The sequence below is a fragment of the Lepidochelys kempii genome, chromosome 21 (genome assembly GCF_965140285.1).
Source record: "Lepidochelys kempii isolate rLepKem1 chromosome 21, rLepKem1.hap1, whole genome shotgun sequence".
Taxonomy (NCBI): Eukaryota; Metazoa; Chordata; order Testudines; family Cheloniidae; genus Lepidochelys; species Lepidochelys kempii.
The window spans coordinates 3,718,498-3,862,676 of record NC_136400.1 but is presented as its reverse complement, the minus strand read 5'-3'; the positions used below and the strand labels follow the sequence as shown (position 1 = coordinate 3,862,676).

At 44.3% G+C, this 144,179-nt stretch overlaps 3 protein-coding genes across 6 annotated transcripts; 2 read left to right on the top strand and 1 right to left on the bottom strand.

Annotated features, from left to right (window-relative positions):
• Positions 1-42,519: 42,519 nt before the first annotated feature.
• On the top strand, positions 42,520-43,473 carry LOC140901204 (olfactory receptor class A-like protein 1). Its single transcript, XM_073319618.2, has one exon. The coding sequence runs from the start codon at positions 42,520-42,522 to the stop codon at positions 43,471-43,473; it is 954 nt and encodes a 317-aa protein (XP_073175719.2).
• A 15,615-nt stretch (positions 43,474-59,088) lies between these two features.
• Positions 59,089-92,291, top strand: CAMK1G (calcium/calmodulin dependent protein kinase IG). Of its 3 annotated transcripts, none has more exons than XM_073319947.2 (14): positions 59,103-59,172; positions 64,849-64,964; positions 68,947-69,064; positions 81,115-81,243; positions 82,471-82,545; positions 84,200-84,338; positions 85,699-85,822; positions 86,975-87,050; positions 87,548-87,660; positions 88,192-88,270; positions 88,660-88,747; positions 89,469-89,884; positions 90,417-90,545; positions 91,703-92,291. In XM_073319947.2, exons 2-13 carry the CDS (start codon positions 64,889-64,891, stop codon positions 90,505-90,507), a joined length of 1,524 nt encoding a protein of 507 aa, XP_073176048.1. In that variant the 5' UTR covers positions 59,103-59,172; positions 64,849-64,888; the 3' UTR covers positions 90,508-90,545; positions 91,703-92,291. The 3 variants fall into 3 exon arrangements, with proteins under 3 accessions (XP_078705916.1, XP_073176048.1, XP_073176046.1); XM_073319945.2 differs by having other exon boundaries at positions 91,670-92,291; XM_078849790.1 differs by lacking the exon at positions 64,849-64,964 and having other exon boundaries at positions 59,089-59,172; positions 91,670-92,291.
• Positions 92,260-141,391, bottom strand: LAMB3 (laminin subunit beta 3). Of its 2 annotated transcripts, none has more exons than XM_073319941.2 (23): positions 141,309-141,391; positions 140,324-140,388; positions 139,333-139,487; positions 120,653-120,767; positions 119,650-119,723; positions 118,758-118,949; positions 117,545-117,608; positions 116,839-117,020; positions 115,456-115,576; positions 111,878-112,066; positions 111,605-111,760; positions 110,162-110,358; positions 107,140-107,251; positions 106,376-106,748; positions 105,506-105,666; positions 103,570-103,778; positions 101,582-101,785; positions 100,589-100,733; positions 97,757-97,964; positions 96,301-96,442; positions 95,682-95,858; positions 94,550-94,703; positions 92,260-93,074 (listed from the first exon to the last, which is right to left on the bottom strand). In XM_073319941.2, the coding sequence occupies exons 2-23, from the start codon at positions 140,370-140,372 to the stop codon at positions 92,941-92,943; spliced, it is 3,513 nt and encodes a 1,170-aa protein (XP_073176042.2). In that variant the 5' UTR covers positions 140,373-140,388; positions 141,309-141,391; the 3' UTR covers positions 92,260-92,940. The 2 variants fall into 2 exon arrangements, with proteins under 2 accessions (XP_073176042.2, XP_073176044.2); XM_073319943.2 differs by lacking the exon at positions 141,309-141,391 and adding an exon at positions 141,243-141,308.
• Positions 141,392-144,179: the final 2,788 nt, after the last annotated feature.

Here is a 144,179-nt window from a genome sequence, read left to right as displayed (position 1 = left end):
GAGCTTCTTCACAGTGCTGAGACCAACCTTGGGACCTTTTTGTTTTCTTCATGGTACTTCTTTCTTCTCCTCTTTTAACTCTAGCAGTGACCATCCTTAAAGAAGGAGGCACAGCAGTTGGACCGCCCTGTGATATCACAGGCCCCAACACTGTGTGTGACAAGTTCAAACCCCTGCAGCAGTTTATTCACACTTCCTGATTCCTAACAGGATCTGCTTCTTCCTTGAACACATCATCTGCTTTAATTAGAAATTCTGGAACTTCTGGAGATTGAAGGGCAGGGAGGTGAATAAGCACTTCTGATCTGTGTCCCCTAGTTTGAAACATTGTATTTTAAACCACTGTAATGTCTAATTACTCCAAAAAGTTTACCTTCTCTGCCCCTTATGTTTGTGCTCAGAATGGAGGAAATCAGAGTACTTGTTCCCCTGAATAGGGATTTCCACTTTCCGTTTCTTTAGGAGTTTCACATGTTTTGGCTCAGTCATTCTGCACCTGTTTGCCATCTTGTCTCTTGCATTCTGCCAACTGCTTCAATTCCCTCAAGGAAGAAGCTGGAAGCATTGAAACACAAAATACTATGATAATTACATTGTCAACATCTTTCCTCGAACCAGCGTGAAGGAATGGTTAGGGATTAATCTGAATTAAACTGCCCCTGTATCTTCATGGCTTCTTGGAATCAAACACAATTATATACAAGTATGAAATATGGCAGGCGTTTTACTTCCACCCCCAAGAGTGGTGTCCTGCAATGGATGCGAAAAAATGTGCATAAGACAACTCAATAACTGCTTCAAAGGGCCAAAATAGCAGCATCTTGGGTTGCTGGGAAGATTTCTTCATTATTCTGGCAAAGATTTTCAAAAGTGACTCGTGGTTTCTGGAATGCAACTGGAGATGCTTTAAAGGAGCCTGGTCGTCAAAAAGGTGTGTGTGGGGGGGGCAACACTTTCTGAAAAATCAGGACCCCTCAGGTTTCTCAAATGTGGTACCCCAAATCACTAGCCACTTCTGAAAACTTTGCCATAAATATACATGATTTGAATAGTTCTGTACACAAACAGAAGAGGGGAAATGTCTGTGCAGGGATTCAGGAGTTCTGGGTTCTGCTTAGGGTGACCAGACAGCAAGTGTGAAAAATCGGGACAGGAGTAGGGGGTACTAGGTGCCTATATAAGACAAAGCCCTGAATATCAGGACTGTCCCTATAAAATCGGGACATCTGGTCACCCTAGTTCTGCTCCTGCCTGCCACCTGATTCAGTAGCTGACTTTGGACAAATCACTTGATCAAGTCTCTGTGCCACGATTCCCCTTTCTATTAATACGGGGTGAATCCACATTAGTCAATGGAGATACAGTGGTTCAACACCAGGATAACTGAGACCAAAACCAGGGCCTATGGCTGAACAGTGGGGAATTGCCCTGATTTCAGGCAGCAGTGACCAGCCATGGGTGTCACTACACCAGTGCAAAACCCCTCGCGTTCCTGGACAAAGCCATTATTTGCACTGGTGGAACCAACCCCTGCTTGAAACCGGAGCAACCTGCAGTGGTGCAAATAGCAGCAGTCTTGCCTGCTTTCAGTGGCGGTCTGCGTGGTGCATCTGCACCAGCAAAGGATCCTCACTGTAGGCAAAACCTATGTCTATGGTTTATCCTTGAGTTCCTTCCATATAGATACCGGTAAAAATGGTTATTATTGGTGCTGTGGAAGTACCTAGGGACCCCAATCAGGGATCAGAGCCCCATGCTGCTAAACACCATGTACACATGACAAAATGACAGGGAACTTGAGGACAGGGACTAAGTATAAGAGAGAAGAGGTGAAGACAGACAGAAGTGGGGTCCACAAGGTCAGAGCGAGATGACGATGGTTGTCTCAGCACACCATTGTTGAGATTTTAGTAGTGAGAGAGTTATTTGTGCCAACCTTGTAATGCCAACCAGTATATTTAGAGCACTGAAACTAGAACTCCTCTACCTGAAATTTACCATCAAAGCCAGCACCAGAGTTTCAGATTTACTGCTTACTGAAAGACAACCCTATTAATCATCCTCCCTTTACTCGGCTGTAAACGCCAATCATATTTAACTTAAGGCCTTCAAGGTTTCTCCTCTTGCTGCCACCAACAGACCCATAATATAAAGTTTTTCGGATGCATGGGGAAATCAAGGCAGTGTTTAGTATTCAAAAGAGAACAGATTCAAGTTCTAAGTTATCTTTCTCTCTTTATTCCTCATCTCATTATTTTTACCTCTGTGGGTGACACAGACCACTGCACCTGATGGAAATGGGGTGATGGATTTCAGTGCCACTTTGAAAATCCCACAGGAAGGATCATTTTGAACACTGATTGTTTCTGTTGAACTTTGGGACTCAGGGAAGAGCTAAAATACAGAACATTCCAGCCATATCCCCTTTCTGCCTTCAGGAGACTATGAGCTGGCTCTGTAGTACACTTGTAACTGGTTTACACAGAGCATCTATTTGTCTAGTTATGGTACTCATGTGGCCCCCATTACCATACTATAGCTAATATATTTATCCTCACAACACTCCTGGTTAAGTAGGGAAGTGCTATTATCCCCATTTTGCTGACAGGAAACTGAACCACAGAGAGACAGAGTGCCTTGCCCAAGGTCATACAGGAAGCCTGTGACAGAGCAAGAACTTGAGCCCAGGTCTACAGAGACCCAGACTAGCTCTCTTACTATTGAATCGTGTTCCCTCAGGGCTATTTCTGCTTTTTTGAAGCTCCTTTATGCCACCAGAGCCATATACGGGAGTTTTATCAGAACATAGAACCGTCCCCTATTCCCCTGCTGTAACCACTGAACAAACAGAAAAATTAGGAGATACTGAGATAGAAGCCAATGTCTCTAACCCAGCAGCTTTTCTGGGAGCTGAAGAGGAGTCTTTAAAATTTTCAACAATGAATACATTGAAAATCTAATTTTAAGAATCACTTCTTCCAGTGGAGAGAAATCAACCTGGGAGTGACTCATGTACTTGGCTGGATTGATTATCAAGGGATCAAGACAGGTAAAAGGAGACAAGGAGGAGTAAAATGAACATAGAGAAGACTTGGGAGGAAGCTTGCAACAGTTTCATAGCCATTCGTGCACTTATTTGTCACCATCCCCTAGTAATAGGCAGTGAAATTCACCTCTAATGACATTCACAGTGGTAGATGTTTCCCCAAATTTAGTCAAGTGATAATAAAATGTCTTTACCATGCAAAGGCGGCCTTTGTGTAGCTCACCATAACTTCAGTGTTTGTCAAGCTTTACGGCTATTTCAGAGGAAACAAATTGTAATAATTACAGGAGGGAGCAACAGGAAAGGAATGCATCCCGGCAATAATACAATCTTCTGTTGATTTGTGTGTGTGTGTGTGTGTGTGTGTGTGTGTGTGTGTGTGTGTGTGTGTGTGTGTGTAGTAAGAGAGACCTTTTTCATATGTAAAAGAGTGTGGATCATGAACCTTTTATATGTTAGAATTAACGCAACTCTACACACACACACACAACCATAGCTATGTCTATATATACACACACCACATACTGTAGTAACAATACAAAATTTAAGTCACCTACTCAACTAACTCCTTGTTTTCTAGCTATCTGCCTCCCATGCAATTACTCTACTTCAAGCCACACCATTCTCTGTCCCCGTTCTGCCATAACTTCCCCTCAGCCATCTAGTCTGTAACAACATCTCAGCCCGGACACCTTTTGTTGTAAATATTCTGCACCACTCGGATGTTTGGGTTTTTCTCTACAGGCTGCAAGTACATATTTGCATGAGCTTATCAAAAGAACAGGTGCAGTAGTCAACAGCACTTATTGCCAAGCCCAACTGTTCAAAAAATCACGAGTTAGGCAACCCTGAAATCATGAAACTGGCTTTAAAATCATGAAACTTTTTTTAAAAAAAATAATATTTGTTGAGCTTTTAGGGGGCATATTTTCAAATTATTCTCCACAACCATGTGGACTAAAAATTTATTTTATTTTTAAATAGTCTGGAATTCTCACATACTCTCAGGTCTACGGAAGCCACGGCTTAAGAAACACCAAATATTGTAAGAGCTGGCAACACAGCGAAGTCTGTAACACTCTGCTTAAGTTTGCCACATCCCCCTCTAGTGATAGGTTCCTGGGTTCAGTCCCAGATGATGCTTTGTAGGCCTCAGGCCCAGCACAGGCCTTTGTAGGCCCAGCACAGGCCTCTAACTTGCACTCGTTTGGTATTCAGTGTTTGCACAAAAGACTGCAACTTACACACCAAAGAGGTGAACAGGGAGGAATATGTCCCGGGACAAAACCAACAAACAGGTAAGTGTAAATAAAGCAGACCCCACTGGTTTTTAATATGTTTCATCACACCCAGAGATCCCTCAGACATCACATTGAGCGATTTTCTCCTTTCCAGTACATGGCATAAATCAGGAATAACTCCATGGAATTACAGTCTTGTGAAAACAGGGTCAGCAAGAAGAGAATCAGGCCCACACCAAGGACTTGTCTATACTGAAGATTTGTGCCGTTTTTAGCCTTTAATGGCTAACCATTGGTGCAGTTTTAGCATTTCAAACCCCATTGCCATAAACTATGGTTTTCACCAGTGAAACACATCTTGGTTTCAGGAAAGGGTAACTTTCACCAGTGCAAATAATGTCTTTGCTTGCGTACACTTGGTGCTTTGACTGGTGAAGCTACCCGGCTGGCTGGCTACCAAGGGCTATAATTGGTGCAAATCTACAGTGTAGATAAGTCCTCATTGTCCAATCAAAACATATTACTTTATTTTGCCACTTGCACTCAATCACACCCATTTTCTGACCACCCAGTGTAGTGTAACTTTCACCTCCACCATATACCTTCTCACTGATTTTGCTTTTAATCTATCCAGTAAGATATAGAAACACAAGAAAGCATGATGCATCTTCTCAAACAAAGCGTAATCTTGTTAACATTACTAATTGTTACATTACAAAATCTCTCTGGCTAAACATATCAGGAGAAAATGACACATTTTAAAATTTGCTAACTTTTAATTGATCTGATTTACATCATAGGCAGAGCTGATCAGCTAGAAAAGGTCTGCATGAAATCCAATGTCCTATTTGATTGTGATTTCCCCAGAGCATATTTTAAATAGTAAGAATTTACAAACAACTTGGTTTCTTATTAACCCAGTTTCTTAATTGCTTTCTTGGGAAAACAGTCACATTATTTGCATTTTCTTTCCTAGAACTCCAGGGCATCAAGGCAAACATTTAAGGATCATTTTTAAAGGGGGGGGGGGGGGGAGAAGAGAAGAAGGAAGAGTGAATTTTACATAATTTCAATCCAAATTTAAGTTTTGTGCTTGCACACTCTCTCACTCACACACACACGCAAATATATTTTAGGGTTACCAGATGTCCCGATTTTATAGGGACAGTCCTGGTATTTGGGGCTTTTTCTGATGTAGAGGCCTATTACTCACCCACCCCCTGCCCCGATTTTTCATACTTGCTCTCTGGTCACTCTAATATATTTCTAAGTGGATGCAGTAAGATACTTGCATGAAGAAAAGCTAGTCATCTCTTTTATCATCACTCAAAGAGTACATTTCAAGATCTCCATAATTTGACGCATATTTCAAGACTATGGATGGGGTATCTGTGGTAGGTAGCTGGTGGTTTCAGCAAAAGACTCTCCTCCATGTTGGAAGCTCACTCCAAAATATATATATTTTCAAGCAAAATAATATATGTAATGTTGCAAGTTTTCCAGTTTTACTGCACCTATCTTGCACAGCCTTAGTTCTAAATCAAGAAACTTCAGAGTTGCAGGCACAATTTACGTTTACCAGCACTTGTATGATTTTTAAAGGGCCAGATTGGGGTACCCTTATTCCTGTTGAATACTACATTACACCTCACATGTGAGTGAAGGTATCACAGTTCTATCCCCTTCTGTTCTCTTCAGGTTCTTATACTGTTCTCATCACCATCATTACAAATAAAAGTTCATACCTGATCGAAAGAATTCTCTTTACTGAAGCCCATGCAGAGTCTTCAGCTTAAACATGTTTCAGAGAAAGAACATGATTTTAATGACATCTATGCCTTCTATATATTTAACAAAAAAAAAAAAAAAAGAGTCATGTATGAGAACAAGCTGACCTTGCTAACAGTTTGACTTTTAATTGGCAAAATGTGACTTGTTTGATAATGGTGCAGATTAGGAAGGAGCTGATGTTAGAATTTACTTTGTATTTCCTTCAAATAAATGCACTATAGATGGGGAGATCCTTTTAAATGGAAGAAAAGAAATCAAACTGTATAAAGAAATTTCCTTTGATAGATGTTACTCTATTTTTAAAAGTCAGAGAAAAATGTGAATAAATGAGATAATCCTGATAATGTTCTGCTACATGGAAATGATCAATTAACTGTAATAGCGTGTGTTCTTATTGAAGGTTAGTGGTGGATAGGAGGTATATTTTATTGAACATTCTTAAGCTACAGCAAAAATTCTCTATACCATTCTCTGTATAGTTGTGTGTGTTCAAGGGGTATTTAATATGGATTCTCAGAGTGACTGCTAAATAGAGAACAGTTAGATAAGTAATAGTACTTGGCTCTTCAGGGATCTCCTGGAGCTTTGCAACAATTAATTAAGAGACACAATGACTGAGATTTTCAGAAGTGACCACTGATTTGGGGCACTCAACCTGAGACACCCTAAAGGAGCCTGGTTTTTCAGAGAGTGTTCTTTTCAGATGCCTCAATATGGGCACCCAAACTGAGGTCTTCAAAATCACTAGGTCAAAACCTTGTCTGACACACTTGTGGGGAAGGTATCAAAACACCCATCTTACAGACAGGAAAACTGAGGCACTAAGAAATGAAGTACATGGGTCCAGTCACTGTCAAGAGGACAGAGAAATCAGTTTCAGATCTGTCTCTGACTGTCAATCCCCTTTCTGTAATGGTTAGACTGGACTCCCTCACTACCTACATGATCTTCCCTACTTGCAAATTAAAGGTTATGTGCTTTAGCCACAGTAGAGGAAATAGGGTAGGAAGGATGTCTAGAAAGTAGGGCACTGTGTTGGCACTCAAGTGTTCGGGGTTCAGTTCCTGCCTCTGTCACAGACTTTCTACATAACCTTTGGCGAGTCCATTAATCTATCCTGTGCCTCAGCTCCCCATGTGTAAAGGGGAGTAGTATTTCTTTACCTTTCCATTAATGATTGTAAAGCACTAAAATACTACGGCAATAGGGGCTAGATAGGTAGTATTTCATGGTGTTTTTTTTTAGGATTCAACCCCATTAAGACAGTGTGTGTAATACACAGTAGTGCACCAGGTAAAATGTTACATTATTTCATTCTCCTCAACTGACTTTACTCAAATAGCTGCTTGAAGCTATTGGGACATCTACCTTTCCCCTCCTCTTCCCAGCCCTTTGATCTTTGAACATAGGAACTATATTTGACCAGGAAAGTTTAACCCTAAATACACATGAGAATCATGGTTAGCAATACTTAAACAAAGCATATTGGAACAAAGGTGCATCAGAATATTTCACATCCTTGAAGCAGGCTTTCCATTAAAAGACCAATAATTTTGGTTGTTCCTGCTTGGGAGATAATTGTTTTCGTCCAGAGAAGGAGTCTTCATTCCCCCGGTTGCTAAAATGTGCAACAAAGAACAGAAGATCTTCCCTATTGTAGTTTAAATCTTTATGGTAAGATGTCTGGAACAGATATCACCCACCTCCATGATTCAGCATGTAATCTAAAGGTCACTAAAGGAGCATTGTGCTCGCAGAACTGCCATCTGACTGTTCCTTGAGCATAGAATATCACAGAGAACTCAAAGGCAAATACATTCTTATTCCGATCGTGTGGCTCATTATTTTAATGCATTGATCTAATCTTCATGGTTCAGGATTAGACTAAGGTTCCTGCATTTCATCATCAATTTGAGATGAACGTATTATTCAGGTTCAGAAAATTATCCACCGAGCATAATCCAGAGTTCTTTTTCCTAAAGTTCTTTGCCACACTAACATTTTCATTAAGAGGAACCGGGCAGTAGGTGTTCTATTCACTTCTGTGGGATCTGGCCCCCTCCATCTGATCACCACACGAGCGTGGATGCTGCACAGCGTGGGTGTGGGTGTGGAGGGAGTACTGTGTGTATAAAGAAACGACATAAAGCAAAGCTGATCCCATTTCTGCATTAATGAGAGTGCTTACCCTGGAGATGAGCATTAAGAATAATGCATTAATAAGATCCACTAAGGCATTTTCTAGAGTGGAAAAGTTGCATTGGTTTAAGTAAATCAATTTTAAATCACAAGTGTTTAAACCAATCCAGGCCCCTAAAGTAGACACACTTAAACCAGCTTAATTGTTACTTAAATTGGATTTAGTTTTCATTGGTAAATTAGCAACTCAATATTAAAGTGTTGCGCTGATAAAACTAGATCGTTTTTAAATCTATTCGGTTAAACTAGAGCAACTTTTCCGCTACGGACAAAACCTAAGGCATGTGACTAAGCAACTCATTAGCAGCAGAAGGATCATACTAAGATCAAGGGTAAAATCCTGGCCCCATTATTGAAGTCAATGGGAAATTCCTCAGACATTCCCTTTCTCCATCCACACTCTACCTCCTCTTTACCCTGTGAGAGCAAGGGAGTGAGTATGTAGGGACGTGAAGACTACTACTAGACAGTGCAGAAGCGTATGCCTACCATTTAACCTTACGTGCACCATGCATGAGCTCCACAGACTAATGCTGGCATGCTACAGATTAATGCAACTTTCTGTGCACTGCGCCAGGATTTGCAGGTTCAAGGCCACAAATTATCAGTAATTTGTGACAGTAACAGAGATGGAATAAACGGAGAGAACATTGCTGGTATTCTTGCTCCTAGCGGATCTGGATCTTACATCTTCTCTAACCATACTTTATTGCTGGTTATTGGACACATCATATGGCAAAAAACAATCTGACATTCAGTGGGAAGCCACAAATTCAGCTAAAACCTGCACCCTTTGTAAGAGAAAATTGCACACCCCAGCTCTGAGTGCTCTGGTACTCATGCAGCAAATCACTTCAACACATATTAAATGTGAAACATACAAATAGTCCCACTGAAGTTAAGGAGCCAAACTGCTCAGCACCTACCAGGATTGAGCCATGCATGAGTGAGTGAGCACAGAACCTCTTAACATAATTATTATGTACTAAGTCATTCATACAGTGCCATAGACAAAGATGATCCTCATACCAGTGCACTGGACTGTATGATCCCTACTCCTGCTCCCAAAGAACTCAATGGTAAAAGTTCAGGACAGAGCCCTGTGCCTATCTTTCAGGGCATGTGAGAATAGTGCATTTCCTGATGCTCTTTTTCTAAATTGTCTCTGTTTAGCTTTTCATAGCAAACGGTCCAATGGGGCAGCTCTAACTCAGGTAAAAAGCCCCACTACAAGTGGGTGCCCACTGCAGTCAGTGTGATTACTCATATGACCACGGAGGAAGACCAGAACTTAATCAAATTACTGAAAGCAGCATCTCAAACCAAAGAGCTAATAAATGGAGCACTAGAATTACCAGTGATGCTGGGAATAATTCAGCTGAAATAATAGAGAGTTCTTCATTAGATAATAACAATAATAATGACAAACTCACAACACGTCCTGTCCTTTGGAATCCATCAAGTGTTTAATCATCTGCAAGAGGTCTGTTCCCTACACACTCTAAATATGCTGGGCCACATTCTGCTCTCAGTTTACACTAGTGTAAATCTGGAGTAAGACCACTGACTCTAATGGAGTCGCTCCACATTTACTTGATGTAACTGGCAGCAGAATCTGTTCTATGCATAATTTTCTTATTAGTGAGGTTTTAAGCAGGAGGGGACTGTTGATAAATGGCATAGTTAATTGCTTGACCCCACTTTGGTTCACAATGAAATAAATTTAAGAGACCAAATAACCAATGCTAGTTAGGTTTGTTAATATGGTACAGGAAAAAGGTTTGGAAAATGCTAGTTTTTGAAGAGCAGTTTCGTGAAGCAATGTTACGTTTACCTTACTCAGAAGATGTGCTTTCTAAGTTACACATTTTAACTGGTATTATTGATAGGACTTTAGAGGTTACACATTTTTACATGTTCCTAAAATGTAACCTATTAGTTTTAGTTTTTGAACTTGCTGTTTCGGGGAGGGTTTTTTATTTTTGTTTTGGATACTCGCATTTCAGGTACTGGTCTGTGAAGGTACTTTTCTAGTTTGTGCTAAGACACAGAACAAATGTATTGTGATTTTGATTTATTTGCTTATGCCAAACACTTACTTTATCATATACAAGGAGTTATGGGATCCTTAGAATAAGTGAACAGGATTATAGTATAGACCAGTTTAGGCTATATCATTGTTACAATATTTGTAGTTAATGCATACATACATGTATATATACAAACTTTCCAAACTTGCCTTCCTGTTGATAATTAGGCCATGTTATCTCAATATTTGCCGTGCTTCCTACACTAAATATCGGGAATTCCTAGCATGTGCTAGGAGATATACAGCTGGGATCAGCACAGGTGTTTGAGCTGGAGCTCCATTAAGTTTAAACTGGGAATGGGAGGCATTGCTGACAGGGCCTTGTCTTGCTGCAATTCACTCCCCCCGCAGGCCCCGCTCTGAAACAGCCCAGTTCTGGCGACCTTCAAGGCACATTACAGAGTTGCAGAGAGATTTGAGCTTATTGGTTCCTTACTGATGATGGCGGTATCTTAAAGTGCGTTGCTGCACTTAGCATGCATTTGTTAAACTATGGCAAGGGCACCTAGTGGATATTTCTTAGCCCATCAGTCTCTAAATACATAATTAAATAAATACTGAGGTAATGTCACTTACAACAGAAATGTTTTTAAGGATGACCTTTATACCTAGGGATTTGGAATAATTTGGAGATTTATTTTTATATGTAAAACTGATAAAATCTTTGAAAATATAAACACTCATCGTCCTTAAAATGTCACCATTTTGCAATTCCTTTGTTCTAAAAGACAAAAGTAAACAATGTAGCACTGACCTCCAGTGGAGACATGGGGGGAATACATCCATCCCATTCTTTAAGGTAATGAAGAGCTTTTCGTTCCCAGTAACATGGAGCAACGACATTTCAGCAGATGTGAGCACTGCAAATGAAGTTACACCTGTGATTAGCTTAGATGATGCTGTTATAATATATTAAAACTAATGGTGTAAATGATCTCAGGCCATTACCTTCTACAGCAATGACAGCAAGAACACAAACAGAATCCAGGAGGCTGTTTGCACAAGACATTTCTATGATGGACAGGAGCAATGAGGCTGCTGCTGTAAGGTAGACAAGGTCTTTGATGCAATGACATCTCGTCTTGCCTTTGTGCCCATGTTAAAAAAAAATCAGCAACTTTGTGCATTTGTGGGCATGGGAGGACACCTGGCAGTTCAGAAACATCTAGTCCAGCTAGGGAGAGTTCTAGGCTATGGATATCTGGCCCATTTACTGGAAACAAACTTAGAGGAAGGTATCCTGAAGTCCTCATATAGTTTTCATTTAGTCCTTACTCAGGCAAATTCCCAGGGAAGTTTCGAGGATTTTGACTGCGTATAGGGTGAATGAAAATTGCGTAATTGTCTCTAAGAAATCTTTTTTCAGTCAGATGTTTTCATTTTTTTTTTTCAATTTCCCTTCAGTTGTTGTAACTGATGATGCATTAATAGGGTACAAGAGCTAAGACATCGTATGTATAGTACTTGCTATCTCAGGTGACCTCGAAGTGCTAGGGATTACTCCAGCCACCACTGAAATACAAACTATTCTGGGCAGGGCCAGCCCTAGATCAAATGGCACCTCAGACAAGGAGCATCTTCATTACCCCTACCTCCATTTGTTAAACTTTTGAATACCTTATTTTTAATTATATTTGTAGCCCATTTCACTACTTTGATGCAAAATCTGCACACATGATTTATCCCTGTCATATAAAACTGACTGGCAATGCCCTGCCCCTTATATACAACTGAGGGCATAGCTAACAACATTCTACGAGGTTTGAGGAGAAAGTAGTTCTCAGAAAGTCTGGAAGGTTCCAGGAGGTTCTACAAAGGTCCAGAACATTCTAGGAGGTTAGTGAAAAATGAATCCACATATGGAATACCTGAAGCAAAGGTAAACCTATTTTACCTCAAACGTTCAATTTTCCATTTTGTCATGAGCAACAAAAACAGTACCCCAAGCCTGGCACCCGAGGCAGTCACCTGAGTTGCCTACCCATAAATCCAGCCCTGATTCTTGGCAAAACGTTGCACCTGTTTCAGACTCTGAGATGGTTTCAAAAAAAAAAAAAAAAAAAAAATGGGCCACCCCCTTGATCTTTCAGTTATATTTGATTACTTGTAGCAACGTTACATTTACATGTGTGGTCTACTACACTGAAGGCTTCTCAGTCAGTATTTGCAATTCAAAGGCTGTGCTATACCCTGCACCAGGCAGCCTAAAAAAAACATGGCATGGTGGTTCTCTGCCTTCTGTTAACACACATCAAGGTCTTTTGCACTCGCCTTGTTATTTGGTTGTCATCTTATTAATGACTTTTGGAGACAGGTGTTGACTTCGAGGCATTGTTGGCCTAAGATTAGTCTTCTCACTTTCTTTTCTTTATGGAAGGTAGATCATTTTAAAATCAGAAGTGCCTTCACTATCACCATCTGCTGCTGCTGAATAGGAGGAGAACTTTGTTGACACATTAATAACGTTGGTGCTGGAAAGGATGTTAGATAGCAGGAAAGATGTATCAGTCATTAACACAAAAGCTTCAGCTAAATGCACAGGAATGACCTTCAAATTAAACAGACGAACAGCAGCAGAAGGGAAGAAGTTTGGTCACATAATGCACGCTCTGGCCCTGATTGAGGGAAAAATTCCCCTTTGGAAAGTCAGTGAGACTTCAGCATGTGCTTAAAGTTAAACACGTGTTTAAATGCTTTCCTGAACCAGGGCCTCTCCCTTGATTCAACACTTAGGCCCCACTTCTGCAACGATATCCAGGCACCCGGAAGCTTGCACCATCTCAAAGCCCCACTGAAGTCAGTGTCTGGAGGCTTGGGGGAAAGCCTGTGCAGGAGTTTTTGAAAACTGGGGTCTTAGAGAGATGTATTTGCCCCTGAGAGCGTGCACCATGCTCCCATTAATTCTAATGGGAGCATGTCAAGGGCAAAAGAGACCTCTCTAGAGCATGCAGCAGGTAACGACATGTTGTGTGATAGATCAGAGTTAGGCAACTCTGCGTACTTTCTTCAGCTCTCATTTCGCTTGATTGCGCTGCTGATGCCTTGGTCTATATTTTGTTAAGAATCTGAAATGTTATGGCCTCCAGCTCTGGGTGGGCATAATTGGGGAAAGAGCTTGAAATACAGTTAGACAGATGGATTGATCGTTAGCAGTTATGGTGATGGAAGCCTTAGAAGTGAGAGGATAGTAATATAAAAACAATTTAGGGGTAGATGAACTATTTTGGAGTAAATAAATGGCTTTCTGGAACCACTGAATGGTCTCCAGAATGAAATCAGAACCTTTTATGATTTCTGGAAAATGTAGATTTATTTTTTTGACTGTCTCATTTTTATAAAACGCAGCCACTCCAATAGCTCTAGGTGCAGTTGCCGCCACCCCATCATCATTTTCCCATCATTGTATTCTCTGCGCTTCTGGGGTCCTCCCAGGACCGGAAGCTGAGAGTCCAAAATATCAGAAGAGATCCTATTCCTGTGAGATTTGTGGCTCCCACAAGTTCAGATAGCGCCTGATCCAATCTCCACTGAAGTCTTTTATCCAGTGTCCATTGCAGACTTCGGTTTGGTTAGGCATTGCGATTTAGTTCAGAGAAGGGGGAACCTCTGAATTAGATGAACGTACCCATCACCTCTGTGAATGAGCCCTTCCACTATTAGGAATGCCAGTGCTTCTCCTTTGTATTTAAAGAAGCTATGCTGTTGCTTATACTATCAGGACCTGCTGATATTACTTGTGCAAACAGTTCCTTTACTCAGTGGGATCCATTTATAATGCAGAATTAACACAAGATGACATACTACATCTCCTCCAGCATCTTGTTCTTGTGATACCTTAAAATACCGTGTGTTGATATTGTTCCTGAAAACTCAGATGGAATCCTGATATTCCCATACATGATGTTGCTTACAGCGTGTCCCCTTCTGATAAGATCTGCCCATGAGGGACTACTATATCTTTAAACAAACAAACAAACCACCCTTTATCCTGTATTGTAGCGTTTCTCCTTATAGGAGGAGCAATCTCATTCCATTTCTCTCTTGGAAAAGTTAGGAATGTAATTGTGCATTTTGCCTGTTTCTTATTACAACGAGAGGGAGAGCATACTAACATGTTCAGAAGAAACCAGTTAATGTCCCAGTGCATCACTCCTCATTGAAATGATGCTGCACAGAAAGGCAATTCTTCATCGTGTAAAAAACACTAACAATACTGCAGCGTCTCTACGTGCTACTGCCGGCGCAATATTAATGGAGGAGAGAATATATCGGCTTGAATCAATATTTCCCTGACTTAGTAAAGTTCGCCATCCATCAGCTCCCCTTTCACTTGATAAAATCCTTCCGTGTCACTTTTACTTAGACTGATGAGATCATAATGCCCCTTTCCAGTGTAACTGATGGTGCCTGGATGAATAATTTACCAATAAATTACCACTTCTGGATCAAAGAGATGAGATCCCCGGCTGCCAAGAAGGCTCACCAAACACCACAATAAAAAAACAAGATAATTAATTAAGGCTCAGTTTTGCCACCCTTACACACACTGAGCAGTACCTGACTTGATGAGTAGCACAAACTCCCTGGAAGAAATCCACACAGCCACTAATTCATTCTCATTCAAATCCCTCCTTAAGACTTCCTTCTGTCAGCATGCCTACAGAATGCTGCCGATTGACAGAAGTTAGGCAGGTGGCGAGTTACTTTGTTCAGCTAACTAATCTATGTGAAAATATGCTCATATTACTACTATCTCCACCTCTCCCCACCTGCACCTATTTATTTCATGCACCCATTGTATCTGATTACTAGCTTAAACCCCAACTTATTCCATGAAGGCAGAACTCACCCCTATACCTGCCCAGACCCTGCTGTATTCACTAGGGCTCTGTGTGGGAGCAGGAGCCTGCCCACGCAGAGCTTATTGCGGGATCAGGGACCACAATTGTAAACTTTTCAGTGCAGGGACCATCTCGGTATTGAGACTGTGTGACCCAGGCACTGTACTGGGAGTTGGGAGAGCTGGAGTTTATTCCTGGCTCTGGCACAGGCCTGCTGGGTGATCTTGGGCAAGTCATTTTACTTCTTAGAGACTGTTTCCCTATCTGCAAAATAGGGATAACAACAGTTATCTGTTTAAAAGTGCTTTGAGATCTATGAATGAAAAGAATCTAGGTATTATTATTATTTGATGTCTGTATAGCACCTAACACTATGGGGTTCTGATTAAGGCCTCTAGGTGCTACCATAATACAAATCAGAATTAATTAACAATAATTATGGGTGCTACTACTTATGGATATTACAAAGCTCCTGCTGATTCCTTCTCTTTAAAGCACAGAAAGCAGCATCAGAAGCCCTGGCAGAGGAAAGCCATACAACCACAGAGAATAGCGGATGGAGGTTACATGTTGATGGGCAGTGTAGCCAATGTGCCCCTCTTGCCTCATTTGCTGCTCATTGACATTGAAAAAGCTGGAAGCAAACAGGGTGCATGGAGTGACAAATGATACAGCACTGCTTAAAGGTGCTGCTATTTGTTTTTAGCTTGGCAATTTGGCAGGGCTTGTTCTAAATGAGTTTGCTACAGTCAGTGAAACGTGTTAGACAGGGGTCAACGTGAAGAGAAGGTGGCGGGTCTCCATCACCAGGCCCCTGCTTTGAGGGCACCTCTGCTTCAACACCCTCTCTTCACCCAACCCCCATGCCCTTCTCCCCCAATGGCTACTTCTCTCTGACTCATTTTGGATGATGGGATATAACTGGGAGTCACAGAGTAAAAGAAAGAAACTGAAGTTTAGGCTGGAACAATCAGGGAAGACAGAGTCAATAAGAACTATGGAACTCTGTAGTAGTCTCCCAAAGGATTTGTTGGGAGCTATGTACCATGAGCCATTTAAAAGTGGACTGGACAAAACACTGCAGAATATCATGTTGGGAGCATTCCAGAACTGGCCAGGGAATAGATTAGATTTGACCTAATGTGTCGTTTCTCTGACATCTATGATACCCCATGCACGGGAACATAGGACATACCACACTGGATCAGACCCATGGACTCTGACAATCACCAGCATCAGATAATTCAGAGGAAGGAAAAAGAAACCTCCTTATTCCTAGCAGTCAGAGACTGACTTATGGCCTGAAGAAAGAGTCTGAATCTCTCTTCCAAAAATTGTTAACATTAACTATTATAACTCTGGCTATTCTTGTTAACCATATAAATTTCGCTATATTTTTGACCTGAGCTCAAGGGATAAGCATAGTAGCAGTATGTTGTATTAAAATTAGTAGAAGTTGTTAACAAAACTGACTCAAACTGTTGTCAGTAGGCTTCAGGGTCAACAGACATCACAGTTGAGATGAATGAAGGCAGAGTGTTCTGAGGGCTGTTACTTCAGGTTCACCGTGTGCAGTTTTGAGCACTGGAACAAATGTTTGTGGAATGCCCAGACCTGCATGAACAAATGTCTTGTCACTTGACTCAAGGCTAATCTGTTAAAAAACTTGAGTGCAGACAAACATTCTATTACTGAAGGGCCTGATCCCACAACCTTTCCTCATGGGAGACAGCACTGTAAGGATTAAGTCCTAACATCTCTATATCTACTCTAATTCAGACAGTAGATCTATGTTTATTTTCCTCTGCATTGGTCTCAAGCCGAACACTGACAGTTTGCTAAACTGTGCGTGTGCATATGAAAAGATCCGCCTTTGCAAAGGAAAAAGAATAATGAACATATGGTGGAAAATTTTCAAAGAGATGTAGGAAGTTATTATATGGCTAAAACTGAGCAAAACGATGGACATTGAAGGGAGGGAATATGAGCTATTGTGGAAAGTGAACTTCACCATTTCTAAACATTGTGCTATGTTTAATTAACTGAGAGGTAGAACTATTTAATGGATTCTGTTTAGTGTACACTGTCTGGGTCATGTGTTCTGTGAATAATACATATAGAATGTAATGGAATATTTAAAAGCATGCAATGCTACTTAGAGGTTTTTAGATTTGCTTCTTTTTATGGGAGTAATGAGCATAAATCAGACTAAGGAAGCAAAATTTCAACAATAAGTAATAACATTGAGCAGTTACAATTCATAAGTCTCAGACAGCTGGATCCAAAACCCACTGAAGTCAGTTGGAGTCTTTCCTTTGACTTCAGTGTGTTTTGAATCATGCCCAAATGCTTACAAAGATGATTAGGGAGAATTACCCCCCACACCCCCCGCCCCTTTTTTGCAGATGTGGAAACTGAGGCTCTCAGAAGTCCCTCAACCATAACAAGGAGGGCTGGGGTAGTCCCACGAATGCAGTCCAAGACTTGCTGTGCTGTCCATTTCACCACGTTGCCTCCCAGGATTGGCTTTTTCAGTGCTCTCACCAGTTGCTGAGCATGGATCTGATTTCTGCATTAGTAGCTTGCCACCCACCTGTAGGCTGCTCTGCATCTGGGCGTGGAGGTGGGAAAGTGTTCCAAGATCATTTTGTCTTTGCTTGGCCTGCCCTCCCTTGGGAAACCACATTTACAATTGTCCAAGATCTATTGCTGCTCTGGAGGACCAAGACATACATCAGATTATAAATGTTCCCTAAAACCATAGTGGCTTCCACTAGACTCTCAAAAGCAAAGCCAAAGCTGTTTGTTTTAAAATTAATGTGGGAGCTGTGAGCCTGTCCCCTTTCTGAGCTCAAATAATTAAAGATTTTTAATGTGCTTTGTGGCATTCTGAAGGTCCAGCCATGACAAATCCCTCTCTTCCATAGTGTGTTCAGCCAAGACTTTTTGTAATCACGTAAAATTTGTCTATCTCAGCAGCATGCTTTGCTCTGCTGCTTTTGTGGCTCCATTTGCTTTTATGAATAGAAAAGGAACTAATCTACAAGGGGTTCTAATCTGAATCTACATTTCCCAACATGATCCAGTGTTTTGGTTCAGACTGTTCTCTAACCGGGTCACAGAGCTTTGATCCAGATATAGATTAGGTTTGGGCTCAAGGCTTAATCCAGGCTAGGACATGGGGGTTGAGTGACATCCAAATCTTGTAAGCTGCTTCAGCTTTATTATTGCTATTTACTACTTGTTTGCAGTAGGGCCATAACATGCTAAGCACTTTCCAGGCATACGAGAAAGTATGGTCACTAGTCTGAGGACCTCACAGTTTAAGAACTCAGACAAGTAGACAGAGGTCAGGGAAAGAGAACAGTAAAAACTGTTTCTTATACAAATCCACTACAATCGCTATAAACAGCAAAGCAGGGATGAAAAAGTGGACTGGGTGTGTTGAGAGAAGTCTAATTAGTCAGAGAGCCACACAGAAGAAGGTAGAGAGGCAATTCTGTGAGAAACCAACAAACAGGAGAAAGTGGGAACGTTGGTTGACTAGAGGTGGGGACAACAAGGGAGATTTGGACCATAAGTCCAGAATCTCCTTGAAAAGTGGAAGCCAGGTCATTGTGAGATTACTGCCATCCTGAGCCACACAGGAAACAGATCTGGTGAGGGGAAGATCCCTTTAAGCTTTGCAACTGAATTGGACCCAAAATCACCACCGTGGGTTTGGGGCTGGGAGAATCCTCTCACCAAAACTGAGTGCGAGGCTCTACTTTTCTGGGGCTGGTCAAAATTTTTTTATCAAAAAGACTTTTCAGTGGCAAGTGGCTTTTCTGTCAAAATAGAAATTTCCACAGGACGTATCTATTTTCATCAACGTTTTTCAGGTTTTCATTAAAAAATGAAAACCAAAAACATAAAACCAAAACTTTTTTTGATAAATACCTGACGAATGTAAAAGAAAAATTTTGACCAAAACAAAACAAAACTTGTTTTCATAAACATTTTTTTTTAAACAGGGGAAAAACCTGCAAATATTTCCCAACTAGCACTAAATCTCTACAAAGGCAAAAAGTCCAGAAGCTTTCAAATTAGCACTGGACATTTATGCTCCGTTTATTCTCAACAGTCCATACCCTTACTTTCTTGTTATCCTTTTTCAACAAAAAAAACTATCTGAAGCATTAATTCACTTTAATTTATACCATGGAACATTAATGAATGAATGAACAGAATTGCTCAACCACACTGAGCAAAACAATGCTAACCTCATGGGTTTTCTTAAGGTAGCAAAGATTAGATCAGTAAAAGACACTTCCTCTGGTGTAATAAACAGTTTCAGAGCAAAGGAATAGCTGTATTGGCTCGAAGGAGCTGTGGTAGAAAACCGTGGGAACTCCTAAACTTCCCCAGACTGCCTCATATGGCATTTCCTTAATCTGCCCTATGAAATGGTTTGTGGTATGAAATGTGAGCATAAAGCCCCATGAGGTACTCAAGTTCTCTATCACTAGTGTCAAGTATCAGGGGATAGCCGTGTTAGTCTGTATCCATAAAACCAACAAGGAGTCCAGTGGCACCTTAAAGACTAACAGATTTATTTGAGCATAAGCTTTCGTGGGTAAAAACCCACTTCTTCAGATGCACAGAGTGAAAGTTCACTATCACTAGTGGATATTCACTGAAGCTGTCCCAAGAGGTGGCGCTGTGTGTGTGTGTGTCTGCACACACGCACGCGCACACTAAGGGCACCTGAAACTTGAGCCCTACTCTTTTCTAGACAAAAGCTCTACTAAATTATCCCTGTCTGAGTGGGTAGGAAATACAATGAGCTGGGAGTTGCCTGCCACTCTTTGCAGGTCTTACAAACAAAAGTGTCACTGAATCAGATGCTTGAATCTTAAAAAGGTATTTAACACAGATTGGTGCCTAACTCCCATTTGAAAATACCACTTGGCCCCTAGATGCTTTTAAAAATCTGGCCTTTAATTCCCAAAACACCCCTGAACACTAGGAAAATTGAGATCTGGATTGCAATCTAGTTTTAAACTCCAAGAGTGTCCTTTCTCTGTTACAATGGGTCAAACCTGAGGGCCCTGAAACCCTGAGGAAGTTTGGAGCTTTGTTTGCTTGATCCCCTGTCTTTTGCTAGAGGACAAGGACCGTGGTTCCTGACAAAATAAGAGCCAGCCCAAGAATTATCAAAAAGAAAAGGAGTACTTGTGGCACCTTAGAGACTAACCAATTTATTAGAGCATAAGCTTTCATGAGCTACAGCTCACGAGCTGTAGCTCACGAAAGCTTATGCTCTAATAAATTGGTTAGTCTCTAAGGTGCCACAAGTACTCCTTTTCTTTTTGTGAATACAGACTAACACGGCTGTTACTCTGAAACCCAAGAATTATGTGAAGGTCAAAAAGAATGTTCAGCCCACTTTATTTTCCATTTTTACTGGCTCCCTGACTCTAGCAAGAACTGGCAGAAAAAAAAAATACTGAAATGCTGCAAGCAACATTGTTCTCTTAGAATTTCAAACCCTGTTTGATCAGACTCAAGGGTTTCCAGCAGTTAAGGTAAATTCCTGAACCACACAGAACTTCTGAGCCTGGCCCATTGCTACTTATAAACCACAGATACTTCTGTTAATGCTCTACCCCTTTGCTGCCCTCCACAAAAGGATGTTAGGGAAACTAGGAATCAGCTATCAAAACATAAATCACAAGCTCTTACTTTAACATCTCAAAGCCCTGACTGGTTTCATGCTTTTTCTTTTCTCCATACGCATGCAGGCTTCCTTGTTAAACAATGTTAGCCAAATATGTCACAGGTGCAGCCCCAATGACTTGAATGGAGTTGAATTTAGTCCTGCTGAGTTTAAATCTTGTGCACCTGCTTAACAGTAGCCAAGCACAACCCTATTGTAGCAACACTGATTTCAACAGGATGAATTTGGCTCAGTGGGTTTATGTCTTTGTACTTGCTGTCTCTGCTTCTCCCCTTGTTAAGTATGCAGAATACAAGGAAGCTTTTGGAACAAAGAGCCATTCATTCACTGGGTGACTTCATTACTCTGCTAGATGTCTTTACTGGATTTCACTTGATTCTCGCCACTCCTAATTTTATAGAATACTTCACCAACTTAACCTTTTAAAAGGGGGGTTTATCAATAGTGTGGTACACAGACTTTCACGTTTCTTGGGGGGGAGGGGAAGAGATGGGAGGGAAAGAAAATTAAATTACTTTGCTTAGTGCTCTTAATTGTCTGGAATAATTACCTCCAGTCAATTCTCAAACAAGAGCTTTCCAGAGAACTGAGTATTATAGTTGGGGTAAAGAAAAAGGAATTGAGTCCAAAAAACCCAATTTTGTAACTTATTTAGAATTACCTAATTAACCCTCTGAGTGAAGAATCCAATCAAAGCTTCTCCATTAGATTAATTATTAAAAGCCATTAAAGAGGGAAAAGTTTGTGTGTGCTGACTAATGTGCCACAAAGAGCTGTACATGTTTATATCTCCAAAGCACCATTCTGACATAGAACTGAACAGACTAAATAGGTAAAAGAACTGGAGGGGAAAATATTATTAATTAATTAATTATTATTATAACAGACTGAAAAAGGTGACTCAGGGCTAAATTCACAAGCGGTACTTATATACTTAACTGCCATTTTATTCCCCAAGCCTAATATTTAGGCTTTCCTAGCATTCACAAAGATGACTTAAACATTACAATACTGAGTGTCACAACACCTACCTTCTAGGTGCCTAGAAAATCACAGGAACAACACTACTATCCAGAGAGCCTTGTTCCATGCTCAGGCTCTCTGTATGATGAATGGGGAGAGATAGACGCCTAACAACGCTAACCACCTAAGCTAGCCAATAGGAGACACTAGCTATAGGAGAGGTTGCTAGGCCCTGTTCCTCTCTTAGTGATAGGCTGACTGCAGGGAGGCCCCTAGTTCTGTTTTAGCTATCCACAAATAGAAGCTCATCTGCTGGAGTCAGGTGTCCTAGGTGCATAAGCCACTTCTTAAGGGAATGAGTTAGGTCCCGCCCCACTCCGTAAAAAACAGCTGGAGGAGGAGCCTATCTTATAACTTTAAGCCCAATGGTTGAACCACTTACCTGCAGTGCTGGGAGATTCAGGTTCAATTCCTTCCTTTCATTGGTGAGGAGAAAGAATTTCAACAAGGGTGAGTACATTAACTATGGAGCTCTGGCTTAGTCTCATGTGGGACTCCCACAGTCTCTCCTGTTGAAAGTGTTCCTCGGTGGCTGTATAACGAAAGAGCTGTGGGACTGGACCCTGGGTCTCCCAGCCCCAAGATGGGGGCTCAAACTTCTAGACTGCGAAGTCATTCTCAGATGCTCTCTTTCCTCCCTGACCCAACAGAGGTGGGACTAGGCCTCCCATTTCCTATGCAAGTGCCTTAACCACTGGGCTATAAGGTATTCTGGAGGGGTATTTCTTAGTCTCTCCTATTGAAGCTGCCCCACTATGGACAATTAATTAACTATTACTTGGGAAGGTGGACAGGAACCGAAACCTTCCACTTTTCATGTGAGTGCCCTTGTCATAGGATGACCAGACATCTCAATATTATGGGGAAGGTCCTAATACTAGGGGCTTTGTCTTATATATGCAACCAGACTCTCCCCTGTCCCCACAAACAAAAAGTGTCCCAGTTTTTCACACTTGCTATCTGGTCACCCTACCTAACCACCCAACTATAAGGTCAATCTCACACACTCTCTGGACCAGGGACTATTTAAGTATTTATGTAAAGTAGAAAAGTTGCACTAAAATTCCCTTACAAATCTAGCCTCAGTTACTAGCCAATCCCCCTAACCCAGAGGTTTTGTTCCCTTTATTGTTAAGATGGAATACAGTCATGCTCAGAACTGAATAAAAAGTAGAAGGTGGGTAGAACTTCACTGGATACTTTAGGTGGAATGGCTAAAAGACACCCTGTTCAGAATAGGTGAAAGTAGCAGTGCAGGCTTATAGCTGATGGCTCAGGTGATCCATGAGTCAATTTAGGGAGGAATAAAAGGACTCCTGCTAATTAAGAAGGAATTCACCTGCATACATTTTCTTTCTGGGGAAGGCCTTCCTGTTTAGTGCTCATGATAGTGTATAGTAAAAAGTTTGACCTGTTTCTGCTGCTTTAGTCTTAGTTATTGTAAGTCAGATATATTAGAAATATAATGCCAAATACTGGGAAAGGTGGGTTTTTTTTTTTTGTTTCATCTGAAGTGTTTGTAAAATGTAGACTTTTAGTAGCAAAACCTCTTCCCTTAGCACAGCTCTGCCTTGCCCTAGGCCTTCCATGGATGGCATAAAGCTGAGGAGAACATTTCTTCTATTTTCAAGTCATAATATATTTAACAAGAACAACACTTTCCAAACATTTAATAGGGCCATGCACAATGGGGTGTACTAAATGTGATGCAAATTAATGTTTCTTATTTGGTACCTATGAGTTAAAGCCAAAACCTGAATGAATCTGGATAGCTCAGTCATAATAAGTGAGAGCTCAGACAGATTCACAGCTGGGTTTGAAAAGGGAGCTAATCATGAAAGCAACATTTTAAATCAGGAAGGAGCAAGGAGAAAATACAGGTTTGTTAGGGTAGGCCTAGCCAAGTGTCTGAACAGCTATAAGCATGTGTATCGTCCCCATACAAATATATCGGAATCTGAAAGGGCAAAGCGGGAAATGAAGAGATGAGTGAGAATTTAAAATAAAAGTTAATTGAACTTTATTTTCCATTTGCACAAGCGCGTGTGTTTGACAGCTGACATGTGGAAGCTCCACAGGGGCTCAGCGTTTCAGAGTAAAAAACTGTCACCATGTGCAAACTGCTTTTCCAACTAAAAACTGAGTCCCAGGAAAGTACCATGAGAGGCAGACTGACTTGTTACTCAAAATCATTTCTGGATGTCTTGCTCAAATTAACAAGAGCAACTCAAGGTTCTTGTTTAGTTCAGGAAGAATTTTATTTTACCTTGACATTAATCTGAACAAAAAGCCTGGGTCTGAACACCCACAAGCTGCAGGGAACTTGTAATGTGAGGAAAACTTACCACAACGTTCCATTCATGCACAGAGTATGCATCCTTTCCTAGTTCCCATGAGTTGTCATTTTCCACTGGTTAGTGGGAAGGAGTGTTGCCTAGCAGTTAGACTCTGGACCAGAAGTCAGGCATTCAGGCTTCCTCTGTGAGTTGCTTTGTGGTAGCAGTCAAGTCCCGTCCCCTCTTTGTTGTTGTTTTCCCTCCTGTAAAACAGGATAATAACTAATTCACAGAGATGTCAGTTAACATTTCAGATTCCTGGAGGAAGGTGCTATAGAAGTGCAGAATAGCAGCAGTATAATATAACTATTGCTAAGTACCAGGAGTAGTCTGCCTCAATTGCACTTTGCCAAGGATATTTATTGTTACTCTCTCACTACCCAACACACGCTTACTTCCTTACTTAATCACTCATGAAGATGCTTGTGCAGAGCTCTGAGCCTAACTTCTTAGGCTCCAAGGTAGTCATAGAGCTTAAATGCAGGACACTTGCTTTAAGGCTCAGTCAAAACAAACAAAATGCTAAAAATAAATTGGCATCTCATCTTTTGCTGGGAAAGGATCATTCAGAAGGAATGAAAGGTTGGTAATAAACACCTAGAAATTCTGTGGCTTGAGAAAAGGAGTCTGTTTTTTTTTCTGTCAGATGGTGGAAAAGGCTCTTTCCTAAGAGAGCGTTCTTGATGGTGTGGGAAGGCAAAGAATGAATCTTGAAACAAAAATAATTTACAAATGAGCTATAGCAGATAAACCTGGTGGTGTTTGAAGGTTTAAATACTTGTGGGAGTCCGATCTGAATGCCTTGCAAGCCAGACTAGCCGGTTATATAGGCAGAGGGACTGTATCAGGGGAGAACAGCTGGTGCCATGGATCAACCATATTCCCATGGCAAAATGAGAACCTCCACCCTTTCTTCTTCTCTTGTCTGACGGTAGTAACAGTTCTAAGGCGAAGTGTTGGCCCGGGAGGGGGGGGGGGGGGGAACATATTTTGTAACCAGAGGCGGATCTACAGTGAAACACAGGGCCCTAGCACGGGCCTCCCCAGCTACAGAGGACCCCGGGCCGGGCAGCCCAGCACCCGCCGCGGGGGAGAGCAGGGAGGGAGCCGCGGGCTGGAGGCGCCGCGTGCGCTGCGCTGTCCCGGGCGGTGAGCCGGGCTCCGGCTGCTGGCTGGCGCTGGCGGCCAGGTGGGGGGCCGGCTGGGGGCGCCGGGCAGCGCAGGTAAAAGGCCACGGACGCATCCGCCAGCCAGGTAAGGTAGCCCAGCGGCCGGGACGGCCCCAGCTCCCCCGCTCCCATGCACTGCCCCCTACACAGACACGCACCCCAGTCCCCTGCCCTGAGCCGCCCCCTGCCCTCACTCCTGCACCCCCAAACAACCCCAGCCCTGACTCTGCATCCCCCCCACGCACCCTAGCCCCCTGACCTCCCTGACTTCTGCAACCCCCCACCCCTGCCCTGAGCACCAAACAGGAGCTCCTGCACCCCCCCCCCCATTCCCACCTGCACCCCTCGCACCAAACAGAAGCTGCCCCAGGTAAGCGCTCCACACCCCAAACCTCTGCCCCAGCCCTGAGTCTGCTCCTGCACCATAACTCCTGGCCAGACCCCACACCCCAACCCCCTGCCCACTCCTGCACCCTAACTCCCTCCTAGACCCCACACCCCAACTCTGAGCCCCCTCCCGCACCCTAACTCCTGGACAGACCCTGCACCCCAACCCCCTGCCCACTCCTACACCCTAACTCCCTCCTAGACCCCAACTCCCTCCCACACCCCAACCCTGAGCCCCCTCCCACACCCTAACTCCTTGCCAGACCCCACACCCCAATGGGTTTTTAAAAGTTTTTTTATTAAGCGTTCTTATCCAAAGCACTTAGAATCCTCCGCTAATGGTACAAACAATATTTGGAAAGATCATTGAGGTCTGCCTTGACCCTTAGCAATTTTCAAGTGGTCTCTGGGGGGGAAAAAAAAAAGTGTGTTAGCAAAGCACAACAACATTACACACTGGTTTGGGACAGGAAGTGAAGAATACCAGGGTATGCCTACACAGCAACTAGACACCCGTAGCTGGCCTGGGTCAGCTAACTCAGGCTTGTGGGGCTTGGGCTTGGGCTGCGAGGCTATTTAATTGTGGTGTAGACTTCCAACTCAGGCTGGAGCCTGGGCTGTAGGACCCTCTGAAGTGGGAGGGTCCCAAAGCTCCAGCTGCAGCCTGAGCTTGGAAATCTAGACCGCATTGAAACAGCCACAGGTTTCTCTTGTCTGTGTAGACACATCCATAACCCGAGAAGACCGTTTTGGTAGGCAGAAGATAATTACTTGAGTCAATGCCCTGGCCAAACTCAACTAATGGTGCCACAAGTATGCCTGTTCTTTTAACTAATATACAGTATCAATACATCTTTCAAGGATGATATGTCACCTGAAAGATGGGGTTGCCTTCAGAAACGTAGTGCTCCTTAACACCTTGCAAGGTTCCAGATCTAATACTGAATCAGAGGAAAGAATACCATCTAGTGTACACAGAGCACTTCCTTTTGCATTTAAACATTCCTTTAAAGGTCTTTGATTCAAGTATTGACCTAGTCTGATCCTGCTTAATTTATTTAAGAGCTTAGGGTCTGAGCCAAACCTCACTGAAATTAAAGAGAATCTTTCCATCCACTGCAAATGGGGTTTTGTATCCGGCCCGAACACTGATCACAGCAGAAGCTATCATTTGATATAACATTATAATACAGCAATAACCACAAAGCATACCACAATTCTAGTCACTTTGACATCCTAGACAGCCTGAACTCCATCCCATTAGAGCACTTTGATTAGTGACATGCCATTTCATGTGTCATTCCTTTAACAAGAACATATTAAAAACCATCTTTCATATCAATGAATTTTATAATCTGATGTACACTACTTCTAGCAAGGTTAACTAATCATAGTGCTAAGAGAAAATATTCTTCTGCATAAATGATGCATCTGCCCAAGTTTGTATGTTAAGTATGACTAATGCCATATCCAATCTCAGCTTTATGAAGAATGGGCAAATTATATGTAATAAATAATGAGCTCTTTATTTATTAGAATCTAAATTTCTACAACTCACTGCAGATGATGAGGAAGAATATTTGGCAATAATTTAAGCAGAGGTGATGAAAGAGGTTCTGTTGGATGAAAAGACAACTCAATAAAACATAAATTTATTTTATTAGAAAAAAATAAATAGGAAGCACTAGAGCCAGAGGATAAACTAGTAATGTGATAGGGAAAGAGATTTCAGTCTCATGAGAGACGTGGAAATTTCATTTGCGGAAGTCTCTAAAGGTTCATCTGTAGGAGCTGATCCTCATTTGTTCACCCAGTAGGTAGCCTGCGATCTTCCTTGTCAATGTGAAATATGCCTGAATGTTGTTTGTTTGGATTATTATACTGGCAGTGGGTTTTTTGCTTTGTGGGTTGTGGATTTTTTTAAAAATATAGAACAAGGATAGACAAGTAATATGAAATGAGAAACTCCCAAGTAAAGGTAGAGTCTGACATTTCAGTGTGTTGTGTTTGTCATTCTGTTCTTGACTATTCATGATTGTATATTGAAATAAAATGTGAATGTTACACTAAGTATCCTCTCTAAAATTCATTAGTTCATATCAAGTTAACCCTTCAGAGGCCTTCCTTTTCCATTCTATACTATCTTTGCCCAACAAACCCAACCAGAGTCTTCTGCGTTATCAAGCCCTGAATCCCATACCTATCTCCAGTTACAATAATCTTTGAGTCTCTATCAAGGTTTATTTTTACAATATACTCCAAAAGGAGAGGACTGAGTCATAAAAATAAATAAATGGGTTGGAGTGGTGCAAAATGTTCACATTAAAACCACATGCGACTCACTTGCATAAACACTCCGACCCAGGTTGTCAAGGTTCGTGAACCTTACCATTAAAATTGGCTAAAGGTTGTTTGAACCTAAGTCAGGTTAAGGTTTGGATCAGACTCGGGCAAAATTTTTACTTCTGCATGATTTTAGAACAAATCTGAGTAAGAGATTGTGGTTTCGGCCTTGTTTTGCTTTTAGTTGTGTGAGTAGGAGGAACCTGTTGCAACTTGTGGAACTCAAAACACAGAAATTGACTTTAATATTACAGAAAAAAATATACTAAATTTTTCACTATGTTCTGAGAACACTTTTTATATTGAGAGTATTTGCAGTGAATAGGGTATATCTCTGGCTTTTTTTATTCCGTCCACAAGGATCAGAATCCTAAGCAACTTCTTGGCTATAAATAATACACCCGCTTCTGATTTTTCTCCCTCGAAGGTGGCATCACAGACGGTCCCCCTCTTTTTGTATCTTGCACCTTGATAAGGAGGCTCGGCATATATTGCCTCTCTTCCCCAATGCCAACCTTCTGAGAATGGACACTTGAAAGTGATTCCTATACTTTTGCAATATAAATAATAAACTGATTTTATTCTGGGTAGAATTCAGTGGCAAGAAATGACTCCAATAATAAATCAGAATAAGGCAGAATTTGGCATCTCAGCACTGATGTGCAGCTTTTATGAGGAAGGAGGTGACCCTCTTAGGAAACCTATCCGTATAAATCTCAGCTACTCAGAAGTTATAGCACTTGGCAATGCTGTTAGCAGGCCTTGTTGAAATTCAGGCCTTGAGCATGAAAAGTTGCAGGAAAGAGGATGGATTTATCAACTTCCGTGAACCACCCTAACTCTTGTTTTTTTATTTTCATACTTGTAAATTAAATTAAAGGCGGTGTAATTTGCTTACTGCTAGCCTTGCCAAAAGAAAGTTCTGGTAAACCTCAGGATACTGGGGAGTGGAAAACTGGTTCTGAAATATCTCCATGCCCACTTCATCAGTGGGAGCATCTGCTTAGTTTTAGAACTAAGCCTCAAGCCGCCTTTGTACACTTGATTGGTAAACTGAGTGAGTTCCAGATTCTAAAAGCATTGCTCTTGCACCTATTGCATGTAGTATGTGAGCTGTGTGTCCTCTGCTACTGCCCTCTAGATTCAGAATTGTTCAGCTGTGTGTCACAGGGATTCTCCTTCATCACAGGACAAAGGGGTCTGTGCTTTTAGCAGCAGGAGGAGAGGATTCGCTGCCAATCTGCAGCCCCATTTGCCCACGGTTTGTGCAGTAAAGTGACAATGGAAAAGTTCTAGATAGTCCATGGATTTGTTACACTGATGTGAAAATGGAACTGAAATCTTGTGTGTGCCGCATGATCCTAACAGTTAAACTGCATCTAAATAGATGTCATGTATTGGCTAGTGGGGGTGGTGGAGTACTATTATCCTCTAACTGATCAGCTGTGTGTCAGAAGCTTTATACTACTGAAAGCTAATGGAGATTCTCCCTTGAGATCAAGTGGGAGGATCCTCTGCTGTTAGAAAAGCAGGACAATCTGTACTCAGCGTTGCTGAGTTCACGGGCAACACCAGATACGACAACTATGTTCTTAAGTGGATCTTGTCTGTTACAGCGTCTTTAGCCACAATGAAAAGCAACTTACCACCAGTGTCCTCCTTTAACTATTCTAAATAACAGCTGAAATCCATCATTTAAATGAACTATTTTTCCATTGTACTGCAATGCTCTTGTGCATTGTGGTTTATATTCTCTAGCCAACAACATTAAGTTCTGATGTTTCACTTCCCTGTGTATAGAAATCCCAGTGACATTCAGCACCTGCTTTTATCATTTCTCCTGTCCACATTCAGTTGTTCTATCCATATTTTTCTAAGCTGCTTACAAAGCCTGCGTTTTCAAAGGGAAAAATATTTAAGATGTCAGTCTCCATTATCCTCTTAGACAATGTAATTTAAGGGGCTGTCAGGTCACCTTAACGTGTACAGTTATCTGTCTTGTATGTTATCAAATTTTATAGGAAAGAAGCTTATTGCAGGAAGGTAAGAGGTGTTGATTTAAGGATGCTATAAGTAACTGTATAGTTTGTCTAAAGCTGACTCACTGCTCTTAAGGATAACATTCTATTTAAACAGTATGGTGAAAAGATAATTTAAACAGACTGGGATGTACTCCTTAAGCTCTAGTGGATGTATTAACTGTCAGCAAGTATAATATAACAATCCCCAAATAGTTAGAGAAGAGAGATTCTGAATTATTACTTACTTCTATCAATAACTATTGATGCATGCAGTATTGATGTAGCCATGTTGGTCCCAGGATACAGTACTAGATATTAGAGATACTACAGAGACAAGGTTGGTGACCAACAGAAGTTGGTCCAATAAAAGATATTACCTCACCCACCTTGTCTCTCTAATAACTATGGAGACAGGATTATCTGAGCCCCAAAACTGCCCAATGAATTATTGTGTAAGATGCTACCTTGGAAAATATTCCTGTATGTCTATGTTCTTGGCTCACCTGGGAGCCAAATAAAGTGAGGGACTCACAAGAGCTGATGGTCAACTAGATGCAGTGGTAAAGTTCCCAGAGCTTTAAGTCCAGGGTACTAAAGTCCAGTTTGTAATTACAGGCAGAAATGGGTTTCATCAGCAATCTCACATGCAGACTGATGGATTCTGTAGTTGCTTATGAAATATTTTGTTATGTATCTTCTAGTTTTCAGCAAGCCACTGAAAAACAAACAAACTCATCAGGTGAGTTGTCTCACCACCTGTTGGGATTTTTTGGCTACTTATACTGAATGATAGAAGTCTCCCAGAGCTGATATAAAACCGAGAATTTGTTTACTTGTGATCACTAAACAAAAAAGCTAAAAAAAACCAAAGCCCTTTCCCTGATCTCACAAGTGTTAATGGTTTTAATCCCTGGGTCCTGCCAAAATTCCAAGTTGGCTAAATATTTTCTACCTCCTTTTAAATTCCTTGTACAGTTTAGGAAAGGATGTGAAGAATAACTTAAAAGTTAAACTATTTTGTAATGTTGCAGTGCATTCTTAAGTAGCTTCTGTGACCTGCCCCAGAGGTGGCTGCATTTCAGAAGCAAGCAAGGTGTTTCTGTCATGGTAGCATATGTGATGCATCAAGGGACTTTAGGCTCCCTTGGAATGTAGGAGGCCATATACATTGGCTTGGGAGAATTAAATTTTTATTTAATTTTTATAATTTAGTTGGATAATCTTGGTTATTTTTAAACTTTTTTCCAATTTTTATCTATTTAAATTTTCAGTTGCTGGAAATTATGGGGTGGGATCAGACAATAGAGGGGGTAGGGTAATTATTTAATGACAGTAGATGTTGAGATTCAAAAAATTAAAGCTTTATAATTGTCAAAATACAAATTGTCACCATTGCATGTCAAAATATACCAAGTAAATATTCTTAAACCAAGTATAATTTCACAAGCAGCATTTTTCTTACATTTACCGATCTGTAAATTTCAGTAATTATCAATGGAAATATGTTTGTCATGAAATTATGTTTACTAGCATCTACTGATTAAAAATCTCATCCTTCCAAGACTACATATAAAGGTAAAAATAGTTATAATTGCAACGTAAGGTGTAGTTTTTTAATGGTGATGGCAATTAACCACTGGAACAGGGTCGTGGTGGGTTCTCCATCACTGGCAATTTTTAAATCAATATTTGATGGTTTTTTAAATAAAAGATATGTTCTAGTTCAAAAGGAATTATGTTGGAGACATTCTGTGGTCTATATTATACTGGAGGTCAGATTGCTGATCTGTAACTTTCCTGCTGAATTGTAGAACAAGCTGACAGAACTAGTCTCTGGACTGAAATATTCTTCTGTGTAAACGCCATATTCAAAGGCATGTGTGGATTAGGCTCTAATATTTAATTTTTCTCAGAATAAACTCCTTTCAGAATGACAACTGGGTTGAAATTTCTCATGCATCCATGTGGGGGAGCAACAGACCAAGCAATCTCACCGGTAGGAAGGTCATGGGTATACCAAACTGCTAAGAAATCATTACACTACTGACTGGATTTGATAGATGAATGTAGCTTGCAATTGGATTCAGAGCCACTTCACAAGCTTTGAGGACATCTGTTTTAAGAATTAATTAATCCTACACCCATTGAAAGAATCTGAGAAAAATCATAGGGAAAGATGTGCAACACTGTGTGTGTTTAGACTTGAACCAAGACTAAAGTTATTTACTTTTCAACAGCCTGTAGCTTTGTCCAGGTAATAGAATGCATTGTTAGCCAAATACAGATTTGTGTCTGTATTTTTATCTTTGGCTTTCTGACTCAGTTTGTATTCTGTTGTCGGGGGTTCATCCAACTGTAGCTGAGTCAGTTTTCCTTTTGCTACTCTTCACTTTTATCTACAGCTTTACCTACACTTGACCTTATAATGGTGTGTGGGTTTTGTTTTTTAATAATTTCCCACTATTGCAGCTCACAAATATGTAAATATCCCATAAACAAGATCATCCTCCCAACACTCCTGTGTACGACAGAAGTGTTATCAGCATCCCAATTTGTGAAATCTCAGAGTAAATGTCTTGCAGAGCTGGGAACAGAATCTGTCTCACCTGAATCGGAGTCCAATACCATAACCATCAGACCAGTCTTGTTCTCTCTCGCTAATGGTTCACATTTTTAATCTTGTATCTGAACGTCTCTTATTAATATCTCCCTCTTGGGTAAGGGATAACAAGAATAATTTCATTCGGTCATGTTACTCTTGCAAACCAGAGCCTGTCCATTTGTTAGCAGCCAGAACATTATAACAGCCTCTTGCAATGAGCATAGCAGTAGCAAGTATAATAATCATCGTTAGACTAGCCATGACAACAATGAAAATTCCACATGTTGACAGAGGCCAGTACAGTTTGCAGCCCAAACCATGTGTCCTTCAGAGTAAATGCTGTGGGTACAGCCATATGATCAGCTGCACTTTGTTAACCCCTAATTCCCATCATCCTGATTGAGATTGCAAAACCCAAATACAGCAGCACACGTTCTTGAGTGAATTTGCTGCCACAACCTATCTGGAGCCGTCATGGAAAAGTTCTAACGGTCTCAATGTAATTCCTGCTTGTTTCTTAATCAACACCCTGCTGCTCCCAGTGGGAGACTCTGTGGCCACAGTTCAACATAAATACTAGAAAACAGCTGTACCTTCCCCCCACCCGTTCTTTTCTTGAATGTACTTTGGCAGAAAGGTAAAAAAGGATTTGCATAGGATCAGGCGTAGCCTATTTTGTTTCTGTTGTGCTAGCAATTGTATCAGTTGCTTATTCTTATTGGTCCCCTTTTATGTTGTCTTATTTGGAGCTGTTTTCAGAGTAGCAGCCGTGTTAGTCTGTATTCACCAAAAGAAAAGGAGGACTTGTGGCACCTTAGAAGCTAACAAATTTATTTGAGCATAAGCTTTCGTGAGCTACAGCTCACTTCATCAGATGCATTCAGTGGAAAATACAGTGGGGAGATTTATATACACAGAGAACATGAAACAATGGGTGTTACCATACACACTGTAACAAGAGCGTTCTCCAACTGGTTTTTGAATGCCAATTGTGCCCACATATCTATTCAGGGGACACCATCACAGGACCTAATAACATCAGCCACATTATCAGAGGCTTGTTCACCTGCACATCTACCAATGTGATATATGCCATCATGTGCCAGCAGTGCCCATCTGCCATGTACATTGGCCAAATTGGACAGTTTCTATGTACAAGAATAATAAATGGACACAAATCAGACGTCAAGAATTATAATGTTCAAGAACCCGTCAGAGAACACTTCAATCTCTTTGGTCACTCAATTACAGACCTAAAAAGTGGCAATTCTTCAGTAAAAAATCTTCAGAAACAGACTCCAACAAGAGACTGCTGAATTGGAATTAATTTGCAAACTGGATATAATTAACTTAGGCTTGAATAAAGACTGGGAGTGGATGGGTCATTACGCAAAGTAAAACTATATTTCCCCATGTTTATTGCCCCCCCCCCCCCCCCGTTCCTCAGACGTTCTTGTCAACTGCTGGAAATGGCCCACTTTGATTGTCACTACAAAAGGTTTCTCCCCCCTCCCCTGCTCTCCTGCTGGTAATAGCTCACCATACATACTGTAACGAGAGTGATCAGGTAAGGTGAGCTAACCCACATTGTTTCATGTTCTCTGTGTGTGTATATATATCTCCCCACTGTATTTTTCCACTGTATGCATCCAATGAAGTGAGCTGTAGCTCACAAAAGCTTATGCTCAGATAAATTTGTTAGTCTCTAAGGTGCCACAAGTACTCCTTTCCTTTTTATTTGGAGCTGATAATGTTACAGGGATATTTGTTTTCAGGGAAGCCCTTGAAATTTAAGATGCCCTGTGTAATAAGTATCTGACGTACAGTGCTAACAAGAAATTGAGAGGGCCTGATTCGCGACTGCCTTGCACCTTGTGTTATCATTTACACCAGTTCAACGTGCTACCAAATCTGAATGCTACCTTTAAAATCCACTCTCCCTCCACTTTCCATTGGTATAAAGATGCAGGGAAATAGTGAGTTGGGGTCTGAAAACTCATTTCCTGGCTCCAGCCACGTGATCTGGGCCAGGGCTCTAAAGACTAAGTCATCTGTTGCATACAGCTACCACTAACGTTACATACAAGTTTTTGTGTTTTCTGAAGTTTTAAAGTGAGATATTGTAGAAAGAAACTATGGATTCACTGCTCTATCTAAAACTTCATGAAGTGAGAAGAACCGGTCACCCTAAGGAAACAATGAAATGTTGCAGGTGAGGATGGGGTTGTTTTGGTTTTTAAGGGTTTTTATTATTTAAAATTTTTGTCAATGGAGCATGCAGCATCTAGCAGGATAAATTTGTTCTGAATCAGCAAAGGAAAAAAAGAGAATATCCTGAGAGGCAGATACCGAGTCCTCCTGCTTACAGAGCATCCAGTCATGTATAAGGCCACAACATAATTCACAACAGTCTCTTGACCAGACAATAGTAGTTTGCACTTCAGTGCAACCTTTCCTACAGGGATTCCAAAATGTCTGATCGTTAGGTTTTGCATCATCTATGTGTTATCCCTTTTTAAAAAAAAATCAGATAGGAGAAGTGACTCTCCCAATATTACATTCAATAGCAGAGTCAGGAATATAACTCAAATCCTAACTATGTTTCTGACACTTCAATAAATTGCAAAAACCAGTACTGTGTCTGAATGCTAGTATTGTAATCATAATGTTGAGAGGTATCATCTTGCTGATATCAATGTGATAAGGGCAGAGGTCACTTTCAAATAGTGGGTTGGAGGGTTGCTCTCCCGTGGGGAAGGAGAAGAAATAAATAGGCTTGGTGACATTGAAATATGGCTGTCAGGTAATTTCTGTCTTCAAAGGCATATGCTGTCTCTTCACAGGTGCTGATCTACATGCTGCATTTAGCAAAATGTCTGCAGATTCCCCTTAAACCACTTTGACACATCTTCCTTTTGTTAAACTAGGCACTAATCCATATAATTGTTAGTGGTGGTTTGAATGAATGCAAGTTGACGGGTGACTCTTTCATATAAATGTATTATAATTGTAGGCTCTTGTGTATTGCTGGGTGTGCTCTGTATTACAGTGTTAAATTTGGAATGTGTTCTCATCCCTAGAGGGGGAAGAACATATAAATTATCCCAATCTCAGCCGATCACATATTCCAGACTCCTGAGCTATTTAAAATTCCTAACTTTCAAAAAGTGAGGGATTAAAACCTTTCAATTGACATGGAGTTTATACACTGTCCTTTTGTAGATGGATATTAGCCTCAAATTAGCCCCTTCAGACCTATTATGTAGCCTATAAGTAAAAGTTTACTAAATTATGCATCTTTGTTTGACCCTTGCCCATAACATGGAGGTGGCTACATGGACCCTTTTAGGTCTTTTCCATCTCTAATTTTTAGGATTCCAGTGCCACTACTTACTGATGGTGCTCCAATCCATCAATGTACATTATAAACAGATTGCACTTGATACAGTGTTGTATTTTATATAGTCTGGATAACTCTCCAGAAGACACATTCTAGCAAACCAAGAGGTTTTGGTAGGTGAGGTTGACAAGTAAAATATTATTTAATATGTGCCTGTTTTGACTTGCCATTGCCTTTGCCTTCGTGATAAAATGTAAAGTGATTCTCAGTGAGAAAGAAGGGAGACATGTAATGATAAAAAGGTTTGCTATGTTGTGTGTACGGTATGCAGGTATGTTCAAAGTGAGCATAATGGCAGTTCACCTCTATCATGGATTGGAAACTGAAATAGACACTGGTCTAAATTTTTACATAAGTTTTCAGACTTAAACTTTAATCCTGCATCAAAAAGATCCCCCCCCCCCCCCCGAGCAGGAAGAGAGGTGGAGGGAATCGTACCTCAGAGCAGCATTGGTGGTACAATGCCTTCTCTGGCTACTGCTGGGGTGGTGCAACTCCTAGACCACCAGTTGCTCAGGGTTGTGCCTAAAGGTACAATCTACCCCCAAATGTTTTGGATTCTGCCTCCACTGGCTTTCTGGAGCTCATGCAACAGTTCCTCTCTCTGGCCCTCCTGCTTGGACTTTCATATACAGCTAGTGAGAGTGCTGCTAAGAGCCATGTTTCAAGTAGCTCACATGAGCCTCTGTTAGGAATACAGCATTGACTGACCTGAATTGTCCTTGCCTGTGGGTTGACGTCATTTACGTCTTCCTGTTCACTGAGATGCTTCCCCCAGCTCTGCTGCTCTCCAAGGCAGTGGGGGAGCTTTCATGAAGAAAGTTAAAGAAGTAATTTTTTAAGCTCCTCATTCTTCACTTCTTACCCTAGTGCAGACAACATTCAGACTTCATGAGCTTCTCCCTCCCCAGATGCACAGCATCAAGTTCTGATTTATTATGGAGCCATAATTAGCCCCTGGAGAAGGCATCTACTTAAACCTCCATAATTAGTACTTAATTTCTCTAAAGCTAGTGAAAGGCCCTTTTAGGTTCCTAATTGGCTGCTACTTCCTGTTAGCATTCACTTTGAGCACGAATTACCAACTTGGGAAATAAGTTACTTTCACAGGAGTAATGCAGTGGCTGGGGATGTGAGCAGCTTATCAACCCAGAAGTGGGATGGTATGGTATCTTGGACTGCTGGTCAAATATGTTTCACCCATGTAGCAGCTGTGGAATGTAAACTAAATCTGTTGCCAGGTCTCACTTGAGTTGGAACAGTCTAGGCACAAACCCACACCAGCTGTGTTCAGGGTGCAGGGCACCCTCTGAGTACTGTAAGCTCCATGTGGCAGGCATTTGTATCATGCCAGTGTCATTTTTAATGATGTCCCTGGCTAGGTCCATAGGTGAGGCCTCCAGATGTAATATCATGAGTCTTTCCCATTTGAGGTGAAGGACCAGGCCCAGAGGTAGGAGCAGACCCATGAACCTCTAAATACTAATGGAGTGAGGCACTGAGGGCCCATACTGATCCTCAGGCCTCCGTCTTGTCTTGCCAAGTTGTCCCCCCATAACATGGTTCTCAGCACAAAGTTATGGTCCTGTCTCCCATCTATTAGCCTCAGAGAAGACACATACAAGAGATGGTTGACAACTACCAGTTACTATCCATAGGAAATCTTGAGTATTTGGGTTTTTAAAAAAAGTCCTGCAAAAAATATATTTTGTAAGAAACTGAGATATATCAACATTTTTACTGCAAAAAGATTGACCAAACTGGGGGAGGGGAAAAAGTTTTGATCAGCTCTAACGGTTATCATTGGACATGCAGCCATCCGAGGAGACACAGCCTTTGGCTTTCCATTTATACCAACAAATAAGATGCAGTGATAACTGACAAGCTTAAAAATATTTTTTTTAATTCAAAATTGACACGAACATGTATAATGCTCACCCATTTCTGTCTCTGTTGGGTCACTGAGCAGGTGAAAGTTAATGGTTCCTTATGGCACTTCTTTTTAAAATACTCGAAAATCCTGAGACCTAACTGACATTCCCTGTGACTGTAGAGAACACTACCTGATCAGCTACATAATCTCTATGCCCCACACCTTTAACACCCTACTTTATAAAGCACTTTGAGATGCCTGGAGCTTTAAAGGTACTAGAGAAAAACAAACTTTCCCATATTCAGTATCCCTAGTGTTTCAGGGCAGAGTGTGGTATGGATTTCTGATGGATGCAAATGCACACACTGAAAACTATTTTGGCATATTGCACAAGAGTTTGAACATGTGAATGAATGTTAAAATTTCTCCAGCAAGGATCATTCTGAATCATTCTAAATTAAATATTCTCATTGAACAGCTTGGAGATTTTCATCAAGCTTCAATGAATCTTAAATGCACTGATTCATATTACAAAGGTATTTTGCAAAAAACAGACCAACAACCTGTGCAAGCTTTGACTGTTCTTTAGAGACAAAATGTCTCTTGCATGTAAGGGCATGCTCCAGGAAGATGGGCCTCTCTGTGAAAACAGACTTGCACCAGAAGAGACTCTGTCTAGAGTTATTTAGAGACCTAATTAAGCTCTAGAGTAAATGTACCACTGAACAGCTTAATTAGCAATATGTTTATTAGGAGCTAATTACATAATTCCTTAGCATTTTTGAAAATTAATGATTGCCACTTAGCCCACAGAATCTAATTGACCAAGGTTGAGGAGAACAGGCAAAATCTGTTGCAGAGTCCTTTTGCTAATAGAGTTAATCATTTACTGTTACTTTCCTTGTACAAACAGGGACCTAGACAGTGCTGCTTATACCAACAGAAATTCACAGTTGCATCCCACATATACACAGAGATGTCCCTGGGAAGGAAAAATGTCCTCCAATTCATACCATATGGAAGCAATAGATAAACCCATTCAGATCAAGTAACTTTCTCCTCGCTTTCATCATTTTGCGTCTGCACACTGAAGAATAAAGTCTTTGTGCCATTGCACCTTCTCACCTAGGAATCCAAAGGCCACATCCATGTTTAAATCTTCTGATCTCCCATAAGATAACACAATGCATTAATGCTGAGACACTATGGGTATGGACAGGTGTGATGTAAGAATGAAAGTAATGCCTAATTTTCCTATTAATTCTTCCAAAACATAATCTGTTTTTAATCCCTAAAATGGAACCCAAGCGTCTGGACTAAGTCTCAGGGTGGTTTGAATTATTTTTGTGTGTAACATCAAAAGCCACAGGAAGATTCCTTTTTTAGGTGCTGTCCCTTCTAATTCTAACACCACTTCTCCTGCTAGCCCTTTGACTAACATCTATTAGCAGTTTAAACAAGATTTCCATGCCCGTGATAGCTTGCAGAATCTCCTTTTATGTTCCTGCTGAAGAACGTGGTGTCATTCAGTCTCCTCCCTGTTCTGTACTATGTTCTATGATTTCACGCCGTACATGAGGGGGAATCTTGAAATGTCCATACCTCTGATTCTCATCACGCCAGTCTATGCTGGTGCACAGAATTGTGATATATGAATAAGCAAGAGCACAAAGGCATGGAATCAAAAGTAGCTATGTAAAGACTAAGAGACCTTTGGATCTATTGCTATAACTCCCAAACACTACATCTCTCCACTATGCCTGGGCTTTTGCCAATATGCTGAAGACTTACATGTGGTGTTTGATGCTTTCATATTATAACTTAGACTGTCTGACTGTATTATGATGTTTCAAGAAGAGCAGACTTCTGCAATCCCGTGCTGGGCATCCCACAGCCCATGCATGTCTAGTAGAACGTATGGGATTAATCTCGGGCACGTCGACTCCCAGCTGAATTATATGCCAGTAGCGGGTTGGAAAATATAAAGAGAAATCTGTCTGGTTCCAGCTTCAGTCTCACTGCTTAAACTCATGAGAAGGAAGGAACAAGGCTGCAACAAGAAGTCTCGAATCATTTCCTAGACACCCAGGTATTGTAGAACAATTTTAAATATTGCCTTTTTCATTTGAACATCGTGCTTGACTGGTAACTATTGCCCCGGCTTTGTTTTCAGTGTCTATTTCCCCTTAGTGGTCTATTTTAATTTAAAGGGCATTGGCCATTTTGAATGATATTTTTACATAGGGAATATTTTATTGGCTTATTTTTATAAAAAAAAAAAAATTGGTGCCTGATCATGCTTGGGTGGTAAGTACCCTCAGTTCTCACTGACTTTAACACAAGGTGAGGAAATTCAAGCACTTTTTGATTGGGCCTTTAAAAGCAGACCTAAGATAAGAAAATATATATATCCATATCCACTTTCTTGTGGGAGGGCAATAATTCCTTTCACCAAAATAAGCAAACCAGGTCTGCACTTCTTGGAAGTTCAAAAACAGATCCAGCAATTAAGAGATGTGTATTCATCTTTCCAATAATGGTAAAATAACTGCTCTGTCTCATTATTTCTTTACCAATAATCTGTAAAGTGCACTTTGATGGAAAGGAACCTGGGCTCTGAAGGTAAAGCAATGCCAAAGATTAAATATCAATAATCGGACCCAGTCATCTGGTGACAGCTCCCCCTACCCCCTTGTAATTATAAAATATTACTTTGTTAATATAGTGGGAGTCTCCAGATAAGGTCCTAAATATATCTTCTTTATGGAGAAACAGGAAGCATTAGAAGTATTCATGGACATAAAGAACACCACCCCTGGCATATGGTTTTTCCGTACATTCATCTGTGTGCTGCAAGGTACCTGCTTCTAAATAGCCAATGACCCAAACACACAAGGGCTGTGTGTATGCAAACTTTTGAAGTATTTTTCAAATGCCATTTTTTTACAAATTCTATTTTTTACTTTTTTGCAATCTGTTGAATTAACTGAAAATCACTGTTACAAAATCGATTGCCCCTAGGGATCTGAACACCCTTAGCAGATGGTATGCTATCTCTGCTGTAGTTGCTCCATCTCCGGAATTAACCTTTTCTAAATTGACGTTGCTGGAGATGTATTAAAATAGCGCATTTCATGCTGAAACTGGACTGGGAGCATTGGAACAATCTGGGGATTTTTGTTTTTCTGATTTACAGTTTTTTATGTCTCAGTGAAACTGAACAGAAAGCAGGCTTTCATTGCAATGATTTTAACCGAGAGTGCATTCTTCTCCATATCTGCTCTGGAACTTTTTACCTTACTCGTCAGGCACTATATCTTAATCCATAAATACTATCAATTTCAGACATTGTCTTACACTTTTTTAGATCTTGCAGAATCTAATTGATCCCCCACTTCTGAAAATGTTTTGTTATGGAGAGAAGGCTTACATGGATGCAAAATCTTCGGCAGCTGTACAAACCAACTTGCTATTGGCTTGAATGAAAACTCTCCTTTATGCAGAAATTCTTGTCAGCATGATTCAGCATGGTCTGGAGGAATGAGCGAAAGTGTCAGAGTGGGAAGGTTTCCCTGCCTCTATCCCAGACTCGCTTTATAGTTATGGACAAGTCATTTCAGCCCTCTGCTTCAGTTCCCCATATGTAAGATAAGGACAATAATATTTACCTGCCTCTTTTAGGGGTGTTATGTGAATTTAGCTTGTAAAGTGCTATAGAAATGCTACTTATTGATAATTACATCAGCTAATTCAGTGCATAAACACTGTACTGATTAGCACTCTGTAAAGACCTACATATAGATAGTGTTAATTTTTGCTGGTCACAATACCAACACCTATTCATTAACAAAAAGCCTCAGACACCAACAATTTTCACATGGCTCTTGAACAGCCTATCAAAGGAGCACAAGTTTGTGACTAAGCTTTATATGTTTGCTTTTGCAGGATAGTCCTTAGTGCTCTTTCCCTCACAACTTCGACATGGCTAGTGATACCTGAGCCCATTATTGGATGAGGATCTTTAAGAAGGTCAAAATCTGTCCTAACTCTCTGTATGTAATGACACTTCTGAAGATCAGAATTAGGGTTTGAATCCAGAACCTTCAGTACCGCAATGCAAGCTTTTAACACCCAAGCTAAAGGACAGGTTTCAGTGGTAGCCGTGTTAGTCTCTAAGGTGCAACAAGGACTCCTCGTTTTTTGTTGTTGTTTTTTTTTTTGCTGAGCTAAAGGAGTAACTTCACTAACTGGTAGCATTAGTAGGTTGTTTTCTTATATTGGACCAAATGTTAGAGGGTATTAAAGGCACACACTTTGCAAGTACATTATATGACTTGAAACTCCCCAGTTTCTAATGTACATACCATTTCTTATGCACGATGTCCTTGCTTTGCAGAATATACAGATCCAGTTACCCTCCTCCATTTCCAGGATCAGTTATGGGAGCCTGGTTCATCTTTGACATGGTTGGCTTCATTTTATTGGACATGGTGGGGATCCCAGGGAACCTAGTCATCCTCTATGCCTTCACCCACATGTTAATGTGCCATAGAAAAGTCACATCCTCTGAAATTATCCTGAGCAAGCTCGCGCTTTCCAACCTCCTGGTTATCCTGACTCAGGGGATCCCCATCACCCTCAAAACCTTTAGGCTTCAGAACATGTACAATGACCTGCTCTGCAAAATTACCCTCCATATTTACTGTGTGGGCAGAGCCATGACCATTTGCATCACCTCCCTGCTGGGCTGTTTCCAGTGTCTCCTCATTGTCCCATCTCCTTGCAAATGGTTGCGCTTGAGAGAGAATCTGCTGAAAAATCTCTCCTCAGTTATGATTTCCTTATGGTGCTTCAACCTCTTTGTGTGCAGCACTCACCTGACTTATTCCTCCTCCCAGGCTGTTGCAAACTCCTCCATCATCAAAAGCCACACAGTGGTGTACAACTTCTGCTGCGTGGTGTTCCCCAGCCGCCTTTTGTACTTAGGAAACGGGGCAGTGTCCATCATTCGGGACTTGTTCTTCCTGGGAATCATGACTCTTTCCAGCTGCTACCTTCTCTCCATGTTTTATCAGCACAGGAAGCAGGCAAAACATCTGCTGGGGCTGCACACAAAGCATGCAGAGATCCAGGCAGCCAAAGCCGTGGTGGCTCTGTTAATTATGTACCTTCTCTGTTTTGGGCTGGACACCCTCTTCTGGATCTATACCCTCTCTGCGGACCCAGTCTCACTGTGGCTCATTGATGCACGGAAGTTCCTTGATTCCTGCTACTCAGCCATCAGCCCACTGGTGATTATCCTGACCAACAAGAAGGTACAGACAGGTTTGAAATGTGCAACCAGGAGGAGACCGTTATCAGGTGCAGAAAGTATCTCAAAGTACATCCAATGAGAAACAAATGGGCCAGGTAGCAACTTTCAGGCTTAAGGCTTATTCAGCTTTGTTTTTAATATTGTGTGTGTGTGTGTGTGCACACAGAGCAATTTATACATCAAGTATCTCAGAACAACAAAACAAAAGTAAATTCTCCATGAGACAGAGTGAAAACACAGGGTAAAAAAAAAAATCTTGTATTTGACTGTACACCCAGGCAATAACAAGAGAGGAAGGATGGTCTTGTGATTAAAGCACAAGTTGGGGAAACCTGGTTTGATTCCTACTTGAGCCATAGACTTCCAGTGTGAGTAGAGAAATAAACTAGTTTCCTTCCATCTAAATAAGTACCGAAGTTTCACTAAATATACTGAATATATTCAGTAAAAACTGGGGTACATTTTCTGAAATAGTCAAATTGGAAAGGTTTCAGGGTAGCAGCCATATTAGTCTGTATCTGCAAAAAGAACAGGAGTACTGGTGGCCCCTTAGAGACTAACAAATTCATTTGAGCATAAGCTTTCGTGAGCTACAGCATCCAATGAAGTGAGCTGTAGCTCACAAAAACTTACGCTCAAATAAATTTGTTAGCCTCTAAGGTGCCACAAATACTCCTTTTCAAATTGGAAAGTGATGCATGCCAATAACTTTGTTGTAAAGTAACTTCCAGAATTATATTGTTCCTTGATGCTTTGTAAATGTGCATTTAATCTTCATATTACATGTTTAAACCCCAAAGAAGGTGTCACAAGCTTAATAGGCATATTTAAATGTAATGTATGTCACTTATGCATTTTTGATGTCTACCAAGCAAAAGATGAAAGCACCTCAGAGCCAAAACCAGTGGTAGACATATACAGCACTGTAATATTTAATGTCCACGACACAAATCTCACTTTCAGATAGTAAAAACTAGGTTTTATCCCATGGTTCTGTGGCCTTGGTTTCAGAAGTGCTCAGTATCTGCAGGTCTCCTTGAGTCCAGGTGGATATGTGGATTCTCAGCACAATGCAAAATCAGTCTTTGGCAGGCTGCACGTCAAAACTATGACCTATGCCTATTTAAAATGTGTGAGAATTCCCCAGCAACTTTTACAGCATGTTAACCAATAGGGTTGCAGAACACAAGTAAACTAGTTAGCTTAAAGATGGTTGGTTGAGACACTACTACTAATGATGCAACTCTGTCACCTGACACTGAGCTGTAAGAGATTGGTCCAGTAGCTTGTTAACATAGTATCATGTTTCAAAGTTATTTCAAATTTGTGCAGGAAGTTTGTGCTCTTCTAAATGTTATAAAAACCATTCTGAAAAATGCCACTGTTTTCCATGTGCCTGAACCACCACGACAGGGATCTTTTTCAAGCTGCTGTGGTTGTTAATAATGCTGTCTATCCTGGACACTGAAAATCATTGCACTTGTGGATCAAGCGAGACATCATATAACATTTTTATTTGAATTTCTATCAGTGGGAAAGATTCTGTTTATTAAAATTTAATAAACAACCCCCTTGTCTGTTCTTCTGTTGCCAACTTCCACTTACATTCAGTGCAAAAGATTTTGAGCTCATTTCGCCTTCCTGATGATACTGACACACATATCTACACAATTCTTCTCTGAGTAGTTGTAACTAATTGCCTTGCATCTCAGTGCCACTAGGATCATTACTAACCTCCCTTATTAAATTCATAGTGCAATATTTGAAGGCTGCTACTAGTGTCTCTCTATACTTGTCCTGATCATGCTTATTGCTCAAGTGAAGGTGGTAATTTAAACTTTGAAAAATGGAGTTTCTTGCCACCTTGTGGTGCAGTATCTCCTTGGCCACAACCCTGAAGGGATGGTGTAGAATAAACACCATTGCCCCTAACCTAAGGCATATCCTCTAAGATCATCTGCTTACATACTATTGTTCTACATCAAGAACAGAGCCCTAATTGCATGGCCGATATTTTAAAGGTGAAATTTAAAGTCCCCTAGGGAAAATCCATCATAAAATAGCTTGTGTATAAGTGCCACTTATATGAAAAAAAGTTTTTCACAGATTTTGGAATGCAAGATTTGTATACAGAAGATTATTCCGGGTAGGTTTTATTTATATGGCTAGAAAATAATTTGTAGGAGTTGGATCAAACTTTAGAAAATAAACAGTGACATTTGAGAAGTTTTCTGCCTATGGCATATTCATAAATCTGTAGAAATGTCTGAAGCATGATGGCTAGATCCAGAATTTAAACTGTTCCTAAGCAGCCTCCCATTCTGGCTGCATTTCACTAGGTCTGGTATCTCACTTACTAATAAGTCAGGCTTTTTAAGCATAGACAGCCAAGCAAGACCAACTGTTAAATCAAAGTATCAGAGGGGTAGCCGTGTTAGTCTGGATCTGTAAAAGCAGCAGAGTCCTGTGGCACCTTATAGACTAACAGACATATTGGAGCATGAGCTTTCGTGGGTGAATACCCACTTCGTCTGACTGTTAAATCAGAGAGACACAATACATCTTCTGCTCCTTGTTGTCTGCCAAGTGTATAGATATTCAAAGACCTGGAATTGATAAAGTTCATTAGAAAAGATTAATGGTTCACTTGGGAACAAGTCCAGAAGGGAACTGAGCTGAACGTGTAGGTCAGGGAGCTATGAAAGATTAAAAAAGATAATTTAATGACTTTTCTTAATATATCATCAAAAATCAGACCCTAATAGATTGCATACCTGTTATGGGCCTCACTGAAGTTGCTTTGGGTTTTAGTAATCGGAGGAATAGTCTGTTGTGGTGAAAATTGGCTTCCTTTCCTCTGCATGCACCTCCTTGGAACAATTCTCAATTGAACTCATCAGAATCTGAGGCATGTAAGATGAACAGCACATTTTGCAGTGTAGAAGGATCTTCACTGAAGGTTCATCCAACCCACTTTTTTTTGTAGGGTTCTAGATGAATCCAATCACGACCCCACCAAAGAACTGGAGAATAGCAGACTGAGGTGAGAGAGAGTGAGAAGTGTTATGGGCAAAGTAGCATTAACCACAGTGACTGCCTAGAGTATTGAACACAATGTCCTTGTGTTTCTCGTATTCGATGGGGTCCACATCCTGAAAGAAATCTCTCCTGAACCCCCTTTTCAAACTACACCCCAGCCTCACCAAGCTCAATTCCAGAAGCAAGCTCCCTGAAGACCAGGACCCACCTACTCAAAGAGGTGCCAGATCCTGCCAGAACAGATACAGCAGTGGAGATATGTTTTCAGGTTTTGTGATGATCAATACCCTCCACAACACACCTTTCAAGATCCAACATCTGGTGTACCTCATCCAGTGCACTAAATAGCCCAATAATAACAATACAGGTGAAACCAGACAATCCCTGTGCTCTCTAATGAACTCACACAGGAAATCAATAAAAGACAAAAGCACCATCTCACCCATGGGCAAAAACTTTTCACATAACAATCACTCTGTGGCTGACTTATCAGTCTTCATTCTCAAAGGAAACCTGCACAAGTTTCAAAAGATGAGTCTGGGAGCTTTAAGTTCATAACTTTGTTAAACACTAAAAATAATGGTCTTAACAACAACATTGAATTTATGGCTTATTACAATAATCTGTAACCCATTAACCCTCCCTTTGCTGTCCTACGATTGCAGAGATGTTAACAGGCCACTTCACCTTGAATGGTCTCTTACGACATGACTTACATAACTACTTATGCTAAACAATCTGTTCCATCTTGTATTTATCTGTGACACTCAGGACTTTTCCCAAACCTGAAGAAGAGCTCAGTGTAAGATCAAAAGCTTGTCTCTCTGACCAACAGAAGTTGGTCCAATACAAGATATTACCTCACCCACCTTGTCTCTTTAAGACTAAATTGTGCTTTTAGGCACAGCCCTGAGCACTGAATGGAACATGAGCCATGCTGTTCCAGTGGCAGCCTGGAAGGCAGTGTGACTCCAAGTATCGGGGTAGCTGTGTTAGTCTGTATCCACAAAAACAACAAGGAGTCTGGTAGCACCTTAAAGACTAACAGATTTATTTGGGCATAAGCTTTCATGGGTAAAAAACCCACTTCTTCAGATGCATGGAGTGAGAATTACAGCTGCGGGCATAAATATACTGACACATGAAGAGGAGGGAGTTACCTTACAAGTGGAGAACCAGTGTTGACAGGGCCAATTCGATCAGGGTGGATGTGAGCCACTCCCAATAATTGATGAGGTGGTATCAATACCAAAAGAGGGAAAATTGCTTGTGTAGTGAGCCAGCCGCTCCCAGTCCCTATTCAAGCCCAAATTAATGGTATTAAATTTGCAAAATGAATTGTAGCTCTGCAGTTTCTCTTTGAATTCTGTTTCTGAAGTTTTTTTGTTGAAGTATGGCTACTTTTAAATCTGTTATAGAATGCCTAGGGAGATTGAAGTATTCTCCTAGTGGCTTTTGTATGTTACCATTCCTGATGTCTGATTTGTGTCCATTTATTCTTTTACATCGAGACTGTCCAGTTTGGCCAATGTACATGACAGAGGGGCATTGTTGGCACATGATGGCATCTATCACATTGGTAGATGTGCAGGTGAATGAGCCCCTGATGGTGTGACTCATGTGGTTGGGTCCTCTGATGGTGTCACTAGAATAGATATGGGGACAAAGTAGGCAACGGGCTTTGTTGCAAGGATAAGTTCCTGGGTTAGTGGTTCTGTTGTGTGGTGTGTGGTTGCTGGTGAGTATTTGCTTCAGGTTGGGGAGCTGTCTGTAAGCAAGGACTGGCCTGCCTCCCAAAGTCTGTGAGAGTGAGGGATCATTTTCCAGGATAGGTTGTAGATCATTGATGATGCGCTGGAGAGGTTTTAGCTGGGGGCTGTATGTGATGGCCAGTGGTGTTCTGTTATTTTCCTTGTTGGGCCTGTCCTGTAGTAGGAGTACCCGTCTCGCTCTGTCAATCTGTTTCCTCACTTCCCCAGGTGAGTATTGTAGTTTTAAGAATTCTTGATAAAGATCTTGTAGGTGTTTGTCTCTGTCTGAGGGATTGGAGCAAATTTGGTTATATCTTAGGGCTTGGCTGTAGACAATGGATCGGGTGATGTGTCCTGGATGGAAGCTGGAGGCATGTAGGTAAGTATAGCAGTCAGTAAGTTTCCAATATAGGGTGGTGTTTGTGTGACTATCGCTTATTTGCACTGTAGTGTCCAAGAAGTGGATCTCTTGTGTGGACTGGTCCAGGCTGAGATTGATGGTGGGATGGAAATGGCACCAGGTGTGCCGTGGCCTCATCAGCGATACTGTTCCTGACAGCTTGTAGTCCATCCTTGTGTGGCATATTGGTGTAGAGGGTTTCTACATCCATGGTGGCCAGGATGGTGTTATCAGGAAGATCACCGATGCATTGTAGTTTCCTCGGTAAGTTGATGGTGTCTTGAAGATAGCTGGGAGTGCTGGTAGCATAGGGCCTGAGGAGAGAGTCCAAATAGCCAGATAATCCTGCTGTCAGGATGCCAATGCCTGAGATGATGGGGCGCCCAGGTTTATGGATCTTGGGTAGCAGATAGAAGACCCCTGCTCGGGGCTCTAGGGGTGTGTCTGTGCGGATTTGTTCCTGTGCTATAGCAGATATAGATATAGCAGACTCCAGAGATACCTCTGGGAGCAACAGGTCCCCCGTTGCTTCCCCTTGATCCTGGAGCACTAGCAGTTTTCTAGCAATAGTAATTAATTCATAAACCTCATAAGTATCTATTTGACTCTTACGTTATCACTCACAATTAGCTTTGGGCTCCTGCGGGGACTCTGCTGTATTTCACACTCTGCAAAGGATTTGCAAATGTGATTGAACCTTGCAGGGATCAGATTTCCCAGAAGATCCCATATGTGTATCCACTGGGCACTGAAGTAGACATCCTGCTGCTTATAATACATCCAAATACAATTCTCAGAGGCACACGGTGTCTTTATCAATATCACCCTCTGATGCATGTCTGACTTTAAAGCGGAAACTCTGCTGCAACAGGAGATGGGTGTAGATGACTCCATCAGCAGGATGGACCCCTGTGAAGTATCAGTGTCCCCACTGCTTAGGGTGCCCTTCTCTGCAATGGGAAGTGCAGTCTTTCAGAAGCGGTGTCACATCTAAGGGCTTTTATCACCCGTAACAAATACATGATCTCAAAGCACTTTTCACAACTGTCATGACAATATCCAATGTGCCTTAGCTGGTGTCTACTTCTGGAGGTTACATTCTGCCTCTAAATTCCTCCTGCAGTTTTCCATATATGGATTCTTCTCTTCTTTTAAGCTCTTGTGCATTGTTGTTATTGCTGGTAGAGGGATTTTTGGGGCCTTGAATTTGAACAGGAACTCATCCTGACCCTGGCATTTTGCATTGGCAACTCTTTACTTCAGTTTCCCCAAGTGTAAAATGGGTACAGTAATGCCTACCACCCTGCCTCTTAGTTCTGTGGGAAGGATTAACTGCTTAACAGCACCTTGAAAATTACAGGGACAGATATTGAGCTTGAGAAAATCAGTGTGGATACAGACCAGCTGAGGATCTGATCACATAATGCAGTCTACAGATGCTTCTATGTATATAATAAAAAAATATTTTTAAATGAAGCTTTTTAGTCCCTCTAAAGGATGGCTAGTAACTAGACACATTCCTAGTTTTACAAACTATTTCACTGATCTCTGAGAATAATAAGATGTGTGTATTTGCAATGTAAGTTTCACTATTAGAAAAAGCCAACCATTAAGGAAAATAAAAAACACTTACAAAATTTTATTCTGCCAGAAGCACATAATTAAATTAAATTTAGCTCAGAGGAATTAATCCAGACATTTAAATCCCTCTGCCAACTCCTTAGAAATCCCATATGTACTGCTTTTAAAGATCCATTTTTTAAAAAATGTTTTGCCTCAATCAAAATGATCCTTTCATTGTTGTGCTACACTGCTCTCTGCTGGCACCATGCTGGGAGTTTCTGTAATATTACAGCTAAATAATGATAATGACCCGCAGCCTTGATCCCACCGATTCTCACTAGCCCAGCAGGGTGTGCTGGTTGGTAGTCAGATGTGTAGATACAATAGAGCACTGCAGGAAGGGTTATTACTTGTTTCAGAGTCAGGCTCCCAAAAGGGCTGAGCTTTTTAAAAAGAATAAATTTGTGGGTGCTTTTTATTTGCCTTTTGTTTTTTGAGCATTTAGGTGGCCACATATTCAAGCTCTTCGCTGCAAGCAGAAGGGCTAGAAACGTCCTCTGTTTCCATGAAAGTGGAGATTCTCACTCGGCACGACTCCAGATATTGTACCACTCATAAAAATATCAGGGTTAGCAACCATGTTGGTGATTCGTCAGTCTGGGTTAGCACTAAAGCAACCCCCCAGCCTGATGGTAAGGGCACTGTCTGTCCACTCTCTTTAGCTGATTCAAGGTGCCTTCATCTTAGCAGGTAGAGGCCATTCTCTTGTTGTTCAGGGTGCTGTTTAGCTGTAGCAGCAGCAGCTGCATCTTTAAGGCAAATCCCAAAGCGACGTAGCCTCCTTGCAGATCGAGCGTGTCCCCGGAGATTGATTTCTAGCTAGGTCCTTAAGACAGTATGGCTGGATGTTCACTCTATATCTGTCCTTGGCAATCTTATCACAGCACCATCTGATCACTGACTGTATAGCGGAATTATTTGGTAAACATGCTTTACTATAATTTTGTTGGTCTTCCATCCGAGCAGTAAATGTTTCTCAGCTGAAATGTAAAACTCTGATCCTGGTTTCTGGTGGTTTCTAAATATCCCATAGCACATTGAACATTCCAAATTCCCTACCTACAATTTTCCTGTTTTAAAATATCTTCCTTTAGCTCCAGGTCAACAATCCCCCAGAAACTCCTGTGGACTTGCTCTCTTGTACGCTGGCTGCTATTTCTATTGGTCTCCAAATACTGAAATGATTTAGGATTTTTCTACATTAGAGATTTTTGCAACCACATCACTACACAGATGTGCAATGTGTAATATCCAGTGTAATGTGCAGCACTGAAGTAACTTACCCACTTTGAAGTCAGGGTAAGTCACATGAGTGTGGGAGCTTGCATCCATGTAACTCCTTAACGTAGATAAACCCTGAGAGACTGTGCTCTGCACATACCTCTCCAGCTCAAGTTTGCAGGCACTGGCAAGGGTCAGCGTGTGCAGGGATTGGACCTGGTGCTGTGAATAGACAAAGGACTGTAGTCTTCAAGGCTATCAAACCAGCAACTTTCACCAGCCATTTTAATTAAGGAAAGCACCCCCCTACCATACACACACAGACACAACCAAACACAGAGATTGTTTAGAGTAAGCTGCCATCATGTTGGGAGTACAGGAATAAAAACTGCTCAGGGGAGGGGGATCTATAGGGCCAGGAGAGTAATTTATACCAGTGCCCAATTTCAGAATGATGATTGAGATGACAATATTTTTCCCTAATATGCAAGATTCCCTGAGTCCTGTTATTAGCGTCTCGGGGACCTATGATTGGAACAGGAATGCTCAGCTGCCTGCCACTGTCCATTGTCGTCTTTCCAAATCACGTCTTCATCCTGCATGTCAAGCTGGACTTCGTTGCTCCAAAACATGGAGACCCTTGGACTGTGCTTGTAATGCCTCCATATTTCCTGCTGCTTGCTTGAGATCACGTGCAAGTAGTGTCTGCCTGAGCCTAAAGCATTGCCCTTAAAGATGGGACCCAGGTACAGCATTCAGACCCAGACCTGAATTTCTCCACATTTCAGAGTGTTGTATAGATCCTGGGGTGTGGAAAGAAATGTTTTTTCCTATTACACATAAAGCCACACAAGTTGTGTACAATGGGGCAGAGGGTTGTGTGTTTCCTTCAGTATTTCTACTTCCATCCACAACCCACAAGTGTAAAAAGTATAGGGGGTCTGAAGTTAGAGAAAATTAGACGTTTAACCAGACTCTTGTGAACCTCAAAGTTTTGGGGGTCGATTCTGTTCTCTACAGGTTCTTCTCCTCAGTGTGGTATCGAGTATCTTCCAGTTGTGTAGTGAACAATGTGACTAACACCTGTCCTGTGCGGTGCGTTCTTTCAGCCTCTCCCTGGGGGGAGGACTGTGTGAGCAGTGTAGCGTTTGATTTTTTTTTTTAATGTCCACACATCTCTGTGTTTATGTAAGAGAACACAAGTCAAAGATGTGCACCTGACACTTGGAGCATGGGGTGGGGAGGTTTGGGATGGTCCTTAGTTCCTGTGGGAATTTGTTCTTCATTCAAGTTCTGGCACAGATTCACCAGTGTGGGTTAGTGGGAGAGGGGTTCTAGTTATTTTCCAGATGGCTTTGACTGTTCCTAGTAGAAATCCTCTTGATAAACAGAGCAGTTGTTTTATCAGTGGTGATATTTCTTGCTAACTGATGCTGCCATCCAATTACACATTTTGCTAATTCAAATTCAGATTGGCTTCCAGGAGAAACTGACATCAACAACAAAATAAGAATTCCACTGAGGTTCCTTACTAGCAAATTACTGCATTCATCATACATATTGATAATAGCCAAAGCTGTAAGGGGCTTTGGCCTAATTATCAGACTAATTAAAAACAATTCTGTATTCTGATGATTAGAAAATCAGTCAGCTGTAAGAAAACACAATTTTGGAGTGGCGTCTCTTTTGTTGCAAAATTGCAAAGCTTTAAATATGGTTGATGGATGATTCTCACAGCAATCTATAAAACCCTGTTTCCTGCAGTCTCATCACTGGAGGGCCCTGTTGCTGGGGATTCAGTGTTCCAACTTGGGAATTTAATATGACACACACATTCTGCATTTGGGCACTTAACACTTAATCACTTTAAATGAGTAATAGTATAGCTTTTCTATTAGGGTCTGGACCTGATATGCAGAAGTTTAGGCATGAAAATGCATCCATAAAACTGTGCTCACAATTGTGTGTCTCATTTGCAGCACAAATATCATAATTTGGGCTTGCAGCTGTGGTCACAGTGCATGTAAAATTACTACCTGTGTCTAACTCTTCATTTGAGCATGCAGTAGTTGTGATTCCACATATGCACACAACTTCTGAGCCCACTATAAATTAGCCTGTATAAAACTGGGTTTGTGGTGAATTTCTTGTGTTCTCCCGATAGGTTTGCCCTTTGTGGTTCCCATGATGCCGCAGAAATAATAGTGCAATAGAAATAAATGATAAGTAAAGCACTCGGAGATCCACTAACACGGGGACTGTGGAAGTGCAAAGCGTTAAGATTACTGGGTCAATTCCTAAGAGATGCCAACCTCCTGACCGTCTCACTGGCTTCAGTGGTAGATGCAGGTGCTTAGCAACTGCTGAGGCGTTGACCTGAATCACTTATTTTCCTGGAAAGTGAGTTTAGCTTGTTTTAAAGCAACTAACGGGTAATGGTGCTGGGATTGTGCTCTGGAGACGTCTAGCTTCATTTCAATTCTTTTCTTTTGCACCCAAAGACAAAAAATCTTGCTGCCCTGTTGCTCGTCTCCCTGGCAACATGTAGAAGGTGTTTCTCTGTTTTCTTTCCTCCTCTCAAGATCCACGGAAATGTTTCCTGGCAGATCCTCAGCTGGTGTAAATCAGCATAGCTCTGTTGTCTTTGCAGGAGCTGCACACTAGAAAACATGATCCCAACTATCTATACAAGTGATGGGGTTTAAATGATCTGTTACCCCTCAAGAAAGAGACCTTGGAGTCTTTGCGAAATGTTCTCTGAAAACATCTGCTCAATGTCCGCGGCAGTCAAAAATGCAAATAGAATGTCAGATACTATTAGGAAGAGATAATTAGTCAGAAAATATCATAATGTCTCTATTATTAGAGGTGGCCAACCTGAGCTTGAGAAGGAGCCAGAATTTACCAGTGTACATTGCTGAAGAGCCACAGGAATACGTCAGCAGTCCCTCATCAACTCCGCCCCACTCCCAGCGCCTCCCACCCACCAGCAGCCCCACTGGTCAGCACCTCCCGCTCCCCTGTTTCGTGGTGTGCAGGAGGCTCGGGGGGGGGGGGGGGGGGTGGAGTGGGGGCAGGGCCTGTGGCAGAGCCAGGGGTTGAGCACTGAGCACCCCACGGCACATTGGAAATTTGGCGCCTGTAGATCCAGCCCCAGAGTCGGTGCCTTTACAAGGAGCCGCATATTAACTTCTGAAGAGCCGCATGTGACTCCGGAGCCACAGGTTGGCCACCCTTGTTCTATATAAATCCATGGTACACTCACACTTTGAATACTGCGGGCAGTTCTGGTTACCTCATTTCAAAATAGGTATATTAGAATTGGGAAAAGTACAGAGAAGAGCAACAAAAATGACAAGGGGTCTGGAACAGCTTCCCTGCGGTGAGAGGTTAAAAAGATTGTGACTGTTCATCTTAGAAAAGAGATGAGCAAGAGGGGGTATGAGAGAGGTCTACAAAATCATGACGGGCGTGCAGAAAGTGAACAGGGAACTGTTATTTACTCCTTCACATAACACAAGGACTAGGGGGGTCACGCAATGAAATGAATAAGCAGCAGATTTAAAATAAATGTAAGGAAGCACTTCTTCACACAACGCAATCAACCTGTGGAATTCATTGCCAGGGGATGTTGGGAAGCCTGAAAGTATAACAGGGTTAAAAAAAAAATTAGACAAGTTCATGTAAGATAGGTCCATCAATGGCTATTAGCCAAGATGGTCAGGGATGCAATTTCATGCTCTGGGTGTTCCTAAACTTCAGACTGCCAGAAACTGGGACTAGATGACAGGGGATGGATCACTTGATTAAATTGCCCTGTTTTGTTCATCCCCTCTGAAGCATCTGGCACTGGCCACTGTCAGAAGACAGGATACTGGTTTAGATGGACCACTGTTTTGACCCACTATGGCCTCTGTTATGTTCTAAATCATGCCTCTTCAGAACCACTGGTTTTCTTTTAACAACTGCTAGTTTTATTCAAATCCATTTACCATGCAGTGAGTGGCCCTGAATTGAATAGCCTATTTTCCCAGTATTCTAAGGTGCAGGGTTAAGAGGCACCTTCTTGATAAATTCATTTCACAGGAAAGCACATGTGGAAACTTCTATTCCTCTTTCCCCCACCCCACCCCACCCCGGATTATTGATGTTGTTCTCAATACTTCTCTGAAGGCCAAACTCTGAATGCAGATGGTGCAGGGGAAACTCGATGGCTCTTGTCTACCGTGTTTAAATAGAGCCATTCTGCTTGTTTCTTTGCTTGATCATCTTTCTTTGATGGCTATTTCTAACACTCCCTCAGTATATTCGTACTCCTTCTAACGCTGCTATCATGATCTTTGCATTGTTTCCGATTCTGAACACAGTAAATACCACACAAAAGCTAAAGATCGCAGTGCAGGAAGTGCTGATTATTTTTCTCAAGTTGCTTACTTTTAAACCATGTTCACAAGGCAACCAAGTCATTCTGAGCAGTAAACTTTTAAAAACATTTTATTCACATTTAATTGTCATGAAATTAACCAAATGCTGGCTGCCTTAATGTCCAGGCATGGAGGCACTCCAGCCATCAGTCTGACAGGGTAGAATCAATGCCAATTCCCCAGCAAGCAAGGGGAGTGGTTATCGATTCAGTCAAGAGGAGGAACTCTTATCACCCCAGTGAAAAAAGAGGGGAAGCTGCTCCTCCAAGCCAGGGAGAGGAGGGGAGCTGAAACCCAAGCTGGGGAGGTATGTTCCCTGTGTGTATGGTAGCTTGCTTTGAATTACGGTTATGAAGAGTTGCTCCTGATAAAAGACCTTGCTGCTCTGTCCAATTTCTTCTGCATTGCCCCACCAGCTTCCTTAAGGCATTTTGTATGGTGCTCATCACTGTGATATCTGAGTGTCCTATTCCCTTTCACCCAGGTTGTCCCCTGCTTAATCAGGGTCTTGGCTTACAAGACTGTTTCCTGAATGGGGCATTTTGTTGGCCGATGTGGGACTGGGGCTAAAGCATTGATCAGTGTCATGCAGATTGTATTTTTTATCCATCTGTGCAGGAAAAATGCAGTACAATTAAAGGGAGGTGCCCAGATTAACTGACTGCAATGTTTCCAGGGCAGAGACATAAACTGAATCCTGAACACTTGCCCCTCTGCTAGACTATGTCCCCCTTTCATACAAATCTTATGTATACTGCAAGCTTATTATTAATTGTTTATATGCTAGTAGCTCGTTGAGGCCCCAGCCAAGACTGGTATCCCATTGTATGAGGCACTGTACACACACCTAATAAGAGACAGTCCCTGCCTCAAAGAACTTGTGATCTAAACAAACAAGAAAAAGGAAGTATTTTACAGGTGGGAAACTGAGGACCAGACACAAGTGACTTGCCCAAGGGCACAAAGGAAACCTGTAGAAAAGATGGGAAATTAGTCCACATTTCTTTAATCCCAATCCAGTGTCTTAACTAGAAAACTATCATTCCTTTGCTGTTATAGAATTTCTGGGTAAGCTCTGCTTTGTTGTTTTTCTTTACGGAAATGAATTTTAAACTACTAAATGCATGAACAGATTTAAAAATAATAAGACCAGAATGGGAATTATGGTGAAGAGCTGAGGAGTGAATGCAACAGAGCTAAATGACCATTAATAATGATGAAAAAGTACAGATGATTTTTTTCCTTAAAACTAAGGTGAAGGATAGGAACAGAATATGAAAACTGGCAGTTCTTTTGTTTCAGTGGGAGTTTTGCATGATCAAGGAGTGTACATTTGAGCCAGATGTTCATGGAATAAATGAATCTAGGCTAATTTAAAACAATTGAGAGTTCTGGTGCTTGGCTTTTAACTGAAGATGTACCTGATCAGAACTTGGCCAACATCTGCCATTAGAGGGCAGCATATACTCACACATTTAGGGGACTAATATAGACGGCCTCTTTATGCCCTGGCAGGCTGGAAATTTCTGTTATTAAAATCCATCTTTCTTATCACTGTGAAGCGAAGTAATGGGCTGAAGTGCCATTTATTTTAGATTGGAATGCCAATTTCTGAGATGGTGTCCTGCCCAATGAGAATCCTCTGGCATTTCTATAGTCCAGAGCTATGAGCTAGGAAGGTTGTTTTCTTATAAATACAGCATATTTTTTTAACATGAAAATTTCTGCTGATGAAATATTTGCTCTGTCTAGTGTGGGGAAAAAAGTTGAAATGTGCTTCCAGAGCAATAGAATTCATGGTCTCATTGAAGAATTGGCCCTCAGTGTTCCGTGTATGGCACAATGAACGGAACTGACCTCTTCCTCCCAGACTGAGTGGCAGAGCAAATGGTGGTTAGGGTGACCAGATGTCCTGATTTTATAGGGACAGTCCCGATTTGTGTGTCTTTTTCTTATATAGGCTCCTATTACCCCACCCCCCACCCCATGTCCCGATTTTTTTACACTTGCTGTCTGGTCACCCTAATGTAAATGGAGGAAGGATAGTATAACTTGCACTAGCATTCTCTGTGTGTGTGTGTTTGATTTTGTGCATGGGCAAAACAAGTGTGACACTCATGTTGAGGGGGCAGGAAAAGCAACAGACAGGAGATTGCATGATCAAGTAAGGGGAAGACCGTTAAACTTTTTAGGGCAGGGTCTGTAACTTAATATGTCTTTGTGCAGCAGGCAGCACAATGGAGCTTTGATTCTGTGTCGGGCACACAGATGCTACTGGAATACAAATAGTCATTGCAGGTGAAATGCAGAATGTTAAACTGAGGTCTCCCTGTTCATCTTTGAACTAAACAATTAATAGTAAAGCAAGGAAAATAATGTGATTATCCTGTATTGACTAAGTGTTGCTTTATTCCTGATACTGAATCAAATTCTGCACTGATTCATACCCAGTTTGTTCATGCAAGCCTAGTATCTTATATGAGGGTATAACTCAGCTGGCAGTTCAGCCAATACTATTTTTACAGCCATCCCAAAATATTCTAAACTATCTTAAAACACTCAAACAGCAGCTATAGACAAAAACATTGGCTGGTTTAAAGGAGCCCAGAGTCCCTGACAATAATAATACCTAGCTCCTTTGATAGCACTAATAGCCAGAGACCTCAGTGCGCTATAAAGGAAGTAAGCATCACTATCCCAGTTTTAGAGATGGGGAAACTGAGGTGCAGAGACGCTTGTCCAAATTCACCCCGCAGATCAGTGGCAGAGCCAGCAACAGAACAGAGGTCACCTAAATCCCAATGCAGTGCTCTGTCCACTAGGTCTCTGAACATTTCCAACGTAATGCAAAAGAAAGTCTGGCAATTTTGTATACTGAGAAGCCGAGTATTTAAGAAAATCAAATTACTTTGCATTCTGTGCAAAAATGGTTTGATATGAATTGCTTTCCTTGAGAAAGGGCATTGTTGCTGTTATCAAAACCAACGAAATCCAATCCCTAGCTCACAGATGGGGGTGAGACTTGGTAAATCCTTGTCTGTAAGGTGCTTTGGGATCTTCAGATGAAAGGAGCCAGGTATTACTGTTCTTGCCAAAGGCGGGGGGGGGAGAGAGAGGCAGAGGCGCGCACCCACAGACAAGCATAGTCAATTTACTCCCCTTTAAGTGCTGCCTGGTTACCATCTCATGAAAGAAATCTCCTGCATTCCTCCCCTTTAATCTTAGTTTATTGCTAGCACCAGACCAGTCTCTAATCCCCGCAGACCTGTAGGAGTGGAACAGGAGCCAGATCAGGAGCTGCTTCATCTGTGATCATTTGGGTAAGCAAAGCATATTTTCTTAATAACCATTTGCCTTCCTTGCCTGTTCTGTGCAAAAGGCTTTAGGCCCTGTACAGTATTTTCTGTTTTAAGATCACTTTTATGATGTTATGACAAAGTAGTGGAGTACAGCTTTGCAGAGGTGGTCAAACTAATATTTCTCAGCTTTCACATGTTACACATGTGCCCTCATGTAATAGGGGTGGTACAGTTTTACTTTTAAACTATTTAAACTAATCTGTTTAACTGGAAAATGTGATTCAACAGGAGTTCATCCCTGACTCCAAAAGAGCCCTTTGCTTTGGTATCAGTAGCACAGTTGGATGAATAAAAGATGTTTAATGTAGGTTTGGTTTTAATGCATAACAACTGGGTCTCTCTGCCATTCACTTCCTCATTATGCTGTCCCCTAAACATGTCTAACACTGTCTGTGTCTGTTCATTCAGTGACATGCAGAACACTTATTTTGTTGCATTTCCCACCCCATCCCCTTTTGTATGTACTTCTTGTTCTAAAGATAAAACCAGCTCTTCGTTTTCCCCCTCTCATGTATTGTTGTTGCAAGATTATGAATCGAGTGTTACCGCAGTTTTGCTAAGGAAATTCAGAAGAAGAATGTCTGCAGATGGATCTGCTGCTGTATGATACGAAAGCTGAACCAATTTCTCAGAGAAATATTTAAGCAAGATCATAACAACACATTAAATTCTAAGCAGTGATGCGTCATTCCCTGGATCAGACTGAACAAAGCAATAGTCCCGTTTATTGCTCTAGTCTCTGAAAGCGCAAAAAGGGTAGGCATGACAATTGAAATTACTTGTCATTTACAGCACAGACACTTGTCAGCCTGGAGTAGTAGAAGGGATCAATATTATACGGTCCTGCATGGTTAATTAATTCATTGTTGTGTGGTGGCTAAATAAATTAAAATAATACTTAGCACTTCAAAAGGCTTTACAAGCAGTAACTACTTAACGAGTATTTACATTTTGTTATGCAAACTCAATATACTGAAAATAAAGAGAAAGCCTATTGTTCTTGCATTGCCAAAGGGGTATGGAAAAGATGAACACAGAAGTCTTTTCTCACTCTGACGTCTAGGATTCTATAAGAATGCATTTTCCAAGCACGTATTGAGTCTATTCTGTTTCTGTTCTTTCTTTCCCTGTGTGTTTTCCATTGATGTGAATGGAAGATACACAGGAAACAAAAGGATAATACACATACCAATAGAGTGTCAAGACGAGACTGACAGAAGTAATATAAGTGTACGTTAAGTATACAGATATAACACATATATGAAAAATTGTTAGAAAAATATGACAGGACAAGCACAAAATCTGCTTGCCCAACTTTTACCGTGATATTTTACTTCTCCATGGAAAAATAAAATTAACACAAACAATCGAGTAGAATTAGTAAGTATTTATTTGTATTGTGGTAGTGGTCTCAGGAAAGGTCAGGGTTTGCGCTAAGCACTGAATGAACTAAGTAAAACAAAGACAGTCTCTGTCCCACCCTACACCACTTTCTAGGATTAGCTCGAATTGCAAGAGGTGCATAAACAGACCAATGAGGGAAGGGAGGAGGACAAGGTCACTGTAAAGATGGGTGCATTGCATAAATCGCCAGCTGCAGGTCAGAGTAGTCCAGGGATTTTTACAAAGCTTCTGTGTTGTGTGCAATATCCTTGTGAGACTAGTTCTTTAGTAAATGTCTGCCAGGGGGAGGAAGGATTTTGAAAGTTTCTGTGTTCTGCCATAAGACGAGGCAGATGGGCACTTTGTCAAGTACTTACACAGCTCCCATGTCTTGGCACCTCATAAACATTCAGTGTATTTACCTCACAGTAATGCCTCCTATGTCACTGCTCTCCCACTCTGGGGCAGGTAGGAGAACTGGGATGGGAAGTGACTTGCTCAGACACACAAGGTGGCCTGTGGCAAAGCATGAAATGGAACCCGGATCTCCTGAGTCCCTGTCCCAACCCATCCCTAAAGCACAAGATCATCCTTCCACAGGCACAGACAGGCAAAAAGTAACTGCCCCATAAAAATAGAGAGGGTAGAAGGGGAAGCTAATCATATGATCAGATGAATGATAAAGGAATATACAAACACATGATTCCTTATTTAAAAACAGTATACGTTTAAAAAAAAAAACCTGTTGCAAATAGAATTAAGTATAAACTGCTTCCCCTTCACCCCCAAAGATCTAGTCTGAATGAGCAAACATCAGGCAACACAAAACTAGTATTCTAAAGGGTGTAAGCAATAGAGAGAGTACATTGTGCACACAGATATTGACTTGATCTGTTAGCAGGGAGACTAGGTAATGCTGGAGAGGGGCAGGGTATGAGCTCAGAGGTGGTTTCACGTGTCAGAATTCTGCAGTTGCCTGGTAGGTTTCAGATGAGTACTCAGCCAGGGATTGCACTGAGCCCAAGTGCTCTTTTGAATGTCACATGTTGGATCTCCTTTTTGTTTATGGCTTGGAGACTGTCTCATTCGTCTTCAGTGTTGCACACAGCTGGGTCCCAAACGTCCCTGGGGAGGAGGCTCCCTTTCTGTTGTGCAACTCACGGACGTTTGGATACCGGTTTCAAGTTTTTTCACAAGCTGAATACAAGCAAGCTTGAACTGCCGGCCAGCGGCTTCCCTGCTGCTTCTCAGATGTTCCATTTCATGGCCTAGTCCAGCCATCTCTCAGGAGTTTAGCTTCCTGCTGGGGCCCATGTGAGTTGGCTGGTTGCTCCATATCATGGGAATGCCCGGCTGGGAGCTTTCCACACACTGGCTGGTCAGTATGTCATTCCTCACATGAATGGGGGCAGGCATAGTTCTGTTCCAGTGGTACCTACAACAGCTTTGCTGCTCTGATGACAGCTGTGCAGTGGCCTGTGAGAAAAGGAATTAATGGCTGTTAGTCCATTTCCTCATGGACAGGTGGCGACATCACATAAATCACCATTAGAGCTGGAACCAAATGGCACCTGTGCAGCACAGTGAGATGGGGTGCATCCCTTTAGGGAAGAGAGGAGGCATATCGGAAGGGTAAGGTCCCAAGGAAGCCTGTGCTGCTGGTGCTAATCTAAGTGCTAGAACTGGGCCAATAATTCATAACCAATCATTATTTTGACCAATTTCCTCCCCCCCGGATACAAAGCAATGATCTCCATCATTCAGATTTATTCAAGCTTTGCAACTTTTTCATTTGGATACATCATATGAAACTCACTTTCAGTCAATCTTTAAGCATTCATGCTTAAAATCCATTTCTGTGAGTGATTTTTCAGAGAGCAAAGGTGAAAGTGTTGAAAGAACGGTCTTGAATGAAAACTTGCTTATGAATTCAAACAAGTATATGCAGACAATGTTTTGCACTAATTGCCCCACGCCGCTAAGAACTCTTCATCAGCACTAATTAAATAAACAAAATAGGGCTGCTGTCCACAGGACTTGCATTGAACTGTCATGTGCACATCAGAATCTATAAAGTGGATAAAAACTAAGTCTGATTTGGCCTTTAAAGAGTTTATAGACTGAAGGTGTTATTCTTTTGCAGCTGAGTCAATTTCTCTTTCAACAAAGTTGAATTAACCTTTGAAATCTCATGTTAAGGATCTGGAAATCATTGTAGCTCTGTTAATTAAAGTAACAAAATCAGCTTGGCGGGAATCAAAAATCTAAGTTAAATGTCATGAGACATTAGCTTCCAGCTTCTTTTTTGCTTTAGTGCTCTCTGCCTCGTCTGAACACTTATTTTTTCTTTAACAAAAGACTCCATTTTGTCTCCCAAAGATTAAGCCATGTCTTACAGTCTTTTATGGAACGATGTGATTGATCCTGAGTAGTGAGAAATGGAGTGTCTTAAAGGCAGTGCTTTCAGCATGCAATCTGATTCTGCTAAACGGAGAATTTTCAATGCATTTCCTTAGTACGCTTGGCATGGGGGAGTCTCCTCCAGTATCCAAGGTCAATGTTGGTTCCAAAGGTCTCTTCTCAACTCAGCTGAAAGCCTCATTGATCATTCTCTAATGTATTTCCCTCTCTGGACTCTTAGATTTGATCTTATTAAGAATACTCACCGAACCATAGAATATTAGGGTTGGAAGAGACCTCAGGAGGTCATCTAGTCCAACCCCCTGCACAAAGCAGGACCAACCCCAACTAAATCATCCCAGCCAGGGCTTTGTCAAGCCAGGCCTTAAAAACCTCTAAGGATGGAGATTCCACCACCTCCCTAGGTAACCCATTCCGGTGCTTCACCATCCTCCTAGTGAAATAGTGTTTCCTAATATCCAACCTAGACCTCCTCCACTGCAACTTGAGACCATTGCTCCTTGTTCTGTCATCTGCCACCACTGAGAACAGCTGAGCTCCATCCTTTTTGGAACCCCCCTTCAGGTAGTTGAAGGCTGCTATCAAATCCCCCCTCACTCTTCTCTTCTGCAGACTAAAGAATAAGTCATGTGCTGTAGCCCGCTCATCATTTTCGTTGCCCTCCGCTGGACTCTTTCCAATCTGTCCACATCCTTTCTGGGGTGGGGGGCAAAACTGGATGGAATACTCCAGATGTGGTCTCACCAGTGCCGAACAGAGGGGAATAATCACTTCCCTCGATCTGCTGGCAATGCTCCTACTAATACAGCCTAATATGCCATTAGCCTTCTTGGCAACAGGGGCACACTGCTGACTCATATCCAGCTTCTTGTCCACTGTAATCTCCAGGTCTCTTTCTGCAAACTCTACTCCTGGTAGAGTTTATACTGCACGTCACACCTTCCAGACCTTTCACAAATGTTAACTAATTCTCATAGCATATCAGTATGCTCCAGTGAATAGTGGTATTATTTATTTGTATTATGGCAGCGCTATACAAAGTCTCTGCCCTGAAGATCTTATGGTCTAAATAGACAAGGGCAGACAGAGGGTGGGAGGCAAAACAGAGGCACAAGGAGAAGTGACTTGCCCAGCAAGTGGCTGATAAGAACTAGGTTTCCTGAGTCCCAGTCCTGTGAGCTGGGGAAATTGAGACAGAGAAGAGAGAGATGGGCTCAGGCCAAATTTTCAGGGTGTCACCTAAATAAGTGGCCTGATTTTCCCATGTGCTGAGTGGCCACGCCTCCCACTGAAGTCTTTGCTAACTAGCCTAAATCCAGGTACCTAAGTGTAAAAATGATGGTATAAGTGACTGTGTGACAGCCGTCCTGCAAGTCAGTGGTAGAACTGGGATTAGAACTCAAGAGCTGCTGACTCCTAAGTCTGTGCTCTGACTATTAGAGAACACTACCTTCCTGACACACTGCAGAGTAACAACAGAAGAGGAGAGGGTATTGTCATAGAGACCTAACTAACTTGCTCTGTGACGAGTTGGATCCCTTTTGCAGCTCATTAAATAAGATGAGTAGAACCAAGATGAGATGCTGCAGCTCTGTCGTCCCTCTAAACCTGTGGTTCTCAACTCGCAGCCCATGGGCTGCTTGCGGCCCAATCAGCACACAGCTGCGGTCCATGTGACATCCTCAGGGCCATACATGTAGTATACATATTCTGCGGATGCAGCCCCCATAACACAGAGAGCTGCATAAGTAGTCCACAGTGGTAAATTGGTTGAGAATCACTGCTCTAAATTTACAGTAATTGTCATCTAAACTCATGTGCTCACATCCCCAGGCCTTGCACTTTGCATGCAAATGTGCAGGCAGCCACCATAATGAAGAGACCCCCATGTGACTGTTGTCATGAGCTGGGATGGAGCTGGAAACAATGGAATGGAAGTCCTCTATGTGGTGAGTCCTAAGGCAGCTGCTGATTCACCAAGGAGCATGGAAAGAAAACAAAGGGAGCAGCGAGGGGTAGACGTTACATTTTAAGGCAAGCTTGTTTGCTGTGCTGGTTGTGTGGAATGGGAATAGACTGACCTCTATGACAGCTGCTGCCCATGCTGGGCCTGGGTTGTGCTACCAGCCTCCTGCACAGTCAACCTGACATCTTCCATCAGAAGCAAAATTAAGATCAAAACCAAAACCCCACCTCTGTTTGTGACATCACAATTCTCTCTATGGCCACCATTGTGATGTCACAAGCTTGAGACTCCACATAAGGTATAAGCACTAAGGAAAGGTGGAGATTCTTAAGTAACAATCCAGTTTCCATGCAAATATCTGTAGTAATAAAAAAAAAAAAAAAGAGAAGAGATACAGCGCATACTAGCTAGATCAGCAAAATCTTTAGTAAATTTTCTTTGAGTTAGCACCAGCTCTTTAACCAATTTTAATATTCAAGCAATTAAGCAGCTCTAATATAACCTGCCTGCATCTTCAGTTGCAACTAACTTTAATCAATTATATCAAGGGTGCTTTAGTATGTTAGCAGCCACCCAGCAGCATAATCACAGATTTAGCCATTATATATTCAGCAAAATATAAACATTTGTAATGGCCAATCTCTCACATTTGTCATTAAATGAATATCCCCAAATGACAAGTCCCACCATATGAGTGCTAGATTGCCAAGTGCCAAGACAGCTAATATTAGCTAAAAGAAAAGGAGGACTTGTGGCACCTTAGAGACTAACAAATTTATTTGAGCATAAGCTTTCGTGAGCTACAGCTCACTTCATCGGATGCATTCAGTGGAAAATAAAGTGGGGAGATTTATGAAACAATGGGTGTTACCATACACACTGTAACGAGAGTGATCACTTAAGGTGAGCTATTACCAGCAGGAGAGAAAAAAACCTTTTGTAGTGATAATCAAGGTGGACCATTTCCAGCAGTTGACAAGAACATCTGAGGAACAGTTGGGGGGGGGAAATAAACATGGGGAAATCGTTTTACTTTGTGTAATGACCCATCCACACCCAGTCTTTATTCAAGCCTAAGTTAATTGTATCCAGTTTGCAAATTAATTCCAATTCAGCAGTCTCTCCTTGGAGTCTGTTTTTGAAGATTTTTTTGTTGAAGAATTGCAACTTTTAGGTCTGTAATCGAGTGACCAAAGAGATTGAAGTGTTCTCTGACTGGTTTTTGAATGTTATAGTTCTTGACGTCTGATTTGTGTCCATTTATTCTTTTACATCGAGATTGTCCAGTTTGGCCAATGTACATGGCAGAGGGGCATTGCTGGCACATGATGGCATATATCACATTGGTAGATGTGCAGGTGAACGAGCCTCTGATAGTGTGGCTGATGTGATTAGGCCCTATGATGGTGTCCCCCGAATAGATTTGTGGACACAGTTGGCAACGGGCTTTGTTGCAAGGATAGGTTCCTGGGTTAGTGGTTCTGTTGTGTGGTGTGTGGTTGCTGGTGAGTATTTGCTTCAGGTTGGGGGGCTGTCTGTAAGCAAGGACTGGCCTGTCTCCCAAGATCTGTGAAAGTGATGGGTCATCCTTCAGGATAGGTTGTAGATCCTTGATGATGCGTTGGAGAGGTCTTAGTTTTGGGGGCTGAAGGTGATGGCTAGTGGCGTTCTGTTTATTTTCTTTGTTGGGCCTGTCCTGTAGTAGGTAACTTCTGGGTACTCTTCTGGCTCTGTCGGTCTGTTTCTTCACTTCAGCAGGTGGGTATTGTAGTTGTAAGAATGCTTGATAGAGATCTTGTAGGTGTTTGTCTCTGTCTGAGGGGTTGGAGCAAATGCGGTTGTATCGTAGAGCTTGGCTGTAGACGATGGATCGTGCGGTGTGGTCTGGATGAAAGCTGGAGGCATGTAGGTAGGCATAGTGGTCAGTAGGTTTCCGGTATAGGGTGGTGTTTATGTGACCATCGCTTATTAGCACCGTAGTGTCCAGGAAGTGGATCTCTTGTGTGGACTGGTCCAGGCTGAGGTTGATGGTGGGATGGAAATTGTTGAAATCATGGTGGAATTCCTCAAGGGCTTCTTTTCCATGGGTCCAGATGATGAAGATGTCATCAATGTAGCACAAGTAGAATAGGGGCATTATGGGACAAGAGCTGAGGAAGCGTTGTTCTAAGTCCGCCATAAAAATGTTGGCATACTGTGGGGCCATGCGGGTACCCATAGCAGTGCCGCTGATTTGAAGGTATACATTGTCCCCAAATGTAAAATAGTTATGGGTGAGGACAAAGTCACAAAGTTCAGCCACCAGGTTTGCCATGACACTATCGGGTATACTGTTCCTGACGGCTTGTAGTCCATCTTTGTGTGGACTGTTAGTGTAGAGGGCTTCTACATCCATAGTGGCCAGGATGGTGTTTTCAGGAAGATCACTGATGGATTGTAGTTTCCTCAAGAAGTCAGTAGTGTCTCGAAGATAGCTGGGAGTGCTGGTAGCGTAGGGCCTGAGGAGGGAGTCTACATAGCCAGACAATCCTGCTGTCAGGGTGCCAATGCCTGAGATGATGGGGTGTCCAGGATTTCCAGGTTTATGGATCCTGGGTAGCAGATAGAAGACCCCTGGTCAGGGTTCCAGGGGTGTGTCTGTGCGGATTTGTTCTTGTGCTTTTTCAGGGAGTTTCTTGAGAAAATGGTGTAGTTTCTTTTGGTAACCCTCAGTGGGATCAGAGGGTAATGGCTTGTAGAAAGTGGTGTTGGAGAGCTGCCTAGGAGCCTCTTGTTCATATTCCGACCTATTCATGATGATGACAGCACCTCCTTTGTCAGCCTTTTTGATTATGATGTCAGAGTTGTTTCTGAGGCTGTGGATGGCATTGTGTTCTGCACGGCTGAGGTTATGGGGCAAGTGATGCTGCTTTTCCACAATTTCAGCCCGTGCACGTCGGCGGAAGCACTCTATGTAGAAGTCCAGTCTGTTGTTTCGACTTTCAGGAGGAGTCCACCCAGAATCCTTCTTTTTGTAGTGTTGGTAGGAAGGTCTCTGTGGGTTAGTATGTTGTTCAGAGGTGTGTTGGAAATATTCCTTGACTCGGAGAAGTCGAAAATAGGATTCTAGGTCACCACAGAACTGTATCGTGTTCTTGGGGGTGGAGGGGCAGAAGGAGAGGCCCCGAGATAGGACAGATTCTTCTGCTGGGCTAAGAGTATAGTTGGATAGATTAACAATATTTCTGGGTGGGTTAAGGGAACCACTGTCATGGCCCCTTGTGGCATGTAGTAGTTTAGATAGTTTAGTGTCCGTTTTCTTTTGTAGAGAAGCAAAGTGTGTGTTGTAAATGGCTTGTCTTTGTCTAGTTTTTGTAAAGTCCAGCCACGAGGAAGTTTGTGTGGAAGGTTGCTTTTTATGAGAGTATCCAGTTTTGAGAGCTCATTCTTAATCTTTCCCTGTTTGCTGTAGAGGATGTTGATCAGGTGGTTCCGCAGTTTCTTTGAGAGTGTGTGGTATGTAGGTAATGCATATTGGGAATCTGATGCAATTTGATATGTAAGATCCAATAGAATTTGAAGTCTCATTTTGTTAGTGGCTGTGAGTGGAGTGCACTGGCAGTTTTCGAGGAGAGTGATTATTTGTGTGTCAAATTCTCAGAAAAACAATTTTTCTTTTAAAAGTATACAATTTACACTTGCATTTTTGTACTGGCAATCGTGGGTAAAATTCTTTCATCATTCTACCTGGTAGTCACATGATTTGCACCAACAGTTTATTTTGTGGGTGCAAAATGTCTTCCTTGCATCTTGGCTTTGACAGAACCAAAAGGAAATGTTCAAAAACCTCCAAAGGAGAATCCATGCAAATGGGTACGTTGCAGGATACTATGCAGAGGTTTAAAGTTTTACACACCACTAGCTCCTGCTCTTGATACTGTGTGTACCTGACCACTCACCCAGTGGTCTTCCCCTCTCTCTGGCAGAATTCCCCGCTTCAGCTCTGGAGAAAATGGGCCACAAGGAAGTGGATGACACCCGTTCCTGGAAGAAACCGACCAACAACATCCGAAAAACATTTATCTTCATGGAGGCACTAGGATCGTAAGTACCTGAGTATGATGGCTAATCTCTGGCCTCCCCCATATTGGAAGCAAGGCTTTTACTAGCTAGAACATGTGGTAGAAGGAATAAAGCACATGTTACTTAAGGAAGAAAGAAATGCACTTCAAACGAAGTGAAGAATAAAACTGTTTATTTAGTAATGGAAGGTTCGGACAATCTTTGGGAAATAGGATGGGTGTGGCAATTTCCTCCAAACGTTTTAAATTTATTTATCCCTGCCTCTCAACTGCCTCTCAGAGAGATTCCTTCTCCCTTTCCAAGGCTTCACTGTCTCTCCATCTCCCATTAATTTCTATATGTGCCAGTTTATAGTCTTATGACCATAGTGTAGTCATGTGACCACGTGAGAGCCATCCAAAGCTGAGGACAGGTCTGAGAGTCAGGAAGTCCTGAATTCTAATCCCAGCCTTGACAGGAATGACCTCTCTGGTGTAGAATGAGTCCCTTAATCTCTCTGCCTGTTTTCCTGAGAGATGGAGGGAGGTTGTGCCCTCTTGATTCTGGGTGAGAACATTTGGTAATAGGGCAAAAAAATCACTGGCAGTTGTACAACCCCGAAGCATTTCATGATGTTTTCATTAATTGATGTTTGTAAAATGTTTTGAACTACTTTGATGAAAGGTGCTGGAGATGTGCAGTGCAAGAATCTTTATTTATAGTTATTTGATTATATTGCTAGGGGACTATTGTCTTTGTTGTGTGTGTGAGATCTCCTGCCTCCACACCGGGTCACACACAGAGCTCTTTTGCTGCCAGCACCTTCTCGCCCATAAGGATCAAATTCTGAAAGACAGCCTTTACGTTTCCAGCTACCCCCACATTTTCACATTTTCACAGAGGAGTAAGATGTCAATCCAGTATGCTCATGTAAACATGGAGCCTTGCTTGGAACCATGTTGAAACCTTGGTCCTAATCTGCAGTAAGAAAACGGATGCCTTTCTTAGCTAAACATACTTAGATCTGTTGTGCTTCTGCATGGCACATGGATTTCAGTGCAGACTGTACTTGAGATGCACAGATCAGAGTACTCATAGTTCAGTATCTCTGCAGTCAGTACCTGCATTGCAAAGAGCAATCCCATTTCCAATTGCATGTAAGGAAAAAAGCAGGTGCCCAAGCCAGTTACTGAATGGCTGTATCTGCACGAAGCTTTCCTCTTGAAAAAAACCCCCACTGCTCTAGCACTGGTGCAAACCCCAGTGTATCCAGGGCTCCGGGGTTCAGGCAGCGTGTGGTTTATGTCTCCTTGGAGCAGCTTCCTCAGGAATGTGCCTCCAAAAGTGCCTCAAATGCACAAGTGTCACTTCCCAGCTCTCCGCTCCATCTGAGTGAAAGGTAACATGGAAGCTGCCTGCAGGCATGGCAACTCAGCCTCAGCTAGCGCTAGGAAATTATCTGTACAAAATCCTGCCTGCACATTTCCACGTGGTGCTGGGTGACACCTTCTTTCTGCACACTTCTGTTTTGTATGCCTGTGCTCCTTTAAGGCCAACATGCTATAATAACCTGTGAACTGCAGCATCTTGGCATTGTATCAGCCATTGAAGAGTTTGAAGCCTGCTGAGTTAGCTGTGTTGATCATTCTGGACCTTTCCTCTAGATGCACACAAGAGTGCACGCTTCATTCACGACTCTGTCTGCTAGCGAGAGGTAGTGTTTCTAAGGCTTAGAACAGGAGACTGGAAGTCAGGACACTTGGGTTCTGTTCCTGGCCTTGAGAGGGGATTGTTATCCAATAGTTAGAGCAAGGGAATGGGAGACAAGACACCTGGGGTGTACTCCTGGCATCGCCTTGCTGTGCAAATGTAAGGAGGCAGTTTATATGTGCCTGTTGTCTCCATAGGGTTTTACCAATTTCCTTGGACTATGAATAGAGTGGTGGTGGTGATGTCCTAGAGCAGTGGTGCTCAACCAGGGGTACATGTACCCTTGGGGGTACTCAGAGGTCTTCCAGGAAGCACATCAACTCATCTAGATCAGTGTTTCTCAACCTGGGGGTTGCAGCTCCCATGGGAGTCACAGGACAGGTTTAGGGGGGTTGCAAGTGCAGGGCTGGCATTCAGGGGTGGTGAGGAGGGCAATTGTCCCAGGTCTCAGGCCCCCTACCATTAGGAGGCCACGCAAACCTAAGTTACATGTCCGAAGCCCCCTGTGACCCAGGGCTGAAACAAGGCTCACAAATGAAAAACAGGCTCAAGTATCACACTGAAATATAAGTACAACATTTATACGCCAATCAATGTATTTTATAATTCTATGGTAAAAATGAGAAAGTCAGCAATTTTTCAGTAGTAGTGTGCTGTGACCCTTGTATTTTTATGTCTGATTTTGTCAGCAAATAGTTTTTAAGTGAGGTGAGACTTGGAGTATGCAAGACAGATCAGACTCCTGAACAGGGTACAGTAGTCTGGAAAGGTTGAGACCCCCTGCTCTATAGTCCAGTGGCAAAAGTACTCTTTCAGGTGATTAGAAACCTTGATTCAATTCTTTCCTGGGCCTCATGAGAAGGGATCTCAACAGTGACAACTCTGAGGACTTGCATGATGAAGATGTTCCACTTTAATTATCTGTTAATTGGGCCAAAGCAAGAGTTGAATGTAGAAAGCCCTCTATAGGGTGGTGGCTAGGGTACTCACCCAGGATGTTAGATACCCTGATTCAAGTCTCCTGGCTGCTAGGACAAAAGGCTTTGAACAGGGAATGCAATCTGCCTTTCATGTTGAAGCGCTTCCACTTTAATTAACTATTAATTGAGGGCAAAGCAAGAGTTAAGTCCTAGAAGCCCTCTGTAGCATAGTGGGTAGGGTAAACACCCTGCAAGGATTAGCAACCCTAGTTCAATTCTTCCCTGGGCTGTATGAGAAGCAATCTGAACAGTGACAACCATGAAGCTTTCTTGTTGATGCTGTTCCACTTTAATTATCTGTTAATTGGGCCAAAGCAAGGTTCCAGTCTAAGAAGCTGTCTGTGGTGTGTTGGTTACAGCATTTACCTGGGATGTTGGCCTGCTTGGTTCAAGTCCCTGCTGTAGCAGCAAAGGTCCCTCATTTAAAGAGGGAGCTCTATCATTCTTGCCTGTTGGCGCTGTTCCCCTTTACTTAACTATGAATTGGGGCAGGTGAAGGGCTAGGATCACTCTCTAGTCCAGCAGTTGGGTGCCTGCTTAGGCAGTGGGAGATCCTTGGATTTCCTGGTTCAAATCCTTTCTCTGCCCCTTTAGAAGGGGTTTGAATGGGGAAATCCCATCTCCCAGGTGACCGGGGAGGTGGCAGACTCCTGTTTAGGTCCCCTCTTCTTCGCGGGAGCCCTTGTCTTCCTGGGAAAAGAAGGGGTCTCAGACACAGGTCTCTCACCTCTAGAGGGGACGAGCGGGCAGGTGGGGGTGGGGAGGCGGTCCCTGGGAGGTGGGAGAGCCCTGTTCCAACCCTCTCACAGAGGGGGGATTGGAATTGGGATCTCCCACTGCCTGGGCGGGTAGCCGGCTGCGGGGGGCAAAAGAGCCCCCAGGGCGGGTCATGGGACAGGTTTAGGGGGGTTGCAAGTGCAGGGCTGGTATTAGGGGTGGCAAGAGAGCAATTGTCTGGGGCCCCATGCCACAAGTGGCCACGCAAAGCTGTTACATGCTTCAGTCCTGGGCAGCGGGGCTTGGGCTTCAGACAAGGCTCACAAGTGAACAACAGGCATAGGTATCACACTGAAATATAACTACAAGAATGTGACCAGGATCCGGGGGCGGGGGGTGTCAGTTTCATCGTAGAGATGGTGAGCTGCTGAGTTGCAAAACGTTCTTTCAGAATCAGTGCCATAGTTACAGTCCAAGTAGGCAGCCAGTATCCAATATCAGGGTGATCCAAACGGGAGCTGGAGACCTCAGTCTTGTGACTCAGGCTTCCTCTGACAAAGCCTAAGCAGGTCTGAGGTACAGGATTGGAGCTCTAGAGTTCTTTTACAGATTCGCTAGCCTCTTGATAGCAAAAAGAAAAGGAGGACTTGTGGCACCTTAGAGACTAACAAATTTATTTGAGCATAAGCTTTCGTGAGCTACAGCTCACTTCATCGGATGCATTCCGATAGCAGATATTCTTGATAGCAGATATTCCTTCGGTGAAGCAGTGTGGCTTTGAAGTAAAACCTCCTATTTCCTATGTATACACAGGTAATTAGTTGCATTCAATAACATAAAGTTATTATCCATTACACAGTTCACAGATAGTTTACTACAAACTTCAGAGAGAAATATAGACAATGATATTATCACACCCAAGTTTCATCTAAATGTTAATATTAGCTTTTGAGCTCTGAATCAATAGAATATAGTAACAGACAGGAACTGTTTGGTTACATGGTTAACATCTAAGATATAAGTAAACACGGACCAATGCAATCACTGTCTTCTTCCAATTCTCTAACAATACATATTTGCATTGCAACGCTCTAGTCTATCTAACATGGCTTTGTTAGGTATTTATAAGGAATGTCCCTAATTACCATTCAGATACTATTTTATGATGTCCTTTAAGGTTGGATTTGGGTCGTTTAGCCTGCTAGTTGCTTAAACCTCTCTGGCCCAGTGTTACAAATATTTATATTCCAATTGATTTATATGATAATTCTATGGTAAAAATGAGACTGTAAACCATTTGTCAGTAACAGTGTGCTGTGACACTTCTGTATTTTTATGTCTGATTTTGTAAGCAAGTTGTTTTTAAGTGAGGTGAAACTTGGGGTACACAAGACAAATCAGAGTCCTGAAAGGGGTACAGTAATCAGGAGAGGTTGAGAACCCCTGTCCTAGAGCCCCAGCCATGAATATGGTTAGAGTCTACACTGCCTTTAAGCATGGGCTTTACATTTGGAGAAGCAGAATGGCCCATTGTTCGGGAGCAGGAATCAGAAAATCTGGGTTCCTTTCTTGATTCTGCTTCTGACTCTTTGCATGATTCTGGGCAAGTTGCTTCACCTCTCTGTGCCTTGGTTCCTGCATCTTTAAAATGGGGGTGACACCACTTGCCCATCTCCATAAGGAATTGGTTAAATACCCAGTGAGGTGCATGGAAACTTAAATTGCTTTGATGAAAATTGTTTCATCTTGCTCACACTTCAGAAAAGCCACCACAAGCTGCTGAATTACACTGAGAAAATAGGATCTCTTTTCCTAAGCACCCCCCTTGTCATTCTTTCATTCTATTTGACAAACAAAAGCACTTTGTTTTCCAAAGGCCCCTGAACCTGCCTGGCTTCAGCATCAGTTGCTTGATTATGATTACAAGGTTGAGTGAGCAAAAGATTTCTCCTTCCCATGCTGCATCCTATTTAATTCTCTCTCAATGTCTCAGACTCCAACATTGCACAGTGAGTGGCCCTTCCCTTACCTCCAGTCCAGTTAGGAGGTTGCCTCACTCCCCAATTATCCCTCCAAAGCTGGACTGGCTCTGTGAGTAATGGGTTGTTTGGGACACAAGCAGCTATAATGACATAACTGTTTAGTCACTTTCTCTTAAATTTACAAATCTGCTACTTAAGTTTGCTCACGCTGACATCCACATTCTCAGTCAGCCACAGGTGAGATGCCTTGCACTCTCAGAGGCTCATCCATGGCTTCGGAAATGATACTAAAAGCAATTTGGTCCTGTCTGCACTATCTTCTGTACACAGTGCCGTCAGTCCCTTTTGGGTATCTGAAAGTCAGGAAAACAGACTCTCTGGAGATTTCTAGAATATCCTAAATTAGTCTTGGGTGCTCCCCTATTTTCCTGTCTCCTTTCTGGGCTCAGAGCTGTGTAGCTGCATTACTCGATTCCTGTTTTTCACCTGTCCTCTGCTTTCCAGCTCATTCCTACAATGTATCACTGCAGGGAGCATGCACCCCAGTCCCCCAACTCAGCCCTGCATTGCAATATTACAGGATTCCCCACATATCCTCCTTCTCCCTCTGATCCCTCTGTCCTTTCAATGCCCTGGGTGAAGAGGAGGGAGGGCCCTGGCAGAATGTAAACAGCAAATATGTAGCTCAGGTCCCCAGACTCTGGCTTCATTCCACTGTGCAGTGTAAACAGAACCAGCAAATAATTCCATCTCTGCATTTGGATGAAGAGCAGCAACTCTGCCTTAACCATCCATCTGCTGCTACCCTGAACAAACAAATCTTCTGGAATCATACACTGGGGGGAGATAAGGTGGGGTGAGATGGGGGGAGGGGGAGATAAGGCGGGGGGGTGGGGTGGGGAGATCAGGAGAGGTGGCGAAATGACATGTCTGTAGCCATAGACAGCCTGCAAACAGCCCAGGCGGGATGCAGAGAGAATAAGGAAGCCCACTGCTCAGTTTTACCACATGCTTAACGAGGAGAATGACCCAGACACAGAGAATATTTGCTTGGTTTATGCTCCAGTCTGCAGACACTACCATGTTACTACAGGGCAATGTTAGGAGGGATGAGAAGGGCTGCAATGAATGCAAAGCAGCTCTGGTGAGAAGGGCACGTTCCCTTACTTCATTAAGGTCCCTCAGGCTGCTCTCTGGGAATACTACAATAAATAAGTGCAGTTTATCATTCGCACTGTAACGGTTTAAAATCTGAGGGCCTGGTTCCCCTGAAAATCCCCTGGAACTAACCGCGGAACCTGGCCCCAGCAACAGGCCCCGATCCAAGTGTTGTGGCTGCCCCTGATTCTAAACAACAACCTGGATTTGAGCCCCCTTGCTGATTAATGGGAAAAGCTCAGATCCAAACTCTAGTTCTACTAAGAATTGATGTGGCCAGTGCTCATGATTAATCCTCAGTGAGCAGAAAAGAAGCGGTTTTACCCCTTCCCTTGTCCTTCCTGTCACATTAGGTTGTCTTGTCCGCCCGCCGTAGCCTGGTTTGTACATTCTCTGAGGCACAGGCACCGTACAAGCACGTCTTTAAAAGACAGCCCAGTGCAGTACAGCCCTGATTCCTTGACTGGAAGCCTTTGATGCTATAATACAATAACAGAAGGGTTTTCTTGAATTAGGATTTTGAATGGAAATTTCCCAGAGCTCAGAAGCACTTAGATGCATTTTCCATTCACGATACAAGCTTCTAAGCAGACCTCAAATATGTATGATTCTAATTTTTATTTTAGTTGCTTGGAAACTTCCTTTTTTCTCTCCTCTCCCCATCATATTCCATCTACTTTACCACTGACCTGTTCCATGCTGGATGTTACATCTTTGGAAGTTAACAGCTTGACTAGTTCTCTTGTGTGTACAAAGTTGGTAAAACTTTAAGGCGGTGGAGTGCGAATTGAACTGCTTTTCAGAGCAGGGAATTCTATAAGATGAAGTTTTCCTGTGACCTAGGAACCTGCAGTTGAGCTTCCATGAAATTCGGCATTGTCTCCAGAGTTAAGCTGATGCTGTGAACTGCACACATGGCCATGGTCAGCCCCAGAAATGAGTTAAATCAGTGGTTCTCAACCAAGAGTACGTGTGGGTATGCAAAGGTCTTCCAGGTGTGTACTGGCTCAGCACTGGAGTGGAAGGGATTAAGGCAGCACTCTTAGCAGCAGAAGCTACACCCCCTGAACCTTGCTGGGCATGATCCAACTGCTGCTGCAGTATAAAAGGGAACAGCCTAGGTCAGTCTGGGCTGCCTGCTGGGGAGGATGGATGCATCTTGCTGGCTCCAGCTGAGGAGCAGCCAGGAACCTGGACTGAGGGAGCAGGAGCTGCTCAGGCACCTGCGGATGCCCTATGGAGATTGCAGTTGCCTCCCGAGGTGCCCTGAGACCCTGATGACACCCTGACTCAAACTACAGGAGTCATGGTAGGAAGCAGCCCAGGGAGGGATGAGCCAGTGTCCCTGTAGCAGTTGGGGTATTGTGGGTGGCTTCTCTGCTGATTTTGTGGTGAACCCCATTGCCGCTACCAGGGCTCTGGGCTTGAATCCAGTGGAGCAAGGAGGGCCTGGGTCCCCCTACCTGGCTTCCCCCCTTTGTGGGACAGCTCACCGAACTCCTCTCACAGGGGCACTGGGTTGCGCTTCCCTGCTGCTGAGGGGAGCCCTGTGGCCTCTGGGCCATGCGTCCCTGGGGCTGAATGCAGCCATATTGACCTAACTGTGGGTTACCATGCCCTTGCCCTGCCTCACCCCACCCCTCTGGGTGATGGGGTGTACTGGCCCTGTGACAAGGGGGGTGCATCAAATCACCTAGATTTGCCTAGTTTTACAACAGGCTGCATAAAAAGCACTAGTGAAATCGTACAAACTAAAATGTCCTATAAATAGTGACTTGCTTATACACTGAACTGTAAGTATGGTATTTATATTCCAATTGATTTATTTTATAATTATATGGCAAAAATCGAGGAAATCATCAAATTTTTCAGTAATCTGCTGTATTTTGTCTGGATTTTTTTTTGGTAAGCAGGTAGTTGAAGTGAAAGTTAGGGGTATGCAAGACAAATTGGACTCCTGAACTGGGTAAAGTAGTCTGGAAAGGTTGAGAGCCACTGAGTTAAATTATCCAGCAGCACTGTCCTATAGGGGAGTGAGGCTCAAGGGAAGCTTTGTTCCCTTCTAGCCAATTTGTTGATCCATGAATTTTTAATATGGGGGCATAAATATTTGTTTAGGAATGAAATGTGGAACAGATGCTCTAGCATCTGATCTGTAGGTGGTTCGTTTCCTACCAAGGTGGTGTTCAAAATGAGGGGTGGTGCCACCTGCCAGTGGGTGTTTCAGCAGGGCAGCATTAATTAACACTGTGGAGGGTTGAGTAAAATGGCGATCTCGGTAAAAAACCTGAAATAAATGGAGGCACCAGTATCCTAGGAGGAAGTTCCAAGGATTCCAAGTGCAATGGAAAACCAAAGTGGCTTAAGCCATTTAAGTGGCCTTATGCCTATGAGGGTGTTCAGTGAATTAAAGATTGGGAATCAGGAACACAGGGAGATGAGGGCAAGACAAGGTGGAGGAAATAGTGATTTGTTCTATAGAGCCACAGAAAGAGATGGTGGGGTAGGGGGAGAGAGAGAACAGGACACCAAACTGACCCTGGGCACAGCACCAATTGAAGTCAATGGGCTCTGACCTGCTGGCATCAATGCTGAATTTGGTCTCGAGAGTGAACTGTCTTTCCCTTGGAAACCTTCTTTTTGATGCCAGTCTGGATTGGGCATGTGGCTTTGGGGAGTTTTCTGCACCCAGACTGCTGCCTTCTGGAAGGGATGTCCAGGGAGCACAAACTGAACAACATTGTGATGGTTACGATATCAAGAGAAGGTCCCCTTCCTCCCACCCACCCCTCCCACCCCCACAGCTCACTAAGATCTGAGAGGACTATCTTCAGTGTAAGATGCTCACACCTTAGTGCCAGTTAATCCTCTGATTCAGTGTGAAACTCTACAAAGGTTGTATCCTTAACTTTTAACTCCCTAGACTTGCTGGGGACTGGCCGCTTCATAAACGTTCCCTGATTTCTGCTTCCAGACTAACTAGAAATTCTCTTGGACCATCCCTGTTCCAGGGTCTGATGAAAGGCCCCTTGCACAGCCCCAAAATACAGGGAGCACCAAGGTTGCTTAAATCAGGGATGGTCTGATTTGAGAATTGGGCCCTCACACTATCTATGCTTTCTGCCTCCATACCCTGCTGGACCCATAGCAGGAGAGACCATGATGTTTGAACCTCAAAGCATCTCAAGTTTCACTCTGTTTCTCAAATAAAGTCACAGGCTGGTTCTACTCCAACTCAGTTGGCTCTCCCCCTGATGCTGACTATTCTATGATCTGCACCTCTCCAGGCTAAGCCAGTGCAGTCACCCATCGGTGGGGAAGGGCAAAAAGGACATGGGCATGACTGTGAGTAGCATGGCTCAGGGAATCTGCTTTCTCCCTACTGCAGGCAAGTCATGCCAGGAGCTGCTTTCGTCTTGTGTTTTTTTGTGTGTGCCATGAGTTGCTGCCGCTGGCTAGCAACTGAATACAAAATCAACCAGCTGTATGCCAGATGGGTACCACTCTGTGCTTAGCCAGGCTATCTGCACAACATGCTGGGTGCTTTATTGAGTGGGGATATGAGAGTGGCATGCTTTCTGTTCTTGCTAGTTATATTCATTATAGTAGCGTCTATAGGTCCCAACTGAGAACCTGACCCCGTTGTGCTGGGTGCTATATGAACACATGGTAACAGGCACTCCCTGCCTTGTGTATTTAGACTGTAAATTCTTCCAGACAGAGGAAGAGACTTGCTCATGGTCAAAGAGCTGGGAACAGATCCCAGGTCTCAAGTGCTACTGGATCACGCTGCCTCTCACACCGTTTTGCTCTTACCTTTTTTCTCTAGCTCCCTTAAATGCTCCCCGCTCTACTGGCAATGGTGTCAACACCGTCAGTTAATCAGCTGTGCAGGTGATGAGGATTACTTGAGACGAGCTTGGTGCAATGGCACCATCACCTGACATGTTTAGCTGCCTAAGCAAAAACCTTTAACAAGATTGTAGGCTTTGGCAATGTTATAAATATTCACCCTTCGTTGTAATGGGTTGAACTCTACTATGAGGGATGTGTAGGACACTCATCCATTGCATTTTAATTCAGAGCATACAGTTCTAAGCTGGTTGTGTGAGAAGCCAGGACCGAAGCCATCAGATGCCAAAAGGAAATGTTATGTAGTGAACTTGGTTTATCCAGATATTTCACATTTGGTTGGCAGAACTTGGATTAATGCACAAAGCACCCAAACTGTTTTTCAAGCAAGAGGCAAAGTAAAGCTCTCACCTAACAGACATACAGCCACCTCTGGGGCAGGACACAGTCATTCAGTTCAGCTCTGAAATGTCACTGACACAGAGCTGAGAAAATGAGTATCTGCCTTCTCTGAAACAGCAGAGGGATGCTGAGGAGGCAGAATATAACAACTCACATTAGAATTTGGCTGGGATTCCATGAATACCCCCTGCCCTGGCCAAAAAAGTGCCATGGGATCTTTAATGGTAACGAGGAGATCGATCTTTGGTTCTGTGCCTCATTAGACAGTTGCCAATATGTTCTTCTAGCAGGGATTGCACTAGCATTTAGCATGGGGAAATCCTGACTGTGTCCCAACAGATTATGGTGCAAAGCTATGAGAGATCCAAGGGCATGGCATTTTCCTGCCTATCTCCTTCTTCCTGTTAAGATACTGATCACTGAACGCCTGTGCTGTCGAATGGTATATGGCAGCTGCCTTTCCTGAGATGGATCCTAAATCTGACACTACAGGAGTGGTCTCATGGGCTGGCATCTACATAAGTAGCTACTTGATTGTCTTTACTGGTGTGGGGTTCTCCTAAGTGTTGCTATTGCGATTGTGTATTTAATCTATCTTCCTTTTATCCATCTGTCAGGAAGGTTCCATGCTAGATGTTCTGTGTATTTAGCCCTTTCCCTAGTCACTACCTTCTTTTCCGAGAATGACCCTACACTGTGGACCTTCACACTCTGGAACTGAAGTGGGTTCTCTAGACATTAGGTCAAACCATGATCCTGAATCAGAACCCACCCTAGATTTGCGCTGCTAGACATTCACATCCAGATCTATATTTTTCAGCTTTAACTTTAACTATTAGACACACCTTTGTCTGCCCCTTTCAGAAAAGATTCTTTATTAGGTGTCTACAGGTACTGATCATTTTATATCCATCGTATTAAATAAATTGAGTACTAAAAGTTGAAGTGAAACTCTACAGGCTTGGTTAACAAGCTTCATTCAAATATTTTCTTTGGTTTTAATCCATCTGAGGTTCTTGTCTCCCAAATATTGCTGACACCTTGCAGTCTTAAATTGTAAATTTCCAAAGGGCAACATGAAATTAATAGAATTTTGAAGCCATATATACAGCACAATAATATCCTATGTGGACGCTAATTACAAATGCCATCCTCTTATAGTGGAAGCTTTAATCATTAGATTACTTGCCGGCTATTTACTTCAGCTCCTTGTCCACATGTATTTGCTTCCAGCTCACAACTATGCCCTCTATTGAAACACCTTCGTCCTTCATCTGTGTTTTCTCCACAGAGGTGCTTTTTCGGAAGTTTTCCTCGTGAAGCAAAGAACCACCGGGAAGCTCTTTGCTCTAAAGTGCATCAAGAAGTCCCCTGTCATCCAGGACAGCAGCCTGGAGAACGAAATAGCCGTGCTGAAGAGGTGAGTATAATTTTAAATGTGAAACAGAGCCAACTACTTTTTCATGACCTGCAACTTTAGAACCAAAACCCTCAATCTCTCCAGGTGTAAGGGCCAGTTGCTGCTGGTGCACAAATTTGCATCTCATTAAAGGGGGAAGAATAAGATGAAAGGAAGATCAATGTTTGGTATTTATTTAAAATCTCTGAAAAGGGGAATATTTGTAAAGTTTTTATTTACACACGCCCCTTGCCAAGCCCAACAGCTTTGCAGTAGAACTGGAAAAAGAAACCAACTAAAACCAAACAATATAAAGAGTGACAGGAAAATTTAACAGTCTAAAAATAACAAAATATAGAGACTTATCCTTTGCTCACCAAAGGAGTGTAAAATGCTACCATTTTGCTTTGACAGTGTTTGACACCCACTTTGAACTGGTGTAATTGGCGACACACTGCAGGGCAGGAAAGCATCAGCCACAAAGGAGCCTGAGGCCTCTTTGAAATGGGCCTGGCTGACATGCATTAACCATTTGTTAATGCACTTTGATCCAGTCCTATGTGGACAGTCTTCAGCAGGCTAGTGCAGGGTCAATTCACACCCCAGCTTGCCAGGCTGACATGCATTAACCATTTGTTAATGCACTTTGATCCAGTCCTATGTGGACAGTCTTCAGCAGGCTAGTGCAGGGTCAATTCACACCCCAGCTTGCCACAAATTAATGTTCATGCAGACAAGCCCTGATTCTCCTCTCACTCCTGCATATATCAGGAGTCCCTGTTTTGGAAGTTAGTAGAATTTTGCCCAGAGAGAAACTGGTGTGAAACAAGAGGAAGATTAGGTGCATGACTTTCAGCTTGACAATGCATCCTAAATTTTCAAGTACATCAAGAGTTGTTACAAGGAGGAGGGTGAAAAATTGTTCTCGTTAACCTCTAAAGATAGGGCAAGAACCAATGGGCTTAAATTGCACCAAAGGAGGTTTTGGTTGGGCATTAGGAAAAACTTCCTAACTGTCAGGGTGTAGTTAAGCACTGGAACAATTTGCCTAGGGAGGTTGCAGGATCTTTGTTGGAGGTTTTTTAAGGACAGGTTAGACAAATGTAATAAGACCATTCTTGACATAGTCCTGCCTTGAGTGCAGGGAACTGAACTACATGACCTATCTAGGTCCCTTCCAGTCCTACACTTCTATGATTATCCTCATCAAATAGGTTTGTAACCCCAATTTGTCTTTGCTGGTTGCAGAATAAAGCATGAAAACATTGTGACTCTGGAAGACATTTACGAAAGTGCAACCCACTTTTACCTAGTCATGCAGCTGTAAGTACCTTCCTATGCAGCATAGGAACAACCATAACATTTTCCTGGTGCTGAGTGTCCATTTCAGCATCCCCATGCAGGATTCAGGCACTCAAATCTGAAAGTCAAATGCACAAAAAATATCCACTCTGACATGTTCATCAATGAACTGTGAACAGGGTTTGAGATGCAACTACCCTTGACATTTCTTCATTGTGCATGGGCCACCTTTTATATTATGTTTCTAAACTCAGATCAGGATCTAACTCATCACAGTTTAGCAGGACAGGAAAGGGCAAGTTTCTAATTAAAGCTATGCTATGTACTGGGCCTGTGAAAGGGAAAATGGGCAAATGTGTCACCAGTAAAGAAAGCAGCTAGCTGTAAGGAACAGCTGAAGGTGTCCCTGCTGTGACTGGATTAAGTGTGGATTCCTCTAACAAGGATTGTTTTACTCAGATTAACTCCATAAATCAGGTCATGTGGTGGACAGCTCAGCACACAAGGCTGAAAGTTAGAAGGGAAACCCCTCCGAGCCCTGGGGTTCAGATAACCAGTAGCAGCCTAAGGCAATTTGGATTTAAGAAATTTTCCAGTTGTACTTAACGGCTCCATGGGAATTATACTAGTGAATTATTTATGGAGCATTTCAAACGCTTGTGTCCGATTGAAGAGCCCAATTGGTTGCATCAAGGCAATAGGTTTCAGGACAACCCCAAACCCTCCTATGTGCATGTGTCATGGGGCTGGTACACCCTATCCTCCTTTGGGGGAAGGGTGAAGGGGCATTATGGCCCCACAGCTGAGTTTGAATGACCACTCCTAGTCCTGAAGCAGTATGACTTAATGTTTGGGGATCATCAAGGTGGTCCTCCTACATCAGGCTGTGTGGCCTAATGGCCAAAGTCCATATAGCTGCCCTCTTAGTCCAAGCAGCATGATCTTAGGGCCAGAGTCAATAGGGCTGCCCTCTGTCAGGGCTGTGTAGCCTAGCAGCCAGGCTGGTTGGAGGGGTGGGCAGCAGCCAAGGTAGGAAGACCTGGGCCCTCCCTACTCCACCAGGTCCCAACCCAGGGCCCTGGCAGGGGCGGTGTTGCCCACCACCAGTTCGGCAGGGCTTCTGCCAAACCACTCCAAGCTAAGCTCCGGTTTTATGACCAATTCCCCTCTGTTTCTCTGAGTCACTTGCTACTTGTTCCTCCATGGCTTGTCTTGGGATTCCAACAGCCTCTCCTCCCCCTGTGGTGTCAGAGGTCTGGGGGTCATGGGTCATCACAATCTGGCTGGCCTCCATGCCCTAAGGTGCTGGCAGTCCCTCTGCAAGAACCTGCATCACATGTCCCTTCCCTTTGGTGGTCAGTCCCACCTGAGCTGAGTTGCTCCCTTTTATATCCATGTTCCAGCTGGAGCATGCCCAGCAGAGCTGAGGGGGTGTTGCCTCCTTGGCCCACAGAGTAGGATTAACCCCACTGAACCAGTTTGGGCCTCGTACACCCTGTCCGTGTTTAGGCATCCATTGGCACTTGAGCAAGGAAAGCCCAGATACCATAGTGATGAGTGTGATCTAGATAAAGATCTAGTTTCCATATCTAGATCAAGGAAAATTTCCTGCTCTTGTCTTTTAGTTTTTAATATCCATGCTCTTCAGCTGGTGGTGTGCGCTATCTTCCCTCAGGGTGTCTGGCGGGGAGTTGTTTGACCGAATTTTGGAACGAGGAGTTTATACTGAGAAAGATGCGAGTATAGTGATCCAACAGGTCCTGGCAGCAGTGAAATATCTCCATGAGAATGGAATAGTTCATCGAGATTTAAAGGTGTGTAGACACTGGCTCTTTGGAAACAGCATTGCCCTGTGAAATTAACAACGCCTGCAATGCAGCACTGCAGAGTTCACTAGCATGCAGTGAAATTCTGCTAATGTTCACCAGCTTTAAGATCAGGCTAATGTCACTATCACCACCCAGTAGATCATCTCCCTCCCCCCCAAGACTGACCCTCATGCTTTCATTGCCAAAAGCACACAAGGCTCCTATGTAAGGTGCAGGGGCAACTCCATTTGGTGGTAACGGTAGCAGGTTGCACCAAACACACTTATCCATAAAGTTGTGCTCAGTGAGTGTTAACCTGGCTCCTGAATTCCACAGAGCCACTGCCTGGAATCGGAACCTCACTCTGTATTCTGTGCAGTGACTTTCTAGAGGTTTTAGTGAGTCATCATACTGTTTGTTCTGCTGGCCTAGAAGTCAAAGAGCTTCGTGAAGTGGCAAGTGAACTGTTTACAAACCAATTAACTCCAATGGCTCTCTTGCCATAGGGGCCTCTAAAGAGAGGCCAGTGGCATAATCCATTGTTTATACAAGTGTCCCCTGGCACCAGCAATAGGAACAAAGTCTACAAGCATATGGGTACATAACAGGGTGTCCATACCTGGAGTCATTGCTGGTGAGAATAGATATGGGCCTGTTCTGGCCTAGATTCCTTAGACAATGTCACTTCAGCTCACAATAACAGTCAAGGTTGTCTGGTTTTCCCCATATAAGGCTGCAGCATCAGCAGCAAAATACAGAACTCCTTTGGATTGAGTGTCAAACCTGGTCCAATATTGAAGTAAAACTATTTGTACTATGGTAGGGTCCAGGGGCCCTACATGCAGTAAGACCACCCCTGTCCCAGGGAATTGACAGTTTAGGTTCTAGAAGGGTGCTTATCTGATGCTCATTTCTGCAGTATCTGAATGCCTTGCTCTCACTGATGGGTTTATCTTCAACAGCCCTGTGCAATAGGGAAGTATTACTCACCCTTACAGAAAGGGAATTGAAGCACAGGGTAGATGAAATGGCTTGCCCAGGGTCGCACAGGCTGTGTCTAGGAAATTAACTTGGGTCTCAAGTCCTAGCCCAGTGCCCTACCCCCTAGAGCATCCTTCCTACCTAAAACAAACCCTATAAGAGGAAACCAGTTGGTAGAGCAGACAACAGGCATTGTGGGGAGAACCTAGGAATGTATTCACCATGTTACTGATGTGGTTTTTAGAGCAAAGTTGCCATTATCTCTGGCCACCATTTTTATTTGTGCATGAACAGAAGCACAAATGACCCTATCATTTGTCAATTGTAGTTGTCCCTCTTTGATTGTTGGTGCAGCATTTAAATTCTAACCATTTCCTACCACCAGCCTGAAAACCTGCTTTACCTGACTCCTGAAGAAAACTCCAAAATCATGATCACAGACTTTGGCTTGTCTAAAATGGAGCAGAATGGCATCATGTCCACCGCTTGTGGGACTCCAGGATATGTTGGTGAGCAAGGGGCAAGGATGGACTTTCTCACTGACCTACATGACACAGGCCTACGTAAGCCTCCCAGGCACTTTCCAGAAGAAAGCAAAGAAATAACATGCTGATGCATATTAGTAACATGCTAATACACTGTGTAGGTGGCACAAAAATCCAACTGGGGACATGGTTTTTAAGGACAGCAAATCTCAGACTTAAAAGACAAGGTGTGCAATATACACTTTTTAAATTACAGCCAAATCTTGAAGTTTATTTTTTTTAATTATAAAAAAATGTATGGGAGTTTTGCTTGAGTAAGGATTTCAGGATTTGGCCTGTAAGTAATATTTTTGGGGATTCCCTTGTGTCTGGTTAGCAGAACATGTCTGAGACAGCTTGACCAATGGCTTGAGAGCTCCAGGGTTCTAACCCATCTCCAAATTGACTTGCAGAAGGCTAGAGTGCAATCGGTCTGTCTTTACATGTTCCCCATCTGTAAAATGTAACAGTAGGGAGCCCATCCTAGGCTCTGGACCCCAACCCATATATTGAAAATCACAAAATAAACAAATTAATATGACTCATCACAAGGGGTGGTAGAGCTAATGTATGTCAGACAGCATTTTGAGGCTATAAAGTTCTGTGTAAGAACAACCAGGTATAAAAGATCAAACCGCGAACCTGGCTCCTTGGAACACACAGGAACTGAGATCCAAAGGTTGGAAGCTTAAGCTAGACAAATTCAGACTAAGGTGCAAATTTTTAACAGTGAGGGTAATAACCATTGAGAATTTACATTTATAGATTTGAGGTGGAGTCTCCATCACTTCAAGTCTATAAATCAACACAATGGTTTTCTAAAAAGAAGGGGTCTATAGCTCAACCAGAGGTTAGGCTTGATTCACACATTAGAGTGACCGTTGTTATGCAGGTCACATTAGATTATCCTGTTCTTTCTAATCTTAAAATCTGAGTCTGTCACCTCGCTGCTGCTTGGGATTCGGTGGGTGGCAAATGCACAGAACTTTGTTTGTACACAAAAGTCACTAACTCCCTCTCCAGTCTGAAAGCCTCACAGATCAGGTCGATGAGAAGCCAGTTATTGGATGTCCAGTCACTTGCTATCCTGAAATGGTTTATATTGCCTAACTTTGATTTGCTTTTGATTTCCTGTAGCTCCAGAGGTCCTAGCACAGAAACCATATAGCAAAGCTGTAGATTGCTGGTCTATAGGAGTCATTACCTATATCTTGTGAGTATAAGCCAACAGCACCCTTGCTTTTTTCAACAGGTGCTCAGGATTCTTCACTGGTGTGGCCCCTTATGTGATCCCCCCACATGCTTGTGCAAAATGAGTGTGACATGCCACCGGTTTGTTCCCTCATTTGTTCACAAGGTGAAAGGCAGTGAAGAGTCAGTGTAATAAAGACTGCAGCCCAATTCACTATAGAGCCCACCCTGTGCACTATTCCTTCAGTACCATCACTATTATCCAGCATCCCCTCTGTGCTTTCTAGGTTCAGCTGCATCCCATTAGCTGCACACCAGCTGTGGCTGTCCTGACATTGCTGCACTGGAGCTTTTAACCTTTTTCTGAATTCATACACCCAGACTGCGCTGTGTGGTGGATACATACCACCTTCTCCATTCTTCACTTATCCCTGGGATACGCACCAGCTGACCCTGGTAGAGTTAAAAAAGCTTGTGTGCATGGAGAGAGGAGGTAATCAACTTCCTGTTCTGCTCCAGGCTATGTGGATACCCTCCTTTCTACGAAGAGACAGAATCCAAACTGTTTGAAAAGATTAAAGAAGGCTACTATGAGTTTGAGTCTCCATTTTGGGATGCTATCTCTGAGTCAGGTAAATCTCACCCATTGGGCAGCGCTTTATTAGCACCCTGTCCCTCTCAGGCATGCAACATCTGCAATCCAGAACTCTTTGGATCCTGGATGGGCTGAACTCTACAAGGGAGTGCAAGTGAAGGAGACTTTAGTGAATTGCATCCTCACATTTTCCACAGCAAGTTATTTTCTTTACTTCCTGGCCACAGTAAGGGTTTCCATGCACCTTTCTCTGAAGCATCTGGTGCAGGCCAGGATCAGAGATGGGATACTGCACTGGGTAGGCCACAGGTTTGATCCACTCTGGCAATCCCTACATTTCAGCAATAAAACTTGACCCATCTTCAGTTAACATGGGCCCCTTAAGCAATGTGTATCTCCTGAACACATATCCATTTTACCTTTGGGACAGTGTTACAATACTGTGGGTTTAGACATAGAATATTTGATGCTTAAACAGCATGTTTTATCTGCCAGTGTTTGCTGTCAGCTTTAGGATTACTTCCTGTAAGTGCTAAGACATGATTCTATCTCTGTTCCCCACAAACAGCCAAGGATTTCATCTGTCGCTTACTGGAGAAGGATCCAAATGAGAGGTTCACCTGTGAGAAAGCCCTGAGGCACCCCTGGTGAGAGCAACGTATCCCCTAACATGTGCACCTAACATTGCTGGTCTCCACATTTAGTACTGGAGTGCTATCTGTAGCCTACAGAATGGTGATGTTACTATTCTCTAGTTTTTTCTTTGCAATCTGACTTGGAATGTTCTGTCTTCTTTCATTTTTTTTGTGAAGAAAGTGGCTATTTGTGCATGGTTCACCTTTAAGATGGAGGGGAAACAATCCCACTGATATTTTCTCAACTCTGAAGTGTTTGTATTATGTTTTGTTGCTGTTTTTCCCTTTTGGGTTTAATTACTCTTGATTGAATGTACAAAGTAGTTATCTGCCTCCAGAATATGGAATGCCTCTCAAATACCATCTGCCTACAAGCCTGTTTCTTCTTTCCCCAACTGCAGGATTGATGGAAATACAGCCCTTCACCGGGACATATACCCATCTGTCAGTGCTCAGATCCAGAAAAACTTTGCAAAGAGCAAATGGAGGGTAGGTTGTGTTGCCATTGGGTGCTCTAGAATTATTTCCAAAGCAATTCCAGTTGCTGCAATCTAGCCATGAGCACACCTTCAACACCACAAATGGGACCCCTTCCCCAGAAATCAATTTGGACATCTTGCATAACCATTATTTATATTATGGTAGGACCAAGAGGTCTCAGCTAAAATTAGAGCCCCTCCATAGGGCTGAATATGATACAAAAACAATACGACACAGATCTTAAAATCTAGACAAAGGGTGGATTAGGAAGGATTAGTCCCATATTACATGGGGGGGGGGGAACTGGGGCACCAAGCAACTGACTTACCTGTGGGAATTGAACCCAGGTTTCTTATGTCTTACCCTCACACCTGTCCTTCCTCTGTCAGCTAATCTTGTGAGATTGGACTGCTTCCTGGTTGCAGTGAGGTTGGCAATGCTGCAAGAACAGACTCTTCCATGGCATTTTAATTACTCTAGCTCAAAACTGAACCCTATTTTTGAACAAATCTTGCTGCTCTGACCAGTCTGTAAGTAACAGTAAATTCCACAGCTGCCTTATCAAAAAGGGTGGGTGAAATTTTCCCCTGCATTTCCTTATGCTGGGGTTGAACATGGCCCATCTTCAGAGCAGCATGGCACTAATTAGTAAATTGCTAATCAGGAGATATCCTCCATTCACTCAGCAGCTTGGGAGATGGTCATGGTGGTTTTATGTCCTCTTCCTCAGCAAGCCTTCAATGCTGCAGCTGTTGTGCGCCACATGAAGAAACTCCACATGAACTGCCATGCACAGGCTGACGTCAGCCTCCCGGTCATACAAGTGTCAGAAGTATCCAGACTCAACAGCCCTATGGTCACCAGCCAAGAGGTGCCCACTCAAGACAAGACGCTGCTAATCCCCATGTTAGCATGTCAAATTCCTCCCAGCCAGCTTGACCAAAACACCCAGATGACACTGAGCAACCCATTAGATCACTTGGTTAATGGGTCGCTCTCAGTTGACAAGTGCTTGATCCATCCAGACAATCCAAGCCCTCCAACTAGAACTTCTTGCAGTTGCAGTTCAGCTTCTGGAGGGCCCGAGAAGGTGAAGACTGTCTTCTGTTCGGAGTCAGCACTACTTAAAAAAGCTGCCAAAAACCAGTAGGTAGCCACATTGTCCATTCTAAATATTGAGCCAGATTTATCTTCACAGCACAGTCCCTGCAACCAAGTGGCACTGGGCTTTGTGGAAACATGGCAGATGAGTTGCATTCCAAGCACCAGCTGTAGGTGGGAAACGGGGGGGAGGGGCAGATGGAATTTTGGATAGGTGTGGCTGGCCAAACTCCCTCCCACTCCCTTGGAGGAGGGCCTTGGGCATCAGGTTGAGACACATTGGCCAGGTGACATGGCAGAGTCCTCAATGTACTGATATACCAGAGGGCTTCAGTTCCCCAGCATCCTCAATCTGGTGCCTGTCCACAATTTGGAAGGGCCTATTTTTTGGTTTTGTTTTGCAGTTGCTAAAAATAGTGGTCCTGCTCCTTAGCTGGCATTAATTGCACAGTTATGCCATTTGAGTAGCTAGCCTACTGTTTATATTAGCCTACTGTTATATTTCTGCTCAACTGAAGAATGTACCTAGTCTCTCTTCACATTTTGCATTTTTCTCTTTCCACCACCTCAAAACCAGTCACTTCAAATCAGAGGTGATCGTACCCATGAAAACCAGTAACAATTCATACCGTGGCACTGGGCAAACTGGTGTGTGTTTGGTCATGTGATTGGCAAGTCATCCACTTGAGCCAACACATCTTTAACGGTAAGTGCACCAAGATCAAAAGGATTATTGCTTTAAAGTGATGAAGCAAAATGTCTATGGATTATAGAGTTTTCTGGGTGGAATAAGCTTTTGTTTTGGTTGTAATCAAGGCTGAGCAATGTCATGGCAGCAAGAGTCTGAAAAACTGAAGCATCTTTCAACTTCTGTTGAGACCAGTTCTGTGAATCCAGGGTCCAGATTGGTTTCCATAGGAGTTGCTCACATCCTGTTGCATGAGAATAGGGCCCCTCTGGCCTCTAACCTATAGAAGAGAGGTAGCACATAGCCCTGCCATTCTGAACTATAAACAATTGGGAGTTATTAAATCAGAGCAACCACAAACTGGACAATGTCAGTGACTGTAAGCTGTTGCCACATAACTGCTCCATGGTGGCCTATATAAAATGTGATTGAGGGAGTCACAATCCAGCTCAGAGGAGGCAAGTGTCCATATCTCTCAAACCACCAGCCCAGTCAGCACTGACTGGCTCCTTAGGCATTCTCAGCAGACATCAAGGACTGATGGGGCCATGAAACCTGAACTACTTTCCCATCCTTAGCTGTGATTCACCCAAGTCAGGTCTGAAACGTAGTGGCCCCACAGCCTCAGGAAGCCTGCACTGCTACCCAAAGCTCTGCTCTTGATTGGAAAGAGATCACCTACCAGAGGCACAGGGACGTCTGTGTGAGCATGGAAGTGGCTTTTTTTTTGACTGCAGATGAGATGGATTTGTACTACTGTAAGTAAGCACTAAGAAGTATTAGGATTAGACATTGCATGAAGGAAAATATTCCCCCAAACTAAGGTGAGGATGTTAGCTCAGTTCTCAACATCTACTTGGGAGAAGTCAGTCTTGCTTTATAGTACAGTTCCAAATTCTCTGTAAAAGGCTAATAGATATACAGACATGAGCAATATGTTACCAGTAGCTTTATGCACATCAGCAGAAAGTTATCAACCTGTTGGAGTCCATTCCAATTGATTAATCACTTAGTAATCCTTTATAAGCTGCAGATTAATGGAACCAAGCTAGCCCTGGTGCTGTAAGCTAAAGAAACACAGGCTGCAGGAACTGTCCACTGAAACAATTCTAACAGTGACATTGAACTCTCTCCCATTCCAGAAGGGCTGATTTACTGATTTCTGCACTTCACAGCCAGAAAGCACTAGCACGAGGAGGGGAGACTGAATCCTGGCAGAAGCCAGACAGGGAGCCATTTTCTCAGAGGAGAGCAGCCATGTGGTGGAGAGCTGCACACTTTTTAACTCCGAAGTAATCCTTCAAAGCAACAACCTTGAAGAGTACCTGTCTCATGAGAACATGGAGCAGTTGCTTGAGAGAAAGGAGGTGTAAGCACATGAGGCTTCTGCTAGCACCTTCCATCTATATGACACATATGTCCTTGCACAAGGCTGTATCTTCGTTCTTTGTAGAGATTGTGTAGTTGTTCAATGTGTAACAAACATGCTGCACAGTATAATTCTTTTAAAGCAAAGCCAATGGTATTTGTTTAGTCTATACCTCTCTGCTAGGTTTGCTGCTTACTCCTGAGCTCCAGCATGTTGAAGTCCAATATCAATTGCCTCTCTTGGGTGTGCAGTTTTCCTCAAGCTGTGAAAAGAGAGAACTTGCTACCCATCCTCCACCTGTCTGATCAAAGTGAGGTCTGAATTACCTGCTTCCACATCTGTAATTGTGTAATAAACACTATGCTTAATAAAGCTGACTTTTATTTTGTAAAGTACCTGGTGGTTAGACAAGGAAGTGGTCTCTTAAACCTCCCACTGCAAATGCAGACCTGTTCCCTACAGGCTTCAGTTTGCAACATATTGTCTAAGTCCAACTGGATGGTATCTAACTCCACCTGAGAGCACAACTGCTCTTACGTTTGTATAAATAGGGCTTATTCAGTTATCTGCTCCTGGGCCTGGTCCTATATTTATCTGTAGCCTTAGTTCTACTCCTCTTATGACTCCCTTAGAAGAACTAAATGCACTGTACCAGAAAAGTTAAACCTCAACTCTGGTCTTAGTCATTCAAAAGGTAAAATCCAGGTGCTAAAACAAACATCCCCGGTCACATTAACAAACCTCATACAGAAATAACTCCTTCCAAAAGGCTTTTTTCATTAGTTATATCTTCCCCCTTTCCTAGAGCCCCCCAGGGTTGCTTCAGCCAGGCCATATAACATTCATTCTCTCCAGAGGCATTTTTGTCCTTTTGGGCTCCATGCTAGCATTTTCTAAAGCTACAGCAGTTCTGTTACCAAAGACACTAAGTGTGAGAACAAGAAAATTCTATGAGAGGGGACTAACTACCCCAGTCAGTGTTTGAACAGAAGGCAGACTCTGCAATTACAGGGCAAGATGGAGTCCCAGCAGCTCATTGATTGATTAGCAACCGGTGTAGTAGGTGATTCTTTCATGGATATGACTGCTGATCTTTTCCACTTGCTCCTCCAGGCCTGCAAGGCTGGCTGACTTGATGATTAATGCATTGTTGCTTTTCTGAATTTCCATTTCTATACCTGAGGAGAGAGCAAGTCAGGATTAGGGGAAGATAGTCCAGGAAAATGATATTGTGCCCTAAGGCCTTCATCACCCTTCTGAAAATCTACACCCTCTCAATCTAAGTCAGGAGAGCAATATGAGAACCCACCAGAACAGCCAAACCCACTAGCCCTGCCTAGGACATGTCCAAACCAGTCAGTAAGTACATCAGAAAGCCACTGTCCAGGGCACCCCATAACATCAGTCAATGTTTCTTTCCAATAAAGCCACTCCAGACAGTGACCATTGAAGTCAATGGAAATTCCATTACTGACATCAATGGCTGAGCAGAAACAAGCCCATACTGTATGCACCTTGTGTTTTAGAAGGGAAATTGCACACTAACCTATATAGCAACATCAAGACTCCTTGCTGAGTTCAGCAGTCTACAAACAGCATTAAGTGACTAGCAGCAGCATCCAATCAAATCCCTGACACGGAGAGGCACCTTTGGTGAATGATGTTCACTAGAGCCACTGCTTTATCACTGAAATCAGTGCCACAGCTCTGGCGTGATAACTACTTGGGCTCAGTGCCATTCTCCAACTTGAAAGGCTCAAGCCTTCTGGCCAGGGCACTTAATCTGCAGCGTGGCTGGTACCCAAAGCACACTGAATGAGGCCCTTAGACATGAGGGCTGGAAATGAATGCATGGTGCACCAGTGTATAGGAGAGGAAATAGAGAAGCAGGTTCTTGAAGCTAGTCCATAGGGGGTTGAGTGGTACGGTGGAGTTGGTACATCGGCTTTTGCTCTCCAGCTGCAAGTTCCGATCCCTGCATGGGCCACAAGGGATTTGGTGGAGTCTCAGCCTCAGTTCCCCTTGCATGCCTCTCACAAAACACCTACACCACTGGCATGGAGGGGAAAGGTACACAGCAGGGTCCAAATTCATCCTGGTGAGGCCAGGGAGGGGCATGGCATGAGATTTCTATTACTCAACCCCATAATGTTGCACTGCAACATTATCTAGCAGCAACAGAAGCAGCGACCAGAGCTGTGCAAAGTGCTGTGAGGTTCAGTGAAGAGATGTGACAAATGGTGGGCACATTAATCCATTTGTCATGAAAGCCACAAAGCAGAATCCAGTTGTCTGGGTTTCTGTGGCTAACACATTTGTCCTCCAAGTTCTTTACTTAGGAGGGTGTTTCTTGTATCTACAAGCAGAATCACTCATTCAGGGCTTGGCTAGATTAAGGGAATTTGTATTCGCATAATTACATTACATTCCTGGGGCCAAACAGGGTTTATATAAGAGTAACTCACCCTGCTGGTTTACACCTACACTAGGGCTTTGGATCAATGTAGAGGGAGGAGGATGAGGAACCTAATATAGAGAGGGCTTCAGCCATCTAATTCTGCACCACTCCCTCTCAGTCTTCTGTTCCTCTTCTAGTTTCATTCCCTCATCACCTGGCATTATGCCCTGACAAAGCCTGCACAGATTTACTTACTTTCCATCCTGAGTATCATAGCCCAGGTTTCTTCAAAGAGCGCTTTTGCCTCCCTGTCGATACTTTGGATCCTGCTGCCCTGCACTCCCAGTGTCGAACTCTGTCCCATCCGCCTCTTTAGCTCATCGTATTTTTGTTTTACCCGTTCAAATCCCTGTGGGAAAGCGAATGAGCAGTGCAGGTGAACTCAAGCAAATAAATGAGGTCCAAGTGATGAATGACCTCTAGACACTGCATTGGAGCTCTGTGTTATAAATGGCCATTATTACTATTATAGAGATATTAAAGACCATAATACATTTACATACTGGTTTCCAATGCCTTCATAGAAACCAATAATTCAGCATCATCTGGATTAACATGTTGCGTTCTGGTCACCCCATCTCAAAAAGAATGTTGCAGAAATAGCAATAAGAATAATCAAGGGCCTGGAAAATTCTCATATAAAGAGACGTTGAAAAGATTGGCATTGTTCACTATAGAAAGGAGATGAAGAAGAGGGACAAAATAATAGCATATCAAATAATGAATAGTTTAGAGTTGAGAGAGAGAGAGAGAGAGATCAGGAACTTCTGTTCTCCCTGTTTCATAACACAGGAAGAAGGGGACATTCAAAACTGATAAAAGAAAATTCCTTCTCACATGTGTAATTCAATTGTGGGACTCATTGCCTCAGGAAGTCATTGAGGCCACAAAATTAGCTAGATTCAAAAAAGGATTGGATATTTCTATGGATAAAAAGAAAATGCAGAGTTATAATAGTCAATGCTAACAATTTTTGGCAGGGATATTAAACCTCGTGCTTCAGGGCTGAAGTCAAACTAATTGTTAGACCAGGATGAGACCTAATGTGGGGGCAGATATCCTACTTCTGCTACTGCAGGGTTCTTACACCTTCCTCTAAGCGACCGGGTGCTGGCAATTGGCAGAGGTGAGATAAATTGACTAGATGGACCTTAGGTCTGAACCAGTCTGGTAATTCCTATGTTCCTAAAAACAGAGTAATTCACTTTCCATGCAGCATTCAAGTATGTTCTGCACTTTTGTGGCTTTGTTCCTGCATGAGAAGAAGAAGCTAGTAACAGATTATGGGCAGAGTCATTCCTAGGCTCCTACGAGACCTCCCTTGTACCTGCTGAGTGCTCCTTGCTTGCTCAATGGCTTCTTTTGCTCTCTGCTGAGCATCGGTGGCCTGCAACTGATTCTGCTCCGCCCTGTGCCGCAGTTGGCTGATTCTCTCGGTGAAGTTGTCCAGCTGATCAGTAATGTCTCTCATACTCTTCTCCGTTGGACCAAGGACAGCCTGGATCTGAAAGCCAAAGGTGTTTGGTATTTTAAAGAAAAGCTCCTCCCAGAACATCATTAATGATATATCATCCTCACAGGCACTCTTATGATTTATTATTGGTCTGTAATACAGACTCAGTAGTGAGTACAGCCCCCAAACCAGGGTTCCACCATGATAGGCTCTGTTTAGCTCAACAGAACAAAGATGGGGTAGGGCACAAGGAGAAAAACAGTCCGATTTTTACAGCAAGCCAATTTTGCTAGGATCCTGCCTCTTTGCCACAATTGTGGGGCATCATTGCACCAGCAGGGTAGGATGAAAATGGGCGGGAGGGGCAAGGATGTGATTAGTAACTTACCCTCAGTGGCAAGGCACTTTGCAGGGAGTTCCACAAGAGTTTCAAAGGAGCAGCGTGCAGGCCACGCAGCATTATAATGCTAGGAATGCAGCGCACATCACTCACCTCATCAATGCGGAGTTGGATGAGCTGAAGGGAATAGCTGGAGCCACTAATAGCATCCTGGGCTTCCTGGAGCACTGTGTTTGCTTGTCTCAAATTCTCCACCACTTCTTCCACGTTGCCCTCTACAGCATTTGCTCGGTTCCTGGGGGAATGCAGTAGGGAAGCATAATTAAATCAAAAATGTATCGTTATCTTTATAATGTAATTATAATGACAACACATGATGAGGTATTGCTTTGTGGCTCAAAAGTTAAAAACCGGCAGAGGGGAGATAAGCTGGACAAGTGGAACATCTTGCAAAGAGAAGATGTGAAAAGCTTGTAATAGAAGCCAGAAGTCCTGAAGCCACTGTACTTGACCATGCTGCCTTCCAAGAAGAAAAGCAGTGCTGTACTTCCTACCACTCGGACGAGGAGGCAAGATGGGAAAAGAAACCAAAGCCTCCATTAGAAGCACAACTGCTTCTAATACTTGGTAAAGTGGGGAAAGACGAATTATTTAAGGGGGAAGAAAGTGCCCAATTAGTTGCTTAAAGCTTTACATCAGTTACACTGGCTGCCAGTTTGAAGTGAGACTTTTTACTTTCCCCTGGAATGTCTGCATGCAAAGCCAGACTCCCCTAACTCATCATACTCAGCTGGTGTCAGATGCTCTCAGTGGGTTTACACTCTTATCGCATTAACCTTCTCTCCAGAATATTGCTATGATGGAATGATCATAAAATAAACCCATTCCAGCTCCACAAGGGTGCTCTGTTTTGTTTTTTTGTTTTGTTTTCAAAGGGACAAGCCTCCCAACTTCCATCAGGATAGTAAATAGGCCATTTAATGCTCGTGTCCTCTCCCTTAGTAACTGTGCGATTATAAGATCCCATTACTGAGTCCCTGGAAATCCAGTTCAGCTCTATCATCTCTCATGATAGGAGCTCAAAGAAGCAAAAAAGGTTCCCATTGGTCAGGGAAAGATCCCCACCCCAATATCTATAATGAAGGGATGTCAGACTATTGTTATTAGAGGCAGGGTTTATTATCTGCATTGCAGTATCAGCTGGAGGCACCAGTCAAGACTGGAGTCCCATGTCTCTAGGTACTGTACAGACACACAAGCTATGGGGCTAGAATCTCAGCTGATATAAATCAGCACATCTCCACTGAAGTCAATGCAGATTTACACAAGCTAAGGATCTGGCCAGCAGTCAAATGCAATTTGGCTCCAGTAATTCTGGCAACATTATCCCAACCATGCTGTGTAACGTGACTCAGGCACAACCAAGGTGAATCTGGGAGTGGGAGTTGCTGGAAGGCCACATGGACAGCGAGAAGCAGGATTGAAATGGGGAGTCTCTCTCTTCTGGAGGGACTTGAGAAACGCAAATATACGGCCACTTCCATCCATTTCCAAGGACTCTGGGTCAGGCCCATAGACTCTCATCCTATTAGCTTAAAGCCCAGTTTACCTTGCCTGTTCAGCCTCTTGCTGAAGCCTCTTGGCCTTAGCGATATCACCAGCTGTTTGGGTGAGGATGCTCTCAGGACACTGCAGCTTAGCAGCCAGGTTTCGGATCTCAGTCATTTTCCTCAGGACGGCAGCAGTGTCCGTTGGGAGGCGGAGCGAGAGCACATAGTCGCTGACCTCCTGGATGGTGGCAGGGTCGGTGGCTGGGTCTAGAGAGTTTACAAACAAACAAAAGTCAGGTAGAGCTGCAAGAATAGCGTGCGGGCAGGTCTGGGAGCACAGCATGGGGAGCCAGAAGTCCAGGGGACAGGCAATGCAGCAAGTGACTATAAACACCAGGTTCAGGGGTTACGAAGTCCCAGCTCCTCTAGCTCCCACTACCTCCTCATTCAAAGAGTTGCATGTGTCTGCCAACATGCGGCCAGATTACCGCTAACTTAGTCCATTAGTGTATCCCCCATTTTACAGTCCCTCCTAAGGGACCCTAGGCAGTACTTCAGCCAGAGCCACTCGCTACGCAGATAAGATGTTCTGTATGTCCCAGCTGTAAATCAGTCTTTGTGGATCCCACCATGCAGGCAGGGTTTCAACCGTGGGACAAAATCCAGGAGGTGACTCTTTGACAACTGAACCCTCTGAGCTCAGGGGAGTCAGATCAGTTGAGCAGAGAGACAATGGGCCAGATTCAGCTTTGCACAAGTCAGTGCAGGTTGCTGCACCAGCTAACGCTAGGCATAAGCTTGACCCATGGCCTGGAATAAAATAAGAACTGGTTGAGATTTAACTAAGGACACTGCAAAACACTTCAGCCAAGCTTCCAGCCAGAGTACTAAAACAATACCTTTGATTTGACAAAGAAATCTGTGCCTCTAAATGTGGAGTACAGTCTGACACTAGCAACAGACTGAGCAGCATGTGTATTCCAGGACAAGCCTCTTCCTCGATCACCACTGAAGAGAGAAGAGCCGTGCACATCCCAAAGGACGCTGCGTTAGGGATTAGCTGGGGCTTGGTAATCTCTGTAATACCTGACAGTGCTGATTTTCTTCTTCACCTAATTCTCATAAGGTTGATCCGTTATTAAAATCTGCTTATGAATTATAGGTCATCCCACTGGCTGTGGGGCACAATAAATTCTTTAGCCTGGTTAATAGTCTGCACCATAGAAGATTTGCTTGAGTGCTGCTGGAAAGCTGGTCTAGGTCTGAGTGCTGTGCAAAAGCCACCATCATAACTGATGCTAACTTAGGGCCCTCAAAGGCTGCCTCAGCATCGAGGTGAAGAAGAATGTACTCTGCTCTCAGATGCTAGGATAGAGGTGTAATGGCAGTGGAAGACACGTGACGAAATCTCTCCCTGCTGTCGCTGTACTGTACCTGCTCTGCAGATGGAGTGCTTGGTGCCCCAGGACTGTCACTCCAGCTCTTTTCACCTCTGCTAAATTCAGTTGATTTGTTTTTAACTGGTTTTTTTCCACCTTGGAAAAGGAGAGTGGTTCCTGAACAGCTGTGGGAAGCGTGGCTAGATTTCTCATTAAGTTCTACAGTACAGAAGGCCGAGGGCTAGCAACTTCTGCCCTCCCTACAGCCACTTACGGTAACTTCACAGATGGCATTTGGAGGCCATTAAGGCAATGGGCTAAATCTGTCCCAGGTGTAACTCCATGGAGGTCACCAGGGTTATACCACCAGTAGTTAATCTAGTTCTGTGAGAATGGCACAATCAAAGCTTGACTCTGAAGATGGTGGTCATGGTCAGACTGTACTTTCACTCCCCAGGGGAGAACTAATTTAAGTTTCAGGTGCTGAAGGCCCAAACCTTTCTAGATATAGTCAAATACCCAAACCATTCTAGATATAGTCAAATACCAGAGCTGACGACATTCAACTTATATCAATGTTAGTCCATTTTTGAATACAAGTCTGCTGTCCGGGGCTCATGGTGCATTAGTGACATTTACACTCTTAGGCAAAGCAAAAGCAGCACTCCCTTTAAAAATGGTTGTCTTAGTGTTAGACTAAGAATATTAACCACGTCTGATTCCCCAGACAGTGCAGTGTGAACTGATGCAAGGATGATAGTGGGTATTGCAAAATATTATTAGAACTAAGAGAACTGTCCACAAAAAGGCCCAACGCCAATCAGAACTTGCTTGTTCTCAGGTCTCATTGAAACTCGGACTGCAATTCAAATATTTGCAAACCTTTTGAAAGCTCCTGGGCCTTTTTTCCAGCAAATCTGATGCCAATTTATTTTTTCCTTGCAACACGAATTAGGTGAAACTGAGACCTTTTCACTGAGTTTTGGGCTTCCTTTGAGCTTTAAGTACAAAGCAAACCTTGGAGGTGTTTAACGTACATGGATCAAAACCAAAGCAAATATTTGTACCATGAGACAAACCCCTGGGTTATTATTTCCCCGGCTCTTCAGAAAACACATCTAAGGAGCTAGAGCTGATGGGGATCCCAATGGCCTAGTGATTATGTAATTCTTCTGCCGGGATTCCCTTTCTCAATGCAACCAAGAATTCCTCTCATGAGATTTAAAGACTTAGCAGAGAATACAAGGCCAGATCTTCAAAGGCTTCTTTAACTGTACTCAGAACTGGCACATCCACTGTAACCAGCCAACAAACCCTTGTCCAGGTGAACAGGTGTAAGTCAGGTTGGGGGAGTGATTCCCTGACCTGTTCTCACCTCTCCCTGTTCTTGTGGCTAAGGTTTTCCATCCACAAAGGGACAAGCATGGGCATGCTGTGGGCTTAGTTAAGGAGTCCCTTAGAGGTTTCCCCTCAGTGTCCTGCCCTCACATGCATGGAGACTAATGGATTTACCTGACAGGAAGTTGCGGACTTGCTGGATGAATTGCTGGATGCGTCGGACGTCTCCTTCTATCTGGGTCCTGGTTACACTCACTTGGTCCCCGAGACGTCGTGCATTGCTTTGGATTTGGTTTGAAGCTGTTTCTGCTGCCCTGATCTGCCAACAACAGTGCCCCCAGTAAAGTCAGGTTCTACTTGGCACAAGACAGCCTAGAAAGCTCACCAGCCCTGTCTGGGCTCTGCCACCAACTCCGTAGGTGACGTTGGGCAAGTCACTCCACCACTCTCTGTCTTGGTTGCCCCATTGTCAACAGATTGGAGGAGAGGCTTGAGGGATAAAGCTTTAAGATAGGATTTTCAAAACAGACTTTCAATGGGACTTGGGCTTCTAAGTCATGAGTCGCCTTGGAAAATTCTGCCCTTAGCATGTGCAAAGTGCTCTGAGATACTCAAATGAAAGTCTGTAGGAAGGGACTAATGTGGCTAACGTGTACATGCTGGGTCCTAACTAAGGATGGTGCAGAGAGACTGGAGCATCAGAGCAGCATCAAAAGACTTGAGAAGTTTAAGCTTTCTAAACCCGCTCTCCATCTTGCATTGCTGCCCAGGAAATTCAGTGAGAACAAGCTCCTGGTGACCTTCCCTGAGTGCTGGAAACACCTGGAGAAGAGCTGTTCCCTGGGTATTTCAGACCTTTGGCTTCCACTCTCAGAGGGAGCCAGGACATGCAGAGTCAGCACAAAAAATGACCACTTTTTAAAAGAAGTTCTACTAACATTTCCAAGCCACCCAGGAAATTCAGTTTTGGGTGAAGTTTGAGGTGAATTATTTGAGCCCTGCCTGGGTAAACATGCCTGCCATCCCCCTCTCTGCTTAATGAAGGTGACATCTCCATTGCAGTGTATCCTGGGAGCAGGTGAACACACAGCGTGTATGCTAATCAGCCCCTCCTTGCCGTTACCTGTGGAAGCAGACACCCCTGAGCTCCTCATTCCCTGTACCTACCATCTGCATGGTCCGCTGGAGCTGAGTCTTTATGCCATCCAGCTCTCTGGTGGTCTTCTCAGCAGTTCTGACTGCACCACTTGACAGTGGAATGATCCCTCTGCAGCTGAGGCCCCTTCCGCACCCCGTTGTGCTGTCCTGTGGACACAGCTCCCCGTCACAGTGCCCAGGGGTGCAGGCCTTGGATCTGACGCCACTGCAAATCTAAACACAGAGAGAAGCTGCATGCTGGTGAGAAGGCTCTGATGGTACTGGTGCTACTTCACCATCAATGGCACAAAGACTAGAGTGGAGATGAACCTTCCAAGAGAGACACAAGAGAACAGGGGTATCTGCATATCCATGGGTGCACAGTTCTTTTAGGACGATTTCTGGTGTCGCATTCAGCATGGGCTTAGAGGAGAGTACATGCAGGCGGGGCTATATATGAGTGTCGTGCAGGAGTGTAACAGAAGATGCACCCAAGAACAGTTCATGGAGCGTAGTGAAAGGTAATGTCTTGCAGTACGGAGCAAATGCATTGTGCGGGGAAGAGTTTATACAGAGCAGTGGAGGATATGCATAGACAGCTGTATGTAACTCAGGGAGAGCATCCCTGGGTACCGTAGAAGGAGTATATATTTTTGGAGGCAGGTACACACTCGCTATTTGGCAGCCGTCAGTGGCAAGGAACAAATGGTATCGACTCCTGCGCTCCAGTTATCAGGTCTGTGAGCAACAGAAGAAGCTCCGTACAACACATCAGGGTGTCTAGAAATAAACGAATACACTTCAAAGGGCCAGGGCACACCTGGTCTCCAGGTTATACGTGATGCCCACAAATACCCTGTAACCCACAGGGTTTGCTTGTACAGATGGCCATAGGCTGAGAAATCCTAGGGGGTACTTCTGCATGAATGGCAAAGGTTTTGGATTGCACGTCGCCATCTAACAGTATCAGTGTGGTCTATTTAGTGAGGCGGCCAAGAGGAGCAGCCTGTGAGGGTTCAGAAATGGTGCAGGGACTGTCATTTACCCCCTTCCTGTCACAGGCAGGGATCTTTCACATGGGGGTGGCTCTGATGCTGTGAAAAGCAGCGAGATGAATGAGTGATGGTCTCCACAGCAACATACATCAGGAGACGCTGAAATGTGTCTCCATGGCAATAGCAGAGCAGCATAGGGAAGAAAAAGAAAAGGAGACCTTGAGCCGAAACCAGACAGCTCTTGGGGACATAATGCAGTGAGAACTGCTGGGGAAAAGTTTCACTAGTGGGGAGACCATCCCGTGCCTTCGTATCTGCTGTTACCAGGCAGATCAGGCTTGACAAAGATCAGGCATGACAAAGCCCTGGCTGGGATGATTTAATTGGGGATTGGTCCTGCTTTGAGCAGGGGGTTGGACTAGATGACCTCCTGAGGTCCCTTCCAACCCTGATATTCTAGGATTCTAAGCAATGCTCAACCTTGGCTCAGCTGAATAGCACCTGCCAAGAGCCCCAAGACCACACCCCTTCGGTACATAAAATGGGGCAGAGGGATGCAACCTGTGGATGCTAGAGATCCCAACATACCATGCTGGGCTGCTTGGGTCTAGGTGGAGCAGTGCAGGCTGAGATCTCTACCCTCTGTGCCCTGCAGCCATGTCTTAAAAATGAGACCGTCTCCGAGACAAAACATGGACCTGCACTGCCAGCAGAGGTGCAACTACAGCATGGGTAGACACGCTCAAGCTAGCTTTGATCTAGCCAGCTCAAATACCAACAGCAATGAAACTGTGGCCTCAAGACTAGGCCCTTAAGTATATACCTAGGGTCCTGGGTGGTCTTGAATAGCCTGTGCTGATACAGTTTCAGTGCTATTGGTACTCAAGCTAACGAGATCAAAGCTAGCCCTGGTTTGTACACACATGCTGCCGTCACACCTCTGGCCGCACGTAGACGTATCCTTGGCCAGGCATGCTTTGACCACCCCATTTCAGCCTGCGACAGGATCCATGTCTGTTTCACCTTATTTATAGTTGGTGTCAAGTTGGGGGAGGAGGCCATCTCGCCCTGGAGGGCCTCCAGCCTGGAGGGGTGGTCTGTAAAGCTGCTTTCCAGCCCCTCAGTCATTCTCCGGTTCTCTCTGGATTGAGCCAGCAGGCTGGAAGTGCCCGCTATGCGGTAGCTGGCGTTGGTGGAGCTCTGGTACGCAGAGCTGACAGTCTTGAAGGCTCCTGCAGGAATAAAACCATGTGCAACGTGAATGGCTCCATGACTCATCCATGCAGCAGTGCGACCTAAACCATGGGATTGATTTTAGCCTGCTAGAGAATGTGTGGTGGGGAAGGGGGAGGAAGCTGCGAGACTGGTTAGTCACAAGGGTAGAGATTAACGGTCCTTTTATTGATTGCTTCACTGTGAACTGCAGCCTCCCTTGTGTGTCTAATTCTGTCTTTGAGCTAATGGCTGTAAACAAAACGAGAACAAAATACATACAGGTCTCGATCCTGGGCTGCCCAGAAGCAGGTGGCAAAGGTGGCTTTATGGCACGTCTATGGCTTTCCCACGCCAGGCCTGGGGACTGACAGGGCCTGGAGTAGTCCATGGGGGGGCTGCTCTCTCTCACACCCATCTAAGAGGGACTGTCCTGACAGCATGGGATCACATGATGCCCCGGCCATTCCCACGTTCTCCTAGCCAGAAACCCTCCACTGGGAGCCAGAGGAGGGGGTGGCGTAGGCACGGCTGCAGGACCTTCGTACCCCGCTGTGGTTATTCTCCTTTGCTGGAGCAGAGCAGTGTAAAGTGGCCATAGGAGGACCAAGGATGTGACCTCACAGATGGAAGGAGAGGAGTGACCCGTACAGGACAATGAAAGAGTGAACTCACTTTAAAGTAAAACAAACCACTGGTAAAACCTTGGGTTGAAAAATGCGGAGGATTCTGGATGGGATTCTAGATTTCAGTTGAACCCAACATCTCAAAGGGAAGCTCACTACAAACCGCCAGGCTTTTCTTAGTTTCCTGCTGAAGCTACTACGATTCTCAAGTTCTCCATCTGAACCCACCAATCCGCCCAGCTGGCTTGCTGAATGCAGAACCCCTTTGGAATCACGGCAAGGAAGTCCTGCTTCCTCTCTACTGCTCAACAGAAGCACAGACACACACACCTCAGCCCTCAATGGGAGCAATCAGGGCCTAACCTTTGCTCAGACAGCCAGAGATTGAGAGAAGTAAATGGAACTGCAGAGAAGAAAGATGGAATCTACCATAAGCCTCCGAGGTCATTCTCTAGCGCTTCAGATCAGTGCTTTGCCAGAAAATCCAAACAGAAGTACACTGTGCAATGAGTCAATGAGGGAAAGCCGAAAACAATAAGAAAGAATAAGAAATCTTTAGGGAACTAGCTGTAGCAGGGATGTGGAGGCAATCCACCAATATCATCATCACAAGACTTAATTAGCTCTTCCCAACAGGGTCTGACAACCACTTGGCTTCCTCTTCTACCCCATCACTTTTTCCATCTGTGCAAAAGCTTCATTCGTTCTGCTTCCTTCCAGTCCTGGTGACAGATTCTCAGAGGGGCTTTTATTTCCCTTTTTCAATTAAGCTCAGGCTGTGTTTTAGGAGAGGTGCTTCTGTAACATCCAGAAGGAAGTGTGTGCTGTCTGGGAGGGAAATCAGCTGGACTGCTGGGATACTAGTAGCAACACTGCCTGTGGCTAACCTTTCTGATGCCAAAGCTTTGGAGACAAATTCTACCAGCTATAGGTGCAAAATTGCTGATGAAAGCTTTGAAGTTCAGTGGAAAGAGTACCCCTAACCTGCATAACTATTTGCTGATCCTAAATTGCCCATCAATACAGTGATGCTCCTCACCCATCCGACTGGTGGAAAAGTAGCCAGAATTGCAGTCACCATGGATGGTAGAGTACAACTGCATTGAGCCAAAACTGCCTACCTGAAAGGTCTGTGTGGCGGCTGGCTTCAAACTGGGTCTTCTTAATCTGGTACTGCCCGTTAACGAAAAGCAGGCTCTTGTCCAGGGCTTCAAGATCATTGGCTAGAGAGAAGGTGTCATTCACAAAGGGTAGGTCAGGATTTATGCCCTGGACCTGCTGTCTGAAATCGAGAAAGGAGAAAAGAAAATGAACCATATTAGAGAGCACCGTCTGTCCGTCTTATGTGTATTGCGTGCAGAGAGCCCAGCTGAGATCAGGGTCCCATTGTGCTAGGCGCTGTATACACACAGCAAGAGAGAGCTGAGAGTTCCTGCCCCAAAACTTTTGCATCCGAATAGATACCAGACAAAAGATGTGAGGGGAAAAAGAGGCTTAGGCAGGGGAAAGGATTTCTCCCGATCATAGAGGAGGTTGGTGGAAGAGCCAGGAATGCATCCTCAATCCAAGGCCAGCACTGCCTCTCTGCCTTATCTGTCTGTCTAATCATCTGGGGCAATAATTTCCCTAGGATGACCTGTGCAAACAATGGGAATGAGGGGCTCACAGTTTGTTCTACCCAGTCTGTGGATTAGGAGGACAGATAGGTTGGCAGGACGAGCACTTATGGCAGGACCTCCAAATTGTGCGATCACTGAGCCAAGCAGACGTATTTTAAACTGAAGAAGAGGCAAAAATGTTAGTGGGATTAAATGTGTAACACGCTAAGTGTGTATATTGAGCCCCTCTCTAGTATCAGGTCCACACAGGATAAGAGCCTCCTACTGCAGCCAGCCCAGGGAGTTCTTCCTTTCGCTCAAGTGGTAGAGGCCGGTATGGGGTTCTGGGCACTGTGAACAGATCATCTGTACAAGTGAGGAGGAGTCCTTTACCTGATTGCAGTGAGCATGCTGGACACCTGACCCAGGCCCTGCTGCGTCACTAGGGGGTTGCCGAGGATCCCCTGAATCTGCTGAACATTGCCTTCTGCTTCCAAGACGCGAGTGCTGAAGCCAGCGCCCCCTGTTCCCAGCTGCAGTCGTGAGGTGGAGTTTCTCAGGCTGACTTGGCGCAGGCCGAACCGGCGAATGTCGCTGTCGTAGGCCTGGAAGCAGGGGTGGCATGTCTCGCAACGGGGGTAGTTGCTGCAGTAACCCCGCTGGCACTGGTCGCAGCGAGGCCCGGTAAAGCCAGGGCGGCAGAGACAGCTGCCTGTGGTCTTGTCACACCCCATCCCCTCCGTGCCCTGGAAATTGCAGTCACACTCTGTTGGGTGGAGAGGGGGAGGTGAAAGCCTGTGACAGGCAAGGCAGTGCTGCTAAATCAGATCCCCATTGTATCCCACTTCCCCTGCATGGACCCTCTGTGGAAAGGAATTAGAGTGGTGAGCCCCAACATCTCACACCTTATCCAGGATGCAGGGGGGAAGGCTCTGGCATGGAAGGTGGCAGGAAAGGACCCAGCAGGAGGCAGTACTAGACACACGGAGGGATGGGAAGAGGAACAGAGACACACAGGGGGGCTGTTCCAGAGGGGAATGGTCTCGTCTACCAAAAGCAATAAGGTTTTGAAGTGGCAGGACAAGGGCCAGGAGACATTTTTAGAAACAATAATTCCCCGGTACTGAAAAACAGTGATAAACAACTATCGTACGGACCTCTGCATCCTGTCCTGACGTCACCATAGGACCCATCTGGACAAACCCGCAGCTGGGCAGCGGAGCAGGTACGCCCCACGAAGCCTTCCCGGCACTGACACTGCCCTGTGAACTACACCAAGAGAGGCACATCAGCGGGGAAACAGCTTTGAACTATGTCTGCAGGGGGACAGGGGGAAAGCCCTCCCTCGCTTGTTCTTGAACCAGCAAATCACACCCCCTCGTAGCAATGTCCCTTGGTAACAGGACTAGTGTGCAGAGTCCCCAGGAGTGGCAATCCCATTCTTTCCCGGGGGAGACTCAGCTACTTATTCAGCCCAAGTTTTTCCCCCTCTCACTTCCATTTCACGTCTCTCTTAGTGACGCCCTTCTGCTGCAGGGCCCAATGCTGAACTTAGTCACCCCTGAGTGCCTGAAGTTACACCCCTACCTCCACACCGAAGTGCCTCCATAAGGGTATGTCTGGGCTCTGAGCTCGAGGAGACAGCCCCGCGCTAGCTCTCATCAAGCTAGTGGGAGTATGTGTCCTGGCGTTGGGAATCACACTCCCAGCTCAGAGCACAGACACCTTACGAGGCCTGAATCCTTCCAGCCCCTGTTGGCTTGAGCACTTTTGACAACCCACATCACCAGTGTTTGAAAACGTTGGCCCAAGTCCCATGCTAGCTGTGATGAGAGTTCTCCTCCCCGCTGCATCTCCTGCACGCAAAGAGCTCTCTCTCTCCATTACCCAAGCCCTTCTGCTCCGACACATCGGCTCCGAATCTTTACTAGGCCAAGGGCGAGAAACAAAGAATGTAGCACAGGATTTGATGTTTCTGCCATTGGAAGATGCTGACCTTACAGACTGTAGACAATGCAAATGCAAGGATATTACCATATCTCAGATTGACAGTATCGGGGCGGGGGGAGGGAATTGGGGAGAGATCATCAGCTGACTTTAAGGAGGGAGATGCGAGTCCTTAGACACGTGTCCCCACACTGCTCTGACTGGTGACCATAGCTTGAACCATTCTAGGGGCCCCCACAGCCTCTGAATCACCCTCAGTATCTCAGACCCCTGAAGTGCCCAGGGGAATGCAGAAATACTGACTTTCATTTCCCTCAGTCTCCACTGTGCATGCCCAACTCAAAAAGGCCCCTTTCCAATGCTTGTATCAGCTGCCAGTCCTCTGCAGCCAGTGGATCCATTGCATGTTCCACTCTCCCAACAAGGGGACGGTAATTAAGGATGAAATACCGGCCTGCTCTGCTTTAAAAGCAGATGATTTTGCAGGCGCATGCTGCCCCTTATCCTGCCCCATACAAGGGCTAGGGTCAGTCTGCAATGAGCCATCCCAAAGAAAACTCCAATGTACAGTCCTTGGAGAGAAACACCCTCTTTCTTTTACAGGGGAAAAGAATCAACTGACACCCAGTTCTCAGGGACGGCTCTAATGTAAAAATACAACCTAGCTGAGACTGGATTGTGACTCAAGAGACTGGGACTCAAATCCCTGCTCTGCCACAGACTTGCTGTGACCCCTGCACAAGTCACTTAGGTTCCCTGTGCCTCAGTTCCCCATCTGTAAAATGGGGATAATAATCCTCCCTTTGTCAGTATCCTCTGTGTTGACTGTAAGCTCTTTCAGGCAGGGACTGTGTCTTATTACGTGTCTGTGCATCTCCTAGCGCAGTGAGACGCCAGTCTGAGCTAGCCCCTAGGCATGTTTGCAACACAAATAATAAACAAATAATGTTGATTCCAGATTTCAAACAGCCCCATGTTCGAGATGTTCAGACCTCAGGTTTTGGTTCTATGTAGGACAGAGGAATCAACCACAAAAACTGGATCTGGAGTCGATTCTGAATCCCCAGTTGTTTGATTTTAGGACCCACCTCTGATTGTTACAATTGGCATATTTTTCCTAATATATAACCTGAATTTTCCTTGTTCTCCTCTCACTGATTAATGAGGATAATTAGTCCCCCTTCTCCCACAGCTTAAGAGCTCCTATTAGGATTTCTTTGCTAAAGAGCAGACCTTTAAAATGGCTTAGCCTTGTCTTTGTAATTACCGGTTTGCCTTCCTGCACTGCATGAAGGGCATGATGGACTACAGACAATTGCCGGGTGCTTTAGGGACACGTGATGCAGCCCTTTCCTAAAGGAGAGAGGCAGGTTCCATAGAAAAGTGGCAAGATGAGACCATCTAATAAGTGGTCTCAACTCTGTGATCACTCGGTGGCACAATACCATGTCACCGCCCCACACAGCAGGGGCCCTCGCGTGCGCTGCTGCTGGTGACATCCTCAGCTGTTCTAATAAACCAGCCGGACCAGTTCCAGTCTCAGAAAGATCCATTCAAGCCAAGAGCAGTGCCAGCAGCATTAACAGGATTATTTTTAGAGGTGATTGAAAAACAGTGGGGAAAGAGGGAAAACTGTAAAAAGTGCGCTGAATTTTTTTCCTCCTTTTTTTCAAAATAGAAAGTTCATCAAAATTTTGAAATTCATGGAATTTCAGCCAGTTCTAATTAATATCATTTCCCCGCACTTGTCTATGGTATTTATATGGTCCCCATTACTATAATATCTGAGATCCTTGCAATTGTTAATGTATTCATCCTCATGGCACCTCTGTGAGAGCTGTAATCCCTATTTTACAGATGGAGAACTGCAGCACAGAGAGACACAGTGACTTGCCCAAGGACACACAGGATATTGGTGGCACAGCAGGGAACTGAACCCAGGTCTTTCAAGTTCTAACCTAGTATCCTGACCCAGCATCCCACCCACGGCACCAAGCTAATTGTGCTGTTACACAGCCATGGTCACTAATGGTCTAGGTGCCGTTTGACACAGGGCGTTAGTGGCTACTGACGGGGCAGACGGAGTGCAAAGTGCTCCCCGGCAGCGTTACGTGAGATACAATGACCCCAAGGGTTGCAAACTGTGCCCTGTAGCATAGTGTCTGTCCACGCCCAGGATTCCCACACTGCTGCTGCCAACTAGCTCCCTAGGATGAAATCTGGGGTCCGTACCTGGTTACACTGTGGGCTGAAGGAGTTGCGAGGGTCGCAGTTGCACGGCTGACAGCCTTGGCCGCTGGCGATCTTCCAATGATTGGCAGAGCACTGATCGCAATTGGCTCCCATCACGTTGGGCAGGCAGAAGCACCTCCCTGTTTCGTCGTCGCAGGGTGCGTCCTGGCGGGTCCCCAGGGTGCTGCAGGCACATTCTGAAAGGCAAGGGGGCTTGTTCAGCCAGCTCTGTCGTTAGAACTGGGCGATGACCACTCCAAGGCCTGGGGGTTAGTCGGGCTGCTTGGGGGACCAGATTCCTGAAGGGATGTCTGCTTTAAAGGGGAAATGAGCATGCAGGAAAGGTGCAAGAGTGGGGTGAGTTCAGAGGACCACAGGACGGCAGCACAGGGACAAAGCAGGCCTTTCTCCCAATATTCAGAGTCAAAAGGAGGCAGCTTCTATACCACTGCCCCTGTGCCAGAGCCTGGTGACATCGGTGCTACGTATCCGGTTTAATACAGTAGTGTCCTGTCAGACAATGCACCATGACATTGAGGTTATGACTCCAAAGTCTCTGTGACCCTGGGGTCCCCCCTCCTCCAGCCCTATCCAGGGCATGACAAATGCACGGAGATCATTGCATCCAGTTTTTGCTGAGCTTGTTCCCCATGCCAATGACTGAACCTGAGCCCATGCTGCCACCTGCTGTAGCAGGGAAACCGCCTCGCTGCAGCACGGCACTGTCTTTCACAGCTGCTGAGGCATTTGCAGAATCCAGTGTGAGATGCACAGGACTAGCCGGGCGCGAATGTGGACCTGGAGGTCCTGGTTCTGTTCAAACGAGCACGCAAGGGTGAGAGTGCATCACACCCCCCACGCTCCGAACCACCAGCCGGCGAGGCTCATCAGAACAGGTTTTCTCACCTGGCCCCAGAGGGCCCGGCTTGTTGCCAAGCTGAAAACCAGTTCTCTTCCTCAAGACTGGGACACAGCCACTGCAGGGGCTGGGTTTTGCAAATCTTCGCTGGCCGGGTCTGCAAGCCCCACCCCGAGGCTGGCTTGGAAGCTGATCCCATTCAAAGCTCTCCGGGAAGCCACGTAAAAGGGCTGGGTTGGACCCACCTTTCTGTTATGCCCTGGAACCAGGCAGCCAGGACGCACCATGAAGAGGCCTCTGCTCCAGGTTCAAGCACTGACAGAAAGCTCAGGGTAATTCTGATTTTACCCAGACAACTATGTTCCCCCACCACCTTAAAAACCCACCTCTCCTAAAGCCAATGTGTGCATCTGCTTTCCAAGACTCATTCATTTCAAGGCCAGAAAGGACCCTTTGATCACATAGTCTGGCCTCCTGCATAACCCAGGCCAGAGAATTCCCTGTTGCCCCTATACTGAGCCCAGTAATTTGTGTCTGACTAAAGCATCTTCCAGAAAGTGGCGGTAGTTTCTGTGCTCACGCACTGTGGCATCCCAGGGGGTTGGCATTGGTGAGCTGGGTGAACCCAGGCTTGCAGAGATGGCAGCGGTCCCCTTGCACGTTCTCCTTGCAAACGCAGCGTCCGGTCAGAGGGTCACAGCTGGACCCAGGCACCGTGCCGTCCGGGTCACACTCGCAAGCTGAAAAATACACACATTACATAAAGAACAGCGACAAGGAGACCACGGAGAAGTCGCTGGGAGTGGAAGGGGCAGGTCTCCCAAGGAGATGGCCAGTGCCCAGGGAATGCCACTTACGCAGACAGGCTTCCGGATGGGTGACATCTTGCCGCTGGTTGCGGAAAAAGTAGGCCTGGCAGCTTTCGCAGTTCCTCCCCGCTGTGTTGTGCTGACAGTCGTCGCACACACCTCCACTCACCCCACCGCTGGCTTGGTACGCAGCTGGGTCAAAATGGCACGTCTCCGAGTGACCGTTGCAATTGCACCCTAGAAAATGAGGAACACCCCGTTTAAACGCTGATCATTCAGAAACCACCAGCAGCTGGAGTTCTTCCAGCTCGACACTAGATGGCACTCTATCCTCGTGCATCACATTCACAATGACAGGTTTCAGAGTAACAGCCGGGTTAGTCTGTATTCGCAAAAAGAAAAGGAGGACTTGTGGCACCTTAGAGACTAACCAATTTATTTGAGCATGAGCTTTCGTGAGCTACAGCTCACTTCATCGGATGCATACCGTGGAAACTGCAGCAGACTTTATATACACACAGAGAATATGAAACAATACCTATTCCCACCCCACTGTCCTGCTGGTAATAGCTTATCTAAAGTGATCATCAAGTTGGGCCATTTCCAGCACAAATCCAGGTTTTCTCACCCTCCACCCCCCCACACAAATTCACTCTCCTGCTGGTGATAGCCCATCCAAAGTGACAACTCTTTACACAATGTGCATGACAATCAAGTTGGGCTATTTCCTGCACAAATCCAGGTTTTCTCACCCCCCCACCCCCCCACACAAATTCACTCTCCTGCTGGTGATAGAGTTACCAAAAGCAACTACAGCATTTGCTCAAGAAACTTCCTGAAAAAGCACAAGATCAAATCCGCACAGACACACCCCTGGAACCCCGACCTGGGATATTCTATCTACTACCCAAGATCCATAAACCTGGAAATCCTGGGCGCCCCATCATCTCAGGCATTGGCACCCTGACAGCAGGATTGTCTGGCTGTGTAGACTGCCTCCTCAGGCCCTACGCTACCAGCACTCCCAGCTACCTTCGAGACACCACTGACTTCCTAAGGAAACTTCAATCCATCGGTGATCTTCCTGATAACACCATCCTGGCCACTATGGATGTAGAAGCCCTCTACACCAACATTCCACACAAAGATGGACTACAAGCCGTCAAGAACACTATTCCCGATAATGTCACGGCAAACCTGGTGGCTGAACTTTGTGACTTTGTCCTTACCCATAACTATTTTACATTTGGGGACAATGTATACCTTCAGATCAGCGGCACTGCTATGGGTACCCGCATGGCCCCACAGTATGCCAACATTTTTATGGCTGATTTAGAACAACGCTTCCTCAGCTCTCGTCCCCTAAAGCCCCTACTCTTCTTGCGCTATATTGATGACATCTTCATCATCTGGACCCATGGAAAAGAAGCCCTTGAGGAATTCCACCATGATTTCAACAATTTCCATCCCACCACCAACCTCAGCCTGGTCCAGTCCACACAAGAGATCCACTTCCTGGACACTACAGTGCTAATAAACAATGGTCACATAAACACCACCCTATACCGGAAACCTACTGACCGCTATTCCTACCTGCATGCCTCCAGCTTTCACCCTGACCACACCACACGATCCATCGTCTACAGCCAAGCTCTGCGATACAACCGCATTTGCTCCAACCCCTCAGACAGAGACAAACACCCACAACATCTCTGTCAAGCTTTCTTACAACTACAATACCCACCTGCAGAAGTAAAGAAACAGATTGATAGAGCCAGAAGAGTTCCCAGAAGTTACCTACTACAGGACAGGCCTAACAAAGAAAATAACAGAATGCCACTAGCCGTCACCTTCAGCCCCCAACTAAAACCCCTCCAACGCATTATTAAGGATCTACAACCTATCCTAAAGGATGACCCAACACTCTCACAAATCTTGGGAGACAGGCCAGTCCTTGCCTACAGACAGCCCCGCAACCTGAAGCAAATACTCACCAACAACCACATACCACACAACAGAACCACTAACCCAGGAACTTATCCTTGCAACAAAGCCCGTTGCCAATTGTGCCCACATATCTATTCAGGGGACACCATCACAGGGCCTAATAACATCAGCCACACTATCAGAGGCTCGTTCACCTGCACATCCACCAATGTGATATATGCCATCATGTGCCAGCAATGCCCCTCTGCCATATACATTGGTCAAACTGGACAGTCTCTACGTAAAAGAATAAATGGACACAAATCAGATGTCAAGAATTATAACATTCATAAACCAGTCGGAGAACACTTCAATCTCTCTGGTCACGCAATCACAGACATGAAGGTCACTATCTTAAAACAAAAAAACTTCAAATCCAGACTCCAGCGAGAAACTGCTGAATTGGAATTCATTTGCAAATTGGATACTATTAATTTAGGCTTAAATAGAGACTGGGAGTGGCTAAGTCATTATGCAAGGTAGCCTGTTTCCTCTTGTTTTTTCCTACCCCCCCCCCCCCCCAGATGTTCTGGTTTAACTTGGATTTAAACTTGAAGAGTGGTCAGTTTGGATGAGCTATTACCAGCAGGAGAGTGAGTTTGTGTGTGTATGGGGGTGGGGGGGATGTGAGAAAACCTGGATTTGTGCAGGAAATAGCCCAACTTGATTGTCATGCACATTGTGTAAAGAGTTGTCACTTTGGATGGGCTATCACCAGCAGGAGAGTGAATTTGTGTGGGGAGGTGGAGGGTGAGAAAACCTGGATTTGTGCTGGAAGTGGCCCACCTGATGATCACTTTAGATAAGCTATTACCAGCAGGACAGTGGGGTGGGAGGAGGTATTGGTTCATATTCTCTGTGTATATATAAAGCCTGCTGCAGTTTCCACGATATGCATCTGAGGAAGTGAGCTGTAGCTCACGAAAGCTTATGCTCTAATAAATTGGTTAGTCTCTAAGGTGCCACAAGTACTCCTTTTCTTTTCACATTCACAATAGCTCTTAACTATAGTGCAGCATTTGGAAGCTGGCCCTGCCAGGTTGTGTCTTTGAGGGAGGCTGTTGCTGAGGCTGTAAGCTCCTTGGGACAGGGACTAAGTCTGGGGGAGGGCTGTCCAGCGTGTTAAGGCCCTGATCCTCATTGGGTCCTCTATGCTCTACAGCAATCCTAATATAGCATAATATAAAATAAATAACAGGAGCAGATATTTCTGGGACTGGTTTTGCAAAAGCCATATTCGGATGGTTTGGATCAAGGTCTATTATTATTCTAAACCCCCAAGTTGTTCAGATGAATGGATTCAGATTTTTGCCCCGCTCCAATCATTGCAATGCAATTAGCTTCTTAAGAAGATTCAGAAAATTCTCAGTGTCCAAGTTAGTTCTAGCCATAAAAACTTGACATGCTTTTCCAAGCTGAGCACAGACAGCGTGGGAGAGAAAAAGCCAGTCACTGTGGGTCAGGTCTAATGGTGAGAACCACCCATTTTTAGATGGTGATGGGAAATAATAAAAAATAAAGGGAATTAAATTCATTGTCCAGCCACAGCCCCAGAGTTACATCAGACAGATTTCAACTGGTCTGAGGGGTTTGGCGAGGGTAAGAGAGGGAAAGAATGGCTGGACAATGGACAGACATACTCCGGCATTCATTGGGGTTGTGGTCCTCTGCCGGCCTCCAAGGCTGGTCATTGTAGAAAGCTGCACAGTGATCACAGTGTGGGCCAGCCGTGTTGTGCTGACACACACAGTGTCCGTGAACCTGGAACAGAGAGAAAACTTCACAGCCTATTCGCAGCCAATCTGTTAGCTCACTGTGACACACACGCACACCCCTACCTCACTGGCAGTAGCTACTCCTTCTGGCCCCCCTGCTCATTCCCCGGTGAGAGTCACCTCTTCTTCCTGTCAGTCTGTGAGGACCAGAGCAGTGTGGGAACAAACTGCTGCTAGGAAATAGATGTAGATATGGCCTGATGCTGTTAACATGAATTCCCAGCAACTACACAAGGTATCTAATGTCAGGGGACGAGTATGTACACTAGAAGCCAGAAGCCTGTAGTGGTGAATGTCATCTAGGTATGAAATAGAGTCAGCTAGGAGCTTCTGGGTCTCCTGGAGCCAGGGAAAGTGAAGGCTTGCAGTGGCAGAAGGTGCAGTTACACCCTCACTTCACCGCTGTGATGTGCAGCCTGAGCGCTGGTCTACATTACAGAGTTAGGTTGATGTAAGGCAGTTTACGTCAACCTCATTCTGTAAGTGTCTACACTAAAAAGTCGCTCCCGCCGATGTAACTCGCCCACTACCCCGACTTATCTCCACCTCTGTGAGAGGTGTAGCGCTTAGGTTGACATCATTAGGTCGATGCAGTGTCAGTGTAGACGCTGGGTTGTTACATCAACTTGCTGCCTTTCAGAAGCCATCCGACAATGCCCCACAATGACAGTGAAATCAGTGCAAGCGCTCCTGTTGAGGACGCGCATCGCCGATGCAAGGAGCATAGTGTGGACATGCAAAATCAGTTTAATTACTGCGGTGGCTGTAAGTCAATGTAACTTAGGTCCACTTAATTTTGTAGCGTGGATTTGCCCTGAGTAAGAATCCGTGCAATCAACAAGCACCACTTCGTAGACATTTCCACCTTCCTCTTTGTGCATTAAAACATTACACACTGTGTGCTTTGCCCTGGGAAAACTGAGCCAAGATGATTGCCAGACCTGAGCAAGCAAAAGAGCTCTGTTCTCCTTGGATCCTGTATCACTCCCCGCATCCTCCTAGCTCAGGCAAAATGGATCAGCACTGTCCCTCAATTGGCATGGGGCCTGTGTTAAGCAACGTGCAGTGCTCCCTCCCTCCTAAGGGCTGATCGTGCTGCTGAAGCACCGCTGACCGTCCCTAGTACCAGTGGAGGGACAGGAGGCCAGGACTGGGACAGGAGCCTGGTGTTAAAGCTAGAACTCAGGGATGGTGCTGAGAACTGACACAGCAAAGCACTTGTCCCCTGGTTTTCCCTTGTGCTCTCACCTGCATCACGGCATTGGGGTCTCTGGAGGGAGTACAGCGGTCTGCGTGTCCATGGCAGAAGCAGCTTCCCTGCACTTGCATTTCTGTCACAGCATAGAAGGCACTGGGTGAGCGGTAGCCCTGCTGTGGGAGGCGAGGTAGCTGGGTGAAGTTGACTCTCAGGTTGGTGAATTCTCCCAGGTCTGTACGGGAGAAGAGGACAAATGAGGAGGAAGCAGCAATGAAGTCACAGGCCAGCAGGGCAGGGAAGCACATGTGGCAGAGAGAACCAGTGCCACAACCGGCATTAGCTGGGCCCCGTTGTTGGCAGCATCAGGATAGAGATCAAGGAGCAGAGAAGACTGAAGTATTCTCCCACCCATGGGATGTACGTCTCTCTCTTTGGCAGGTCTGAAGCATTTCTGTGGGACATTGCGGGGGTGGGAAGAAGAGTGAGACCGCTGCTGTGGGGACTGTCCCTGCTCTGTGGGTTCATTGTTTAGAGGTGCCAACACAGCACCTACCACTAGGATTAAAAGATGCTTCAGAAACAAAGCACCTCACAGTGCCATGTCATTGCAAAGGCTGGCTCATCTCCAGGGTCCAGCAGCCTCCAGCTGGTGCTGAGCACCTACAATCTCCTCCTTTGCAAATCTGTAGCTGGAAGATGCGCAAGCAACCCTGGGAAACCCCCCTCCTCCAGGTATAAATGAGGAGATGTGCATACGACTGATGCTTTGGCTGTGAGATGTGGTGATGCCGGATGCCAGGTCAAGGGGGTTGAATTTGACCTGAGGAGAAGAACAGAGAAGCAACAATTAAGATGGTTAAAGGAAAAAAAATATGGGTCTTTCTTTTCATCTCCCAACCATCTAAACAATGAAATGCCCGCTCTGGAGCTGCCTCCTCTGGAGAGTAGCAGTTCCTGAGCACCATGCTGAAGGGCAGATTAACATTGCTGAGGAATCAGCAACAATTCCACCAAAATGCCCAGCTGCTCACAAGTCATTTGGTGCTTTTATACTTGAAGGAACATGAATCTTCCCATGGGACACTCCCTACGCTCACTAGCCAGTCTCACACCCTGCAGAACATCAGCAGAAAGGTCTCTCTTGCTGCATCTGGGTGATGCCAGTATCAAACTATAGACTATGGGCTGAGAATGCTACTGGGAAGAAAAGGGTGCTACTGGGCAGTTGAGAAGGCAAAAATGGGGAAGCTAACTAGGTGTTGAAACAATAGATGGCCACACAGCTCAGTTTGCTCTGTGTCTCCACAATAAGAAAGTTGAACAACCATTTGGCTAGACCCCCAGAGCATGTAAATAGGGCAACAACATTCCTGTGTTTTATTAACGGCTGAAGAAGATATAGAAAGTGGAGGTGAGCTCTTCAGTTTGTTAATCACAGAGCTGCATTTGGTTCAACAGCCTGCAATGGGCATTGTGTCCCTCCCTAGCTTCTCCCGTCCTTTTCAGATCTCCCAGCTTTCCTCTTAACCCAACGGGGAAGAACAACTCCCTCCACGGCAGGGATTACTGGGGAAAATTCTATGGCCAGTGCTATTCTGGCACTCTGACAAGCTGATCGTGGTGGCCCCTTCTGACCTGTGAATCTATGAAATGCCGGGGTGGCCAATTCCAGTCCATGGGCCATAAGCAACCAGAGGTTTCCATAATCAGCCCATACTGTGCTCATGTTGAATATGAAGGTGCAGCCCAGAGAATCTACACTTCCCAGTATGCGGTGCTCTCAAAGGCTTGTTGCTTGGACCAAGACAGAGCATCACATTCTGGGAGCACTAGTTTTCATGGGAAGCTCCTCCATATTCAGGATGAGGTGGCTGCAGTCTGCTCTATTTTATGGCCTTCTGGGTCCTGGCAGGTTGCTAACATGGCCCTCCACGTGGGCCTAAGGCAGCGAGTATCTCAGACAACGTACCTTCCCCCCATGCAGAGGGTGCCCCTGGTGGCTCTGCAGTTCCTGACAGCGCACGTCCTGCCAGCTCTGGGGGGAGCCTTGGGGGATCCGTGGAAAGGTAGCGGCGCAGTCAGAGGCCAGGTACTGATAGATCGTCCAGGTCTCGCCAAAGTTGGTGGAGCGCTCAATAAGCATCCCCACGGGCAGAGGCGCCTGGAAAGGGGTGGGGGGCAGGGGGAGGATGAGATCGCAGAAGTGCTGAGCACACACAGAGCAAGAAGCCCATTTTTAATTCCTCAGACCCCTCTCCTACGTGCAGTGCCCCGATTCTCCACGCATCTCCCTTTCCCTCCCCACAACAGAACTCATCCCCTCACAGCCCTACTTCTTTCTACAAAGCCTTCCCCACGTGGGCCAGCTCCCTCTCTATCCTCTGCCACTAGCCAGAGCCTGCTTCCCCTGAAGCCTGCTCCAACTCAACCCCTCTCCCTGTGCTCCTGGCCTCCCTCCTGGCTGGTTGGCTGTCCTGGTCAGGAACCAATAGGGATGCACAGGCCGCAGATCACTGAGTCACCTCTAGAAAACAGCCAATTCTTTATGGACGAATCAAGGAACCAATCATACAAATACAGTGGAAGAAAGGAGAGAGAAAGAGAGGTGTGTGCGCACATCTGTGTGTTTTCACACTCCGTTTCCAAATACACTTTTTAAAGCAATAATAAACCGAGCTCTGAAAGGAGCAGAATATATACTGGTGCCTTCGTGCCCAGGAGAAGACATTTGTTTGCCTGTTTGTCTCATCTGGAGCCTGGAGGGGGCTATAGGTTTACATTCTCCTCTGCTTGCAAGGGCCCATGGGCTCCTCCCAGCACAGTTTACAACCCAGTAACTAAAATGCAAGCTGCTCACATACCCTGAAGTCCAGCAAGATGCTGCTGAGCTGGAACTTTTTGTCGAGATCCAGCTGCAAGGAGACCTGATTCACATCTGAGGAGACACAAAAGGCCAGTTTTCAGAGCTGCAGACCTCAGGAAGTTTAGAAAAACAAAACCTTTACCCATCAGAGTCAAGTCATTCATTTTCCTCTTTGCTTGTAACCTGCCAAAACCAAAACCCTGTTTGCTGAATCCACAATCCTCACCCTGTCATTTCCATCATTATTAACCATGGGGGCCCCTGGGAAATCCACTGGCATCCTTCTGGTGAAAAGCTGGTGCTTTCTAAATGGCTCTTGTCCTGTTTGTATCAGCGATGGGTTCCCACTGGAGCCCAGAGCCAAACCACCACTTTGGGAATGTTCAGGTCCAGATCCAAATCCACAACCAGAGCTGAACTTCATGGAGCCAGATCCTCAGCTGGTGAAAATCAACAAAGATCCATGGATTTCACTGGGATTCTTTATACCAAAGGTGAGTGTGAGGAGTTTCACTGTTGTGATTAGAGCTGGTCGGGGATTTTCTGATTAATTTTTTTTTAATCAGCAGATGCCAATTTGTCAAAACAGAAACTTTTTGTAGAAATGTATCAGTTTGGATTAACATTTTGTTGGGAAGATTTCTCAGGTGCAGGATGTAATTTCAGAGGAGTGGAGAGCCACAGAGACCCACCAGAACAGACAATACCCCAGAGCAGGGACTTGAAGCTGGTTTCCCAACCCCACTTTCTTACCAGCTGTATAGAGAGCTATAGATATGGTCCTAGCAGACCATATGCCAGGGTTTATTCCCTGAAATCTTTTAAGGCATCCGTAATGGAGACTTGTAATTATGCTAATAAACTGCCTGTCATTTATAAAGCGAGCAATGCTAGCTATATCTTCCCAGGATATCAGTGATCACACCCTTAAGGTCTCTGTGAAAGCCAGCTGCAGCTTCTGGGATGGATCCTAGCAGCTTGGAAGTGAATCCAATACCTACCATTCTGGGACTGCCACCAGCGCATGTGTCCTTTGGAGGAAAGCATGTTCTCCACCCGGTGACTGTTGTAAGCATGAGGCAGTCGGGAATCGCATCGGCAGCATTTCATCCTCCACTGAAAGGAAAAGGAGGGCAAACATCAGATCCTGACTATGGGCCCGGCCCCGCAAACTCTGTAGCAAGTGGAAACTCAATTCTGTTGCAAAATCTCTGGATTTTGCAGTACTCTGGGCTATTCCTATAACCGCACTGGCAGGAAGACATGAGATAAATCCATATGTTCTATTACATCAGGGACTAAGAAAATATAAATGAATAAGCACCATCTCTTTGCTCAGATTGCTGGCCACCACCAAACCATTAAGGGAAAACACAGGGTTTTCCAGCATTGCACCATGAGGCTATTGCACTGAGACTCAAACAAACCACCCAAGCTTGAAAACTGGTGCATAAGATTCCGATAAATGGCCACACTCAAGAAGACAGCTTTCTGCACACTTAATAAACAACCTGTGTGATTTTTTGGACATTTGGGCCAAAGTTTTCAAAAGCAGCTGCTAATTTGGGGTGTGTTTGTTGTTGTTGGGAGCCCATCTTGGGCCTGATTTTCAGAGCAGCTGTGCAGCACGTTGATGCAATGGCTTCTGTAATGGCTGGCAGTTCTCAGCCATCTCCAAAAGGTGTTGGAGGTTTGCTCTGGCGATACGTCCAAGAGTTCGGCCCAGAAATGAGACTGTAAATCCCATGAAGTCAGGAGGGAGGAAGGGACTCAACTTTTCCAGTTATTTATTTGTATGGTGGTTGGGCCTGGAGACCCCCAATCAGGGACCAGGGCTCCATAGTTCTGGCCACTATACAGACACACACACACACAAACCAGCAGACATGACAATCCCTGCCCCAAAGAGTTTATAACCTGAGTAGCCCGAGTTACACTTAGTCATGCCTGCCTCGTGGCTTGCCAGCTTTTTGATGGAATTTGTATCTGGAGAGGCCGATGGTTAAAGCTCACCTGGCTCTCCCCTGATCTTGGGGGCTGTTCCCCCTGCACTGAGCCTAAAGGTTGCTCTAACTTGCACAAAATGCCAACAATCATCAGCATGGCACTGGGCTGTCCCAGCCACTCCTTTCCTCCAGCCGCACCTGCAGCCTGGAAGGAGAGTAGCATAAGAATCCCTACAGCAGCTCTGTGTCACCAGAGAATCACCACTTAGGGCAATCTTCCTGGGAGTGGGTCAGCTGGATTTAGGGCGCAACTACACAAGCAATGCAGCTGCTTCGCACCAGGAAATGAAGCCCAGTATGTCCTTGTTTAGCAATGAGCTCTTCAGTACAGAGAAGAGACCGTTCTGTGGTCTTCCACGGCGATAGAAGCCTTTGGGCCTTGCCCATAGCTGATGGCTGCACTGGATGGTCTGAGGGACGTGCCGTGTGTTAAGCAGAATTCTCAGTAAGGAACTCAGGGTGACCACAGAACAAGTGTAATAGGTGCCCATATAAGACAAGGCCCCAAATATCAAGACTGTCCCTATAAAATTGGGACATCTGGTCACTCTAAAGCAACTAGTCATACTCCTGCTCTCTGCTTTCCGCGTTCCATGAACAATCAACCCGCCTGGGTGGTGGAGGGGATGTTGTGGAATGGAATACAGGAATGAAGCACACTGCGGGTGAACAGATGTCGCGGATCTATTCAGTCCTGCAAGCTCTGGAGTTAGCGTTGCCAACTCTCCAGGATTTTCCTGGAGTCTCCAGGAATTAAAGATTAAGCTTTAATTAAAGATTATGTCATGTGATGAAATTTCCAGGAATACATACAACCAAAACTGGCAACCCTCTCTGGAGCCTTGGCTCATACAAACTCCAGAATCCTATTCTGCATGTTGCCACAGCACCACTGGGCCTCCTTGTGACTGGCATGATTTGAATTTGTTTTGACAGATTTGAGGCATGTGCAGGAGAGGGGTGCAGGGTGTTTATTTTGATGTTTTATACCCAGGAAACAGTAGTTCAAGTCTCAACTTAACACCTCTGGGTTCTGGTGTGTGGCAAATGCAAACACAAATCTTAGCCTGAGTGTCAGCGGGCATTTAAATGGTGTCATGATGTTGGTGATGAATGTGTGTCACTCAAGCTGGTCAGGAAACTATGTATTTTCCCTCCCCCGCCCCCAAATGTGGGGATTTTTTGGTAACTGAAAACCAGTTTTTTGGGTTTGACAAAATCCCAAATATTTTAACTAAAAACTTTTTTGTGTGTGTGGCAAAACTTTTGTTTGCAACAAAACCCCATTTTTCAACTACAAAACTTGTTGTTCAAGAAATTCCACCAACTCTAGACCCAAGCTCTCAGGGTCAGTGAGCCTTTTCCACATCATCCAGTGGGGCTGTCTGTCTGGGTGAACAGAAAGGCCTTTATCTAAAATGCTACAGCTTAGCCCAGCCTTTCTTCTCCCTCTCCCTGTCAGCGGAGCAGAGTGCAAACAGCTTAGTGGGTGAAAGGTTACTGGGTGGAAAGTCAAGCGGAGCAAAGTTCATCCCTTGAGAGTGTAATTCAAGAAGCAAACTGACACAGCAGTCAGGCAATGTGGGGTATGTACAAAGGATCCATTACAGGCTGGTTTCTAGAGGTGGGGAGAAACAGGGACTTTCGGGGGCACACAAATATGCAGGGTAAGAGCGATCGGGCAGAGCTAACGCCGTTACTTTTGGAAAGCCTTTTGGGTGGAGCACGCTTCGGCTTGGTTGTATGTGTATGCAGTAGAATTTGGTGGAGTAATCCATGCAGTAGAATTTGATGGAGGGGAGTGATAGGGCACCAGGAAATAGGATAACAAGAGCAGCAGCAGGGCTGATGCGGGGAATCGGTTTGCACAGGAGGAAATACTTTATAGAGGGGGTAATACAGTTATAGGTGGATATCCCAGCTGAGATGGATGTTAACGTGGTTGACAGAATGTGGCTGAGATACTGTGGTAACATGCATGGTATAAATGCCTTGATTAACAGAGGTGCGAGGACTGATGTAGAAAGGGCATCATGGACAGGCCTGGTGGCAGGGAGGGGACAATGGCTGGCAGGCATTACAGCTGATAGGGAGCAGGCAAAATGAGACTCTTCTATTAGAGAGCTCTCAGCTATGCTTGTAGCTAGTCCATTGCTTCACACTGACTCAATAAACATTCTCGGCTTCAGAGTAACACACAGACCGACTGACAATCCTGGAATCTTTGCATATAGAGCCTCGCCGTGGTAGGTCAATGCTATTGTCTACATTTTACTGGTGAGGAACAAGGCCCAGAGAGACGAAGCGATGGGGTCTGTGGCAGCAAAAGTTCCAGGCTAGTGTCGTAACTGCTGGACCTTCCTTCCTCTCCTCCCTATCCCATAGAGGGATTTGACTTATCCCTAAGTTTGGGGTATAAACAACGCCCAAAACTCAAAGGAAAATCCTTACCCAAATCTGTCATTCGTTGCCTGAGTTTATCAGGAAACACATGAAGCCTAGCATGGTTTTGAATGAAAAACCAGAAATCAGCCCTAGATTTATTCAACACTGGGCCCAGATTTGCTTGAAAGTTTCACAAAGCTGAGGTCAAATTAAGACCTGACACAACTCTGCTGAAGACAATGAACCTCCAGATTAATGGAGCTGTAGCCACTTACACCAGATCTGAATATAGCATGTGGCTTGATTTTAATTTGTAATAAAGTCCAAAACCAAGTGAGTTGCAGGTAGATCTGGGTTCCACTAAGACAAGAGAGCTACGTGGATATTGCAAAAGATGGTTCTGTGAATATTCATTCCTATTTTTAAATGGATTCACTTCAGCTGTGTTTGCATCCTTTGTGTTCACTTTCTGCAAATATCCTAGCACAGGAGTTTGCTTGCAGGAATATTTGTAGAAACAGCCAATTTTAAACTAATATTGTAAAACAGCACAGAAAGGTGCATCTACTCAGAGCAGCTGCAGAAGCAGTGAAAGCAGGGACTGCTGCCCTGGAAGGAGGGAGTAAAATGGTGGTCGGCCAGAGACATCCTTGTCCCCAGCACCCCTTGACCGAGAACTGTATCAGAGAGATGCCCCGTGCTCTGGGTAAATGGGGACCCAGCTGTTGCCCTCCTACCTCACACCTTGAAGGGAAAACAGCACAGTGGAACCAGCCAGAGATGCCAGTCCGTCAGAGCAGCTGCCAGAAGCAGCCAAAGCAAGGACCTTCGGAGAAGTTTCTACAGTTTTGATGGAGCTCTCTCTGCCTGATTCCGATTGGCTGTTTTCTCCAACCCTCGCCCTCCATTTCCCTCACAATCTTTTCCCATTAGTTTTCTCCATACTTGACCCTCTTCTCCCCTGTGCTGTGCTCTTTACCCACCTCCCCCGGCATCCCCTCTCCCTTCACTTTTCTTTCCATTTAGACGATCTCCTCCTAGTGAAACTCACCCTGAAAGAGGTTGTGGAACTGGAGATGCCATTTGCCACCATCCCATTGTTTGCTCTACTTGTGTGTTATACCCCTTCCCCCACCCCAGGTCTGTCTGGTCTATGTGGATTAGATGCTCTTTGGAACAGGGACCGTGCTATTCTGTTTTTGTACAGGACAGTCTTGGTTGGTCAGCAGGCACAACCCTAATAAACATAATTAACAAGAGTAAAGCAACCTTAAAATGCATAATCATGAGAGTTCCCTGGTAGTAAGAGTTATGCTCACCCAGTCAGGGAACAGAGAAATACCACGTGTCCAATAAAAGAATTCAGCTTTCAGATTCTGATTACTCATAACGTACTTCTCACCAAGAACCTACAGACCAGGGATATCTGCAAAAATTAGTGAACGATTTCCAATCAAGATTCAATGTGAGAACATTTCTGATGTGATCACAGAGAGTCCGAGGGGAAAGGGAGGGGAAATTCATCAGATAAACTATTCATTGGGAATGATGCACTCAGCTCTGTTAAGACTGTGTCACACAGACTTAGGCACAAGTAACTCCTAGCAGCTAAAACACAGTGCCCGGTTTTGGGAATCAAACTTTAATTGTTTTTTAAAACACAGCTCCACAGCAAGCTGTGATAAAAATGTCTGGGTCAGACTGAAACCACTGAAGCTCAGGTCAGGAATCATCTGGAAGCTGTTTCCTAAGCAAAGCTTCTGTTTCCATTTACTGGCAAAGACTCCCCCAGCCCTTCCCTTGGTGCTCCAGTGACCTGAGCTCTTTAAATCCCACCTGTTTTTGCTCAACATGACTCTGTTACTGTGTGAAAGGTCTGCCTGCTGCAATCCTAGTGGAGGCTGGCATTGGCTGAAAGCAACATCAAGCCACTTTGGCTGAGTGCCCCGTGCCTCCCAGCCAGACTGAACACGTCCGCACTTGGAGACTGAAATAACCATTACATGAAGCAGCAGCCAGGAGTGTTGAAATCTCACTCGCCTTTTTTAAAAAAAACTATTTTTTTGGAAAGCTAAAATTAACTTTGGAAGCGAGACCACATTTCACTGGCTCGGGACAAATTGGGAAACTTTTGCATTGCACAAGAAGAGCATTTTGCCATTATAGAGACTTGGGCTGAAAGCAGAAACTATGTGTCTCAAAGTTCCCCAGGATAGACGGAATTACCAGATACCACAATAGAACTGTTGATTAAAAGGAGGTTTACCAAGAAAAATCCTTCTTTTTCTGTCTACTTCTCTTTCACTGCACTGTCATGGCTTTCAATATAGATTCATTTAGGGTGCATTTTCCCACGCTGTGTGGTCAACTGGATAGGGAACTAGACTGGAAGAAGGAGATAAAGATTCTGTTCCAAGCTCTGCCAGCGACCTGCCGTGTGATCTTGGACAAGTCACTTCACCTTCCTAACTTTCTGTTCTGTCTACTCAGATTGCAAGCTCTTTGTGACAGAAACTGTCTTCTGCTTTGTGCATGTACAGTCTCCAACACCGGAGGCCCCAATCTTAGTTACAACCACTATGTGCTAATGTAATATAACAAGTAGGTTCTAGACTATATAACAGTGCGATCCTGGGCTAAAAAGTGCTTTGCGATCCTGGGCTAAAAAGTGCTTTAGAAATTCAAACCCCTTTATAAACATTAATTAATTTAACCTCCCCAAAAAGCAATTTCAGGTAGGCAAATAATAATATCACATTTCACAGATGAGACCTTAGGCACAAAGTGGTGTTGGGACATAACCAGGCTTGTGGATGCAGGCAAAAGTTGAACTGAGGGTTTGAATCTGAGAAGTTGCACCTCTAAGTTAAAATTGGGCAGGTTCTCAGATTCATAATTACAACTGAATTGGGAGCATACAAATGTAGGCACAAGTTATGCTCACAAAAGGAGACCAAGGGAAAATTTGCCCGACATTAGATGAGAGATTAGATACCTGTAGATAGATTGTATGCACTCAAGTAAGAACATAGAGTTGGGGAGCCAGGTGTCAGAGATTGGGTGTGTGTGGCTGGTTTGCACATGTTATAAGTGAGTATAAGTATTTCCATGCTTTTGTGCTTTGTGAGAGTGTCCAAAGCAGTAACTCCTTCATACAGAGGCAAAACTAAGCTGTTGCAATCCTCGCCCACCTCCACTTTGGTCTCATTCTCCAGTGACCTTGCAAACCAGCTGCTGCTTATCCTCGCGCTGTGGGGTCGGGGTGAGGAGAGGTTATCACTTAGAGAATTGTAAGCTGACGGACCAACCAGAAATATTTTAAATAGCTCCAGCTGCCAATGTAAGACTGGCTTACAGCCCCTAAAAATAGAACCTCCTGGTGCAGTAACCAATATAAACTAGAATTACTGATCTCTCAGCTTTCAGAGGAACAGCCGTGTTAGTCTGTATTCGCAAAAAGAAAAGGAGTACTTGTGGCACCTTAGAGACTAACCAATTTATTTGAGCATGAGCTTTCGTGAGCTACAGCTCACTTCATCAGATGTTTACCGTGGAAACTGCAGCAGACTTTATATACACACAGAAATCATGAAACAATCTCTCAGCAAAAAGGGAAAACTTCCTCCCCCGCCAGCCCCCTCTGGCCATAGTATGGAGGCCCATGATTCCTCTTGACTTTATGGTCACGTTTTTGACTCCATTTCTAGAGACATCATTGTCAGTTTGGCTGCCAAAATCCAGCTTCCCCTCTTCCCCCATTGAGGCCTTGCAGGAGGTCTATTATGGGAACAGCCGCTCTGAGCTTTATCTGGGGAGAAGCTGAAAGATTGAAGTGATTTTTTTTTAAAACGTGTAGGCCTGTCAGGAACAATAGCAGTAGCCAGAATAAATCATGTCAGGACAAGGGCTGCCAGTAAAGCTGGGTTACATAATATATTAGGTCAATGTACTTTAATTCCCCATTAACAACAAATATATGGATAAATTATGCCAGGCTGGACAGTCTCATTACACCTATAAAGCACCCCATCAAACCACAGATGACCTAAGCTTTTCAACAAAAAGCACTGAAGAAATATTGGCCGATATGCTGTCCGTGTTCCAGCTCCAAGGATTCAAATAGGCAGCTGAACGTGAAACTCAACCCAAATTGTTACATTTCACATCATTTCAAGTGAGAACCAGAGGTAAGGCAAGGTGAATAGGGTCGGGTTTAGCAAAACCACAGGTGATTTAGATCCCAGTTTGATTTTATCTAGGCCCCAAAGTCTGAAAAGGGATAGGGGGAGAGGAATGCCTGACCAACCTGATTGCCTTCTATGATGAGATAACTGGCTCTGTGGATATGGGGAAAGCGAGGATGTGATATATCTTGACTTTAGCAAAGCTTTTGATATGGTCTCCCACAGTATTCTTGTAAGCAAGTTAAAGAGGTATGGGCTGGATGAATGGACTATAAGGTGGATGGAAAGCTGACTAGATCGTCAGGCTCAATGGGTAGTGATCAACGGCTCACTATCTAGTTGGCAGCCGTTATCAAGGGGGTGCCCAAGGGTCTGTTCTGGGGCCGGTTTTGTTCAACATCTTCATTAATGATCTGGATAATGGGATGGATTGCACCCTCAGCAAGTTCACAGATGACACTAAGCTGGGGGGAGAGGTAGATATGCTGGAGGGTAGGGATAGGGTCCAGAGTGACCGAGACAAATTGGAGGATTGGGCCAAAAGAAATCTGATGAAGTTCAACAAGGACAAGTGCAGAGTCCTGCACTTAGGATGGAAGAATCCCAGGCACCGCTACAGGCTGGGGACCAACTGGCTAAGCAGCAGTTCTGCAGAAAAGACCTGGGCATTACAGAGGACAAGAAGCTGCATATGAGTCAGCAGTGTGCCCTTGTTGCCAAGAAGGCTAACGACATATTGGGCTGTGTTAGTAGGAGCACTGGCAGCAGATCGAGGGAAGTGATTATTCCCCTCTATTCAGCACTGGTGAGGCCACACCTGGAGTATTGTGTCCAGTTTTGGGCCCCTGACTACAGAAGGGATGTGGACAAATTGCAGAGAGTACAACAGAGGGCAATGAAAATGATTAGGGGGCTGGAGCACATGACTTATGAGGAGAGGCTGAGGGAACTGGGCTTATTTAATCTGCAGAAGAGAAGAGTGAGTGGGGATTTGATAGCAGCCTTCAGCTACCTGAAGGGGGTTCCAAAGAGGATGGAGAACACAGATGACAGAACAAGGAGCAATGGTCTCAAGTTGCAGTGGGGGAGGTCTAGGTTGGATATTAGGAAAAACTATTTTACTAGAAGGGTGGTGAAGCACCGGAATAGGTTACCTAGGGAGGTGGTGGAATCTCCATCCTTCGAGGTTTTTAAGGCCCAACTTGACAAACACCTGACTGGGATGATTTAGTTGGGGTTGGTCTTGCTTTGAGCAGGGAGTTGGACTAGATGACCTCCTGAGGTCTCTGCCAACCCTAATCTTCTATGATTCTATGAATCTATAAAGGATTTCAGCTTTGCCCTATCTCTAAATAGGCAAAGTGACATCAAAATCCAGGGCGAATCAGATCTGGGACCTGTTTTATCCAAACCCCAAAGTTTGGAACAACTGGATACCAGGCTGTGCTTTTGGTCAGTCCCTTGCAAAAAAGACCAACCTGCCCCATGATTCCATCTGAAGCCATAATTCTGCCCAGGCTTGTTACAAATTAGGCTTACATTTGCCGAGGTTTTGGCAAGCTTTCCAGCAAACCTGACAAACTCTGGGCTCTGTAATGACACCCGAAACCAAGCAACACTCACTCTCACTCCTTATGGAGTTTCCCTAGTAACCTGAACAAGAGAAAAGAGTTTTGTTATTCTATACGGAGCTACTGAGTTGAGCTAAGTCATTTGTCTTCTGAGGCTGGTACTGGCTAAAAATCATTGCTGTCTGGTAACCTGAGTCAAATCCATTAGGGAGCTTGTGATTGATTCTTTGTTGGCAAGGTGGGACTGGTAAGTTAACTTTTATTAGACCAACTTCTGTTGGCGAGAGAGACCAGCTTTCGAGCTTACACAGAGCTCTTCTTCTTTGTTGGCAACCAAAGCAGAGGCCAGGGATGGAATGGGCCATAGACACTAAACTCCTCTCTGATGCCTAGTCTTTCCCCATCAGTGTCACACCTGAGGCAGGCTTTCCGGGATAGTGCAGGAAACTTGCACTACTGCTTCTTGTGCTCCACGTAGTTTGTGGATAAGCTGATTCCACTGCTGGACAATAATTCAGACCAAGGTACCACTTAAATCAAGGAATCTGCTTTGCTCGTTCCCAGTGGAACCACCCTTGCCTCGGTGTTGTCTAAAGGTATTTCACTGTGCCTTTCCCCAAATAAATATGCCAATAAGACCGTGGCTCCCGCTGCTGTGACAAGAGTGTTAGGCTGCTCTGAGCCGATTTCATTTGGGATCTGATTCATTGTCATAGTGAGGGTTTGGCAGTTTAACCAGATGTCACTCAAGGACAAGAGCACAATCATTTCAGGAAATGGGTTATACATTCCTCCTGGGAGCTTAATCATCTCTATATATTTTAGCATGACTTCCTTCCTGCTTTCTCACAGTAAACACACAGCTCCACAGTGGAGGTTTATCATAACCATTTCTAATCAAGAAACATGTCTAATGGCAAACACCCATGCGGTATCTGGGGACAGCATGAAGCCTGTTCGCAGCAAGAACAGACATGTGATGCATACATTTCTAATCACCTCATGCCAGACCTGATACCCTTCTTCCTAGGGAATAACACTTTACCCCAGGAATGATTCCTTCCATTGGTTTCAAGGATGAAAGCGGGGTGGAGTAAATAAACGAAAATCAAGTAAGAACACCCATGAGGTTTCCCTTCAAACAGGTATCAAAACTAACCAAGGGAATCATTTCCATTTAAAAGGGAAGCACATTTAAAACAGGCAGAAGGAGATATCTGTTTGTGAAACCTTAACCTGTGAAACTGGAACTTAACTGGATGCTAACAAGGCAAAAGTGTGAATAAATCAGGATGAGATTAGCTCCTACAGTTACACTAACTATGATAAACAGAGGCTCACGTCTTTGGTTATAAAGAGTAGCTAGATATAATTGAAAATGCATGTGCAAAACACTAAAGTGGCAGGATATATTCACCCCACGATCTGGGTGTGTAACACTCACATACTTTCCAATAAGTTTCAATAATGAAGGGAGAGGCCACTGTCTATCCACCTTAGGTATTTACATGGGCCCATCACTAGTATCTGAGCAATTCCCCTGTGAGGTAGGCCAGGGTTGGGAAGTAAGACAGAGAGGCTAAGTGATGTGCCTAAGGTCTCACAGAAATCTGTGGTATAGCAGGGACCTGAACTCAGGTCCTAGGCTCGTGCTCTAACCACCAGGACCATGTTACCTCTCCAACAAGGCCCCTAGTAAGATGCTCATTTCTCATCTCTTATTGCAATAAATTTTCATTTCTACCATAATCAGTAAATGCCCCTGATTCTCCTGCCTCACTGCCCTGGGGCAACTGTTGGCAATCCTTGACTAAACAATGCTAAAGGCCTGCTAATGAACTTCTGGCCCCTTTCCTGCTCTCTGTTGGAGGTCAGCAGGTAGACATTGCATGACTGGAATCAAAGGTAAAATACTCTGCAAACTACCAGGGGCACCTGCTGGACAGGTATCTCATAGGTATAAGAAGTGCCTGGGCCTAGTTAGGCAACACTCAGTTCATCAGCCTTTCTGAAAAGCAAACATGTGGGCCCCTGTTTTGCTTGCTTAGAGTCAGTTCAGTCCCCTCAGCAAGACATGATTTAAAATCTGCTAGCACAACAATCTGGAGGAACCATACGGTGCTGTTTATCCGCACACGCCAAAGTATCTTGTTAGGGTGTTAAGCTGATGTATGGTACTCTGCTGTAATTAGTTCATAAAGCAGGGTGCTGTGCTGTCTAGAAGCATATGTAATGGTTAGCTTTTCTGCAGCTCAGCACAGCTAAGGTGAGCATAAACAGAGAACAGAGAAAACCAATAGGAATGCGTTTTCCCATTGCGTGACCCATACAGGTTGAGATGTATCCTTTGTAGGACGGAACCAAACACAGTGTGAATCAGTGGAAGAATAAGAAAAGGTTAGCCACTGCAATTCCCATAGCAATGTTTTCTGGCAAACCAATCCCACAATGCTAGGTTTTTACCCTCAGAAGGACAGAAATAAGAATGCAGTGATGGCTATAGACACCTTCTATGTCCAAGGCATTACAAAGCAATGCCTTAGAAATGACCTTTCCCCAGAGAAGAGCTGAGTTTAATCCTGCTTTGGGTCACAAATGAAAAGGAGCTTGGTGACTCCTGGGACTGGGAAAGGGATGCTGAGTCTTTCCCCATGAGGTTGCTCGTTCTAATTTGTCCAAGGGTTATAGTACCATCAGATGGCTGTTTGGTGGCCTCTGGGAAGTGAGCTGTTGGGGTGAGACAGAGGAGTGTACTTTCTACACCCCATTCAGTCCTTGGCTAATTGGGGTTCCTGTGATACAGAAACTGTACTGAGATCTACACTCAGTTCAGATATGCAAGCCTGCATACTTGAGCAGCCATCAGATGGTAACAACAAGATGACCAGCATGGGGATCAGTGGGACATTCCCTTTTACTGATATTCTTCTGTCTATTTGGCAGGAGGCAAAATGTTCCAGTGCCTAGATACTAACATGATAGGTGCTATGAATAAACCAAAGACTGGTGGACGAGGTGCAGCAGCATCTCACCAGATTGCCAATGTAGAGCTCTCATTTGTCATTCAAGGATTCTCCCCTGTATTACAGTCCCCTCGCCCTGCATTTTGGGGATTAGGTGTATCTCATCACAGATATCACTTCACACCTCCTCACCTGCCGTGCCCACATTACACAGTCCTGTTATCACTCCGTATCTCAGGATGATAAAGATGCCTTCTCACTCTTCGTGGCCGTTACGTACTGACTGTCCAGTGAGATAATGAAAGAACTATCCTTGACCTTATGCAAACAAGGTTTTAATATTCAAGGTCTTTCATACGATAAACCTCTTGAGAAAGTTAGGGTGGCAGGGTCACCTGTAATCCTCACAGATTAGCTGCCTCGCTGTGAAAAGCTGAGACCCCGCACAGCGCCTCACGAACGTGGAAGCGTAATTTGTTTCAATCAGACTTTGGGTGCATTTCAAAAGGCTTTTGCAATGATGGGCAAGGCACTTGGGGTGCTGCAGTAACCAGCTAACACAGAGCGAGCAGCAAACTCAGAGCTATGGCTAAACCCAGGCTATGCTTTGGGGCCTAGCGTACTCTGTTGCCATTCAGGAAAGTCCCAACGATTTCAAGCGGAGCACCGGGAGCCCAGTGCCCCACCAGCTCTGCCTCTGCTTTCATATCAAAGGATGCAGCAAGGTGCCTGCCGCACTGCCCCAGGCTCCCAAGAATGGGTGATCTCATGATTAAGGGGGAGATTTTCAAAGACAAAAAAGAAACTAGCTAGGCACCTAACTCCCATTCAAAATCACTGGGAATTAGGTACCTACCTGCTATTTGTGTACAACTCTGAAAGGTCTGAGTTCAACATCTGCCTCTGCCATTGACTCACCGTGTGACCACAGGCCTGAGACACGTCACGATCTCTCTGTGTCTCAGGTACTACTTCCTTTGTGTGACGCTTTGCCCGTCCTGTTTAGTTAGACGGCAAGCTCTTAGGGGCAAGGACTGTCTCTCACTATGGGGCCCTGATTTGACTGAGGCCTCTTGCTGCCACCAACTACAAATAACAAATATAAATAAAGGCTATTTGGAGGGGGGGGAATTGAGATTTTGGACTTAATATGGTATGTAGGTTCTGTGACCAGAAAGGGAGAGAACTGAAGACACAGGGAACGTAGGGCAAATATATCATCAACACATGCTGTTGAGCCAAGCTAGCCATTTTTGCTCAGCCAATTTTCATAGGAATACATGACTCTGGGAAAGGATCTAAAGCCTTGTAACAGGGTATGTGGACTCAGGAGCTAACTGAGCCCCCCGTCACTCAAATCCCCCCCAGATTACATGAACTGACTACCAACTGAACAACAGGCAAACATACGTACAGAACCCACCAGCCCTCCTCCCCTCCCCACCCACACATGTAGTAAGAATGCAGTAAAATACAGTGGTGGGGAAGGAGACCTGGCTTTGTTGTGATGAGTTGCCAAGGCTGGAAAGGCCCCTCAGGGGACCACCCCGTGACAACGCAGAGTCAATCTGTGGAACCTCTTGCCAGAAGATGTTGTGAAGGCCAAAACTATAACGGGGTTCAAAAAAGAACGAGATAAGTTCATGGAGGATAGGTCCATCAGTGGCTATTAGCCAGGATGGACAGCGATGGTGTCCCTAGCCTCTGTTTGCCAGAAGCTGGGAATGGGCAACAGGGGATGGATCACTTGGTGATCACTGTGCTATTCATTCCCTCCAGGGCACCTGGCACTGGCCACTATCAGAAGACAGGATACTGGGCTAGATGGACTTGGGTCTGAGCCAGTGTCGATGTTCTTATGTTCTTAAGCCTGTTGAGGTCAATGGGACTATTCATGTGCTTAGCCACATGGCTGGATGAGAGCCCTTGTCAACAGGGGTGAAATCTGGGCCCTATTGAAAATCGATGGCAAAACTACCATGGATTTCAAGAGGGCCACAATTTCCACCAGGTGTTTGAATCAGAACTGGCTCTGTGCACACAGGCCAAGGAGTGAATGCACCATGGAGACTGCCCTCCCTGCATCACTCACAGAAGTGGTGTCCCAGGTGAGGAGCAGGCATCTAAGTGAGGCTGGGAGAGGGGGAGGGTGTTAGAGAGAGACCTCTTATCTCCGCTAGGATTTTACTTTGTTTTAGCAAACATACAGTAAGAACACACCTTTTTTCCTAGTGAAGACAAGGCAACTGGTAGTTTGGACACGTTGGCAGTTCAAGGCAAACCCTCAGCTCCCCCTTAGTCTTTACCACGATTTGCTGGCACAAGTTAAAATACGATCTGCTGTCTTCACCAGGAGTTTACCTCATGTTAGTTACCACATGTTAGCTAACACGAGTCGAGGACACACCCTTTCCCCCCTGTGAAATACTGTGCTGGATATTTAAATAAATAAACGATATAGGGACCTAATCCAAATCCCAAGCAAGTCAATAGGATTCTTCCCATGGACATCAATGGCTACTGCATCACACCCTGGTCTCCTTTCACCAACACCAACCTTCCCTTAACAATGATTTGTTTGAATTCATTCTCTCTCGCTTTTACTTCCTCTGTCGACTAAACTCTCCCAAATTGTAAGTATTTTTCCAGTGAACTCTGTGTTTTGTCAGATTTCCCTCCTGTCTCACTTTTCTAAAAGCTATTGACCCTTCTTTGCTATATATGGCATCATCCCTACTGGATTTTGCTCTATGCCTGAGTTTCAGGCCCTGCCTAACAGCCAGTGGGTATGAAGTATAAAGGTTAGAGGGAATCACACTCAGAGCACTGGAAGCAGACCGTGGACCAGGGGGTTGGGGTAACGCCAGCATCAAGAGATCAACTGGGATTGCAAAAGAGCGCACTTTGGGACAATTCAAACTGGCACCAAAATCAGACAGTACACACTGGCCAGAAGGCAGGCTCAGGAGAGACAGAATGAGAGTAACCCCTCATTACATGACCACTGCTGAGGTTGCAAAATGGACTCTAAATCTGCAGCTATTTGGCACGGAACAAGTCACGTAGCACAGTCTAAAGAGCGTGCAAGGGAATAAAATGGGAATAAATAAAACAAGCTTTTGTACTTCGGGGGGAATTCACTGCATAGATTCATCTTATCTCAGGATACTCTGACTGTAGAGGCATTTCAAGAGGGGAAAGATTAGGGAATAAAGAGTGAATGGAGAGTGGTCCTTCTAGCAAAAGCTGAATAATTCATAACACTCATTGGTCACTACAGTTAAGAAAAAGGAGCAGGAGTGTATTTTAGGTGACAATGAGCCTATCCATTCAGTAAGGGAAAGGATCAAGCATGTGCAGATGACAGGAAAACAGAATCACAGACACAAAACAGATGGACTCTCCTCTAAACTGTACCTCCACCTCAGTTGTCCCAAACCAAGGACTTGATTCTACATGGTGCTGGGTGCGTCCTGGCCATCTCTACATTTCCACAAGAGCTAAGGCCACTCAGGGCTTCATGGAATAGGGTCCTAGGGCTGGCTCAGTTTGAACTGCAGTTCCAGACAGCAGAGAACTGTACTGTTCAGATTATTGTTATTGTACCATGGGTCTGATTCTGCTCTCTTTTAAACCAGGTGGGATGAGGGAACATAGGGATTGAAATAATAGATTCATAAATGGCCACAAGGGTCATCTAGTCGGAAAAGAATCTCACCCAATAATCTTTGCATCAAGCCCATATCTTCTGTTTGAACTACAGCATATCTTTCAGAAAGACTTAAAAACTGCAGGCAATGGAAAATGTACCACATCCCTAGATAAGTCAATGTTGTTATACTGGTTTAAGTGAGAGATTAAGCCCATTATATCTACCATATGCAGATCACCAACTTGGGCCCAATTAGCTTAGCTTTCGGAGGATCCTTATTCCCTAGTAGAAAAGACAGGCTTCTCTTGAGCTAAAAGAACACACTGTGTATTCAGGGGGAGGTTTCAAAGGCACAAGGGCAGTTAGATGCCACTGACAGCCAATGAGAGTTGGCCCCTTAACTCCCATTTCTGCTTTTGAACATTTCCCCCTCATTTATTAAAACCAGGGGATTAAATCTCATGACAAAGTTTGCAATCTTTGCAAAGCCTTGAATTCCCAAGGCCTCACCCATCTCTTCTGTTTACTTTAAGTCAGTGGTCTCGGTTACATGAGGAGAGGCACCATGAGCCCATGCTGTCTCTTCCACAGTAACATCATTGTCCGAGATAGAGTTCAGGCAGAAATGCCCACAGCTAACTGTTGCCCCATTCCTCCCCAAAGAAAACGTCCCTTTTACAAGAGCATCTTGTTGGGACCGTCTGCCCAGCTATCTGGCCCTAAGAGCCTCCACTGAGGATGAGCCTCAGACACCAACCTGAATCTGTCAAATGGTAGTTGGGTTTGGTCAGATGAGCATCCATAGCTTAGATGCTCATTCTGGACTTCCCGGGTCGGTCAGATCATAAGATTTTAGATACTTCCTGTTCCCTCTGGGCCCCCAAATGCCACGAGAAGAGCACAAGGGTAGGAGGCTTGTATGGGGCTTCACCCTAATATTGTGGAATCAGACTGCAGTCAACAATGACACAGCTGAGAACATGACATTTATAGTTAATAACCTGGACTGGTGTGAGGTACACAATGCATCCACTGTGTATTAATGGGAATTGGGAAAAATAAACCCTGTAAGACAAAACCAGAAAAAAATGCACTATTTGTATTGTCCGAGAGTCAAGGTGACAGACAGTAGGGTTTTTTAAGTAAAGAAGTCTGCTTCATTCACAGCAGCAAAGCAATTCGGTGTAAAGGTATCGGGACACACACAAAAACCCATCAGTCCCGCAAAAAGATCTGTTTAAAGCTTTAGATACTGCACCAGGTACAAGTGTTCAGGTCAGAGATTAGGCTAGATTATAGACAAGAGGAGTTCAGATCCAGGCTCTATTACGTCCAAACTATGGAAAGTAGTTGGATAATTTCAAACACCCACAGAAGTGTGTAGATCTTTGCACACACAAACATGGTTGCTAACCAGTAACACCCATGCATTTCCTGTCATTTTCCAGAAATTAATGCCAGTATAAATCTGACTCAGTGGAGCTGTAAAAGTAGTGTGCAAAATACTGGCCAATAAAGGTCCATCATTACCTCTTAAGCATCCCTCCTTTATGAGCCACACCTTCTTTCACAGACCTCAATTTCCACGCCTCAGCTAAACCCGCTCCTATCTGCGCTTCCATAGATGGCAGTTATTGAGATTAGAAATCACTACAAGGATCTAGGAAATGGCTGTGCTAAGGAAATTAACCCCACAAAGAAACCAGCAACTCACTTGGTTTGGGAGATTGTTAAAAAACCCAAACTTAGTCTAGGTTAGTGAAGTTCTTTGGTCCATCATGGCTGAGCTGAATTCAGCTGAGCCGAGGGAGATATCTTTGAGTTGACCTAGGATAGAGAGCTGACAATCTTTGAGTAAGTCTGAGCTGATTCAGTGCCATGTAAAACCCCAAGGAAACTCAGTGGTTTGAAACTCAGTGGGTTTTCTGTAGGACAATTGCTGCTTAGGACAATTTCTACTTTGAATTTCACTTTGAGCTTTTGGGTTCTAACAAATCCAGAAGTTCAAATATACCTTATATGAATCAAACCCGCTGTACCGGGCCTTGCCTACACATACAAGTTGTACTGCTGTAACTATACTGCACAGCCAACTCGGCCCAACGCCCCTATTTTGGACACAGTTATACCCATATAAAAGTGCTTATCCTGGTCTAGTTCCCATACAGGAAGGGAAGTAGGATATACACGTATAAGACACCCTTTCACCGGGATAGCTGCATCCATCCTAGGGGGTGTACAGAACATATCAGTAAAAACATCACACTCCAAACTGAAATGGTTATACCAGTACAAAGACTGTGTGTAGACCAGACTTAAATGGTTGAAAGGGCTGACTCAGCTCTGGCTTTTAGTGGGGAAATGTCACATTCTGTGCTGTTAGCTAGAGTTAGCAGCTAGAGTTGTTTTGGGGGTTTATTATCCCAGCATTTGTCCAGATGGCTGGGGAACTGGCCTCACTGTACCGTTTTTAAAGTGCCCATGAAATAAAATACTGTTTAGTTCAGGATGCCTCTTAGCGCTAGCTGGACTGTGCTTCACCCTGTTATGAAAGGCCCTCTTTCCCGGCACCTGTCGCTGCTCAGAACTTTCCAAGGGCAATCACCTCAAGGCAGGATTAGAACAGTGGCCTTGGACTTGGGAGACCTGTGCTCAGCTCTCAGCTCTGTCAGACTCCCTGTGTGACTTTCGGCATCCCATAGTCTCTCCGTGCCTCTGATCCCCAGCTTCTAAAACAGGGATATTAGCACTGCCCTGCCTGGAAGGATAAATACATTAAAGAATATGAGATGCTCGGGCAGCATTTAAGTAGCACCTAAGCTAGACAGAATGCAGCAATGCTCAGAGGGGGGAAAACAGGAGTATAGTTAGCTTCCCTAGGGAATATCTGTGAATGCAGAGATATCTGAATTGAACGTACTTCCTCATACGATGTGCAGTAGGTCTCAGGCTTCACAAGGCCACATGTCGACGAGGCTTTCAAGTGATGGATTCTTCCTACCAGCAGGTCTCCCGCAGGTGGGTAGCAGGCACCATAGGAACAGGAGCCCTGTGCATCCAGGAGTCGTGGCAAAGCTAAAACAACACAAGAACAAGCCTTTAATAATGTTATATGCTATCCCACAAAATCACCATTGCTGGTGGCAGTAACTGGCCTGGCTAAGTGGCATCCTCCGAGGTAAGGGAGAGGAATGAATGGATGAACTACATGAGTCCAAGCTGAGTGTAAAGGTAAGATGAAAACACTCAGCCCAAGTGGTGAAAACTCTGAGTTGTACATAAGGAAAATGGGTTTTAAATAATTGGTCCTTAGTAACAATCCCTCCTTAGAGCTCTCCTTTGCCAAGATGTCTCCAAAAAACTTGACATCGGTTCGGCTGCTGGTGTGCCGAGACCCCTGCCTGTCATGCTGACCAATGGAGTCTCATCGTTTCCTTGTGCTCTAGCTATTATCGCTAACTCTTTGGGACAGGTCTGTCTTTTTGTTCTGTGTTTGTACAGCACCTTGCACCGTGAGATTCTTGGTCCATGACCAGAGCTCCTAGGTGCTAAGGCAATGCAAGTAATAACAGAAAATACATAGTTCATAACCTAACAGCATCTCATGACTCTCAGAGGCAAGTACACTAAAGTTTTAGCCGCTCGTGAAAGACTAAAATCATTTCTCACAGAAGACCCCATGGATCACCCTCTGTACTAATTACCTTTGCAGGAAATGCAGGTAGCATTTACAACCCACTTGACTGTACAACAGTTTTTATAGGAGCTAAGGGTAACGTGGCTCATGCCCCATCCAAATTTCCTGGCCACTTTCACTAAAGCACAGCAAAACCACTAATACACAAGGGCAGATATTAACTGAGGTCTCCTCAAGGCCCCTTTAGAGGCACAGATAGGATGGTAAAGCTTACCCAGGAGAATGAAACATGTCCATACAATGGGCCGGGGGGGAGATTCCATACTTCTGAGGACTCACCTGAGACAGAATTTGCAGCATGAATGAAACGGTACAGAAAACGACACACTAAAGCACAAATCACCATCTTTTTATCTCCCTCCCTTCCCGTTTTATGATAAGATAACTTCCTTCACTTCAACAGAGTTCAACAAGCGCAAGTGAGAGAGGAGAATCAGCTCTCTGGATTGTCTAGAGTGTATATTTAACATTTAAAACAAATGGACAAGCCCCCACTTTTGTTTTTAACCTTTTAGTATCAATACCTGTTCATGAACAACAGGTGAAAAGCTCTTCAATGAAGTAACTGGCTGTATGTTTGCATCTTTATTTTATTCTCTAAAGTGACCAATAGGTATAGAACAGAACAATTTACTCTGCTAGGATTCTGCTTTCATGTCTAACAGCCTGCTTTTTCAGAGGTGCCAAGAACCCGCTGTCTGATGGACTTTAATGCGAGTTGTTTGTGCACAGCACCTCTGAAAATCAGGTCCCAAATACACAGCAAGTAGACACATTTTAACCAATGAATATACTCGAGCAAGGACACTTCTTCACCTGCCTACAATGTAGTTATGTTTGAAGTCCCACCCTTTGTCCCTTCCTTTTCAGGCTTTATTCCAGCTCAGAACTTACCCTCGTTGCTGGAGGTTCAAAGTCTTCTACAGGTTTTGCAACGTTTAAAAAGTGCAGCAAAGTACATGCACTATACAAACACTTTCCATTTGTGTAACTTAATCACATAAATGTTCTCGGTGCCTGCAGGAAATGCCTGCCAGCCCTCCGATCTCGACAAGAAATCCCCTCCCTGTGCTGCCATTTTCCCTGTGTAACACACAGCACTGGTAGGGCTCACTGTGCAGTGCTGTACATACCTGGTTCAGGGACTAGACTTTTCTTTCCTCTTCCCCCGTTATTGAGCAGCTGATATGAATTCTCACCTGAATCCTCATGGGCTGTCTCCTTTCACTCTCTGCTTTTAAATGCAGCCTCACCTGAGGAAGGAAGTTCCTGTGGGATGGGTGCAGCAATGATAAAGGGAGGTGATTCAGGAATCTTCAGACGTACACACCCATTTACTGTGTAACTCATTACACACTCCCTAGACAGCATGCACAGCCTGAGACAGAAGTCCTTCTGTACTGTAATGCATGTGAAAAGCCCTACACTTAGCCAGCAAGTGGACTCAGATCTATGAATATACACTTCAGCTTTAGGAACATCTGAGGACAGTGACACAGTTTCACAACTAATGTTCATGTAGATAACTATAATCCAGAATGATTCTGAGCAGCTTGGATGTTTACCTGGAGGGCACATATCCTGACAAGAGTTTGGGGGTTATCATCGTCAGCCCCATTTTACAGATGAGGATTTGAGGCACAGAGTAATTAAGGGCCATGTTTTCAAAGTAGCTCAGTTCCCATTTAGCCACCTAAATAAGTGGCCAGATTTCCAAAGGAGCTCAGCATCTAACACACCAGGATTAGAACCCAGATCTCCCAAAGCCCAGTCTAGTCCCTCAACCACATCCTTCCCTGTTTTGGATCCAATTCTGGTCTCATTTACACCAGATTTAGATGAGCAGAGTCACTCCTGATTTACACTGATACCAGTATCACAGCCTTTGATTTTCAAATTGCTGTTGAAGGGTGTGGGATAGCACCGAAGGCCTCATTTAGTTCTGAGCTGCTCTGATAACACTGCCCAGTGTTGCACAAATACTAATTCAATCAGAGTTGGATTGAGACTCACCAACTCATTGCACACAAGAAGCCACCCTGCTGCTTGGAGAGTAGCCGCTTTCAGGCACTGCCTCTGCATGCTGCATTTGAACAGATGCAGAGAGGCAGAAAGCTGTGTGTTGGTTTGCCAATCCCCCAGAGCCATGTCATTCTCTCTTCTCAAAAAGAAAAGGAGTACTTGTGGCACCTTAGAGACTAACCAATTTATTTGAGCATGAGCTTTCGTGAGCTACAGCTCACTTCATCAGATGATGAAGTGAGCTGTAGCTCACGAAAGCTCATGCTCAAATAAATTGGTTAGTCTCTAAGGTGCCACAAGTACTCCTTTTCTTTTTGCGAATACAGACTAACACGGCTGTTCCTCTGAATTCTCTCTTCTGACACCCTCCTTTTAGGGTGAGAGCCAAGCCCCATGAATATTGATGGAACTCAGATGAGGCCCTTAACCTCACTGAAACAACCACCCCAATAAACACCTGGTCTCCAGCTGCTAAAGCTGTTGCACCAGAACACTAGCTGTTAAAAAATTATTTTGACTCTTAGATCCAGATCCTCAGCTGGTGTATGCTGGCGTCGCTCCATTGGCTTCGCTGCGGCTATACCAGTTTGCTCTGGCTGAGGAGTTTGCCCTCAGTGTAGAGGGAACAATGAAGGAGAATCTGTCCCCTAAGGCTACAACATCTGAAACCTTAGCTCAGAGATTTAGGTGTGCCAAGTATGCTGTGTGGGCAGGCAGCAGCCCTGGGCGTGCCTGCATTGGACGGGCTGTTCAGAGGCCGATTAACAATGGTGTAATGCCACATTTTCCACTCTGGAATCTTCACCCAGCAAAGCCTCACCCCGCAGCCAGCAGTTCACAGCATGTCAAAACCAAGTGACTAAACATTCCTCCCAGGTGTAAACTCAGCATCTGAACACTGGCAGCTTTGTGGAACACTGCATGTGGAGCGGCCTCGCCTAGCCGTGGGACCAACCCCCAAACTCCAGATCCAAACCCTCCCAAGCAAATCCATCCATGGTAATAACAACACTTTGCACTCATATAACACCCTTCAGCAGGCCCCAGATGATAACAGGGGCCTGACAACGCAAAGTACCAACTGTGTCCCCGTGTCTCCTGGTGATAAATGCCCCCACAACTAAGCTGAGACAGGACTTCAGAGCATCGGTACCTAAATAAAAGCAGTACCGTGTGCGTCAGGGCCAACACTGACTAATGGACCGAAAGGAGGCTTAGAAATCAGAGACTGGTCCAAACTGTAGAGCTGAACACTGCAAACCTTGAGGAAGACTGCATCCGATCTGACTCCAAATCTGTCACTGCCCCGGACAACCACTGCATATGATAGAACCAGTCTGGCTGCCCGTGCCTGTGACAAAATGCAATGCCCCTCATTCTGAATGCCTAGCCCATATATCAAAAGGTGGTCTTGTGGTCAAGGCACTGTACTTGAGACAGGTGGGTTCAACTCCTACCTGTGCCACACACTGCCCGCGTGACCTGTGGCAAGTCACTGAATCTTCTTTTGCCTCAGTTTTCCATCCATGGAATGGGGATAATAGTCTATCACAGGGAAGTTCTGAAAATAAATTCATTAACATTTGAGATGCCAGGGAACCACATATGTCTGAGCACCACTGATGTGAAGTACTTTGGGCCTGTTCTGATCTGTTTTGGTGGGAGCTGGATCCGGGCCTTAATCTCCCAAGTAAATTGTGACAGAAGTTATTATTATTATTTGTGTTATCATAGCACCCGAATCCCATTGTGCTAAGCACTGTACAAACACAGAACAAAAAGACAGTCCCTGCCCCAAGGAGCTTGCAATCTAAGTCTTGTACTCATTTTCCTAGGGGTTTCCTCTAACGGCCCCTTCCAAAGCCAGATTGGTTACCTCGGTGGCAACTCACTAGACAGCTTGGACAGCACTGCTCAAAAAGCGTCCAAGTGTCCTGTGTGCTCTCCCCATTACATCCGGGGATCCTGAGCATTAGATGCCACATACCAGGGTGATTCACAATCTGATAAGAGGATGCGAAATCCCAGCCTACCATAAAAGGCAGTGT

Excerpts from the sequence above, each read along its gene's own strand:
- LOC140901204 (XM_073319618.2), top strand. The coding sequence starts at position 42,520 with ATGGGAGCCTGGTTCATCTTTGACATGGTTGGCTTCATTTTATTGGAC.
- LAMB3 (XM_073319941.2), bottom strand. The coding sequence starts at position 140,372 with ATGGAATCTCCCCCCCGGCCCATTGTATGGACATGTTTCATTCTCCTG. Across the intron at positions 118,950-119,649 it reads GCATCTTGCTGGACTTCAGG|GCGCCTCTGCCCGTGGGGAT; the intron begins GTATGTGAGCAG and ends ACCCCTTTCCAG. Across the intron at positions 96,443-97,756 it reads CAAGAGGCTGAACAGGCAAG|GAACCGAGCAAATGCTGTAG; the intron begins GTAAACTGGGCT and ends GCATTCCCCCAG.
- CAMK1G (XM_073319947.2), top strand. The coding sequence starts at position 64,889 with ATGAAGAGACCCCCATGTGACTGTTGTCATGAGCTGGGATGGAGCTGG. Across the intron at positions 82,546-84,199 it reads TTTTACCTAGTCATGCAGCT|GGTGTCTGGCGGGGAGTTGT; the intron begins GTAAGTACCTTC and ends ATCTTCCCTCAG. Across the intron at positions 88,748-89,468 it reads TTGCAAAGAGCAAATGGAGG|CAAGCCTTCAATGCTGCAGC; the intron begins GTAGGTTGTGTT and ends CCTCTTCCTCAG.